Here is a 136,181-nt window from a genome sequence, read left to right on the forward strand (position 1 = left end):
TTTGATCCTCAGATCTTCTGAGTAGTGAGGATTGCGGGCGTGAGCCACCAGCACACGGTCTTGATTCTTCTTTTGTAATGGTCAGAGAAGAAGCTTACAAAACACCTCTAACTTGCTGGTCTGTCCCATTTTATACCATCCACAGCAGAATCCCTGGTGTGCCGCCGTTCTGTACAACATCTGGAGACACCGTCAAATTCCTTGGTTCACCTGCCACAGACTTCAGTCCTTTCCCATATACCACACAGTAAAGCATTTCCTGCCTGTTTTCAGAATGCCAAGTGGCAAATGTCAACTGATAAGTTGTCATTGAACAATTTATATTTAATGAAGTCAGCACTCTTGCTGAGGTCTGATGTTCCATTCAAAAGATAATTAAAAGCTGGGTGTAGGGGCTGGGAAGGTGGCTCGGTGATGGGGTGCTTGCCTAGCATGCATGAAGCCCTGGGTTCTATTCCTCAAAACCACATAAACGACAGTGGCACAGTGGCTCAAGTGGTTGAGTGCTAGCCTTGAGCAAAAGAAGCTCAGGGACAGCACCCAGACCCTGAGTTCAAGCCCCAGGACTGGCAAAACAACAACAACAAAAAAAAAAACCAGGAAGACAATCTGATACTTTTTTTTGGGGGGTGGGGGGGAGGTTCTGGTCGTGGGGCCTGAACGCTGGGCCTGGGCGCTGTCCCTCAGCTCTTCAGCTCAAAGCTAGCACTCTATCACTTGAGCCACAGTGCCACTTCTGGCTTTTTTCTTTTTGCTTATGTGGTGCTGAGGAATGGAACCCAGGGCCTTATGCATGCAAGACAAGCGCTCTACCACTGAGCCACCTTCCCAGCCCCACAATCTGATACTCTTATCTCCAGTTGACAAGCAAAAATGTAGAAGTGGAGGTGTGGCTCAAGACTAACAGTTTTTTGTTGTTGTTGTTGTTGGTCGTGGGGCCTGAACTCTGGGCCTGGGCGCTGTCCCTCAGCTCTTTAGCTCAGGGCCAGAACTCTACCACTTGAGCCACAGCACCACTTCTGGCTTTTTTCTGCTTATGTGGTGCTGAGGAATCGAACCCAGGGCCTCATGTATGCAAGGCAAGCGCTCTACCACTGAGCCACCTTCCCAGCCCAAGACAGTTACCAAGACAGTTAGAACAGGTACCAGCAAGGCTTTCTAAAAAGGAGCAGCTCATCAATACTTCAGCTCTGTTGGGCCGTGTGGGATCTGTCATCACCATTCAGCTCTGTTGTCTTGCAAGGCAGCCCTGGACAAAACACCAAATATTTACAAAAGAAGACTTGCCAACTCCTGCACAAAACCTGGCTGCATGAGGATCACCTGTAGAGTTGAAGAGGTAGCCTCCTGGACCCTGGGGATCTGTGGGACTGGAACTCCGAGACCCTGCGCAGGTGCGGGTTGGGTGGCTGAAATCTGGGGTAAGGAAGTAAGCACTTGAGCTAATGCTGACCCCTTTTCTCAAAGTTTGTTTTTGAGTCTCAAGAACTGCCCAGGCTAGCCGGGAGATAATCCTGTCTCTACTTCCAGATTAGCTAAGATTACAGGCAAGGCCACAACTGTTAATCAGCAATTTAATAAGGTTCACAAACTGGCATGAGAACCATACTGAGAAAAGCTCTGCACAGATGGCTTCACTTATGCTGCTGTGTCCAACTGTCTCAGATGTGGGCTGGTACTTCCTGCATCCTGTGGTGACAAAATGCAGAAACTTTTCTAATAGAAGAGTAGCTGAATAAGTTGCTGCCTTCGACTTTAAACTCTAAAACGAAGCTACTTTTACCTTTCTGTGCAGGTAAAAGCAACTTGAAATTTAGGGATACATTTGAAAGAAAATACTCAACATGTATGTCGAAAAACAAACTTTACAACTTTGGTGGGGGGGGATGGGGGGAGGGGGAGGAGAGGGGAGGATAGGAAGGGACGGGAAGGGGAAACAAAGGAGGAGGCTACAATGCTTGCTAAGAAATGTGCTCATTATCTTACCCATGTAATTGTAACCCCTCTGTAAAGTATTTTCACAATAAAAAAAAAGGAAAATACTCAACATAAAATAACAATTTTCAACTAAAAACTTTCCTGAGGATCCTTTAGGCTGCATAAATTACCCAGACAAGACTGGGTTAAATCTGAAAAAAGTTTCCATTGTCCTGTGTTTCAGGCCTGCTCTGTGGCTTGGAATGTCACTAATAACAAGTCATTACTTTGTCCCTAGAAGGCTTCGTTTCAACAAACCCTCATTAAATCTCATACAAAAGACAAAAGTATAAAAGCTCTGTAGAATCCTGGGAGCTGCTCCCAATTTTACTAATCAGTAAAAAACAACTTATTCAGCAAGGTTGCATTTTATTCAGCTAGGTTGTGTTCTGCCCAGGCAAAGATGGTTTTTGATTTATTTGTCTTTTTAGTGACCAGAAATGATGAATGTCCTGATTAGTCAAAGAGGCAGTACGTCCAGTCAAGAGAAGAACTACTCTTCTTTGCTCTCCAGCTTTTCCTAAAAAGAAAACCTACAGTCAAAGCGATGGTTTTGGGAACTGTCCAAGAAACAACAGAATGAGCCAGGCCGTGGTGTTTGTAAACTCAGCTACCCAGGAGGCTGAGATCTGAGGATCAAGGTTTGAGGCCAGCCTGAGCAGACAATCTTATCTCCTGTTAACTAGCAAAAAGCTGGCACTGAGCCGGGCGCTGGTGGCTCACGCCTTGTAATCCTAGCTACTCAGGAGGCTGAGATCTGAGGATCACGGTTCAAAGCCAGCCCGGGCAGGAAAGACCGTGAGACTCCTATCTCCAATAAACCACCAGAAAACCGGAAGTAGCGCTGTAGCTCAAGTGGTAGAGCGCTCACCTTGAGCTGAAGAGCTGAGGGACAACGCCTAGGCCCAGAGTTCAAGCCCCACGACCGACAAAAAAAAAAAAAAAAAAGAAAGCTGGCACTGGAGCATGTCTCAAGTGGTAGAACACCAGCCTTGAGAAAAAAAGCAAGCCCCTGATATTAACACCCCCCCAAAAAAATAAGTCAGAAAGAAGACCTAAAAATCTACCAAGGAAGCTAGTGGTTCATGCCTATCATCCTACCTACTCAGAAGGCTGAGATCTGAAGATCGCGGTTCAAAGCCAGCCCAGGCAGGAAAGTCCATGAGACTCTTATCTCCAATAAACCAGCAGAAAACTGGAAATGGAGCTGTGGCTCAAAGTGGTAGCAAAAAGAGCTCAGGGACAGTGCCCAGGCCTTGAGTTCAAGCCCCTCAACCACCACCACCAACAAAAAGAAATCTACCAAGGAGCAGAGTAAAGTCAGGCTGCAGTTAGAACTACACCACCAGTGAATTGCAATGACTGTGTTGAAGTTGAGGTTAATTATACAGAGGACGTCCGTGACATGTTAGGCAACTTGGCTGAGGAGCCCAACCCCACAGCTGAGCTGCTGCCCATTCCTCTTTCCTTGGCAACAAAATACTGCGATGTAAAGAGACTTCTTTTCGAGACTAGTTTCCAAGTTTAAACAAGGGTCATAATACAGAGACCTAATAACTAGCTAAACAGTACAATACCTAGCAAAGCCAGGGTCTCCCAGGAAACTCACCCATCCTCTTTTTTTCTGAATGAACTCTTGGATGGCTCTGGTCCCATTGATCTTGTTCCTGCTGATTATGCGTACCACTGGAGCAGTCAGCTGCTCTACATTTTTAGGAACCACATGGGCCACAGATTCAAGAAGTTTCACCAACACTGCAAGAAAGGCCCTCTCATGGGAGAAGCTTGAATCCTGAGCACACCAGGCCAAAGTATAGCTTCCAACTGAGGACAGAATGGCCATTACTGGAGTAGCACTCAAAAGTACAGGGGGGCCAGATGCCGGTGGCTCACACCTGTCATCCTAGCTACTCAAGAGGCTGAGGTCTGAGGATCGCAGTTCAAAGCCAGCTTGGGCAGACAAATCCAAAAGACTTTTCTTTTTCTCCCTTTGGTCCTGGGACCTTGAACTCAGAACCTGATCACTCTTGGTAGCTCCTGTGTTCAAAGCTAGCATCCTCCACTTGAACCACAACTCTACTTCCGGCTTTTTTTTTAAAGGAGGGTGGTGGTTAATTGGGGATAAGAGTCTCATGGAGCTTTCTGAGCAACTCTCAGTTCCGATTAACAAAAAAATTGGAAGTGGCAGTATGATTGAAGTGGTTGAGCACTAGCCTTAAGCAAAAAAAGCTAGGAGAGAAAGTAAGACCCTGAGTTCAAAACCCAGTACTGGCACAGACACACACAAAAAATCTTTTGGGGTATAAAGGAGTCAACAGCAGTCAGGACAGAGTGTCAGAACCCAAGCAGGCCAAGAAGGGAATACATACATATTGAAGGATACCTAGATCTTAGTTTCTACATATGACTCTTCATTAAAAGAAACAAAAGTCCCTGGAGAATGGCTGATTCCAAGCTAGTCATAGAAAGTGTAAGATCTTCTGTTAAAAATTAAAGAAGGGAGGGGCTGGGAAAGTGGCTCAGTGGTAGAGCGCTTGCCTTGCATGCCTGAGGCCCTGGGTTCAATTCCTCAGCACCACATAAGCAAAAAGAAAAAAGCCGGAAGTGGCGCTGTGGCTCAAGTGGTAGAGCGCTAGCCTTGAGCTGAAGAGCTGAGGGACAGTGCCCCGGCCCAGAGTTCAGGCCCCACAACTGGACCCCCCCCAAAAAAAAAATTAAAGAAGGGAATCTGGTGCCAGTGGCTCACACCTGTAATTCAAGCTACTCAAGAGGCTGAGATCATGGTTCAAAGCCAGCCCAGGCAGAAAAGTCTGTAAGACTCTTATCTCCAATGAACCACTAGAAAACCAGAAGTGGTGCTGTGGCTAAAAGTGGTAGAATACTTGCCTTGAGTGAAAAGGCTCATATACAGCACCCAGGCCCCATGAACAACTGAAAAAAAACAAAATCAAGAAAAGACTGAGGAATTATTCCAGACTGAAGCGGCCAGACAGACATGATAATTAAACAATATATAATTTTGACAGATATATGTATTTTGTGGTCCTAAGTTTGAACTTAAGGCCTTTTACTTGCTAGATAAAAGCACTTCTAGTAGATCCAAGAGCCCAATGCTTGGCCTAGTCTTTCTGCTATAAATGGTACTTTTGGGGGGAACTGGCAAAGCTTGAATGGTACCTAAGGATCTGCTGATTTTGTATCAATGTTAATTTTCTTGTTTTGATTAGACTGTGGTTATATAAAAGAATGTTCTTTGAAGGAAATAACATTAAGGCATGATCAATTATCATGTCAGTTCCTTATTCTGAAATAATTAGAAATTCTTTGTACTGAAATTTTTCCAAATGAGCTTGAGGCTGTTTCAAAGGGCTGGGTTTTGTTTTCCTTTTTTGGTTGTTTCATTTTTGGGGGGATTTTTTGGTCATGGGGCTTGATCAGCCTACAGAGTCACAAAGTTCCATTTCTTTATCATTTACATTTTAACGCCCAGCAACTGGGCCCAATGACAGTGGCTCTCATCTACAGCTACTCAGGAGACTGAGAACTGAGGATCATGGTTGTTTGTTTGTTTGTCAGTCATGGGGCTTGAACTCTGTGCCTGGGCACTGTCCCTCAACTCTTCAGATCAAGGCTAGCACTCTACCACTTGGACCACAGTACCACTTCTGGTTTTCTGCTAGTTCATTGGAGATAAGAGTCTCATATACTTTACTGCCCAGGCTGGCTTTGAATCATGATCCCTGTCGCTAGGATGACAGGCGTAAGCCACTAACACCCGGTGAGGATCATGTTTTGAAGCTAGCTTGGACAAATAAACCTGATTTTTTTTCTTTTTTTTTGCCAGTCATGGGGCTTGAACTCAGGGCCTTGGCTCTGTCCCTGAGCAGCTTTTTGCTTAAGGCTAGCACTCTAGCACTTGAGCCACAGAGCCACTTCTGACTTTTTGTGTATGTGGTGCTGAGAAATCGAACCCAGGGCCACATGGATGTGAGGCAAGCACTCGATCACTGAGCCACCTTCCCAGCCCAAGATTTTTATTTCTAATTAACCACCAAAAAGCCAGAAGTGGAGCTGTGGCTCAAGTGGTAGAACACTCGCCTTGAGCAAAAAAATCTCAGAGACAATGCCGGGCTCTGATGGCTCATGCCTGTAATCCTAGCTACTCAGGAGGCTGAGATCTGAGGATCATGGTTCAAAGCCAGCCTGGGCAGGGAAGTCCATGAGTCTTATCTCCAATAAACCACAGGAAAACCAGAAATGGTGCTGTGGCTCAAGCAGTAGAGCACTTGCCTTGAGCTCAAGAGCTAAGGGATGGTGCCCAAGCCCTGAGTTCAAGCCCCACAGCCGACAAAAAAAAAATCTCAGAGACAGCATGCAGGCCGAGTTCAAGCCCCAGGACACCGACACCGACACCGACACAGACACAGACGCATACACAGACACACACAAAATTAGCAACTGGCATTTCTTTGAATGAATATAAACCCCAAAGTTTCACTGAACTCTCCTAGTCATAAAATTACACAAGAACAGCAGCAAACAATAGCAAGAAATAAAAACCTGACCTTTTCTGGACTGGCTGCAATGTGTTAGGCAGACATTTCCAAGTCTCCATTGTAATGGTCACCCAAGATCCGAAGGTGACCAACAATGACAGCCACATCGGAAGAGCCAAGACTCTCCTGAGAGAGAGCAAACACCTTTGTCACAATGTTGGGAGGGATGATGAGCTCAGGACCTGGGCAACGGGACAGAGTTTTCTAGTCTTTATAACAGTTGTGGTACTATTCTCTCCCAAGGACTGCAACATCCCTGTAAGAGCCATATTCCAAAAGTGGTAAATGAAAGCCAAGTGAGAGTGAGGCTCTGAGCTCAAACCCAAGTACGGAACACACACAAATATTAACAACAATACTCTGACAGTCTTCCTGCGTTTAGAATTCATTTCTCCCCGAGTGTTGCTAGAAGTTTAGGTTGCCTTCCTATTTTTCTGTCGGTTGAGGTGAGGGCTTGAACTCAGGGCTTGGGCACTGTCCCTGAGCTCTTTTGCTCAAGGCTAGGGCCTACCACTTTGAACCACAGCGCCACTTCTGGCTCTTTTGAGCAGTTAATGGGAAGGTTAGAGTCTCACTGAAACATTTCTGCCTCAGCTGGTTTTGAACCATGCTCCTCAGATCTCAGCCTCCTGAATAACTAGGATGACAGGCGCGAGCCACCAGCACCTGGCTAGAGTCTGCCTTTAGAAACTTAGGAGGAAATAAAAAGCAGACTCCATTCTCTTATGGACATGTCATTGCCACCTGACACCAGGAGTCTTACCTGAGTATGTTTCCATTCCACCACTCTGGTTAGCAGGTTGTAATGGTGTCAGGAAGTCTTTGAGAAGAGCATTCACGATGTGTTTTATTTGCTCCTCAAAATTTAGGTCGCTCATTTTAGGTATTTGCTGAGTTTTGCTTTCCCACAAAATAATCAGTTGTCAGCTAAGCAGGAAGTCAGAGACGTCAAAAACAGAAATGTATCTACTTCTTATAAAGTTTCTTATGTATACATGAGACATGCAGACCTGGACCTTTCTACAAAAGAGCTGTTCAGAAAGGTGAGCCTTCTCTCCAGAGCTCACCTACACCAGTGGAGACCTGCTGATGACTTCAGTTCCTTATCTTGAACCATACAACTAGTACATAAGATTAATTAATAGCTTTTATCATTACAGCCAGCCAATATCCAATTACCCTCTGTAAAACAGAGTTGAGGAAGAACTTCTTGGGTAATTTCATTAAGAGATACTTCCTTTTCCTGTTTGAGATGAAACTTAAGGAAGATTCTGAAGTTTAAAAACAAATACAGGGGCTGGGAAGATGGCCCAGTGGTAGAGCGCTTGCCTTGCATGCCTGAGGCCCTGGGTTCGATTCCTCAGCACCACATAAGCAAAAAGAAAAAAGCCGGAGTGGTGCTGTGGCTCAAGTGGTAGAGCGCTAGCCTTGAGCTGAAGAGCTGAGGGACAGCACCCAGGCCCAGAGTTCAGGCCCCACGTCCGGACCCAAAAAAATAAAAATAAAACAAATACAGCATTCAATTTTGGATCATGGCACTGAGTGATCACAATCTATGATGAATATTTGATGAGCGCCTATGTGCAGAGAACTACACACAGCACTGAAAGTGATACAGAAAAATGACAGAGGGAAAGTTTACTGTGTTTATGGGGCTCACAATCCAACAGAAACAATAGCCATGTGATATGACTAGTCATGACTAGTCATATCACATCCTGTGTCCTTGAGATAGAATGCCCTATCAGAACATGAAAGCCAATACAATGGTTGGGAAGGCTGACACCTGGGATGAGTTCTGAAGGATAAGTATGGAGTCATTGAGCAAAAACAGGGAGGAATACAACTGTATGCAGGAGAACGGATGGCATATATGATGGCCAGGAAAAAGCCAGGTCTTGGCATGTGCCTCTAATCTCAGCACTAGAAAGGTGGAGACAGAGATAGCTGTTTTTTGTTGTTTTTTTTTTGGGTCCAGTCATGGGGTGCTGTCCCTCAGCTCTTCAGCTCAAGGCTAGCGCTCTACCACTTGAGCCACAGCGCCACTTCTGGCTTTTTTCTTTTTTCTTTTTTTTTTTTTTGCCAGTCATGGGGCCTGAACTCTGGGCCTGGGCGCTGTCCCTCAGCTCTTCAGCTCAAGGCTAGCGCTCTACCACTGGAGCCAAGCACCACGTCCAGCTTTTTCTGCTTATGTGGTGCTGAGGAATCGAACCCAGGGCCTCATGCATGCAAGGCAAGCACTCTACCACTGAGCCACCTTCCCAGCCCTTCTGGCTTTTTTCTTATGTGGTGCTGAGGAATCAAACCCAGGGCCTCGAGCATGCAAGGCAAGTGCTCTACCACTGAACCACCTTCCCAGCCCCTTAATTTATTTATTTACACATAACTGAAAGTGATGTTACAGTATATAAGTTATTTACAACTGTGCAGTAATGTGTTGCAAAATAAATTATCTAGAAGTCTCTGAGCTTCTTTTGCTCAAGGCTAGCACTCTACCACTTGAGCCACAGTGCCACTTCTGGCTTTTTCTGTGTATGTGGTACTGAGGAGTTGAACCCAGGGCTTTATGCATGCTAGGCAAGCTCTCAATCACCGAGCCACCTTCCCAGCATGCAGCAGTTTGCTTCTGTCAGAAGAGAAGATGCTTTGATAACGCTGAGATATGAGACTGAAGAAATACTTTAGATACCACACGAAATACTTGGGACCCTTGCCTAAAAAAGCATAATTAGGAATATGAGAATAGTCAGTTCCCTGAAAAAAAGATGACCTCTTAGAAATGATGACCCATCAGATTCCACAGATGTCAGGCATATTTAATAAGTAACCTAGCCTTCAAAACTGATTTGAAAAAGATCCCAATCCTATCCCCACCTCATCCCCAACTCTTAACCAACATCATCTCTACAATACCGTTACTGTAAATGGGGTTTATCATTACCATTAGGCAGAAGGAGGTAAGCGGGTCTTTGGACAAAAACTTTAAAAAAGTGTCCACATTCCTAAATTTCCCACTCTCCTTTGCATCTGATATCACCTGCACTTATAAGCAGATCTAATGAGGAAAATCTAAGAAATTCTGATAGCTGTCCATTTGCTTAGGGAAAGGAGCAAGAATCCGTTATGATTTAATGTCCCCAACTGTTCCAATCACAGTTTCTAATACAGAAATAAAACTGCTCAGTGAGCTCATCTTTTCCTGGCTTTGCTTCACCGAGATCTGCATTTCTGAGTTCTCAGGCTCCAACAGCAGTTCTGTTAGGAACAGACAGCCGCTGTCATCCTGAGCACTGAGGTAGGCTTTCCACGGCTGAGCCCCAGGCCTGCTCACTGCGATGGTCTCAATGTTCACCACCTGCAGGGCCGTCTGCAGAGCATCTGGATGGATCGCTCCCCGCCAAGGCAGCGCCTGCTGATGAGTTACTTCGCAGCTAAGCCAAGTCTTCTCAAAATGTTCAGCAGTAAGCTGGTGATTGGGGACCAGTACCAAAGCATCAGAATCAGGAAGTTCTTGTAGTGTCTCCTTGCTCTCCCCAGGTGTCAGGTGTCCTAAAGGAATTAGAAAGCTTTTGTAGAAGATAATCTGCATAAGCTACATTTTTATTCTACAGTCCTCAAAATATATTGTGTGACTCTGTCTTTGGATTCGTAACCAAGGATGAACTCCTTTCTTGCTCACAAAGGCTTCATAACGCAGGGGACAATCTTAGCTAGGGTAATCTACTTTCCACCAGTCATTACAGGAGATGAAGACATAAGTAAGGACTATTTACTTTTACCTGATGTGGCAGAGGATGTCCTGGGAGGAAGCTCTGGGCCACGATGCTCTGCCCTCTGACATTTAGGGATGGTTGCCCAGTGGGCTTTGCCGTACACTGGGACTAGGGTGTTGAAGTCTGGAGCCCAGCTATTCACAGGTCTTTCTGCCTGATCCTCCAAAAGTCCAAGAGATGGGTCAGATTTTGGACTACACAGGATCCGCTTAACTTCATCAATGCCAACTAACAGGAGGCGGTAATAGAATAGCCCTCGGTCTCGAACAGCCATATCCTTTTCTTCCTCTGAGATGACACAAGACTCAGTTATTAAAAACAGACAAACAGCTCACGCTATCCTCCTACCATGTGCAAACTAAAAAAGAAAAAAAAGTGAAGACACTAGGAAGCACTAACATTTTCTTCCAGGTCCCAGACAGGACAACTGACTCAGCAAACAAAGCTACGGGCATTTTCCAGGCTGGGGGAGGGCAGCCTGCCTCTCATACCTATGCAGTGGTGTAGCAGGCGGCCCAGCATGTCCTGGCACTCGGCAGGGCGGGAGAGAAAAAGGCGCAGCAGGGCAGTAAGGAGCTCCATCTTCACGGCAGGAAACGTCTCCGACCTCACGTTTTCTAAGAAGTCCTCTAACACATACGGAGCATTGGGAATTCTCTCCCCGTGGACACCAAGTAACCAAATAAGCGCCTGCTTGCCCTAGAAATGAGCAAGTCACAAGAGCTCAGCCCTGGGCGGCCTAGGATGTAAGTAGACAATGACTGCTTTCGCTTTTCCTGAGTTCCAGCAGACAAGGTATAATTATTATATTGGTTCTCACTGCTATACTATGACAAACAGGAAAAGAAATACTAATACAAAAGGGAATACTCATGGACTGGGAAGGTGGCTTAGTGGTAGAGCGCTTGCCTTGCATGCATGAGGCCCTGGGTTCGGTTCCTCAGCACCACATAAGCAAAAAGAAAAAAGCCGGAAGTGGCGCTGTGGCTCAAGTGGTAGAGCGCTAGCCTTGAGCTGAAGAGCTGAGGGACAGTGCCCAGGCCCAGAGTTCAGGCCCTACGACCGGACCCCCCCCCAAAAGCAAACAAACAAACAAAAAACAAAAGGGAATACTCAAGCTTAAAAATTCCACAAATAATTCTGGTTCTCATTTCAGTTAAAAGTTCATGATCTATTTACCAGCAATACATCTGAGAAAGGTCTACTATCCAAAACATACAAGGAATTAACCCCTCCCAAAGCTAATAAACCAATTACTAAATGGGCAAAGGAGGTAAAAAGAGACTTCTTAAGAAGTAAAAATGGGGGCTGGGAAGGTGGCTCAGTGGTAGAGCGCTTGCCTTGCATGCATGAGGCCCTGGGTTCAATTCCTCAGCACCATATAAACAGAAAAAAAAAAAAGCCGGAAGTGGTGCTATGGCTCAATTGGTAGCACACTAGACTTGAACTGAAGAGCTGAGGGACAGCACCCAGGCCCAGAGTTCAGGCCCCACGACTGGAACACCCCCCCTCCAAAAAAAAAAGACTAAAGAAGATACTCTTAGAGGAGAGCACCTCTGTTTGTTTTTTTGTTTTTTGGTCAGCCATGGGGCTTGAACGCTGTCCTTCAGCTCTTCAGCTCAAGGCAAGCGCTCTACCGCTTGAACCACAGTGCCACTTCTGGTTTTCTAGTCGTTTATTGGAGTTAAGAGTCTCATGGACTTTCCTGCCCGGGTTGACTTTGAATGGCAATCCTCAGATCTCAGCCTCCTATGTAGCTAGGATTACAGGTGTTGAGCCACTGGCGCCCAGCAGTACCTCTGAACACTTAAAATACTTGTAGGAGAAGAACACAATGGCATAATACCTCTGAACATTTAAAATATTATTTACTAAAATTAATTTCAGGACATGAAAATAGTAATTTTTTTTTTTTTGGTCAGTCGTGGGACTTGAGCCCTGGGCCTGGGTACTGTCCCTCAGCTGTTCAGCTCACGACTAGGGCTCTACCACTTGAGCCACAGTGCCAATTCCTATTTTCTGGTGGTTTATTGGAGTCTCATGGACTTTTTCTGCCTGGGCTGGCTTTGAACCATGATCCTCAGATCTCAACCTCCTGAGTAGCTAGGATTACAGGTATGAGCCTGTAATTAAAAACATGGAGTTTTTGTTGGTGTTGGTAGTGATGGTTGTTGTTTTGCTTTTTGTTTTGTTTGTTCTTTTTTCTGTCTTGTGAGGGGTAATGGAGGACACAAATAAATGGAAGGAGGAAGGGTGAAATGATTCAGGCATGATACTCAGTAGACACTATGCAGAAAATGAACCATGCAACTGTGGGCAGGAAGAGGAGGGGAAAACTAGGGGGAGAGTGAAGGAAAAAGCACATACCTGTGACCTAACTTATGAGATGGTAATCCCTATGTACAGTACCTTAATAACAATAAAGTTATAATTTAAAAAATCCTCCATGGCTGGGCACCAGTGGCTCACGCCTGTAATCCTAGCTACTCAGGAGGCTGAGATCTGAGGATCACAGTTCAAAGCCAGCTCAGGTAGGAAAGTTCATGAGACTCTTACCTCCAACCAACCACCAGAAAACCAAAAGTAGCACTGTGGCTCAAGTGGCAGAGTGCTAGCCTTGAGCTGAAGAGCTGAGGGACAGCATCCAGGCCCAGAGTTCAAGCCCCACACCTCACAAAAAAAAAAAATCCTCCATGATCTAAATCTCTGACTTTAAAATGTTCAGGAGAGCAATGGTATAAAAGAATTTGTAGGGGCTGGGAAGGTGGCTCAGTGGTAGAGTGCTTCCCTTGCAATGCATGAGGCCCTGGTTCAATTCCTCAGCACCACATAAGCAAAAAGAAAAAAGCCGGAAGTGGCACTGTGGCTCAAGTGGTATAGTGCTAGCCTTGAGCTGAAGAGCTGAGGGACAGTGCCCAGGCCGAATTCAGGCCCCACGACCAGACCCCCCCCCCCAAAAAAAAAGAATTTGTACTAAAAAACATAGCTAAGCCAGGTGCCAATGGCTACTCAGGAAGATGAGATTTGGAAGGTCACTGAACCTAGCCTGGGCAGGAAAGTCTGTGAGACTCTTATTTCCAACTAATCACCAAAACACCAGAAGTGGAGGTGTGTCTCAAGCAGTAGAGTTCCTTTGTGAGCAAAAAGCAGAATAAAAGCTCAAGGCCCTGATATCAAACAGCAGTAGTGGTATGTGCTCGCCCGCTTGCACACAATACTGTTATGGCCCTGGGTTAAATCCTTAGCTCTACAAAACAAAAACAAACAGATCCGGTGCCCAGAGAATCACACTGTACCTCACTGTCCTGAATGTTCTCCTCACAGCCCGGCAGGGCTCGACATACAGCTTCAGTACACTGAGGACACAGCCAAACTAGGTCTCGGAAAGTCTGCACCACCGCTAAAATAAAGTCCAGGACAAGAGTATAGGATTAGAACCTGCACACAGCAAAGAACCCGAGCAAGTCTTATATTAGATTTATGAAATAAGGTTTGGTAGGATGACCCTTATCTGAGAAAGGCAGGACATGGGCAATACTCTTATATGACTTTTTTTTTTTTTTTTTGGGGGGGGTAGGTCACAGCTTCAACTCTGGGCCTGGGCACTGTCCCCTCAGCATTTCAGCTCAAGGCTACCACTTAAGCCACACCACCATTTCTGGCTTTTTATATGGTGCTGAGGAATCAAACCCAGGGCCTCATTCATGCAAGGCAAGCACTCTACCACTGAGCCACCTTCCCAGCCATGACTGTTATTCTTGTCAGATGGATTGAAGATAAATGGCTAATATATAGAAATGAACTCTGTAATATATAATGTAACCAGGCGCTGATGGCTCCCACCTGTGCACCTAGCTGCTCATGAGGCTGCGATCTGAGAATCTAATTTGAAGCCAGCCTGAGCAAGAAAGTCCCTGAGACTCTTATCTTCAACTAACCAGCAAAAAGCCAGACTGCTAGCCTTGAGCAAAAAAGCTAAAGGAGAATGCCCAGGCCCTGAATTCAAGCCTCAGCACTAGCACAGACAATACAGACATATATAAAATGTAACATATTCATATAAAAATGTGATCTATAAATGTTAATAACTATATGTAGACACAGTAAAATAAATGTGTATCACAAATATAAATATAATATAAATGTTTTATGCAAATGTGAGTTCATAATATGATCAAACAATATTCTGAAGACAGTATAATTGGACCTTAGGGCTGTGGGGAGGCTAGCAAGGTTCCAGAATTGAATAGTTTATGAAGGCAGAGGCTTGCAGGAATCGTAGGAGAGGCCTCTCTAAATTCTGCACTGCTATAACCTTGCTGCCTCACCATAGTCCCAATCTTGAAAACAAGAGCTCACAGAAATAAAGAAAAAGAGATGAGAAATTAAGCCAAGTTAAGTGTCAATGGCTAAGATCTGAGAATCGTGGTTCAGAGCAAACTGGGGAAAGAACATTTATAAGATTATCAGAAAAAAAGGTGGACTAGAGTTGTGGCTGACTGAGAAACAGCCATGAGCAGAAAAGGCCAAGCAAGAGTTCAGGGCCCTAAGTTCAAAGCCCAGTACAGGAAAAAATCATGGGGGGAAAAAAATCAAGCAAGGCCTTCTTAGTACCTCTGTTATCTGTGGTACAGACCCTGTCACACTAAAGATCCTGTGTGTATCTGTTATGTGTGGTACAGACCCTGTCACACCGACGGTCCTGTGCGTCTCTGAGAGCAGCAGGTTTAGATTACTCATTCAAAGAAAACCTGTCTTGCAGTACTGGGATCTGAACTCAGGACTGCACCTTTCCAATAACAATAAATTATGTTTTTAAAAGTTATGTCAGCTGGGCACAGGTGGCTCATGCCTGTAATCCTAGCTACTCAGGAGGCTGAGATCTGAGGATCATGGTTCAAAGTCAGCCCAGGCAGGAAAGTCTGTGAGACTCTTATCTCTAGTTTACCACCAGAAAACTGGAGTGGCACTGTGGCTCAAGTGGTAGAGCACTAGCATTGAGCTGAGAGAGTGTGTCCAGGCCCTGAGTTCAAGCTCCAGGATGAGAGGGGGGGCAAGAGGGGGAGAGAGCGAGGGAGAGAGATAAAGAGAGAGAGAGAGAGAGAGAGAAAGATTAGGTCTTGTTTCCTACCCAGGAACACACAGAAATCCACCATCCTTTTTTTTTTTTTTTTGCCTGCTGCTACAGCTAAGATGACAGACACACATATAGCACTATACTCAGCTATCAAATTTCTTGCCTGGACTGGCCTTGAACCAGGATCCTCTGAACTCAGCCTCCCAAGTAGCTAGGATTCTGGGCATGAGCTACTGGTACCAGGCTGCCCCAGTTCTTTTTGCTTTTAGTTTGTTTTTCAAGTAGGGTCTTGTGTTAACTCTGCCCAGCTAGCCTTAGGCGACTATAATCTTCTCACCTCTACCTCTTGAACAGTGGAGATTACAGGTGTGAAATATCATCACCAGTCCCCCAAAAAGATTTCTGGAGCAACTACTATAAAGCAGACACTTTGCATTAAAAAAAAAAAAAAGTCCTAGAAAGGTGGCCATTACCCGTGGTAACATGCTCTTGGCGAAGCCCCAGCAACTCTGTTAGAATCTGCACACACTGATCTGTGTAAGTCCTGGCAATGCCACCTACAGAGGAAGGAAAGGGAGAGACTGGTAAGTCAAGCTCGGCCCTGTGGCTCATGCCTGTAATGACCTTTTACCAATTCAACAATCCCATAGTTCCTCATCTTTAAAACACTCATTTTCAGCTGGGTGCCAGTGCCTCACACCTGTAATCTTTTCTTTATTTTTGTTTCTGGTGCTGGTTCTTGGGATTTGAATGCAGGGCCTATGCGCTGTCTCTGAGCTTTTTGCTCAACAATAGCACCCTACCACCTGGGCCACTTCTATCCTTTTCGGTGCTTAATTGGAGATAAGTCTCAGGATTTTCCTGCCTGGGCTGGTTTGAACTAGGATCCTCACATCTCAGACTCCTGAGTAGCTAGGTTATAGGCACGAGCCACAGGCATCTGGCTTTCTACCTGTAATCTTAGGGACTCGGGAGGCTGAGATCTGAGGATCCTGGTTCAAAGCCAGCCTGAGCTGTCTTTGAATCCAAGATACTTATATCGACAATTAACCACAGCCTGAGCTGAGCTTTGAATCCAAGATACTTATATGGACAATTAACCACAAAAAGCAGAAGAGGAACTGTGGCTCAGTAAAGTGGTAGAGTGCCAGCTTTCAGCAAACAACACTAAGGGAGGGCGTGAGGCTCCAAGTTCAAGCAAGACCCAGTACTAGCGCACAAAGGAAAAAGAGAAATACCCACTTTTCCTTACTGCCTCATAAGACTACAATAAGGGCTTGGAACATGGCTCAGTGGTGGAGTGCTTGCCTTGCATGCAGAGGCCCTGGGTTCGATTCCTCAGCACCACATAAGCAGAAAAAGCCAGAAGTGGCACTTTGGCTCAAGTGATAGAGCGCTAGCCTTGAGCTGAAGAGCTGAGGGGACAACGCCCAGGCCCAGAGTTCAGGCCCCATGACTGACCAAAAAAAAAAAAAAGACTACAATAAGATGATGTATGGAAAAGTATATGGATAGAAGACAACAGGTAATACACATTTCAAGTATGATAGTCTGAGTTACCTGTATTCTCTATCACAACAGAGACACCAGTCCTTTTTTTTGGGGGGGTCCGTTCATGGGGCCTGAACTCTGGGCCTGGGCACTGTCCCTCAGCTCTTCAGCTCAAGGCTAGCGCTCTACCACTTGAGCCACAGCGCCACTTCCGACTTTTTTCTTTTTGCTTATGTGGTGCTGAGGAATCGAACCCAGGGCCTCAGGCATGCAAGGCAAGCGCTCTACCACTGAGCCACCTTCCCAGCCCGAGACACGAGTCTTGATTGAAAAAAAAAACTCCCTTTCTCCTTGCTTGTAACCTACACTTTTTCCCCTGAAGCAACTCATTCTCTTCTGTGTTCTGCGGTTCCTCCAACTACAGTGCTGTAGCTAGCTGGCTCCAGCTCTAAGGAGAAGCTGCAGACGCACACCTATTGCAAAGATGGCAGCCTGAGCAAAGTCAGCAGACACGTCGGTGCAGTACCCTCGAAGCTCTTCCAGCACCTGCTGCACGTTCTCATCATTCACCAGCTCGCACAGCACCTCCACCTTCTGGAGCTTGATATAATGGGGCTCCGAGTAGGAGCAAAAGAACTTCTTGTAGTGGCTGCTGAAGTGACTTGGCAAACTGCGTAAGATCTGACGCACGTGACAGAGAGCAGCAAAGCAGAGTTCCCGGCTCTCTGAAGAACAGGCAGCAAGCAAAGGCCCCTTGACTCGCACCAGCACATCACTTTGTACATGGGGGAACTTTTTTGCTAAGATCAGAAAGAGTTTGGTGGCTCCCATCACCACCCCGGGACTGCTACTTTTGAGAAAGCTGTCCAACAGATTGAGAATGTCGAAGAGTTCCTCCTCACTGCGAGGCTGGTAGCGAAGCAGGAAGTTCAACACCTCAGCCTGGCCCCACTGGTCTAGTTTTGACATTCTGTCCAAAAAAGAAAAGAAAAGCGCTATTTTAACAACAAAATTAGAAATATCTGCATACTACTGTCCTGTACCAGGCAGCTATTATAACAAGTACAGAATTCCTAACAGGGATTCCATAATTATTCCATAATTATTCTTTTTTTACTATGAGTTCCCACAAAGTAAGTTTTTAAGTCCAAGTCAGGTTGATGAAACAAAGGCACACTTGTCTAATACTGAAGTCATGTTCAGCATACACTAGATTCTACATTTTTCTTTTTCTCCATACTAAGGATTGAACCCAGGACCTTTACCACTGATGAACATCACCAGTCCCAGATTCTCTACTTTTTTTTTTTTTGGTCATTGGGCCTGGATGCTGTCCCTGCACTTTTCAGCTCAAGGCAAGCACTCTACCTCTTGAGCCACAGCGCCACTTCTGGTTTTCTAGCGGGGAGGAGGAGGGAAGGCTATTGGAGATCAGAGTCTCACGGACATTTCTGCCCGGGCTAGCTTTGAACCGCAATCCTCAGTTCTCAGCCTCCTGAGTAGCTAGGATTACAGGTGTGAACCACCAGCATCCACCTCAGATTCTCTACATTTTAAGACAACATAAATTGCTTAGTTTGGAGGACACAAAGCTGTAGAGGAGGGAAGAACATGTCCCTTGTGCTGCTTCTGCTATCTCTACAAGAAAAATTAAGTCAAACAAAAGAAATTCTCTTAGTGAAGTGTAAGGAAGTTAAAACTTAGGGTTAACTTTTTTTTTCAACCTTTCAGCAGGTCCCAACAGAATGCAGTCACCACAACAAAATGAGGACGGGACATCCAAACCTATTTAGGAGATGGTGAGCAATGGGCTTGTTAATGACAACACCGCCTTCCTGTTTTAGGATTTCTTCTAGAGACCTCAGGCAGTTCACAACTACAATAGGGTCCTGGTCACGCAGCAAACTGTATAACTCATTTACCAGGGCACCATCTATAAAAAAGAAAAAACACAAACAGATGAAAAAAACCTTCAGAGTCACAGGTATAGAGCCATCGTAATAACACTAGGCAGATAAAGTTCTTTGCTAAAGAAATGACATATTGGAACCAGGTGCCAGTGGCTCACACCTGTAATCCTAGCTACTCAGGAGGCTGAGATCTGAGGATCACAGTTCAAAGCCAGCCCGGGCAGGAAAGTCTGTGAGACTCTTATCTCCAATAAACCACTAGAAAACCGGAAGTGGTGCTGTGGCTTAAGTAGTAGAGCTCTCGCCTTGAGCTGAAGAACACAGGGACAGCGCCCAAGCCCAGAGTTCAAGCCACACGACCAACCAAAAAAAAAAAGAACTCAGGGGCAGTGCCTAGGCCCTGAGAGCAAGTCCCAGGACTGGCAAAAAAAAAAAAAAAAAAAGAAAGGAAGGAAGAAAAAAGACAACTCAGGAGCCAGTAGCTTATTCCTGTATCCTAGTTACTCAAGAGCCTAAGATCTAAGGATTAACATTTGAAGCAAAGCCCAGGCAGTCAAATCTGAGACCACATCTCTAACCAGCAAAAAGCCAAAACTGTGGCTCAAGTAGTAGAGCAATAGCCACAAGCAATAAAGCCACATGAGAGCTTGAGGAGCTGAGTTCAAGCCCTAGTATGGGCAACAAAGAAATATAAAAGTAAATATCTATCTATATAGAATACATATGGCAGATGTAAAATGGTTTTGTATATGTATGTTATCTATATAATATGTATATATCATATATGTAACATATATATATATATATATATCACTAAAGAATGAGAAGAGGCATTAAAAACATGTTCTAAAAGTTAAAAAAAAAGTTTAGACAGGGGCTGGGAAGGTGGTTCAGTGGTAGAGTGCTTGCCTCATATGCATGAGGCCCTGGGTTCAATTCCTCAGCACCATATAAACAGAAAAAAGTTGGAAGTGGTGCTGTGGCTCAAGTGGTAGAGCACTCACCTTGAGCTGAAGAGCTGAGGGACAGCGCCCAGACCCAGAGTTCAAGCCCCACAACCAACAAAAAGAAAAAAGAAAAAGAAAAAATTTTGCTGGGCACTGGTAGCTCACACCTGTAATCCTAGCTACTCAGGAGGCTGAGATATGAGAATTGTGGTTCAAAGCTAGCCTGAGCAGGAAAGTTGGAGAAACTCTTATCTCCAATTAACCACCAGAAAACCGGAAGTGGTGGTGTGGTTCAAGTGGTAGAGCGCTTGCCTTGAACTGAAGAGCTGAGGGACAGCACCCAGGCCCAGAGTTCCAGCCCCACAACCAAAAAATGTTTTTAAAGAAGAGTTTTGTTTTTTGTTTTTAAAAAAAGAGCTGGAAGCTGGTGGCTCATTCCTGTAATCCTAGCTACTCAGGAGGCTGAGATTTGAGAATCGCAGTTCAAAGCCAGCCTGGAAAGCAAAATCTGTGACTCTTATCTCCAATTAACCACTAGAAAACAGGAATTGGGAGCCATGGTTCAAAGTAGTAAAGTGCTAGCTTTGAGCAAAAGAGCTCAGGGACAAAACCCATGCCTTGAGCTCAGGCCCCATAACCACCAAAAAAAAAAGAGGTTAAAAAAAGTACAAGTCTGGGCTGGGAAGGTGGCTCAGTGGCTCAGTGGTAGAGCACTTGCCTTGAATGCATGAGGCTCTGGGTTCGATTCCTCAGCACCACATAAGCAAAAAAGAAAAAAGCCGGAAGTGGTGCTGTGGTTCAAGTGGTAGAGCGCCAGCCTTGAGCTGAAGAGCTGAGGGACAGCGCCCAGGCCCAGAGTTCAGGCCCCATGACCAGACTTCCCCCCTACCCCCCAAAAAAAGTACAAGTTAAGGAAGTGACACTATAGCTTAAGTGGTACAAAGAGTGCTTGCCTTGAGCTGAAGAGCTGAGGTTCAGCACCCAGGCCCAGAGTTCAAGTCCCACGACCAAAAACAAACCAAACGAACAAAAAAAAGAAGCACGTGTCAGAAAACTTGACATATCTACACTGTTCTAAGTAGCTTACTGCAATAGTTCTCATCTTGCTCCCGTTCCCCCTTCCCCCACAAAAACCTCTAGTAGGAAGCCCTGCACCCTGCTAAGACCCAGCAGTAGAGCCTCTTAGACATAGTGAAAGCGCCAGTGAACGACACTGAACTTACCGACTTCAGAGTCTCCATGTAGATTGTGCATCTTGGCACAACCAAGGACTGCCACCCTACGGACATAGGAAGCCTTATCCCTCAGACCGTTGAGAATAGGCTGCTGGGTATATTCCTGCACTCCGGGCACCCTAGACAATAAATGCATCCTGAAGTCAGCCTTCATACCTCTTCATTTAATGGAGGGCTTTGCTTAGATATAATTTAGATGTCTCACTGTACATCCATCAAATCACAAACAATCAGAGAAAGCCTCTACCAAACTTAACAAGTCTAACATGGCTTTCATTTGGATTAAGGCTGTATAGACAGAATAAATTGTTCACTAATAATTACTTAAACATCTTTACTAAAACTGAGGATATTTACCAAGAACGAGAATTGAAAATTTCCTTTAATAAAATCAATAATACAGCTAGGCACGGGTGGCTCACATCTATAATCCCAGCTACTCAGGAGACTGAAATCTGAGGATTGCAGTTCAAGCCTCCTTAGGAGACTGAAATCTGAGGATTGCAGTTCAAGCCTGCCTGCGCAGGAAAGTCCATGAGACTCTTATCTCCAATTAACCACCAGAACACCAGGATTGGAGCTGTGGCTCAAAGTGGTAGAGTACTTGCCTTAAGCGAAAAGAGCTCAGAGACAGTGCTCAGGCTCTGGGTTCAAGCCCTACAACCAACAAAACAAAAAAATACTTCAGAAAGTCAAAGTAATAGCTAAAAGTCAGATTTGGGGTATCACAGTGTTTTTTTGTTTTTTTTTTTAGTCAGTCATGGGACTTGAACTCAGGGCCTGGGCACTATCCCTCAGCTCTTCAGCTCAAGGTAAGCACTCCACCACTTGAGCCACAGTGCCACTTCCAGCTTTTTCTGCTTATGTGGTACTGAGGAATCGAACCCAGGGCCTCATGCATGCAAGACAAGCACTTTACCACTGAGCCACCTTCCCATCCACAGTGTTTTTTTGTTGTTGTTGTTGTTGTTGTCATTGTTGTTTTTCTCCGGTCATGGGGCTTGAACTCTGGGCCTGGGCGCTGTCCCTGAGCCCTTCAGCCAAAGAGCTCTACCACTTGAGCCACAGTGCCACTTCCTATTTTCTCATTGTTTATTGGAGATAAGAGTCTCATGGACTTTTCTTCCCTGGGGCTGGCTTTGGACTGTGATCCTCAGAACTCAGCCTCCTGAATATCTAGAATTACAGGCGTGAACCACTGGTATCTGGCCCACAGTGTCTTCTTTAGTACGGAGAAGCTCAAATAAGTTGTCCTCATAAAAAATATACCCCATGGCAGACCACAGGAAGGCTAGAAGGGTAGTGGGGGAGTATGATAAACTACAGTCTACACCCGGTTGATAATGTTTTAACAAAATCCTGCGTGTTGTGAAGTTAGTACGTTCTATTAAAGAAAGCGAACATCAAGGTGAAAACATCAGCCTCTTCGGACCAGACTCACCTGAGACTACACAGGCCCCGCAGGGCCAGGCCTCGCACCATGGGGTTGGCGTCCGAGCAGTCTTTGCACAGGGTGTTGATGGCCAGGAGAGCCAGGTCCGGCTTCAGGGGTGCGTATGTGCACATGTACAGATAAACCAGCTTCTTTTGAACCACATCTGCAGTGGCACCTGCCTTCACCATCTCCAAGAAAACACCAGACATGTCCAGGCCCTGAGTCATGTGTCTGGAACCAACATACACAGTAGCAATCAGTAAAATACAAAAGCCCCAACCAGAAGGATTTTCATTCATTCACACAAGTTGCAACCACGTAGAAAGGATGCAAGCATGTCTACTTTGTCTCATTATGTCACAATACTGTTTTTTGGGGGGGAGACAGGGGTGGGCCTTGAACTCAGGGCCTGAGTGCTGTTCCTGAGCTATTCTGCTCAAGGCTAACACTCATCACTTCCACTTATGGTTTTTGAGTGGCTAGAGACATGTCTCTCATGGGGACTTTTCTGTCTGGGCTGGCTTTGAACAGTGATCCCCAGATCTCAGCCTCCTGAGTAGCTAGGATTACAGTCGTGAGCCACCAGCACCCAGCTGTCATACAATATGTTACACCAAGGGCCTGCAATAAATATTGTTCTATGTGTTCAAAACTTGTTGAATCCCTAGTACCTTCTAATGAAATTGAGCTTTTTCATTCCAGGAATAAGCTGAGACTTTTTTTTTTTTTTTTGTCAGTCATGGGGCTTGAACTCTGGGCCTGGGTGCTGTCCCTCAGCTCTTCAGCTCAAGGTGAGCACTCTACCACTTGAGCCACAGTGCCACTTCCAGTTTTCTAGTGGTTAACTAGAAATGAGTCCCACAGACTTTCTGCCTGGGCTGGCTTTGAATCATGATCCTCAGATCTCAGCCTCCGAATAGCTAGGATTATAGACGTAAGTCACCAGTGCCTGGCTGACATAAACTTAAAAAAAAAAAATTTGTTATTGTAAAGGTGATATACAGAGGGGCTACACTTACATAAGTCAGATAAAGAGTACATTTCTTTTTTAACACTGACACCTCTTCTCTTACTCTCTCCTAGTCTTTCCCACTTGTCCCCACCCACAAGTTGTATAGTTCATTTTCCACATAGGATATAGCATCACTGCTGAATTTGTTCACTCTTTGTCCTACCATTTCTTTTTTTTTTTTTTTTTCAGTTGTGGGTCTTGAACTCTGGGTCTGGACACTGTCACTTAGTTCTTCAGCTCAAGGTTAGCGTTCTACCACTTGAGCCACAGTGCCACTTCCAGTTTTCTGGTGGTTTATTGGACTTTCCTGCCTAGGCTGGCTTTGAAGCTCATCCTCAGATCTCAACCTCCTGAGGAACTGGGATGACAGGCATAAGCCACTGACACTGGGCTTGTCCAACCATTTTTGTGCCTCCCCTAACCTTTCCAAAGACAAACAAACAAGATAAAGGGAAAGGAAAACAGAAGCAGCAACTAAGAAAAAGAAACCTCGTTTCCATTTTTTGGAGTTCATTTTGATAAATATTATTTATATGGTATAGGGTTCTATAGCACCTATGTGATCCTCTCCTAAGAATATCCTCCTTTGGTCTCACTGTGTAGATGTCTAGAAACTTGTATAATTCAACTTTCCCCTGGGCGCTGGTGGCTCACGCCTGTGCTCCTAGCTACTCAGGAGGCTGAGATCTGAGGATCAGGGTTCAAAGCCAGCCTGGGCAGGAAAGTCCAAGAGACTCTTATCTCCAATAAACAACTAGAAAACCGAAGTGTTGTTGTGGCTCAAGCGGTAGAGCACTCGCCTTGAGCTGAAGAGTGCAGGGACAGCACCCAGGCCCAGAGTTCAAGCCCCACAACAAGAAAAAAATAAATCATTTCCCAGTATTTTTTTCTTTTACCATCTAGTGTGTTACTTATAGGCACATTCTAGTTACTACAAATGAGGAAAACCAGGCAACCTGTTTCTTTGGGTCTGGCTTACTTTTCTTAATACTTTTTCCAAGACTTCTGTTTTTGTTTTTGTTTTTTTGGTTGGTCATGAGGCTTGGGCACTGTCCCTATGCTCTTCAGCTCAAGGCAAGCGTCTACCGCTTGAGCCACAGCCCCACTTCCAGTTTTCTAGTAGTTTATTGGAGATAAGAGTCTCACAGACTTTCCTGCCCGGGCTGGCTTTGAACCATGATCCTCAGATCTCAGCTTCCTGAGTAGCTAGGATTACAGGCATGAGGCACCCAGCTCCAAGTCTTTCCATTTCCTCACAAATGGCATAATATCATTCTTTCTGATGGATGCATAGAATCCCACTGTGTAGATATACCACAATTTCTTGATCCACTCGTCCACTGAGGGGCACCTGGGTTGATTCCATGTTGGCTATGGTAAACGATGCTGCAATGAACATGGTTGTGTTGGTAGCTTTAGTATGGCCTTGTTTGTGGTCATTTGGGTGAATGCCCAGGAGTGGGATTGCTGGGTCATAGGAGAGCTCTGTGTTTAGTCTTTTGAGAAACCTCCATACTGCTTTCCATAGTAGTTTAACAAGTTTACATTCTCACCAACAGTGTATAGACTTTTCTTTTGGCCACATCACTGCCATTATTTGTTATTGTTAGTTTTCCCAATATTGGCCATTCTAACTGGGGCGAGGTAGAATCTCAATGTTGTCTTGATTTGCATTTCTTTTATGGACAGAGATGTTGAACATTTCTTCATGTGTCTACTGGCCATTTTGTTTTACTACTACTTCTGAGAAGTCTCTAAGTCTTTAGCCTGTTTATTACTTGTATGTTGTTTTGAGATTTACTTGAGGAGGGAGAGGCTTGCTCTTTTGAGCTCTAAGTATATATTAGATATGAGGCCCTTGTCTGATGCATAACTGGTTAAAAAAAAATCTCCCATTCTGTGGGTTTTCTATTTATTTTGTTAGCTACGCCCTTATCAATGAGACATAATCTTAAGACCCATAGGACGTCTAGACTAGTAAAGCAGAAGACTACCACTAACTACAATACAGTAGATAAGGACTTAAACAGAATATACAGAATACAGGCAGGGGGAGTCCTGAGGCCTGACATTATCAGAAAAAGTCAGAAATGTTTCTTTGCTGCAGCAGGAATACTGTAGCCTAAAGGTTATGAAGCTCATCAGGCAGATAAGGTAATGATATGATTAATGTCCCTCTGCGCATCACCTCTATGCAACAGACAGGAAGGGTACAGCCCATCCCTGCTGGGCGGTGGAGGCTGGGACCTGGGACCTGATCCCAAGGCCAGCACGGTGACAAATCTTTGAGACTCATCGCAAACCACTAACAACGCTGGAGTAGAGGTGTGATTCAGGGAGTAGAACGCCAGCCTTGAGGCGCTGAGGCCGAGAGCACAGGGCTCCGAGTCCAGGAGCCCGGGCTCGGTCGGACCAGGAGAGCGAGCGGCCTCTACCCCACTGCTCTTGCTCGGTGAGTACCCGGGGGCGGGCGGCCCGGGCCCCTGGCCGGGCTCGGTCTCCCCCGGCCTCCCCTCCTCCCGCCCCTCCCTAGCGCGGCCTCCGTCGTCATCCCGGGCGCGCCTCCACCCCCGCGGGCTGGCGGCTCGGCTCTCCTCAGGAGCTCCCTCGGCCCCCAGCCGCGCGCGGCGGTCGCGGGGTCACGTGCAGTCCCGCGCGGCACTGGTCGGTAGGCGCTCCGGTCCCGCCGGCTCGGCGTGGCGGCCGTCTTCCCGGCCCTGGGTCTTGAGCGCGGGGCCCCGGCCCAGCCGGCGCGCGGCGGTACCTGATCACGCGCTGGATGACGTTCCGGTAGCGCAGCCGATCGGCCTGCACATTCGGGTTGCTCAGCGCCTTCCCCAGCTCCTTCACCACGTCGGCCGAGCCCAGGTAGGGCATCTTCGCCCGGCCGCCGCGTTATCCGCTCCGGACCCTCAGCCCCGCAGCGCCGGCGACTCGCGTCCCACCCCGCCCCACACGCCGCTCCGTTCCGTCCTAAGATCGCCCCGCCCACACGCTGCTCCGTTCCGTACGCAGCTCGCTCCGCCCACACGCCGCTCCGTTCCGTCCTAAGATCGCCCCGCCCACAGCTCGCCCCTCCCACACACCGTTCCGTTCCGCCCACAGCTCGCCCCGCCCACACGCCGCTCCGTTCGGTCCGCAGCTCGCCCCGCCTACACGCCGCTTGACGCACAACCCGACCCACCCGCTCGGCCGCAGGCCTCGCCTTCCCGCTCCCCCACTGCCGCGGTCCCGGGTCCAGGGTCCGGGGTCGGCCCGATCTGGCTTTCGGCGTGCAGTCCGGCCCGTGGGGAGCCGCCACTCACCTGTGAGCGCCGAGCCTAGCCCAGACCCCGACCTAGGGCGCCCTTCCCCCGGCCTCTCCCCTCCCGGCGCTCGGGGATCGGCTGCTCGGCCTGACTCCGCCCGACGGGGCCCGCTCCGCGGGGCCTTCCGCCCGGGGTCGTCGGCTCCGGCTGTCCCCCGCCCCCCCGGCCCGCACCCTCCGCCACCGCCATGAGCGGGGTGGCGATCCCCCACACGCCCATCGCCGTGGACCTGTGGAGCCTGCGCCGCGCCGGGTGCGCGCGGCTCTTCTTCTTGTCGCACCTGCACGCGGACCACGCGGCGGGGCTGGGCAGCAGCTGGGCGCGGCCTCTCTACTGCTCCCCGCTCACCGCGCGCCTCCTGCGCCGCCGCCTGCGGGTACGCGGGCCGGGCACCCCCGGGGTACGGGTCCGGCGGGGTCACCCCGAGGGTACGGCGGGGTCACCCCGAGGGTACGGGGTCCGGCGGGCTCGCCCCTCGGGCCTCCGGCCTGTGTCCGAATGGGGCCCTGAGTTTCCCGCGGCCGGGCCGGAGCGCCGCTCGGCTGCGGACTCCTGGCCGTCCAACGGAACCCGCGTCCCTAGAGAGCCTGAGCCGGTGCGCCGGTAGCCGGTGGGGTGTGCCCGACACATCTGACGCGCGAGCACACCCGCCCCCCAGGCAGGCACAGCTAGCACAGCAGAGGCCGGCTGGGGGCTTTCGCTGGTCCTCTGCTCTGGAGGCTCGGAGGCCCGAGGACCTGCCAGCCCGGCTGGAAGTCCGGGCCTCTCATCTCCACTGAACCACTCAGAAAGCCGGAAGTGGCGCTGTGGCTCGAGTAGTAGAGCTCCAGCCTTGAGCCCAAGAGGCTCAGGGACAGCGCCCAGGCCCTGAATTCAAGCCCTAGGACTGTCAAACAAAAATAAAAACAAGAGTGGGCACCCTAGCGGCTCAGAGCGCCCAACCTCTTCTGCGAGCCATCAAAAAAGAACAGAACGCAGAATGCGTGTGACACGCTGTGAGCACGCAGACCCCCAGCCCTCACCCGCTCCACTCAGCAGGCAAGGCCAGCTCTTCATGTGACACCCTGTGAACATGCAGACCCCAGCCCTCACCCGCTCCACTCAGTAGGCAAGGCCAGCTCTTCATGTGGCACTCTGTGAGCACGCAGACCCCCAGCCCTCACCCGCTCCACTCAGCAGGCAAGGCCAGCTCTTCATGTGACACCCTGTAAACACGCAGACCCCAGCCCTCACCCGCTCCACTCAGCAGGCAAGGCCAGCTCTTGAGTCTGGCTGAGCTCTGGTCTGACAGCTTCCCTCACATTCAGTCTAGAGCTGTCTAAGGCGAGAGGGAGCAGGCAGAAGTGCAGGCTGCTTTGGAGTTCCACCCTAAAGCATCCACTAACACTCCCGGGTGGATGAGGCCTTCATCTGTCCTCCTAGATGCAGAGGGGAGACCGTGGCTCCTGAGATGACCCGCTGTTTCCTCAGGTGTCTGAGCAGTGGATCCGAGCTCTGGAAGTCGGGGAGAGCCATGTATTGCCTCTAGATGATGTGGGACAGGAGACCATGACTGTAACACTCCTGGACGCCAATCACTGCCCTGGCTCGGTCATGTTTCTCTTTGAAGGATACTTTGGAACCATCCTCTACACAGGTGGGCCTCTCCGAGTCTCCCTTCCAGCACTTTGCTCATGGAAGCCCAGTGGCCTCCTGACTCGATTACATAAAAGTACATTGACCGTCAAGACCTGGCAGGGAATGTGAGGATGGAAACTCTCCCACAGAGAAGCTGTGCTGCCCCATGTTTTCCCAGAGACCCTCTAAGCAGATGCCCAGCTGTTGGTAGATGTTAATAGATGTTTTCCTTTTATCTTTACCCTCTACCCCTCACCCAGGTGATTTTCGGTATACACCATCCATGTTGAAGGAGCCAGCTCTGGCTTCAGGGAAGCAGATCCATACACTATACCTGGACAACACCTACTGCAACCCAGCCCTGATTCTTCCTTCCCGACAAGAAGCTACGCGCCAGATCATCCAACTCATTGAAAAGCACCCACACCACAACATAAAGATCGGTGAGTTGTTCTCTTTTCCTCTTATAGTGAATCTAGCTTCTTTGAAGGTTCTCATAACTTTCAAGCTTGTGTGCCTCTTTTTTCCCCTTTTTTTGTGGGGGGAGTGCTGAGATCCTTAGATCTCCTGAGTAGCTAGGATCACAGGCATGAGCGGCGGTTTTGTTGTGTTTTTGAAGTACTAGGTTTCAGTTCTTGTTGCTTTGTTTTCTTTTTGGGAATATTAAAGATTGAACATTGGCGCCATCCTGGTGAAAAAGGTCACCTGCATTTCTTTTTTTTTTTTTTTTTTTTTTTTTGCCAGCCCTGGAGCTTGAACTCAAGGCACTGTCCATGAGCTTTTGTGCTCAAGGCTGGCACTCTACCACTTGAGCCACAGCTCCACTTCTGGCTTTTTTAGTAGTTAATTGGAGATGAGTCCCATGGACCTTGCTGTCTGGGCTGGCTTCAAACCAGGATCCTCAGATTTTAGCCGCCTCTTCCAGCTTTTTAATGGTTCATTGGAGATAAGAGTCTTGATGCAATTTTTCACCCAGGCTGGCTTTCAGCCATGATCCTCAGATCTCAGGTGTGAGCCTCCAGTGCCCGATGCTTCATGAGTTTAATATATTTGTGTTAAATTGCTGTATGAGGATTCTTCGGTTGCTTTATTCTCTTCTTTCTCTTGCTTTTTCCTTATTCCTGCAACACTGTCCAGGACTCTATAGCCTGGGGAAGGAGCTGCTGCTGGAGCAGCTGGCCCTGGAGTTTCGCACCTGGGTGGTATTGAGTCCTCAGCGCCTGGAACTGGTACAGCTGCTAGGCCTGGCCGATGTGTTCACCGTGGAGGAGAAGGCTGGCCGCATCCACGCCGTGGACCACAGGGAAATTTGCCACGCTGCCATGCTGCGCTGGAATCAGACCCACCCCACCATCGCGATCATTCCCACAGGCCGGAAAGTCGGCAGGCCCCACCCGGATGTCCACATCATCCCCTACTCTGACCATTCCCCCTTCTCGGAGCTTCGTGCCTTTGTTGCAGCGCTGAAGCCTTGCCAGGTGGTACCCATCGTCGGCCAGCAGCCCTGTGAGGGCTACTTTCAGGACAGCCTGAGCCCCAGGTGCTCTGTGCCCCTGATCCCAGACCCAGTACAGCAGTTCATGAGTTCCTCCTCTAAAACACCCGGCATTTTCTGGCTGCTGGAAAAGAGACTGAAGAGGCCAAGAATCCAAGGGGTTGTGTTTGAATCCCCTGAGAAAAGTGCTAATCAATCACAAACTGACAGAGACTCAAAGAGGACCAAGAAGGAAAACCATTCCCCCCAGGCTGGGCTCCCCAAGAAGCCCTGTTGCCATCCTCACCAGGTCAAGAAGCAGTTGTTCCCAGACTCTGGCAGCCAGGCACAGGAGGAGGCAGGCCCTTGCTGTGAGTCCCAGAAGATGGAGTCTGTGTTGAATGATCCCTTGGGATTTTCGGTGCAGTTAAAGTTCACAGACAAGGAGTTTTTCTCTCTACAGACCCAGGAGGATATTGGTTTAGGGTCCCCCTTGAGACCTAGTAGAGACAACGGTCCTGTAGCCACAGAAAACCAAGATGCCTGGACAGGTGGCTCTCCCCTTGGGAGCGGCAGCAGGCCTACCCCTCCTCCAGCCACTGAGCCCAGGGGCCTGGCACAGAAATACCTGCTCACTCCAGGGTGCTTTTCCCAGGCAGGGTTCTCTTCCCAGAGCTTTGATCAGCAAGTGGAAAAATACCATAGATCTCTGGAGCACAGATGGAGTGGTACACAGTGACCGTGCTGTTTGGGTTAGCATTAAAATTTTGTTTTTTTTGTCAGTCATGGGCCTTGAACTCTGGGCCTGGATGCTGCCCCTCAGTTCTTCAGCTCAAGGCGAGCACTCTACCACTTGAGCCACAGCACCACTTCTGGTTTCCTGGTGGTTTATTGGACTTTCATGCCCAGGCTGGCTTTGAACTGCAATCCTCAGATCTCAGCCCCCTGCGTAGCTAGGATTACAGGCATGAGCTTGGGTTTCTTGTTTCTGGGCCTCATCTTACAGGAACCTATGGAATTACCTCCAGCAGCACTTCCCAAAAAGCTGGTCTGGAGTCTGGTGCCTTTGAAATCCTGACTTTGTAGCTGATTGTTGTTATAAATTCTTTACTGTGTGCCTGCCACATGGAGGTTTCTTAGAAATCCTAAGCAGCTTCATTTGTTTAACCCAGTTTTTACTCCAACCACTAGCCTTTTTATTAGGGTACAGAGAGTAGGTTATTTCTATTTTCATTTCCTGTGTGTGCTATTCTCTGCGTCTCTCCTTTTCCTACAGGAAAGTTCTAGGTGTTTTGTTGTTATAATGGTGTACTAAAGGGTCAGCCAGCGTTCAGCCAGCATTTCACGGTCCTGAATGCCACTGACTTCCTGTACTTCCCTCAGGGAGGGATGGTGGCAAAAAATTCCACCTCTACCTCCTTCCTACCTCCTCCTGTCACCTGAGCCCACATAGAGGCCGGCCAGCCAGGACCAGGGCCAGGACACCGTCCCCAGGCTCTACCTGGAACCCAGCTGAACTTGGGGGGCGGGGGGTGGGGAGGACTATTTGGCTGAAATGAGTTACAAAAGGTAAAATGTGCTGCCAGATTTTGTTCGCATAGCGAGGATTTTTTTGCCCCGCCCCCACTGGTTAGAGTTAGATAGCCCGAGCGAGCAAGCGCACAGCCTGTTTGTATTGGTATCCAGAGAAGATATGGGGCCAACTGGCTGGAAGGGGTGAGGCTCGCAGCTCAGCCCTGGCCTTCCGCTCATTGCCTGACAACATGCCAAACCAACAAGCAGGAGAGCTGGCTCTGAGAGCGCACATGGAACTGGGCGTGTAGACCAAAGCTCCAGCCCTAGCAACAAGATCTCAAGGCTATTCCTTAGCCTCAAGCTTGCTATTTCAGGAGGGAAAAATGAAATTAGAAAGCAAAATAAGAGCCAGGTGCCTGTGGCTCACGCCTGTAATCCTAGTTACTCTGGAGGCTGAGATCTCTGAGGATTGGGGTTTGAAGCCAGCATGGGCAGGAAAGTCAGTCAGACTCCCAATTAACTTGCAGGAAACTAGATGTCACTGTGGCTCAAAGTGGTAGAGCACTAGTCTTGAGTGAAAAAGCTCAGGGACAGCACCCAGGCCCCAAGTTCCAGCCCCACAAGCAACCAAGGGGGGGGGGAGGGAGCGGGGAGTGGAAGGCTTTGCTCCTGGGCAAGTTGCACCCAGCTCAGCTGTCAGTGACCTTGGCTGTGGGTGTCCAAGGCCTGTGGGGATGTGCAGTAGGCAAGTGTGTGTCGCTGAGGAAACCCCGGCACTGCTCATGTCCGGGACACCTGGTAAAGTGCTCCCGCGAGGACAGCTCAGTCACTGGGCTGTTAAATGTGGCCTGTGATACCTGCTGCTCATGATTACTGTGGAGATAACGCTTATAGAACACTAACTCAGTCTGTCCCACAACAGTTTTTCACATACTGATTCTGTGGCTGGCAGTACTGCTCTGTCGTACAGTGTGTGTTCAGCATGCTGGAGGCCGAGTTGAATTTGGAACATCACATGCACAGTTTGAGTCTGGTTCTAGAAATTATATATAAAATAAAATTTGGAAATCTTGTTAAAATATAGAGTATCAGTTACTCGTGCTTGTAACCCTAGGAGGCGCGCAGCTCATAGCTATTCCAGGCAGGATAGTCCACGAGATCCTCACCTCTAAATAAGCTCTAAAAAGCTCAAGTGGAGCTGTGGCTTAACTGATAAGGTACCAACCATAAATGAAAGAGCTATGAGACTGTCCAGGCTTTGAGTTCAGGCACCAGTTCTGGTGTACACAAGTTGAATTTATTTATTTTTTTAGTCAGTCGTGGAGCTTGAACTCTGGGCCTGGGCACTGTCCCTCAGTTGTTCATCTCAAGGAGAGTGCTCTACCACTTGAGCCACAGCCCCACTTCCGGGTTTCTCTGAGTAGTTTATTGGAGATAAGAGTCTCAAGGACTTCCTGCCTGGGGTGGCTTTGAACCGTGATCCTCGGATCTTAGCTTCCTGAGTAGCTAGGATTGCCAGCATGAGCTACCAGCATTTCGCTCATGTACGTAATTTTGAATCCTGCATTTTAATACCTTCAGTATTTTACTGTGTCATTCAAAAATGTGTTTTAAAAAATCTATTTTTAACTTATTTGTAATTTTTTGTGCAAAAGGGTTTCAATTAAACATGTCACATTATTAAAAAGTCTTTTAATACTTGTGTGATATCCTGTCAGGTGAGTATACTTTAAATCATTTTCATTATTCAACATTTTGTGTACTGTTTTTAAATTATACCCCTGTCAGAGGCTCAAGCCCATAATCCTATTTCCAGTTCTTGATAAAAATTGTATGAAAGGGGGCTGGGAAGGTGGCTCAGTGGTAGAGTGCTTGCCTTGCATGCATGAGGCCCTTGGTTCGATTCCTCAGCTTCACATAAGCAGGAAAAAAAAAGCCGGAAGTGGTGCTATGGCTCAAGTGGTAGCGTGCTAGCCTTGAGCTGAAGAGCTAAGGGACAGCGCCCAGGCCCAGAGTTCAGGCCCCACGACCGGACCAAAAAAAAAATTGTATGAAAATGGCCTCCAGGCTGGGCACTAGTGGCTCACACCAGTAATTCCAGCTACCGTGGAGCCTGAGATCTGACATTGGAGGTCTGAAGCCAGCCCTGGCAAGAAAGTCCAGAAGACTCATCTCCGAATAGCCAGCAAAAGCCTAAAGTGGAGTTGTGGCTCAAGTGGGTAGCATGCTATCCTTGAGCAAAAAAGTTGAGGCCAGTGCCCTGCATTCAAGCCACAGGGCCAGCAGAAATAAAGAAATGCTGGGCTGGGAAGGTGGTTCGCTTGCCTTGCATGCATGAGGCCCTAGGTTCAATTCCTCAGCACCACATAAGCAAAAAGAAAAAAGCCAGAAGTGGCGCTGTGGCTCAAGTGGTAGAGCGCTAGCCTTGAGCTGAAACTTGAGCTGAAAAGCTGAGGGACAGCGCCCAGGCCCAGAGTTCAAGCCCCACGACCGGACCAAAAAAAAAAAAAATGCCCTCCAGAAAAGTTAGCTTGGCATCACTGCTGCAGAATAGATAGCATTAAAATACCTTGGAGACTCATTAAGTGCAAATATCTCTAGAATGATAGTGAAGTCATTTTGTATGTTGTCAACAAATATTTACCACTAATAATATTTACAATAAATAGGAAATGTATTACTTCTGATTCTCTTGCTGCCTGGCTCAGGTGGGCCCACAGGTGGTGGGGGAGATAAGGTAGTTCTTTGAACTGCCCCCGCCCTGCCCAGGGGCTTATCTGCTGGCAGCAAGGGGGCCTGTCCTCTGGTACAGGTTCCCTGAAGTGGGTCTCTGTAAACTCAAATGGGGATGGAAACAGGCTTTGAGTAGTTTAGGTGGTGTCACTTTTTGTTTTAATAGAAACTTCTAGTTTACTGAAGTAAAAGTGTATGATAAGCCGGTACTAGAGGCTGACCCCTGTAATCCTAGCTAGGAGGCTGAGATCTGAGGATTTCAGTTCAAAGCCAGCTCAAGTAGGAAAATCCATGAGACTCTTAGTCCCAATTAACTACCAAAAGCCAGTGATGATACTGAGGCTTAAGGTGGTAGAGTGCTAGCCTTGAGCAAGTCAAGCTTTGAGACAGCACCCCAGGCCCAGCACACACACACACACACACACACACACACACACACACACACACACACACACACACACACACACACACACACAGCCTGAAAAAAAGAAATCAGAAGTTGCCTTATTTGATTTTTCAAAGCTCTCTTCTAAAAAATGATGTGCCCCAATATATCTTTAAGTAGCCAGTTAAAAATCAGTTTTAGCAATGGAGGGAGTAACAATGCTTAACTGTAACCCTCTGTATAGTATCTTTACAATAAAAAATTTAAAAAAAAAATCAGTTTTAGCTGCTTAAGGGTGACCCCATAGACGCACTGAAATTTTTGCTATTAAACTTGAAGGTACCTGGAAAAATCCGTGTTTTCTGGTCACTGGGTTCCTGGTTCCACTGGAAGAACTTGCACTTTTCCTGGCACTCTTTCTGTCTCAGTGGCTTAGTCTACAAACGACATACATTAGGGCCTATCTCTCACTCCCACCTTTAGTGCCCTTTGTAAGAGAAAGTAGGAGACAGACATGTAAGTTTGCTCAAGTCAACAGCCAGGGAGACAAATTTTTCTGCATTCATGAATCTTTAGGTACTCTAGGATCCATGTGAACTATGTGTAGTGTGTGTGTGTGTGTGTGTGTGTGTGTGTGAGTGTGAGTGCTGGGGCTTGAAATCGGTGCTTGGGTATTGTCCCTGGGCATTTTTTTTTTTTTTTTTTTTTTTGTCGGTTGTGGGGCCTGAACTCTGGGCCTGGGCGCTGTCCCTCAGCTCTTCAGCTCAAGGCTATCACTCTACCACTTGAGCCACAGCACCACTTCCAGCTTTTTCTGCTTACGTGATGCTGAGGAATTGAACCCAGGGCCTCATGCATGCAAGGCAAGCACTCTACCACTGAGCCATCTTCCCAGCCCCTCCCTGGGCTTTTTTTGCTTACAGCTAGCACTACCACTGGAGCCACAGATGTATTTCTGGGCTTTGGGCTGTTAACTGGAGATAAGTCTGGTGGGGGAAGGGATGTGGCTTAGTGGTAGAGTACTTGCCTAGCATGCACGAAGCCCTGGGCTCAATTCATCAGTACCACATACACAGAAAAAGCTGGAAGTGGCACTGTGGCTCAAGTGGTAGAGTGCTAGCCTGGAGCAAAAGATGCTCAGGATTGTGCCCGGGCCCCGAGTTCAAGCCCCAGGACTGGCAAAAAAAAAAAAAAAAAAAGTCACGAATTTTTTACTTTCCTGCTTGAGCTGGCTTTGAACCTCAGTCCTTAGACCTGGGCTTTCTGAGTAGTTCCTATCACAGGCTTGAGTCCCACTACCCAGCATCGTTTTTTCTTTTTCTTTTTTTAGCCAATTCTGGGGCTTTTAGCTCAGTGCCTCATCTCTCAGCTGGCTGGCTTGCTCATAGCTGGTGCTCTACCACTTGTACCATGCCTCCAACCCAGCATTGTTAGGTAGTTTACAGGAGCAAGCCATAAGCACTCAGCTTTGCATGCAAGTTTCCTTATTTGTAGGAAATAATAATGCCACTTTCCTAAGATTTCTGAAAGCATGTCATGGGACAAAGCAACCAAAGCCTCTTATATAGCATCAGTGAGTGCTGGTGCCCTGAGCACCTCCTAGGTAATGTCACTGGCTGACTCTGAAGTCTCCTGAGAGGTTGCTGATAACAGTACCCATAGAGAGTCCCGTAGCCAAGTCCAGCTGGAAAGGCTGCTACCAAAAGCACTTAAAGATGCACTGGTCCAGGGGTTGGGAAGGTGGCTCAGTGGTACAGCGCTTGCCTTGCATGCCTGAGGCCCTGGGTTCGATTCCTCAGCACCACATAAGCAAAAAAAGAAAAAAGCCGGAAGTGGCGCTGTGGCTCAAGTGGTAGAGCGCTAGCCTTGAGCTGAAGAGCTGAGAGACAGCACCCAGGCCCAGAGTTCAGGCCCTAAGACCGGACCCAAAAAAAAAAAAAAAAAAGATGCACTGGTCCAGTGGGAGAAAGAGCAGCCTGAGCATGTCAGAACATGGTGGACTAAGGCCTCCTACTCTGACCCGATTCTAGCTTCTTCTGTTATACCTTCTCTGTATTTGACAGTTTCCTGGTGGACTCCCACGTTATCCTAATTCTACATCATCATCTGACTATTTACTTATGTGCACCTTACTTAAACTTGTCAATCTAATTCTTGAATCATTTTCTCAATCTGTCTTGGATTCTTATAGTATTTTCTCCTTTGTAATGTGATTCAAGCTGCTTATATTGCCTGCTCTGTGTTACTCTTCTAGACACTGGTTCAGATGAGAAAGGAGAGTGCACATCACACTCTGGGCCAGCTTTCTCCCAACCTCAGGGGAAGGAGGCAAAGCTGCCATTCCCCTTCCTTCCCTTGCTGCCTCTTAACTCTTATTCCATTGTGTCTGTGAAAATGTCTCCTTTTAAGTGCTGGTCCCCTGGATTGGCTATCCTCTCCTCTTACCGAGACTTGTGTCTTCTTCACAACCCTGTCATTGCTCCAGATGTCTCCAGTGCTCTGGCTGCTTGGATTCCCTGATATCTTCACTGTAAAGGCTCACTTCCCTTCTGCATGGTGACTGGAAATTGTACTGCATGGCCAGTGTTTACTTCCCAGTTCCCCCCAAGTGTGGCTGCCCCTCTTTGACTGACTGTTCGAAGACCAAGCTCAGTACTATGGTTCAGCCGGGTACAGGCGGCTCACACTTGTAAGCCTAGCTACTCAGGAGGCCAGCCCAGAAAAGTTTATGAGATTCCTCAATAATAGAGCACTATCATTGAGCAAAAAAAAAAAAAAAAAAAAAAAAAGCTAAGGGACATCACCCAGGCCCCGGGTTCGAGTCCCAGTTCCCACACTAAAAGACAAGCTGCCAGGTGTGAGTGGCTCACACCTGTAAATCTAGTTACCCAGGAGGCTGAGATCTGAGAATCACAGATCAAAGCCAGCCTGGGCCGGAATGTCTGTGAGACTTTTACTGCCAATTAACCACCAAAAAGCCAGATGCTGTGACTCAAGTGGTAGAGTGGTAGTGCAAAAGCCCAGGGACAGTGCCCAGGACCTGAGTTCAAGCCCCAGGACCAGGATATATGTTTGTATCTGTGTGTGTAGACACACACACGTATGTATATTACATGTACGTACATATACATATATACAGTTTGGTTTTCTTCCTGGCTTAAAAACACTGGGAGCCGTACCATTGCATTGAGAACCTGGACGTTTACTTCCCTAAGAGAGACCAGAGTTAGCTAGAGAACAGAGATCAATCCCACAGGGATTGTTTTGTTTGCTTGTTTTACCAGAAACTTCCTTCTTGCGGTTTAGAGCACATAAAGTCTCCACCCTGGCTGGCGCTGGCTTGGAGGGCGCGTGCTCACGGCTGCGTGGTGAGCCCCGGGAACCGGCAGGACCGGGTCACTCGTGCCCGTGCCACGTCTTACCCACACTTGTCAGTCCACTTCAGTTCCTGTCCCTCACTCACCCTGACTGGGATCCTCAGTGTTTCCTCCTTCCTCCTTCTCCCAACCAAACTGTGAGCACTGCACACCGGCCTCTGGCCCACAGGGGACAGGTCTCCCCCCTGACCCCAATGTGTGGAGAGGCCAGGGGCTTCCCCTGCCCTCTGACCCCAATGTGTGGAGGGGTCAGGCCTCCCTCCCCCTGGGGACCCCGTCAGGACGTCCTGCTGGGGTCAGGGAGTCGGGTCCTCAAGGAAGGTTCGAGGCACAGGGCGAGCCGGGCCCCGCGCGGCCCTCGCCTCCCTGGCCGGGGGTGGAAGCATGGCGGGACCCCTTGACCACGTGACCCTGTGACCCCGCAGGGCCGCACCGGCCCCACCTTCCCGCGGGCCGACGCCCGGCACCGTGCGGGCGTGCGGGGTCACACAGGAGGTGATGTCACACTGGCCAGTGGCCTCTTAACTCTGGACCCCGCGGCTGCCCTCAGAAGTCCACCAGCCACCCTGGCGCCTGCCGAGCGACGGGGCGGGGAGCCGGCGCCCCGCACCGGTGCCCCGCCGGCCGCCCGCGGAGGCGCGCCCGCCCCCGTCGCCCGCGCCGCCCCGCGACGCCGCAGCGCTGGGGGCCCGAGCTGCGCTCCGCCGTGGTAGGGGTCCTGGCGCGGGCGTGCGCGCCTCCGCGGGGTGGGCGTGCGCGCGCGCCCGAGAGGAGAAGCGTGCGTGCGCGCCCCCGCGGGGAGGAGAGTGGGGAGGTCGTTTCCGTGGAGAAAGGAGGTCGCGTGCGCGCCTCCGCGAAGGGAGGGAGAACTTGCGTGCGCGCCTCCGCGGGGAGGGGGGGACGCCTCCTTGGAGGGACCGGGAGTGTGCACGCGCGCCTCCGCGGAGGCGGGTGGGGGCGGGGGGGAGGATGCGCGCGTGCTTCCGCGGAGGGAGGGAAGTGCAGGCGCGCCCCCGAGGGGAAGGCTGGGGGCGGGGCCTCGGCGCTCGCGCTCGGCGCTCGACTGGTAGCGTCTGGCGGTCGCGGGGCCGCGGAGCGAGGCCCGGCTGAGGCCCCGGGCGGCGGCGGGAGGCCGGGCGGGCGCGCGCGGGGCCGAGGCGGCGGCGGCGGCGGTGGCTGGCGGCGGCCGGACGGCGTGGCGGGCGGGAGTCTGGGCGGCTCCCCCCCGCGGCACGGGCGCGGGGACGGCTCCGGGAAGCGGGGCCGGGACCCGGGCCGGCTCGCGCGGGGGCTAGGATGACCCGGCGGCGGGGGCCGGGATCGCGTCGTCTCCTCAGCGTCCTCGCGGCGGCCCCGGCGCGCGGCTGAGACCCAGACACACCGGCGGTGAGTTCCGGGGCGCGGGCGGCGGGCACGGGACGGGGGACGCGGCGCCCGGTCCTCCTCCTCCTCCTCTCGGACCTCCTCCTCCCCCCGGTCCTCCTCTCGGTCCTCCCGGCCCTCCTTCCGTTCCTCTGAGTCCTCCTCTTCCTCTGGGTCCTCCTCCTCCCAGTCGTCCTCCCGATCTTCCTCCTTCCGGTCCTCCTCCCGCTCCTCCTCCTCTCCGTCCTCCCGGTCCTCCTCGTCCTCTCAGCCCTCCTCGTTGTCCTCCTGGCCCTCCTCCCGGTTCTCCTCACCACCACCCCCTCCGTCCTCCTCTCGGTCCTCTTTCTCCCCACCCCCACCCCACCCCCGTCCTCCTCCCGCCCAGGAGCTCCGGGGAACTTCGGCCGCCCGCACCGCTTCCCAGAGCTTTGTCTTAGAAAACAAAATAAACCGGAAATGAACCGGAAATAAACCCGGGCGGGGGTCCTGAGGTGACCCCTGGAGCAGCGTGGTCCCCGGGCCCTCGGAGGTCATGACACCTCGTTCGTCGGTTCGCACGCTCGTCCTGGGCCGCGCACTCGTGTGTGCGCACGCCCGTCCTCGTCCACGAACTCGTGTGTGTGTGTGTGTGCGCGCATGTGTGCATGCATGTGCATGCCCGTCCTCAGCCGCGCACTCGTGTGTGCGCAAGCCGGTCCTCAGCCTCTGCCTCGCACTCGTGTGTGCGCATGCCCGTCCTCGTCCTCGCACTCGTGTGTGCGCACGCCCGTCCTCGTCCACGAACTCGTGTGTGTGTGTGTGCGCGCATGTGTGCATGCATGTGCATGCCCGTCCTTGGCCGCGCACTCGTGTGTGCGCAAGCCGGTCCTCAGCCTCTGCCTCGCACTCGTGTGTGCGCATGCCCGTCCCCGGCCGCGCACTCGTGTGTGCGCACGCCCGTCCCCGTCCGCGCACTTGTGTGTGCGCACGCCCGTCCTCAGCCACGCCCTCGTGTGTGCGCATGCTCGTCCCCGTCCGCGCACTCGTGTGTGCGCATGCCCATCCTCGGCCGCGCACTTGTGTGTGCTCATGCCCGTTCCCGTCCTCGGCTGCGCACTTGTGTGTGCGCATGCCCGTTCCCGTCCTCGGCTGCGCACTTGTGTGTGCACACGCCCGTTCCCGTCCTCGGCTGCGCACTCGTGTGTGCACACGCCCGTCCCCGTCCGCGCACTTGTGTGCGCACGCCCGTCCTCGGCCACGCACTCGTGTGTGCGCGTGCCCGTCCCCGTCCGCTCACTCGTGTGTGCGCACGCCCGTCCCCGTCCTCGGCCACGCACTCGTGTGTGCACACGCCCGTCCCCGTCCGCGCACTTGTGTGTGCGCACGCCCGTCCTCGGCCACGCACTCGTTTGTGCGCATGCCCGTCCTCGGCCGCGCACTCGTGTGTGCGCATGCCCGTCCCCGTCGTCGGCCGCGCACTCGTGTGTGCGCATGCCCGTCCTCGGCCGCGCACTTGTGTGTGCGCATGCCCGTTCCCGTCCTCGGCTGCGCACTTGTGTGTGCGCATGCCCGTTCCCGTCCTCGGCTGTGCACTCGTGTGTGCACACGCCCGTCCCCATCCGCGCACTCGTGTGTGTGCACGCCCGTCCTCGGCTGCGCACTTGTGTGTGCGCATGCCCGTCCTCGGCCGCGCACTCGTGTGTGCGCACGCCCATCCGTCCCTGGGCCCCTGCGTGGCCAGCGGCGTGACACAGAGGGCAGTGGGCCGAACCAGTGGCCCGGGTCCTCATAGAAGCCACAGCGCTGCCCTTGTGTTTGTAACGCTGTCAGTGGTCTGGACGACAGGGAGCTCGAGCCTTCGCTAGCCCTTCCCTCCGCGCGGGGCCTAGAACCTTCTCTAAGCCTTTAAACGTCCTTGCTGTGTGCCGCTGTGGTTGGGTGCCAGGACCTCGGGGTCTCTCTGTTCTCTAATGACAGGGCTAAGGCTGTCGTTGGCTTGAAGAAGACAGTGTTTCTGTTCAGAATGTATTCGGTGCAGGGTTTGGGTTTGAGCTTGGAGGCCGCACAGCCTCTGGGTGGAATGGCGCATGAGAACTCAGTATACCTTGGTCAGCAGTAGGGTTTTGGCTGGTGGTAACTCTTCCTTGGGGTCTGAATACTGAGCCACTCTCAGGTTGGAGGTGCTCTACCACCTAAGCTGTACTTGGAGTCTTTTGGCAGATGGAATAGTCTAGCCACATCTGAACATTCTAGGTTTTTTGTTTTTTTAATTTAATTTAATTTTTGCCTGTCCTGGGGCTTGAACTCAGGGTCTGGGCACTGTCCCTGAGCTTTTGCTCAAGGTTAGTGCTCTACCACTTGAGCCAAAGCGCCACTTCCAGCTTTTTCTTAAGTGGTACTGAGGAATCAAACCCAGGGCTTCATGTATACTTGGCAAACACTTTACCGCTAAACCACCTTCCCAGCCCGTTACAGGTTTAAGAACAATGAGGTTTACAACCAAACTAGAACTTTTTCTTAGAAGAAAATGTCAGGGGCTGGGAATGTGCTCAGTGGTAGAGTGCTTGCCTTACATGCATGAAGCCCTTGGTTTGAAGTGGCGCTGTGGCTCAAGTGGTAGAGCGCTACCCTTGAGCTGAAGTGAGGGACAGCGCCCAGGTCCAGAGTTCAGGCCCCACAACCGACCAAAAAAAAAAAAAAATTGTCAAAATTCACAGTTCTCTGGAAAACAGAATTTTTTCATTACATGTATTTGTTCTTGTAAGTACTGCTCTGTCACTGTTTTGTTGGCAGAAATGAATGAACCAAATCTGCCTTGTGAATTTCTTACATTGGGAATTTGTATAGGTTGTTAGTTGTGTATTGTAACTAGCACTCTACCACTTTGAGCCATGACATTTCCGATTTTCTGGTGGTTAATAGGAGATACGAGTCTTCCCAACTTTGCCACGAAGCTGGCTTCCAACCCTGATCCTGATTGCAACCTCCTGAGCAGATACAATTAGAGTTGTGAGCCACTGGCACCTGACCTTTGTGTAATTGGTCTTTTCGTAATTTCAAGTAATTTTGTAAACAAGCTGCTTGATCTGCCAGTTGCCAGAATGTTTTTGTTTCTTAAAATGATTACTATTAATTCCTTCTCAATTTCTTCCCCTATGGTTCATACCATTCTGAACACAAGTTACCAATATTTTTTTTTAAAGGAGACTAGATATTGCTATGTTGACCTGACCTCAAACTCCAGCTCAAGGGATTCTCCCGTTATCTGGCCTGGGCACTCTGTGAGCTTCTTTTTGCTCAAGGCAAGCACTTTACCACTTGAGCCACAGTGCCACTTCTGGCTTTTTCTGTGTATGTGGTACTGAGGAATGGAACCCAGGGCTTCATGTATGCTAGGCAAGCACTCTACCACTGAGCCACATTCCCAGCCCTTTGAATCCTTTTTTGTTTTGTTCTTAGTATCCTTTTTAGTTGTTGAAATCCAGCTCCTACATGCCTACTGTTTCTATATCACATAATTTGGTGCTTTAAACAATTACATAGCAGGGTGTAAAGTCCATTTTTCCTCTTTTGGGGGTTATATCACTTTTAGCAGCATTCTGAGGTCACTGGAGATAAGGAAACTTAGTTGTATTTCTTTTGGATATTTTTAAGGGCAACTGGTACTGTGCTTTTCCATATGCTTAACAGAAAAGAACCAGAAGATCTGAATTCCTCGTTGGCATTTCTGCTCATTAGCTGTGTGTGAAACTCCTTAAGTCTTTTTGAGTCTCCTTTATTTCCATCTTAGAATTAGGGATTTTAGAAAGATCTGTTAGCTGTAAAAGTCCTGCACTCTGGGGCTGGGAATGTGGCCTAGCCCTGGGGTCGATTCCTCAGTACCACATACACAGAAAAAAACCGGGGGTGAGGGGTGGGGGAAGTCTTGTACTGATCTTTTTTTTTTTTGGCCACTGTGTTTTCTAGCCAAAAATGTCTTCATGCTCTACACAGTTACTCATTTTGTCACATCCCTTGGCATGCTGGCAAAAGTTATCATATTCTCTGTGAAAGAGACTTCCACCGCCATCTGCCAAACCATTGTTACTTTACTTAGAACCTTCTGCCTCTACTAGCCCAACTGAATGGAATTCTCCCTCTTAATATTATTTATACTTCTTACTGATTTCTGCTTTCTTAACTTGACCTTGTTCTTGTGCCTTTTTCCTTTCTCAAAGCACTTTTTGTTTTTTCATTTTTCATTTGTTTTTCCAAATCAAAGAGAATTATTGAAATTTAGAAAACCATATCCCGCATACAAAGAAAGCATCCTTCAGCCAGTTTACTAATATCTGCAGCTTAAAATTTATTATCTTGAAGTAGTTATACATAGGAGTTTTAATTCACATCTTTTATGAATACAGTGCATCTTGATCAGCATCACTCCTTCCTTCTTTTCTCATCTGTCCCAACCCCATCCATTCTCTCCTTACCTATTTTCACATATGTAATTGAGTATCATAACTGCATTTGCCTACTATCCTTCTCTCCTCAGAGTTTTTGTTTTTTTGGTCAGTTGTGGGCTTGCCCTGAACTCTTGTACTCAAAGCTAGCTCTCTACCACTTTGAGCCACAGCACCACTTCCAGTTTTTGAGTGGTTAATTGGAGATAAGAGTCTCATGGGGACTTTTCTGCCCTGATGACTTTGAACCATCATCCATCCTTAGATCTCAGCTTCCTGAGTAGCTAGTATTACAGATGTGAGCCACCAGCGCATGGCCAGAGCATTTTTTAAACAGCTGAAGTTATGTATAATTGTAGTTATGCTGGTAGCTAGCACTCCTTTTTTCCATGCCCTGATTTTGCAATACCGGTTGAGTAACTGGGTTGTCATATATTTGCATTGGAGGGAAGTAAATACTACAGGAAGGAGGGGGTGAACTTTGATTCAGTAGTGTTTTGCAGGTTCCAGGCTCACTTTTCCTTCTTCTTTTTTTTTTTTTTGGGGGGGTCCGGTTGTGGGGCCTGAACTCTGGGCCTGGGCACTGTCCCTCAGCTCTTCAGCTCACAGCGCCACTTCTGGCTTTTTTCTTTTTGCTTGTGTGGTGCTGAGGAATTGAACCTAGGGCTTCAGGCATGCAAGGCAAGTGCTCTACCTCTGAGCCACCTTCCCAGCCCTCACTTTTTCCTTCTATAGGACTATATTTCACACACACACACACACACACACACACACACGTGTGTGTGTATATATATGTATATTTGTGTATATATATATCAGTATATATATGTGTGTCTATATGTGTGTATATAGACACACATATACTGTCTTATCGCCTTCTGAGATCTCCATATGTTTATATATTTGAGAAGTATGTGTAGAAAGGTATATGTGAGTTATGCCTTTCTATTCTAGCTAGTGTTTACCCATTGTGTATGCCAGTCATTATGCAGAACTGGAAGAGTGGAGGCAGAGAGAGATTGAGAAAGGAAAAGGGACAACAGTTAATGACACTGTAGTATTGTATATTGAAGATTGTCCTTAAGGATCTTGTAGTGTAGCAGTCAGATTTATTGAAGTAATTATGAATGGTGACACTTACAATCCAGAGCAACCCACAAGTTAGAATGTGAGCCTCTCCTTGTCTGCCTTTTTGGGTACTGCTTCTTTCACTACTTTCTCTACTGTTCCATTCTGTCACAGTCATCTCTTCCTCAAAAGTGCTTCTATCTCTTTTCACTGAGTGGCTCCCTATCAGGTCTTAGTTTAAATGCTACCACCAACAAATGGCCTTTCCTAGCCACTGTATCCTTTATATCCACATGTTTGCTTTCTTCAGTGCATTTAACACTAGTTGCTATTTCTTGGAGAGAGAAGGTGTGTGTTTCTATGTATATATAAGCTCAAGAGATAAGGGATTTTGTCCATATTGAATGCCACTCTTACGTGTAAAATAGTCTCTGGCAGAAAGATAATAGGTCTCAACATGTTTGTTAAAGAAAAAAATAACTTGGGACTGGGAAGGTGGCTCAGTGGTAGAGCGCTTGCCTTGCATGCATGAGGCCCTGGGTTCGTTTCCTCAGCACCACATAAGCAACAACAACAACAAAAAGAAAAACAATAACTTTGTTTAACGAACAAAATATGTTTGTGTAAGTGTGATGAAGTATAAAGAATCCCAGGGTGCTAGCTGGGTGCCGGTGGCTCATACTTGTAATCCTAGCTACTCAGGAGGCTGAGATCTGAGGATCACAGTTCAAAGCCAGCCCAGGCAGGAAAATCCATGAGTCTTGTATCTCCAATAAACCACCAGAAACGGGGCTGGGAAGGTAGCTCAGTGGTAGAGTGCTTGCCTTGCATTCTTGAGGCCCTGGGTTCAATTCCTCAGCACCACATAAGCAAAAAGAAAAAAAGCTGGAAGTGGCGCTGTGGCTCAAGTGGTAGAGTGCTAGCCTTGAGCTGAAGAGCTGAGGGACAGTGCCCAGGCCCAGAGTTCAGGCCCCATGACCGGACCCAAAAAAAAAAAAAAAAAAAGACCCTACTGAGCCTACTGAGCCGGGCGCTGGTGGCTCACGCCTGTAATCCTAGCTACTCAGGAGGCTGAGATCTGAGGATCGCGGTTTAAAGCCAGCCCGGGCAGGAGAGACCGTGAGACTCCTATCTCCAATAAACCACCAGAAAACCGGAAGTGGCGCTGTAGCTCAAGTGGTAGAGCGCTCGCCTTGAGCTGAAGAGCTGAGGGACAGCGCCCAGGCCCAGAGTTCAAGCCCCACGACAGACAAAAAAAAACAAAAACAAAAACAAAAAAACCACCAGAAAACCAGAAGTGGCGCAGTGGCTCAAGCGGTAGAGTGATCGCTTTGAACTGAAGAGCGCAGGGTCTTTGCCCAAGCCCAGAGTTCAAGCCCCACGACTGACCAAAAAAAAAAAAAAAAAAAAATCCCAGGGTGCTGTGGGAACCTGACCCAATATGAAGAAGCCTCCTTTTGTTTTTTGTTTTTGTCAGTCATGGGGCTTGAACTCTGGGCTTAGAGGCGTGGTCCCTGCGTTCTTCAGCTCAAGGTTAGCACTTTACCACTTGAGCTACAGCGCCACTTCGATTTTCTAGTGGTTTACTGGAGATAAGAGTTTCACGGGGGCTGGGAAGGTAACTCAGTGGTAGAGTGCTTGCCTTGCATGCATGAGGCCCTGGGTTCGATTCCTCAGCACCACATAAGCAGAAAAAGCCAGAAGTGGCACTGTGGCTCAAGTGGTAGAGCTCTAGCCTTCAGCTGAAGAGCTGAGGGACAGCGCCCAGGCCCAGAGTTCAGGCCCCACGACTGGCAAAAAAAAAAAAAAAAAAAAAAAGAGTTTCATGGACTTTCCTGCCCGGGCTGGCTTTGAACTGAGATCCTCAGATCTCAGCCTTCTGAGTAGCTAGGATTACAGGAGTAAGCCACCAGCGCCCGGCAAGAAACCTAGTTTTAAAGGTTTTTCCAAAAGTATTTGCTTTTTTTTTTTTTTTTTGTCGGTCGTGGGGCTTGAACTCTGGGCCTGGGCGCTGTCCCTCAGCTCTTCAGCTCAAGGCGAGCGCTCTACCACTTGAGCTACAGCGCCACTTCCGGTTTTCTGGTGGTTTATTGGAGATAGGAGTCTCACGGTCTCTCCTGCCCCGGCTGGCTTTGAACCGCGATCCTCAGATCTCAGCCTCCTGAGTAGCTAGGATTACAGGCGTGAGCCACCAGCGCCCGGCTCCAAATGTATTTGCTAAGGTCGACTAAGGAATAATCCAGCTAAAGGAAAATAATTTCCCTCTCATGTACCCGAGTGTGTACAGAGCATATGTATATCTGTGTACATGTTAGCTAAGGGCAAGTTCTAGAGGAAGAAATTAGTATATAAGACTGCTTTTAGGTTATTTAGGTCACTAGTTATTACATTGTTTTGAAGAGGCAAAGATGACACTGAACAACAGCAGCAGGAATTTATTAGAGGTCTGTTGGGAAAAATTAACTCTTGGAGGTCACACCTAGTCATTCCATTCAGGGTTCTAATATTGGAATTCTTTGTCATATGATTATCTATATACAGTTGGGGTACCCAGTAAATGATGTTTGCTAATGTGACTGCCGTGGCATGGGGAAGCTGTTATTTATTTATTTACATATGTATGTATGTATGTATGTATGTATGTATTTACTTATTTTGTCCATCATGGGGCTTGAACTCTGGGCCTGGGCACTGTTCCTCAGCTCTTCAGCTCAAGACAGCACTCTACCACTTGAGCCACTGTGCCACTTCTGGTTTTCTGGTGGTTTATTGGAGGTCAGAGTTTAATGGACGTTCCTGCCCAGGCTGGCTTGGAACTGTAATCCTCAGATCTCAGCCTCCTTGAGTAGCTAGGATTACAGGCCTGAGCCATCAGCGCCTGAAGCTGTTATTTTGAATGTTTTTCAAAGTCTGATTTGAGCAGATCTCCATTTCTCTTTTGAGCATTAGACTTGTGCCTATCAACTTGTGTTAGATTGGTGCAGTGGCATATTTGCAGTTATACTAAGATGGTGAAGTTCTGGGAAGTGAGGTTTGAAAAGACTTGGTTCCTGGAGTCAAGGGGTACATTATCAGGAAGTCAGAAATAACATGGGAACTATTCTCATGTGAGTTGAAAGTATTTGTAATTTTTATAACAGACTCATACTTAGTAAAATTTCCACAGATGTTAATTCTGTTTGTAGTTTGTTTGGGAGGTCTTGCCTACGACAAGAACTGTATCTCCATTTGCAAAGGCAAATTTGTTGATTCTAGCATCTTTTTTTTGCCTGAGCTCAGGCTTGAACTGAGGGTGGGGGTTCTATCCTTGAGCCTCTCTATGCTCAAGGCTAGTGCTCTACCACTTGAGCCATAGCACCACTTCCAACTCTTTCTGGAGATAAGAGTCTCACAGACTTTCTTGCCCAGGCTGGTTTGGGCTGGTTTTGGCTGGTTTTTGAATGGTGATTCTCAGATCTCAGCTTCCTGGGCAGCTAAGATTACAGGTGTTAGCCATCAGCTCCCTGCTTAAATGCTGTATTTTTAAAGAGTAGTTATGAATAGTTTTTTTGTTTTTTGTTTTGTTTTTGCCGGTCCTGAGGCTTGAACTCAGGACCTGGGCACTGTCCCTGAACTTCTTTAGCTCAAGGCTAGCACTCTACCACTTGAGCCACAGCGCCACTTCTTGCTTTTTCTGTTTTTATGTTGTACTGAGGAGTCAAACCCAGTGCTTCATGCATGCTAGGCGCACTCTACTACTGAGCCACATTCCCAGCCAGGATGGTTTTTTTCCCTAAGGTATTGTATTTCATAATTCTTTTCAGAATAAACCTTATAACTCCTTATTTCTAGATAGTTGATACAAACTGAAGAATTTATATTATTTCTCATAGTACTTCTAGTTACTGAAAGTTGTGTTTATGTTTTGGATAGATCAGTACAATGAGTTCAGCAGATACAAGGAAAACAATGTAGAAGTTTTACTTCCTTGTTCAGTTTGGCTTAATTTTACGATGATAAATACTTCACATATATTAACAGGACATTTTAATGAAGGAACTATTTTGTTTTCATATTTTTCTTTTATTTGACATTTCATTAGTAATATAGATAGATTTTGCTTCATGGCCTCACTCTTAAAGGACAGTGACCTTAGATTTTCATTTATGCTTTCTTCAAGGTTCAGATAAATTAGGGAAACTCTTCCTTAAAGTAAACCCAAATTACATTTTAGAAACTGAAGGTTGAGAATATATTGTGCTCGCTCTCTTCCTCTCCCTCGTGGGACCTAAACTCTGGGCTTGGGCACTGTCCCTCAGCTCTTCAGCTCAAGGCTTCCACTTGAGCCACAGCGCCACTTTTGGCTTTTTCTGCTTATGTGGTGCTGAGGAATCGAACCCAGGGTCTCATGCATGGAAGGCAAGCACTGTACCACTGAGCCACCTTCCCAGCCCCGAGAATATTTTCTTACTACCTAACTCCAGCTCCAGTGTACATGTGTTAAACAAGGCACAAAAAAAATGTATCTAGGAAATGAGCCAGGCCCTGCATACTTTAGATAAGAGCTCTTCTACTGAACTGCATCTTCAGCCCAACACACTGCCTTTTGCATGTGAGTGTTGGTGCTGCTCCTGGGGCTTGAACTTAGGGCATGGATGCTGTCTCTGAGCTTTTGCTCAAGGTTAGAATTCTACTACTTGAACAAAAGCTGCACTTCTGGCCTTTTGATGGTTAATTGGAAATAAGAGTCTCATGAATTTTTCTGCCTGGGCTGGCTTTGAACCACAATTCTCAGATCTCAGCTTCCACAGGGTCTGTGGTAAACCATGATAAGGAATGATTGTATGGAGTGTATATTGCCTGAGGGAGAGAAGAGGGAGGAAGGGAGAAATGTTAGGGAACAGTGCTCAGCCTGAAGTCTTTAGTGTCTGGAGTTGAGAGTATGTGGAGTGGCTCTAGGAGAACTAAAGAAAAAGCCAGGTGAGGGCCGCACATCTATAATACCAGCACTTCCAATAACATGGAAAACGGAGGCAGGAGGACTGCAGGCCAACCTGGGCTACATAAGGAGTCCATATTTCAAAACAAACTAGAGAAAGAAGGGTTAGAGAAAGCAAAGCAAGGGGCTGGGAAGGTGGCTCAGTGGTAGAGCGCTTGCCTTGCATGCCTGAGGCCCTGAGTTCAATTCCTCAGCACCACATAAGAAAAAAGCCGGAAGTGGCGCTGAGGCTCAAATGGTAGAGCGCTAGCCTTGAGCTGAAGAGCTGAGGGACAGAGCCCAGGCCCAGAGTTCAGGCCCCACGACTGGACCCCCCCCAAAAAAAAAAGAAAGCAAAGCAAGGTGATGTTGTACAAATTTAATATGGTTCAAGATTTTTAATCTTGGTGCTGAGGAATCGAACCCAGGGCCTCATGCATGCAAGGCAAGCACTCTACCACTGAGCCACCTTCCCAGCCCCAAGATTTTTAATCTTATGCTCAAAGTAGTGGAAGATCCCTGGGGAAAAGGGAAGATTTGTGTTGTTTAGAAATGCAGATTCCCTGCGAGCTTTTAAGGTTATTAAGTATGTTTATGAGATAGAATTGATAAGGATTGATATACATTAGACATGGAAGGACAGGGACAGGAATTTGGAGGATAATGCCTTAAATTTGTGTCAGAAACTACCACTTTACCTTGATTAAATAACTGGTGTCTCAGGACAACCGTGTGAGAGGGCTATTGCCATTATATAGAAGAGTACACCCAGGCTTATTGCTCCAGAGTATTAGATATGTGATGTCATCTTGTAATGGAGATTGAAAGCTGAGGGTGTGTGTGCGTGCGTGTGTGTGTGCGTGTGTGTGTGTGTGTGTGTTAAATTTGAATTTGAAGTGTCCGTTAGATGTCCCAAGTTGAGGTATCAAGTGATCATTTGCATTTAGGGTTTGGATGGGGTGGGGAGGGAGAAGTGTCTGAGTTAGCAATGGAGATTTAGACTTGCACAGAACGAATCCAGTGTAGTAATACTGAAAAGAGAAAGGGGGCTTAAAGCCTCTGAAGGTCAGATTGTCAGGAGGGAGCGGATAGTATGAAATGGGGTGTATTCTTTGTCAAATGCTTGGACTTTATTATGAAAAAAAAATCTGGATCTAATCTGTGGCTTAATGAGTTTGAGGCATTGATCTAGACAACTGGATTGTGTTTTCACTTCCACTTTCTATTTGTTTTTCTTTTTGTTTTTGTTTTTGAGTAGACCGTGGGGCTTGAGCTCAGGGCATGTGTGCTGTCCCTGAGCTTTTGTGCTCAAAGCTAGTACTCTACCATTTGAGCCACAGCTCCATTTCTGTGTTTTTGGTACCTAATTGGAGATAGGAGTCCCACAGATTTTCCTGCTCAGGCTGGCTTCAAACTGCAATCCTCAGATCTCAGCCTTCTGAGTGACTAGGATTACAGGTGTGAGCCACCTGTGCCTAGTAATTTTTCCCCCCTGCTGAGATAGATTATCACAATGGAGAACAGATGGTCTTGAACTTGTTGTGTAGTACAGGCCTTGTGGGAGGCTGACAGGAGTTCATCACCAGGCTCAGCCTTTTCCTCTTTCTATTTTATTTTTTGGTGCTGGTCTTGGGGCTTGAACTCAGGGCCTAGGTGATGTCCCGGAGCTTTTTTGTTCAAGGCTGGCATTCTTTATCACTCGAGCCACACCTCCACTTCTGTCTTTTTTGCTGGTTAATTGGAAACAGGAGTCCCATGAACTTTCCTGCCCAGGCTGGCTTTCCAGATCTTAACTTCCTGAGTGGCCACAATTACAGGCGTGAGCTACTAGTGAGGTTTTCTTCATATAAAGCAACTTTCTGAAGTTCTTCAGAAGATTCTCTCCACCCTTGTCACCAACCTGATTACTTTCTTTTGTCAGTTTTTATGAGTTGTCCTTTTCAAATATAATATTCCTGAACACTTTTGGGTTTGGTTCATGTAGTACGTTGTTGGACGCTATTCATGATTGGGAGAACAGGCCGTGACACTTTGCACATGCGTCTTTTCTCCCTGTGGTCTGGCTCATCTTTCTCTCTCTGTGTAGGTATGGCATCACAGCTGCAGGTGTTTTCCCCCCCATCAGTGTCGTCGAGTGCCTTCTGCAGTGCGAAGAAGCTGAAAATAGAACCCTCTGGCTGGGATGTCTCAGGACAGAGCAGCAGCGACAAGTATTACACCCACAGCAAAGCCCTCCCAGCCACACAAGGGCAAGCTAGCTCCTCAAGCCAGGTAGCAAATTTCAGTATTCCTGCTTACGACCAGGGTCTCCTCCTCCCAGCACCCACCGTAGAGCACATTGTGGTAACAGCCGCTGACAGCTCAGGCAGTGCCGCTCCATCCACCTTCCAAAGCAGCCAGACCCTGAGTCACAGAAGCAACGTTTCTCTGCTCGAGCCATATCAAAAATGTGGATTGAAAAGAAAAAGTGAGGAAGTTGACAGCAACGGTAGCGTGCAGATCATAGAAGAACACCCCCCTCTCATGCTGCAAAACAGAACCGTGGTGGGTGCTGCTGCCACGACCACCACTGTGACCACCAAAACGAGCAGTTCCAGTGGGGAAGGGGATTACCAGCTTGTCCAGCACGAGATCCTTTGCTCTATGACCAACAGCTATGAAGTCTTGGAGTTCCTTGGCCGGGGGACGTTTGGTCAGGTGGCAAAGTGCTGGAAGCGGAGCACCAAGGAAATTGTGGCTATTAAAATCCTGAAGAACCACCCCTCCTATGCCAGACAAGGGCAGATTGAAGTGAGCATCCTCTCCCGCCTAAGCAGTGAGAATGCTGATGAGTATAATTTTGTTCGTTCTTACGAGTGCTTTCAGCATAAGAATCACACCTGCCTTGTGTTTGAGATGTTGGAGCAGAACCTGTATGACTTTCTAAAGCAGAACAAGTTTAGCCCACTGCCACTCAAGTACATCAGACCCATCTTGCAGCAGGTGGCCACCGCTTTGATGAAACTCAAGAGTCTGGGTCTGATTCACGCTGACCTTAAGCCTGAAAACATAATGCTGGTCGATCCAGTTCGCCAACCCTACCGAGTAAAGGTCATTGACTTTGGTTCTGCTAGTCACGTTTCCAAAGCTGTGTGTTCAACTTACCTTCAGTCACGCTACTACAGGCAAGTGGAAAATATTGAAAAAACATATGCTAGGCTGGGGGTCTGTCCTTACATTTAAAATTTGTAAGACCACAAAAAAGATTGGGGGAAGTATTGTGGTTTACTGGAAGACCTGCTTGCCCTTGCTAGGCAGGTCTTCTAACACTTAGGCCTATTCTCTTTTGCTTTTTTATTCTATTTTTTTGTTTGTTTGTTTTTGCTTTTTTGTGTGTGTGTTTTTTTTTTCCTCCCTGGTCCTTGGGCTTGAACTCCAGGCCTGGGCTCTGTCCCTGAGCCTCTCTGTGCTCAAGGCTAGCTCTCATTTGAGCCACAGTGCCACTTCCAGCTTTTTCTGAGTAGTTTATTCGAGATGAGTCTCTCAGACTTTCTTGCCCAGGCTGGCATTGAACTGTCTGTGATCCTCAGATCTCAGCCTCCTGAGTAGCTAGGATTACAGGTGTGAGCCACTGGTGCCTGACGCTGTATTTATTTGTGCCGGTACTGGGGCTTGCACCCCACGTTCTCCCTTGAACTTTGATACTTTTTCCTTCAAGGCTGGTTACTACTTGAGCCACACTTCAACTTCCCACTCTTGGCTGGTTAAATGGAGATAAGAAAAAGCTGGAAGTGGCCACTGTGGCTCAAGTGCAGCTACCATGCCCAGATTTTTATTGGTTGATATAGTAGTCTCTCAGACTTTTTCTTTTTTTTTTTTTTTGGTCAGTCATGGGGCTTGAACTCTGGGCTTGGGCACAGTCCCTGCGCTCTTCAGCTCAAGACAAGCGCTCTACCACTTGAGCCACAGCACCACTTCTGGTTTTCTAGTGGTTTATTGGAGATAAGAGTCTCACAGACTTGAGTAGCTGGGATTATAGGCGTGAGCCACCGGCACCCAACTTCTCAGACTTTTTCTTTAGGTGGGTCTTGAACTCTGATCTTCCTGATCTCCACCTCCTAAGAAGCTAGGATTATAGGTGAGACCCCATTTAGTATATGTGGCATTCCTTACTTAGCACTGGAAAAATAAGCTCAGTCTGATTGTGAAGGTTGTTACTACTTGAATTTGCAGACATGTATTTATTTATTTGCTACCATTATTGTACTCAAAGTTTTCCTATTTTTAAGGACATTTCAAAATATAACGATATTTACTTATTTATAATGAGTCTGAGCATATGCTGCTTTTTTTTTTATAGCTCCATTCCAAGTTCATTCTTGGCACTAATGAGAATTGTTAGATGATTATTTTCTTTTCTTCCTTTTTTTTTTTTTTTGTCTTTCATGAGGCTTGAACTCTGGGCCTGGATGCTGTCCTTCAGCTCTTCAGCTCAAGGCTAGCACTCTACCACTTGAGCCACAGCACAACTTCTGGTTTTCTGGTGGTTAATTGGAGATGAGTCTTCTGGATTGTGCTGCCTGGGCTGGCTTTGAACCAATCCTTAGATCTCAGCCTCCTGGGTAGCTAGGATTACAGGCTTTTTTTTTGTTTTTCTTTTTGTTTTTGGGTCTGGTCTTGGGGCTTGAACTCTGGACCTGGGCGCTGTCCCTCAGCATTTCAGCTCAAGGCTAGCGCTCTACCACTTGAACCACAGCACCACTTCTGGCTTTTTTCCTTTTTGCTTATGTGGTGCTGGGGAATTGAACCCAGGGCCTCATGCATGAAAGGCAAGCACTCTACCACGGAGCCACCATCCCAGCCCAGGATTACAGGCTTGATGGATGATTGTTACACTTTGATTTTTATTTTTATTTATTTATTTTTGGGTCCAGTCATGGGGCCTGAACTCTGGGCCTGGGCGCTGTCCCTCAGCTCTTCAGCTCAAGGCTAGCGCTCTACCACTTGAGCCACAGCGCCACTTCCAGCTTTTTTTTCTTTTTGCTTATGTGGTGCTGAGGAATCAAACCCAGGGCCTCAGGCATGCAAGGCAAGCACTCTACCACTGAGCTACCTTTCCAGCCCCTGTCTCTGAACTTTTATGCTTGAAACTAGTTCTCTATTTGAGTCACAGCTCCATTTTTTGCTGGTAACTTGGAAATAATATCTGGCTTTTGAACTGTGATCCTCAGATAACTCAGCCTCCTGATTGGCTAGGATTACAGATGTGAACCTCTGGTTCTCAGCTTGATGTGACAAACTTTGAGTCTAGTTGTCTGTATTTTTTGTTTTTGCTTATGCTTTTGGCATCATATCCAAGATAATCATTGCCAAATCCATTGGAATGATTTCTTTTAAGAATTTTAAAGTTGTCGGGTACCAGTGGCTCCTGCCTGTCATCCTAGCTACTCAGGAGGCTGAGATTTGAGGATTACGGTTCAAAGCCAGACCTGGCAGAAAGTCCATGAGACTCCAAAACTGGAGAAATGGCACTGTGGTTCAAGTGGTAGAGCGCTAGCCTTGAGCTGAAGAGCTGAGAGACAGCACCCAGGCCCAGAGTTCAAGCCCCATGACCAACCAAAAAAGTTCTTTTGCTTGTGACTCAAGCTCTTCAGGCACCATTGGCTGACTGCCCTTTCCCTATTGAACGATCTTAGCACCCTTGTTGAAATCATTTGGCCTAGTATTTATGGGTTAATTCTGGACTCTATCCTGTTCTATTAGACTTATATGTTGGTCTTTATGCTAGTGTCATGTTTCTCTGATTACTAATAAGTTTTAGAAAAACTTTATTTGAAGTTTCATATGAATTTTGGGATATTTTCTTTTTCTTCGTAAAAAGCATGGAACTTTGATAGGATTAATATTGAATCTGTAAATTGTTTTGCAGATAGTGTATTGAGCTTCTAATGATCTTAAATGTTTTAATCCATCTTCATTTTTAAAAATCTTTTTATAAAACAACATTGTTTGCATTGAAACTGAAAGCCTATGGTTTCTGGTTTCATTCTGCTATAGGCAGCCTTGGCTAATTTTGAGGTTTTGCACCTTCTAAAAATTAATTCATTTATGTCCTAGGAGATTTAGATTACAACTACATTTGTGTTTTTTTTATTTGCATACTTTGTTATATAAGTTTTTTATTAAGTAATTGTGTGAAGAGGTTACAATTCCATGTGTCAGGTTATGAGTACAGTGCATCTTGATCAGTGCCACTCTGTATGAAGAGTGACATTTTCACAATAAATTTTTTTTAAGATATTTTTTTAATTGTGAAAATACTGTACAGAGAGGTTACAATTACATGGGCAAGATGATGAGTACATTTCTTATCAAGCATTGTAGCCTCCCTCCTTTGTTTCCCCTCACAATAAATTTTTTTACAATGATATTTCCCTTTTTTATCTTCTGAACTTAAGAAGGTTTTACAAGGGGGTTACAGTTTAACATGACAGCTAGATAATCTAAGTATCCAGTGCTTATCGATCAGAGTATATGATTGCTTATTTATTCTTGTTATGGTATTTGCTTTGTTTGCATAATACAGGAGATAGAACCCAGGGCTTTGTACATGCTAGGCAAAAAATCCACTCCTGAACTACATCCCCCTTATTTAGTGGTGATACTTGAACTCAGGGCCTCAGGTACTCTTTTTTGGCTTTCCACCCAAGGCTGGTATTCTAGGGCTGGAAAGATGGCCTAGTGGTAGAATGCTTGCCTGACACACATAAAGCCCTGGGTTCGATTCCTCAGTACCATATAAACAAAATGCTGGAAGTGGCACTGTGGCTCAAGTGGTAGAGTGCTAGCCTTGAGGCCTTGAGCAAAAGAAGCTGAGGGACAGTGCCCAAGCCCTCAGTTAAAGCCCCAGGTATGGGGGGGGGAGGCTAATACTGTAGCACTTGAACACACCTCTATTTCTACATTTGTGCTTTTTTTTTGTATGTATGCTGGTTCTGGGGTTTGAACTTAGGGTCTGGGCGCTGTCCCTGAGCTTCTTTTGCTCAAGACTAGCACTCTACCACTTGAGCCACTGTGCCACTTCTGGCTTTTTGGTGGTTAATTGGAGGTAAGAGTCTCATAGATTTTCCTGCTCAATCTGGCTTTGAACCATTATCTTCAGATCTCAGCCTCCTGAGCAGCTAGGATTGCAGATGTGAGCCAGTGGTCTGGACTCCTACATTTGCTTTTAAGTAAACTTTAAGCATATAATACAAATGCACTAACCACACATACAGGGCAAATAACCCAAACGCTACTGGTGCACTCAGTTCTGCTGAGCACCTGGGAGTTAAGAGGCAGGTCATAACTGAAGTGTGAGGACTTAGATCTATTTGAATCTATTTGGTGCCTGCAGGTGTTCTTTAACTATTTGTGTGTCTTCAAAGATATGAATAGAATGACTTAAAACTGAAAAAAAGGAGAACCAAAAAAGATACAAGATGTTTGTATGAGATAATCTTTAACTATTTGTGTGTCTTCAAAGATAGGAAAATTTAAGACTGAAAAAGTTAAAACCAAAAAGGATATGTGTTTTTTTTTTTTTTGGGGGGGGGGTCGGTCGTGGGGCCTGAACTCTGGGCCTGGGCGCTATCCCTCAGCTCTTGAGCTCAAGGCTAGCGCTCTACCACTTGAGCCACAGCACCCACTTCTGGCTTTTTCTGCTTATGTGGTGCTGAGGAATTGAACCCAGGGCCTCATGCATGCAAGGCGAGCACTCTACCACTGAGCCACCTTCCCAGCCCAGGATATGCTTTTTATGAGAGCATTTTTGATGGAATTTCCACTTAAAGGCTAAATGATTTGAGAGTTCCTGGCTGTTTAGCTTTCTTTACTATGTAATTCACTTGGATAATTTTCAGTGTTAGATTGCTGATCTTTGTATTTTTTCCTAATCCTTTTAATTTAAGCTATCATCTGAGTAATTTGGCAGGGGGTGAGTACGATACCCCATGGTGCTATCCCAGAGCTGTTTTACTCATGACTAGCATTCTAGCACTTAAGTCACAGGTCTACTTCCAGCTTTTTGATGATTGATTAGAGTTAAGGGTTTCACAGACTTTCCTGCCCTGGCTGGCTTTGAACTATGATACTCAGACTTAGTCTCCTAAGCAGCTAGTATTACAGGCATGAGCCACTGCTTTTGTTTTTATAGAAAACAAGATTTTCAATTTTTTTTAACTTTTCTCACAAAGGTCCTTGTAAATCAATCCAGTGTAGTTGTTAACTACAAGAATAATTTCACGTAGGACTAAGTTTACTTCTTAAAGACAGGAGTTCATTACTGAGAAATGACTGTGTATACTGAAGTTCTGGCATGACTTTGTTTAGGGTTTAACATGGATATTCTGTTGGGTTACAGTAATGGTTGATAATGAGCTAAAGCAGATGGAATAAGAAGCTCAGACATTCTTTTTTTTTTTTTTTTTTTTTTTGGGGGTGTGTGTGGGGTCAGTCTTGGGGCTTGAACTTTGGACTTGGGCACTGTCCCTCAGCTCTTCAGCTTAAGGCGAACACTCTACCACTTGAGCCACAGCACCACTTCTGGTTTTTCTAAGTGGTTAATTGGAGATAAGAATTTCACTGACTACCCTGGGCTGGCTTTGAACCACAATCCTCAGATATCAGCCTCCTAGTAGCTGGGGTGGCAGGCATGAACCACCGGCACCCAGCAAGCTCAGACATTCTTTATCACTAGTTTTATCCATAGTTTTTTTTTTTTGTTTTTTTTGGTTATGGGGTCTGAACTCTGGGCCTGGGCTCTGTCCCTCAGCTCTTCAGCTCAAGGCTAGTGCTCTACCACTTGAGCCACAGCGCCACTTCGGGCTTTTGATGCTTACGTGGTGCTGAGAATTGAACCCAGGGCTTCATGCATGCAAGGCAAGCACTCTTCCGTTGAGCCTCCTTCCCAGCCCTTCCATGGTCTTCTTAAAACTTCTTTCATATTACATGATTGCCTGTTACAATCCATTAGATTCTCACATACTTATCTTTCAGAAACTTCTGAAATCTTTGGGGCTAGTCTAGCTTTTTGGCCCCACGCGTAGATTTTCAGTTTGCATTGGCTGGTGACATAACAAAATGCCATCAAATGGCAGAAATATGTCATACTGCCATTACACTGGCCCTGGGCATAGCTAGATGATTCAGACAATGGGAAAAATAAGGTACTTTATTCTCTGGCTCACCGTAAATGTGAACTCACTCTAACAAAGTTGTCTCTGGGACTTGATTTCAGACAACAAGCTTTGCCATACTTATACTCAGTGCTTTTCCATTCTGAGTCAACTCTCTAGCCTTTATTCCAAGATGAGATAACTTGGTTATTTATGAAAGGACAAAAATCTCCAGAAGGAAAGCATAGCTTGCCTTTACCTTAGACAATCTAATTTTTTTTTGGCCAGTCCTGTGGCTTGAACTCAGGGCCTGGGCGCTGTCCCAGAGCTTCTTTTGCTCAAGGCTAGCACTCTACCACTTGAGCCACAGTGCCAGTTCAAGCTTTTTCTGTTTACGTGGTCCTAAGGAATCCAACTGAAGGCTTCATGCATGCTAGGCAAGTACTCTACCACTGAGCCACATTCCCAGCCACAATCTTAATTTCTTTTTTAAAAAAATTAATAGTCAAGGTGATGTACAGAGGGGTTAGTTATATAAGTAAGGTAGTGATTACATTTCTTGTGGAACTTGTTAACCCCTCCTTCATTTTTCTCCCACTTTCTCTCCCCCACATCCCCCCCAAGTTGTACAGATCATTTCCAACATCTTGTCTTGTGTTGCTGTTGCATAGGTTCCCCCCTTGTCCTTTTTCTCACTATTTTTTTGTTCCCCTTTCCTTCCCTAATTCAGATAAACATACAATACCCAGGGTACCAAAATCAAATACAGTGACAACAGGGGATAAACCATAGGAGGAAAACACAAAAGAAAAAAGAAATAATGTAGTACATTAAAAACAACAAAGAAAAACCTCTTGTATCCTTGTCTTGGAGTTCGTTTCACTTAGCATCATTTTATATGGCTATATGTTCATAGCTATTGAGCTATTCTGCTCATCTGCTAAGATTATCCTAGTTATTACAAAAAAGGGAGGAACCAGGTGACTCATACCTTTAATTCTAGCTATTCAGGAGGCTGAGATCTGAGGGTCTCAGTTCAAAAGCCAGCCAGGACAGGAAAAGTCAGTGAGACTCTTATCTCCAATAAACCACCCAGAAAACCGGAAGTAGTGCAGTGGCTCAAATGGTAGAGCTCTAGCCTCCAGCTGAAGAGCTGAGGGACAGCGTTTAGGCCCAAAGTTCAAGCCCCATGACTAACCAAAAAAAATAAATAAAAGGGGGAGGAAACTATAATTTGACCAAAGCCACCAAAGCAAAAAGTTGGAGTTTATATATATGTATATAAGGTCTCTAGTCTAGTGGGTTTGATGGCCTTTGAGATGGGAAGTAAGAAACCATGTGTGTGAGAATGATTTGTTTTGGTAAGTGATCCCAACCTCATCTGGCTTCCAGTTTCAGAGCATAAATAAATCTTTATTACCTTGGAGGAGCTTTTTACTACAAAGTAAAGGTTGAGAAGGCAAAAGGCTGTTTTCTTCTACTTAGCTATAACAATTAGAACCTGTTTAGTGTTTTTCTTTAAGGATGGGATGTATCTTTAATGAAGAGATTCACAATGGTCAGAATAGCAAGTAATGCCATTTTCCTACTGAAGTGGATACTGCCATATTTTTTTTTAGCTGTTGTTTTCCTGTGTTTGAGTAGATAATCTCCCTTACTTCCCAGTTGTTAGAATGCTAGAGATGAAAAGGGACCTATAGAGTAATATCTAACTCAACCTTCATTTTTTGTTTTTGTGCGATTTTTGCCTGGTACTATTGGCTCACACTTGTAACTCTAGCTGTTTGGGAATGGAGGTTATAATGATTGTAGTTTGAGGTTCAGCCCAGGCAGAAACGTCCTCAAAACCTGTTCTTAACCAAGAGCTGGATACAGTGGTGCCTGTGTATTATTCTGGCAATGCAGGAATCCTAATGGAATCATGCTCCATCATCTGCCTGGACAGGTAGTGAAAACTTATCTCAAAATTAACAAACAAAAATCAGCTCTAGAGGTGTACATCAGGGGAAGAGGGCCTGCTTAGCAAGTGCCGGTACTGAGATCAAGTCTAGGGGCTCATTCATGCTAAGCACATACTCTAGCACTGAGCTGTGCCCCACACCTGCTTAGGTTTATGTTAAGGAATTAAGAAATAACAGGCCCAATTATGTTCAAGACTTACATCTTAATGTAGAGTTTAATGATGCTATAGTGATTTTTTTTCTTTTTTCTTTTGCCAGTTCTAGGTCTTGAACTCAGGGCCTAGGCACTGCCCCTGAGCTTCTTTTGCTCAAGGCTAACACTCTATTACTTGAGCCACAGCGCCACTTCCAGCCTTTTCTGTTCATGTGGTACTGAGGAATTGAACCCAGGGTTTCCTGCATGCCAGGCAAGCACTCAACCACTAAGTCACATTCCCAGGTCTATAATGATGTTTGCATGTTGGGTAAGGGAGAAAAAATAAAAGCTTTAGTCTTGTTCCTAGAGTCAGGTCCTAAAGAAGAAAAAGCCCTCATGAACCCAGTGAACAGCTTCATTATATGTTTAATACTTTGATAATTTTGGCACGGGCGCCACTTCTGGTTTTCTGATTGTTAATTGGAGATAAGAATCTCATGGACTTTCCTGCCTGGACTGGCTTCAAACTGTGATCCTTAGATTTTAGCCCCCAGAATAGCTAGGATTATAGGAGTGGCTCCTGGTTTTTGCTTGCTTTTGTTATTCCAGAAACAAGATGAAACCAAATAAGAAAAACAGTTCCTATCACTCTTTGTTTTTGTTTGTGCCAGTCCTGGTTGCTGTCTTTTAGCTTTTTCACTCAAGGCAAGAGCTCTGCTACCTACCAGTTCCCACTTTTTGGTGGTTAATTGAAGATAAGAATCTCTTGGACTTTCCTGCCTGGGCTGTCTTGGAACCACAATCCTCACTTCTCAGCCTCTGGAGTAGCTAGGATTATAAGCATGAGTCTCCCACTCGGGCCTGGCTTATTACTTTTGAAGGTTGTTTTCCTTGGTGAACAAAACCACAGTTTTTATCAAATGCTATTAAAACTGGTGATACTAATTCTCCCTTAATTGTCAAATAGAATAAATCTGAACACCCTGAGTTTTCTGTTATTTCATTGTAATCTGAACAGCCTGAGTTTTGTTATTTCATTGTAAGTATTAGCTTTTAGACCCCGTGGAGTTCCTCATCTATCCTGTTTTCCAAGGGCTATTAATACAAAATTACATGGGAGGATATCCATAAGGGTAAGTATTTTTATTTTATTTCTCCATGTTCATTCAACTCTCAGTCCTAACATACATATACACACAATATAATAGGCATGTAGTATTTGAAACAAAAGTGTGCTAGGCAAGGCTCTGTGTCAGAACCATTTAGATGATTTCTTTATAGAGAGATCTGCTTTTTCCAGTTTTCCTCCTGTTAAATGAGGGAAGCTAGCCATGTCCTCACAGATCCAAATTCCCTGACTTCTAAGAAGGAAAGGAAATTTTGAGAAAATGATAAAATTCAGACCTGGGTTCTGCTTTAGTATAGGGTAGCTTCCTCTTAAGTTCTTTGTCAAATGGAGACATGCAGGTTATGCTTTTGTCTCAGAATCTAAGATGCTATTGAAACAGTATATACCCTTAAGAAAGTAAAAATATTACCATTGTGCTAAAATAAATCATCATATGCAATAATTTCAATTCAGAAAGTAAAAAGCATTACCATTAAAATATACCATATTTGTAAAGATCTTAACATTTCAGAGATCTTAAAGTGCAAAAAAATACAGCTTAGAATTGGTGACATACAAATGATAGCTACTTTTAAATGATTATAAGGATTAATTGAGCAACGTTTATAAAGAACTTAGAACAATGTGAAGCATTGTAATAAACACTGTTCCTGGTATTAATAATGTTACTGTTTTTGGTGTTGCTTTTTCCTTTCTCATCCTCTCTCTCTTTGTGTTGTTGAATAGGTGTCAGACTCAGAGCTGTGCTCATACAAAGCACTCATTCCACTGAACTGTATCCTCACCCCTGCCATTCCCTTTTGAACCCATTTTTTTCTTAAGAGAAAATTTCTTGAGAAAATTTCTTTGAGAAATGCCCACGTGAAAATATACCATACATGCCTATTAGATTTATTAGTTATACATATAATTTGTGTTCATTGACAGATAGTCTAATACTTAGTTGTGGAATCAGATTGCCAATTCAGATCCTTGCTTTGTAGTTTACTCACTGTGATTTTGGGCAAATTAGCCTCTCTTTGCTTTACTTTCCTTCATTATAAGTGAGAATAATTTATTTTGGATGCATTTATGTTTGAAAGGCTTTTAGTTTATGGATTGATTACCTTCTTTAACTTTCCTTAGCGTTATATTTCTTACTTGAAGCTTTAGTGGAAATGCATATTTACAAAAGGACAAAGTTCCAAGATTTAAAAAATGATAATATAATGATAATAATAGTTATTGTGTCTAACATTAAGTTAAGGTAATGTTTGCTGGATACTGGTGGCTCATGCCTGTGATCCTAGCTACCCAGGAGGCCTCGTGAGATCTGAGGATTTCAGCTGGAAGCTGTCCCAGGCTGGAAAGTCCTTGAGACTCATAGTTCTAATTAACCACCAGAGAACTGGAAGTGGAGACCTGGCTCAAAGTGGTAGAGATTAGCCTTGAGAAGAAAAAGCTCAGGACAGCATCTAGGCCCTGAGTTAAAGCCCCCATGACAGAGCAAAATAAAATAAAATAAAATAAAATGTTTATTGTGTGCTAGACAGTGGCTGAAAAGCTTTAAAATACTGATTTACATAGACTTTACAACAACCCTGGATGATAGATACTCTTTATGGTATAAATGAGGGACCTGAGGCACAGAGAGATCAAGTTAAATGCCTGAAGCTATTAAATGATGGAGTAGCATTCAAACCTAGACAGGCTAGATAGAGAGTCTGTCATCAACCACCATATGCCTTCAAAACATTTTCGTCACAAAGGATATTGGCCATGCCATTTAGTTGATATTTTAAAAATAATTTTAAAGCGGTCTTGGGGTGATATGGCACACTACAAATTGGTAACAGAGGCAAGAGAATGGTTTAGTTGAGACTCTGCCTCAGAAACGAAGTAAGACACCAAAGGGCAAAGAACAGTGGTACAGTGCTTGCCAGGCCATCCCTAGAATGATCCTTTTTTTTTTTTGGTCCGGTCGTGGGGCCTGAACTCTTGGGGCCTGAACTCTGGGCCTGGGCGCTGTCCCTCAGCTCTTCAGCTCAAAGCTAGCACTCTACCACTTGAGCCACAGTGCCACTTCCGGCTTTTTTCTTTTTGCTTATGTGGTGCTAAGGAATCGAACCCAGGGCCTCATGCATGCAGGGCAAGTGCTCTACCACTGAGCCACCTTCCTAGCCCCCTAGAATGATCCTTTATCTGTGATTCCAGTATTCAGAAAGCTCTCAGAACTGAAAAGTATTTCCCATATTTGGTGTACTCATTTGTTGGTAAACCTGACTTAAGCCACTGTAAGGTTATTTCAGGTCTTCCTTCTCCTTCCTCCTCCTCCTCCTCTTCCTTCTTCCTCCTGTTCCTCCTTCTTCTTTTTCCTACTCCTTCTTTTTCCTCCTCCTCCTCCTTTTCCTCCTCCTCTTCTTCTTCCTCTTCTTCTTTTGTTTGCTGTGGGGCTTGAACTTAGGGCCTGGGTGCTATCCTTGAGCTCTTTTGCTTAAGACTAGCACTCTACCACTTTGAACCCATAGTTCCACTTCCAGTTTTTGAGTGGTTAATTGGAGATAAGAATCTCATGGGGACTTTTCTGTCTGGGCTGGTTTTGAACCACAATCCTCAGATCTCAGCCTCCTGAATAGCTAAGAGTACAGGTATGGGGGTTGGGAAGGTGGCTCAGTGGTAGAGCGCTTGCCTTGCATGCATGAGGCCCTGGGTTCGATTCCTCAGCACCACATAAGCAAAAAGAAAAAAGCCAGAAGTGGCGCTGTGGCTCAAGTGGTAGAGCGCTAGCCTTGAGCTGAAGAGGGACAGCGCCTAGGCCCAGAGTTCAGGCCCCACAACCGGACTCAAAAAAAAAAAAGTACAAGGATGAGCCACTGGTGCCCAGCTTCAGGTCTTTATTTATCTAACTAATAATCCTGCTGAGTGTTCTGTTTCAGAAATGGAATATGTTTGATTATTGGACATCTAAGAGTGTATCTTATTCTCCTATAATTAACAAAATCCTGAGTTCTAAAGCACATCTGGCTCCAAGGGTTTTGGGTAACTATTACATACCAAAGATTGTTCTCAGTTTTATTAACTAAATGTACTGTAGTTTTACTAAATAACTTCAATCAATACATCAACATAGTTAATTCCCTCAAATAATGTTTATTTTTGCCTGGTGTTTTTATTTTTGCTAGAGCCCCTGAAATTATTCTTGGATTGCCATTTTGTGAAGCTATCGATATGTGGTCCCTGGGCTGTGTAATAGCCGAGCTATTTCTGGGATGGCCTCTTTATCCTGGTGCTTCAGAATATGACCAGGTATGAGTATGTATCTGAATGGAAGTAGAAAGCACAAGTAATGACCCCTTGAACAACATGGACTTAATTAAAGTGCATGGGTCTGAATAGATGATTTTTTTTTTTTAGAGTTGCAATGATTTGAAAAATACTGAACTTCACAGTCTTGAAATTCTTAGAAAAATTAGGTATATCATAAATGCACGAAATATACATAGATAATAGTCTATTTTACATTTACTACAATAATACAATATATATAAAATATATAATACAAATACACATATACCTAAAAATTAGCCAGTTCCCAGTGGCTCATACCAATAATCCTTGCTACCTATGAGGCTGAGATCTGAGTATCATGGTTCACAGCCAGCCCAGGCAGAGGAATGTCCGTAAGACTCTTATCTTCAGTTAACTACCAAAAAGGTGGAAATAAGAGATAAGTAAAAGCTGGGTGCTGGAGGCTCACCCCCTGTAATCCTAGCTACTAAGGAGGCTGAGATCTGAGCATCACAGTTGGAAGCTAGCCCAGGCAGGAAAGTCAATGAGACTCATCTTTAATAAACTACTCAGAAAAAGCTGGAAGTGGCACTGTGGCTCAAGTGGTAGAGCATTAGTCTTGAACACAGAGAGTCTCAGGGACAGAGCCCAGGCTCTGAGTTCAAGCTCCAGCATTGGCCAAAAAAAAAAGGAGGGGGCACTGAGCACTCAGGGCCCTTAGTTAGAACCCTAGTATTAGTGTGCACATGTAGATATGCTCACATACACAAGCTAAATATTATTATTATTGTTATTATTATTATTATTATTGCCAGTCCTGGATCTTGAACTCAGGGCCTGGTATCATCCCTAAGCTTCATTTGTGGGTTTTTTTTTTGGTTTTTGTTTTTTTTTTGGTCTGGTCGCGATGCCTGAACTTTGGGCCTGGGTGCTGTCCCTCAGCTCTTCAGCTCAAGGCTAGTGCTCTACCACTTGAGCCACAGCGCCACTTCCGGCTTTTTTCCTTTTTGCTTATGTGGTGCTGAGGAATCGGAGCCTCATTCATGCAAGGCAAGTGCTCTACCACTGAGCCACCTTCCCAGCCCTGAGCTTCATTTGTGTAAGGCTGGCACTCTACCACTTGAGCCATAGCGCCACTTCCAGTGGTTTTTGTTTTTGTTTTTTTGGTTGGTCATGGGGCATGAACGCTGGGCCTTGGTGCTGTCCCTCAGCTCTTCAGCTCAAGTCGAGCGCTCTACCACTTGAGCCCACAGTACAACTCCCGGTTTTCAAGTGGCTTATTGGAGATAAGAGTTTCACGGACTTTCCTGCCCAGGCTGGCTTTTGAACTTAGATCCTCAGATCTCAGCCTCCTGAGTAGCTAGGATTATAGGCGTGACCCACTGGCATCCGGCTGGCACTTTTTCTGTTTATGTGGTACTGATAAATTGAACCCAGAACTTCATGGATGCTAGGCAAGCATTCTACCACAAAGCCACATTCCCAGCCTTGTTGCACATTTTTTATAGACCTCCATTTTCTTTTTCAGAATGCTAACTCAGTTTGAATTACACATTGTCTGTCTCCCTTGCTATAATAAAAGCTATATGAACACAAGAACTGTGGCTGTTTTTAAACATTACTGTTGCTTGCCTCATTGACTACTTAGTGAAAGAATGAATGAGTATGCATTACATATAGTTTTTTAAAACTACTTTTTTTGTGTATGATGCTGGTCCTGGAGCTTGAACTCGTTGTCTAGATGCTGTCCGTGAACTTTCTTTGCTCAAGAGCACTCTACCACTTGAGCCACAGCTCCACTTTCAGCTTTTTAGTGGTTAAAATTGGAGAATAGTCTCACAGACTTTCCTGCCTGGGCTGGCTTTGAACTGTGATCCTTAGATCTCAGCCTCTTGGGTTTAGTAGCTAGGATTTCCTGACCACCACAGCAGTGACCTCATCATACATCAGCTTTGGAAATCTCTGTCTATGAGAGGAGAGTGAAAAAGGCAAACAACTTTCTTAGTGTTATTATGGACTAATTTTTACTTGTAGACCCCTTGAAAAGGGTCTTGGACCATCTGTGGTTGTACCACACATAATTTGAGAGCTGTTGTCCTCGCTGGTACAAGTGATTAATATGTGTTGACTGAATTAGAAACAGTGTAAGATAGAGAGCTCAGTGGAGTGTTAAGTTTTGGGGGATGGCTATTTCAAGTAGGGCAGTTGTTAAGAGCTCTAGCACTCAAGAAAGAAAGACAATTGCCAGGGGCTGGTGGCTCATGCCTGTAATCCTAGCTAGTCAGGAGGCTGAGATCTGAGAATTGCGGTTCAAAGCCAGCCGGGGCAGGAAAGACCGTGAGACTCCTATCTCCAATAAATCACTAGAAAACCAGAAGTGGTAGAGCGCTCGCCTTGAGCTGAAGAGCTGAGGGACAGCGCCCAGGCCCAGAGTTCAAGCCCCATGACTGACAAAATAAAAAAAAAAAAAAAGAAAAGAAAGACAATTTAGGGAATTTTTGCTAGTCTTTTTAAGTTGGTAATACGTTAAAAAAAAAAAAAAAAAAAGCTAGGTGCCAGTGGCTCCTAGCTACTCAGGTGGAAAACATAATTCATGAGAAAGTTTACTGAAAGTTATTCTGATCTGTTCTAGAATCTAAAAGTTTCGAACATTTTTATCAGAAACCTAAGAAAAAAGACAGAAAAGATTACACTCAATAGACTATGATGTATGTAATCCCAGGGAGGCAGGGACTGGGAGAATTGTGGGTCTTGTCTAACCTGGGCAAAAAGATCATGAGATCACATCTCAACCAATAAAAAGCTGGCTCACATCAGCTAAGCAGGAGAGTCACAGTCCAGGCTAGTCTGGGCATAAATGTGATATCCTATGTCATAAATAAAGCAAAAAAGGTCTAGGGGAGAATGGTAGAGCATCTGCCTAGCAGGCATGAGGCCTGAGTTCAAACCCTCGTACTGCCCCCCCAAGACCCCCCAAACCTCAAAGCCAGCTTTCCTTAAGTAGCAGGCATTATAACACAGAAGTTACTGAATAAATATATGAATGTTTACCTATGGATGGATTCACAATACTTTATTAATTTCCTTTTCACTCCAAATTGATAATTGATGATTTTGATATTTCAGATTCGCTACATTTCACAAACACAAGGCCTGCCAGCTGAATATCTTCTCAGTGCTGGAACGAAAACAACCAGGTTTTTCAACAGAGATCCTAATTTGGGATACCCACTGTGGAGGCTTAAGGTCTGTCTTCCCACTGCACTGCCCGTTCACATACTGCCACCCCCATTTTTTAATTCAGGCTTTAGTTGTTAAATCCTTGACTTGGAAGAGAAGGAGGAAAAATTACTTCACTGTACTCATTGATTCTTGGTTAAAGCAAGATAATTAGCCAGGCACTGGTGACTCACACCTGTAATCCTAGCTTCTCAGAAGGCTGAGATCTGAGTATGGTGGTTTGAAGCCAGCAGAACAGGAAGGTCCATGAGAATCTCCAGTTAATCAGCAAAAAGCTGTCAATGGAGTTGTGGTACCAGCCTTGAACACAAAAGCCCAGGGATGGTGCCAGACCCTGAGTTCAAGCCTCAGAACCAGTACAAACAAAACAAAACCCAAGATAACTAAGTGCTGACTCAGTTAGCTGAAGTTTATGTGCTTAGAACCAGAAGTTGCAGGGGGAGGATGGGACAGGTAATGGAGGATAGTGTTCACAGTTAAGTGAAATTTAGTAATGACTATTTTAGAGCCTTCTCAGTAAACATAAAAAAAGAACTGAATAGTCTACTTCCCCACATTCAGGCTTTACATGTTTCCTTGCAGCAAGTACCTACTTTTTACTTCTGCACTTCTTGATTTAACTTGAGAAATCTCTGAGTAATTTGATTGTCTGTGGCTCTGCCTCTGAACCTGCTGAGCTATAAGCATTGACCTTATCAATTCATTTCAAAGAAATTTTAAGAGAAAGATGGCAATGTGCCTCTTCCCCTGACTTGCTTCAGGAACTGTGTGGCATCGCGGCTTCATGTTTATTTGTGTCACTGTTGAAAGGTGGTCAGGTATCAAGGACACATGTGGCTCAAGTGTTCTGGTTATAATCTGTTTCATCATCGGTTGGCAAGATGATGACACTTATCTCTTTGTGTTCCAACTTTAATTTAGACTAAAATATGGAAATAACATGCATATTTTGTAGACACCTGAAGAACATGAATTAGAGACTGGCATAAAATCGAAAGAAGCTCGGAAATACATTTTTAACTGCTTAGATGACATGGCACAGGTAAGAATGGTGGGTTCAGAAGGCAAGACGTCTATATTGTTCTCCAGTCATGCATTTCTGTTGGCGATACTAAAGACAGACTTAGTTTGTTGTCTTTTTTGTTTGTTTCCAGTTTGAAAGAAAAAGCACATTGGTATTCTGCCATGTATTATTAGAACACCTGAGCCCTAATAATAAGAATTAGATGTCAATAATCCTAGTACTGCTCAGAAATCTGAAATGCTTTTTAGTACTGGCATAAAACTTGCAATTTTCAGGGTGGGAATGTGACTTAGTGGTAAAGTGCTTGCCTAGCATGATCAAAGCTCTGGCTTTGATTCCTCAGTACCACATAAACAGAAAAAGCCAGAAGTGGCACTGTGGCTCAAGTGGTAGAGTGCTAGCCTTGAGCAAAAGAAGCTGAGGGATAGTGCCCAGGCCCTGAGTTCAAGCCCCAGGACTGACAAAATAAATAAATAGGTTAAGGTTTTCCACATTTTGGAGCATTTATATTTAGGTATTATAGATCTCTGCTCAGTTGGTAATTTTGCTGATATTCTTTATTTATTTTGATTGGTTGGTTGGTTGGTTGTGGGGCTTGAACTCTGGGCTTGGGTGCTATCCCTCAGCTCTTGAGCTCAAGCTCCCTACCACTTGAGCCACAGCACCACTTCTGCTTTTTAATTTGTTTATTTTTTCCAGTCCTGGGGCTTGAGCTCAGGGCCTGGGCACTGTCCCTGAGCTTCATTTGCTCAAGGCTAGGACTCTACCACTTGAGCCACAGTACCACTTTCCAGCTTTTTTTGTGTGTATGTGGTACTGAGGAATGGAACCCAGGGCTTCATGTATGTCAGGCAAGTACTCTACCCCTAAGCCACATTCCCAGTCCCTCTACTATTATTAATGTTTAGGTATACAAAGAAGTTATAATTCCATAAGTCAGGTTTATAAGCGCAGTGCTTCTTAACTATGTCACCCCTTCCATTGTTCCTGGGCCAATATTTTAAAATCCAAAAGCTGTGAATTCTGAAGTACTCCTGGTCCCAAGCATTTCAGATGAAAGGATATTCAACTTGTATATATTTCGCTGTTCTTGTTACATATCAATATTTTAAAATGTTCTTTTATAAGTTTCTTTCTTGTCCCTTTTTTTTGAGGGGGGGGGGTCTGGTTGTGAGGCCTGAACTCTGGGCCTGGGCACTGTCCCTCAGCTCTTCAGCTCAAGGCTAGCGCTCTACCACTTGAACCACAGTGCCACTTCCGGCTTTTTTCTTTTTTGCTTATGTGGTGCTGAGGAATCGAACCCAAGGCCTCAGGCATGCAAGGCAAGCGCTCTACACTGAGCCACCTTCCCAGCCCTCTTGTCCCATTTTTGTCTACTAAATAAGTAGTTGCTTAATAGCTAACATTTAATGATAGTGCTTATATTTCAGATTCAGTTTAAACATGTTGCACTAATGTTTTCAACAACAGAAAGTTACATTTATGTAGTAACAGTTGTTTTTGCTTAACTTGTTTGTTCCAAATTTTTAATGTCAGAAATTTCTTCATCTTTATTCTACCTCTTAGTATACAAAACATTTCCTCCTGTGAAAATCATTATACTGTTGTAAAATGAATTTTCATTGCTTAAATGCTGACCAAAAATTACTTTAATTCCTCCTTTTGGAGAGAAAAGCAGATACAGTAAGTCCGTAATCTGCTCTTTAAGCTTAGATGAAGAAATAAAACGTTTCTGAATCTTCCTTGGAAGGTCAATATGTCTACAGACCTAGAGGGAACGGACATGCTGGCAGAGAAAGCTGATCGAAGAGAATACATTGATCTGTTAAAGAAAATGTTAACAATTGATGCAGATAAGAGAATTACTCCTCTGAAAACTCTCAACCATCAGTTTGTGACAATGACTCATCTTCTGGATTTTCCACATAGTAATCAGTGAGTACAGTATGTGGCTTTGATTTGTGTATCCATCTTATAAATGGACTGTCTGGTTAACAGCCTTGGTGCATAACTGGCTCACTGGTGCTTGTCTTTCTTTTTTTTTTTTTTTTTTTGCCAGTTGTGGGGCTGAACTCTGAGCCTAGACACTGTCCCTCAGCTCTTCAGCTCAAGGCTAGCACTCTACCACTAGAACCACAGCACCACTTGTGGCTTTTTCTGCTTTATGTAGTGCTGAGGAATTGAACCCAGGGCCTCATGCATGCAAAGGCAGGCACTCTACCACTGAGCCACCTTCCTAGCCCTGATGCTTATCTTTCTCATTTAAAGAAAAAACAAAAACAAAAACATGAGATTAAGAGTTAGATATCGGGGCTGGGAAGGTGGCTCAGTGGTAGAGTGCTTGCCTCACATGCATGAGGCCCTGGGTTCAACTCCTCAGTACCACATGAGCCGAAAAAGCAGGAAGTGGCGCTGTGGCTAAAGCACTAGCCTTGAGCTGAAGAGCCGAGAGACAGCTCCCAGGCCTAGTGTTCAAGCCCCACAACTGACCCCCCCAAAAAAATTAGATATCTTTTTTTCCCCCGATTTTAATGATTACAAAAACCCCTCTCATTTTTTCTGAAAGTGCTTAGAAAATAATAAACTTTGAAACCAGTGCCTGTGCTCAGTGCTTGTAATTCTAGCTACTCAGGAGGCTTAGAATAAGAGGATTGCATATTGAGGCTAGCCTGGACAGAAAACCTCAAGACCCCTTTCTCAACAAAATAGTTGGATGAATGTGAGCCTATTAGTCTAGCTTTGTGGAAGGCTTGTAGAATCGTAGAAGGATTGTAGTTCAAAGCCAGCCCAGGCAGGAAAGTCTTGAGAGATTCCATCTTCAAAATAACCAGTGAAAAGCCAGGTTGGAAGCATGTCTGAGTGGTAGTGTGCCAGCTGAACAGGCATCAGCCAGTGCCAGGCTTAAGTTCAAATTCCAGCACTAGCAAAATTAATACATAACTTTGATCCATTTTTATCTTGAATTATTTCCAGTTTAAATTTGAATATTCACTTAACCAATCTTTCATCTCATTTTCAGTGTTAAGTCTTGTTTCCAGAACATGGAGATCTGTAAGCGGAGGGTTCACATGTATGATACAGTGAGTCAGATCAAGAGTCCCTTTACTACTCATGTTGCACCAAATACAAGCACAAATCTAACCATGAGCTTCAGCAACCAGCTCAATACAGTGCATAATCAGGTATTCAGTAAATGGTTTTGCCTCGTGGATGGGATAGAAAGGAGTGAGGGTGCAGGCATGATAAAGAAGACACCTGTGTTCAGATGATCTTCCTGTTAAGAACTTTCTGTCTGACACAAGTGATAGAAAATTGAGTGGAATGTCATGTGCTGACAACAATTAAATACAGAGGCTTAATCCATGACTTCATAAGTCTTAAACATAGTCATATAACTGAGGTCTTAAATTCCTTATTACTTGCTCCTAATTGAATGACATTCTTTTTCCCTGTTAGGAGAAGGATTTTATATCTCATCACTTAATTGAAAGATACTTAAAACAGTTATCTTTAAGGGTAGTTTTACATTTTAAAATAATTATTTTCAAGGGTAAATTTACATTTGTTTGCTAATAATTTGAGGCTTATTTTTGAAGATGCAAGCTTCCCAATTTCTCAGTTTGTTGTACTTAAAAAAAAATCATATTGTTCTATCCAGCAGTTTATTATGTAGAAATCATAGATAACTACCACTAGTACAGTAACAAAAGAATAGCCATTTGTTACTTTTTGCTTATTTGACTTTATAGTATGCCTTACATTTATGGATTGGGAAAAGTTCTAAGTGGAGAGGTATTTCAGATAGTTACTGTTACATTTTTAAACCTAGTCCTAATTTTTTCTGGGTAGATTCTGTATATGTAAAGATATTGTCTTATCTCTGGCTGTGTGAAAATACCATCCTTTTGTTTTTAGGCCACTGTTTTAGCTTCCAGTTCTACTGCAGCAGCTGCTACTCTTTCTCTGGCTAATTCAGATGTCTCATTGCTAAACTACCAGTCAGCTTTGTATCCGTCTTCTGCTGCTCCGGTCCCTGGAGTTGCCCAGCAGGGTGTGTCCTTGCAGCCCGGAACCACCCAAATTTGCACTCAGACAGATCCATTCCAGCAAACCTTTATTGTATGTCCACCTGCTTTTCAAAGTAAGTAGTGAGACTCTTGTATTATGTAATATGACATTGGGCCTACTGTTCTAGGCAGATCTAGTGGTTTAGTTTTGATCTCTGACCAGTTAAACTCTGCCTCTGATGTTTACGGTAACTGGAACTGTGTGATAATCACAAAGTAGATTTTTCCTTTTTACACGGTAATTTCTCTATGATTACTATAGAAACTCAGTGTCTCTTCCCTTACCTGAATTACCAGTTACCAGGTTTTTGTTTTTCTTTTTCTTTCCTTTCCTTTCTTTCTCTTTCCTTCTTTCTTTCTTTTCTTTCTTTCTTTCTTTCTTTCTTTCTTTCTTTCTTTCTTTCTTTCTTTCTTTCTCTCTCTTTCTTTCTTTCCTTCCTTCCTTCCTTCTTTTCTTTCTTCCTATACATTGAGGCCTTCTGTTAATACAAACCTTGAATTAAACATGTATAATCTATCTCAGTATATAGAATATATATACATCTTAAAAATTTGGTTGTGTGCTAGGCCTTGTGGTTCAAAGCCTGTAATTCTAGCTACTTGGGAGATCACAGTTCAAGGCCAGCTGTATCATATAAGTTCTTTGCTTGTTTGTTGGTCCTGGTGCTTGACCTCAGGGCCTGGGCACTGTCCCTGAGCTTTTTTGCTCAAGGCTGTAGCATTTTACCATTTTGAGCCACATTGCTACTTCCAGTTTTCTGGTGGCTAATTGGAGATCATCTCACAGACTTTTTCTCAGGTAGCTAGGATTACAGGTGTATACCACAGTGCCCAGCTCATATACATTATTGATACTCCATCTCAGCTAATGTCTGGGCATGATGGTGCATACCCATGATTCCAGGTACAAAGGAAGAAAAATGTCTGGGTGCGTTGTTGTGCCCTACCATCCCCAGTGACATGGGGATGTACGAGAAGGAGGATCACAACCCAGGCCTACCCAGGCATAAAGTAAGACCCTACCTCAAGAATAACCAGTGCCAAATGGGGATAGAGGCATGGCTCACATAGAAGAGGACTTGTCTGGCAAGTGTAAGGACCTGAATTCAGTCCCTAGTAGTAGGGGAAAAAATGTTTAAAAGCAGAATTGTTAAATATTGAATCGAATTTCCTATCATTATCTTTTAAGATAAAATTATGCCCCATTTAAAAATTTATTCTAAAATGTAAAAGTCACGCTGAAGAATGTAGAAATCTTTTAAGTTACTTTCAATAAGAAAGATCATGACATAGTGATCTGGAAAGTTCTACAGGCTGGCATGCTTATGTGGGATAGACTTTAGGAATATCTGCTTCAGCTCACAAATCATATTATTCCTATAAACTCTATCAACAGAGGAAGAAAATAGCTGAAGAAAGAGGGTATGACCCAATGTGTTTCATTCGGTAGTAATTTTACATTCTCATTTTATTATTATTGTTCTGTAATTCAGTCTGTTTAGTTTCTTTTTTTTCCTGAAATACAGGAAGGTTAAATTACTTTGTAGATTTTTTCTGATGACACTTTGTGAACGTTAATACAAGGCCTGGTGCTCACACACATACAAGGGAGACAGGCTGGAGGCCAGTCTGAGCTATACAGCAAGGCCCTGTTCCTTTAAAAAAAGAAAAACAAATAAATAAGGAAAAGAATAAAAGGTCAATCTCAATGGGAATAAATTGGGTTTCAGGCTTCTTATATATAGCTTTCATCGAAGTAGGTAGCATTTTTATCTTTTTACTTCAGTTACTTGTTGATTGTGACTCTCTTGTTTGTTTGGTTTCTGACAGAGTCGGAGCAAGCAGAAGGAAGTGAGGGTCTGGGGGAGACTGAGAGATTACCGGGAGGCCAGGAGAGCGGTAGCCATGTAAACCAGGGAGAGACCACAGGGCGAGCGGAGGAGCAGATTCAAAATCCGTAAATGCAAACTTAGCTTCGCTTACCAAATTATCTTTAATGTATGCTTTATAGTAGTAAAACTCTATACGTTGGGTCATCAGATTTTGAAGGATTCTTCCACTGAATTTAGAAAATTAGTCTTCCCTACCTTTTCCAAAGTGAATTACATTGGAATAGTTTTCATATGTGGGACCCTGATATTTTCCTTTAGTAAACCAAAATAAACAGGTAGGGGGAGCATGGGATAGTCCCTTTTGATAAGAACTAGGTAAGTATAAACTTTGGAAAGGTCCTACTACCTCCCCCCTCCCCGTCTAGAAGTATAAATAACCTCTGAGGAGCTAGTAGAGCTCCTCTAAGCACTGGTGGCTTGCCTGTAATACTAGCAACGCAGTAGGCTGAGATCTGAGGATTTCAGTTTGAAGCTAGCTCAGGTGGACAAGTCCTTGAGACTCATCTCCAGGTAACCACCAAAAAGTGGGAAGTGGAGTTTAAGTCCTAGCATCAAAGGGAAAAAAATAATTTTTTTCAAACAAAAGGGAGGTTTGAAGTGACAGTGGTTGTGATGATACCTGATAATATCACTACTTGCCAAATAGTGTTTTAAATACTTTCACATGTGTTAACATATTCTTCCAAGCAACCATTATCCCCAGTTCCTAAAGGACAAAATCCTCCTGTGCTTAAAGTAATTTGACTATTTACTCAAGACAGTGATTAGCACCTCTCCCCCCACTGGGGCTTACCATGAGTCACTTGCGGTATTATTCCATACTTTAAGGAACTGTATCTTGCCAGCCCCTCCAAGTGCTGATGTCTTCTGAGTTGCCACTTTCCTTTCCTCCTCTTCCTCTACAGATGCTGGCACTGGAGGACACAGTCCTCCTTAGGCCTCACCAAGTGGCTTAAAGGACTATCAATAAAACAGCTCAGCCTTCTGGGAGAGCCTTCCCAAAGTACTGTTATTCTTTGTTTCCAGCTATGGTGGAAAAAGGCCTAGTTTAACCTAGCTCTGTGCCTGTGGCTTAGCCTACATAACTGTAGTCTCCTTTATAGGTCATACTAATTCCAGTTGACCAAAATAGACATACATTTTGTAGAGTGGCAGCTATTCTTGTATATTTGTCCCCTTTCACTTTTGTCACTCTGGGAGTCGTAAATTTGCTTTTCTAGCCAACATTGCCTCCTGACCTCCTCCATCCTGACCTCTTGAGGTCAGGATACTGTCCCTGTGTCCTAGGAATGCATACAAGATTTTAGGTTGTATTGCTTAGGTCTGCATGGCTGGCAACCTTTACATCTTATCCAGACTCATGCCCCCCCCCCCCCCCCCCCGTGGGGCCTAAACTCTGGGCCTGGGCAATGTCCCTCAGCTCTTCCGCTCTGTGAGCGCTCTACCACTTGAACCACAGCACCACTTCCGGCTTTTTCTGTATATGTGGTGCTGAGGAATTTGAGCCACCTTCCCAGCTCCCTTATCCAGACTTTAAAATTTATTGTTAAATTACTCACAAAATACTGATGTGCAAAATTGGGAAACTAGCTTGCTGGAAAAAGCAAGTTTATACATTACACATTTGATTTATACATTATACTCCTTTGATACCTCTATAGTAATAGTAAGAGAAAGTAAGCTGGATGTGATAGTGCCTGCCTATAATTGTGGTACTCGGGAAGCTGAGATGGGAAGACCTTGAGTTCAAGACTAGTCTGAGTACATAGTGAACCTTGTCAGATAGAGAGAAAGAGAGAAAAGAAGCTTAGAAAATGTCACTGATGCAGTCTTCTGAATAAAATGTTTGCCTCTTCACTATACAAAATGTGTTAGCGAAATTAAAGAGGATTAGAAGAAACAGAAACTTAAATTCTCCAAATTGAAAGTTTTGAAAGGGTAGGTATAGGAGAAAACTTCAAAGGCCCTCTTTTTTTAAGTCTTGGTAAAAACAAAGAGCTGGTTGAGTGAGCCATGGTGGCTCATGCCTATATTCCTAGCTACTCAAGAGGCTGAGATCTGAGGATCACGGTTCAAAACTAACACAGCCAGGAAACTGTGCAAGACTCCAATTAACCAGCAAAAAGCCAGAAGTACAGCCGTGGCTCAAGTGGTAAAGTACTAGCCTTGAGCTAAAGGGCTCAGGGATAGCACCTAGGCCATGAGTTCAAGCCTCAGGACTGGCACAATACATAAGTAAATAAATACAAGAGCTATGCTGAACCCCCTTTTCCTAGTTTGAGGTTCCTATTTGTAAGAATTTATAATAGATACCTCTATCTTATAGGAATTTATTCAGCATTTATCCCAGGAGCATAGCAAATTAAAAATATAAATAAAATATGGTCACTGTTTTCAAAGGCAGCAAAGACTTTTTCCATTTTCTTAGCTGCTCTTTAACCATAAGAGAACTATATCAGAAAGCTACCACTGACAAAAGCAGATTTCCATAACCCAAAAAGTATATTTATCTTTCATTTTCTGCAGGTTAAAGATAGTATGACTAACGTTTGAACTTGGTTGAAGTTTTTTGAGGAGACAAAACATCCTTTAAAGTATTCTCAATAGCTGGGTGCTGGTGGCTCACACCTATATTCCTAGCTACTGAGGAGGCTGAGATCTGAGGATAGAGGTTCAAAGCTAGCCTGGGCAGAAAAGTCCCTGTGATAACTCTTATTGCCAATAAACTACCCAAAACCAAGAAGTGGTGCTGTGGCTCAAGTAGTAGAATGCTAGCCTTGAACACAAAGAAGCTCAGGGACAGTGCCCAGCCCCTGAGTTTAAACCCCACAACCCTTCCCCCCCCAAATCTGAACAAAAGGGTAATTTAGATTGCAAATTCAACTGTCTAATTTTAAAGTTATGGGGCTGGGAAGGTGGCTCAGTGGTAGAGTGCTTGCTTTGCATGCATGAGGCCCTGGGTTTAATTCCTCAGCACCACAAAAGCAGAAAAAGCTGGAGGTAGCACTGTGGCTCAAGTGGGAGAGTGCTAGCCTTGAGCTGAAGAGCTGAGGACAGTGCCCAGGCCCAGAGTTAAGGCCTCACCACTGACAAAATAAACAAGCAAATAAATAAAGTTATAATTATGTTCAAGTCTATTTTTAGTAGATAACAATTTGAAAAAGCACTTAGGCACTCCTCCCCAATGAACTAAAAGGTAAATATCATACTACTTGAAGGGATAGATAGATAGATAGATAGATAGATAGATAGATAGATAGATAGATAGATAGATAGATTGTTAGACAGATCATTAGATCTGATAGATGGGATGGTTATTGTGTTTTAAATTGTGTAACATTAAAATGAAAGTTCCTTCTGGGCACTGGTGGCTCACACCTTCTAATCCTAGCTACTCAGGAAGCTGAGATCTGAGGATCATGGTTCAAAGCCAGTCCAGCCAGGAAAGTCTGTGAGATACTTATCACCACTCAACTACCAAAATGAAAGCCAGAAGTGGAGCTGTGTCTCAAGTGGTTGAGTACTAGCCTTGAGCAAAAGAAGCACAGGCTCAGTGCCCAGACCCTGGGTTTAAGCCCCAAGACTTGTGCATGGACAAGTGTGCACACCCACACCCACAGACACACACAAAACTGAGAATTCCCTACAGTCAGCCCTCCCTGTGTCAGATGTCTTTACATTTGGCTAACTGATAGAACCAAGTTACCTTTTCTTAACTTAAGATTTCTGACTGAAGCTCCTTTGTCTGGAGTGTCTGAAACTAAAACCTGAGCAGTAAAAAAGGCTGAAAACAAAAAACAAAATGATCCTCAGACCCAGCAAAGCAGTTTACCAATGATGTTTTTTTTCCCTGACAGCTGGGCTACAAGCAACAACAAAGCATTCTGGATTCCCTGTGAGGATGGATAATGCTGTGCCAATTGTACCCCAGGCGCCAGCTGCTCAGCCACTGCAGATCCAGTCTGGAGTGCTCACCCAGGTAAAAGCCAGAATGGTATTGCTGAAGCACTTGGAAAACAGACACTTTGTTTTAGAATATGGTATTTGCTTTGACTATAAAATCTTTCTTGGTTCTGACTCAGTGGTCTTAAAATGCAACATTACAATGTAACAGTATACTCATTGCTTCATTACTACAACTCCCTGTGTCTCCCTCAGATTGACAGGGATAGGTAATATCCAGATGCTGAGAAAGGGTCATCTGACTAAGTTTACTCTTAACGTTATGGAATCAGGTCCCCTACCTCTAGATATCTTAAAGATACAGTATACATGCAGCACTTTTTATTCTAAAAGCAAGGCTCCACTATTGCCTCTCATTGTCTGTTTTGCTTTCAGTGGAGAGGCTAAGTCACATCAGGAAGTCACCATTTCTTCATTCCTTGTTGAACTAGGCTGTAATAAGCTTTACGCTGTCACACTTGCCAGATGATTGAGAAACTAAGACAGTAGAGAAAAACCATGCAAGATTTATAATAGCAAGTATACATTATAAATTCTATATGTAAATGTTTGTAGCCCAGAAACATACAAGAAATACAAAAATCTTATTTTGTGAGTTCTGTCCCAGAACAGATTCTCTGGGTCTGGCCCAAGAAAGATTCTATACTCTTTGCTTTAGGCCATGGATGTTTGACCTAGTGAACTCAAGCTGTGCAGTGAGGGGGAAGAGGTTTGTACGTCTTAGGTGATTTGAATTAACTTTGATGGTAATAACATGGGGTCTGAGGACCCTTCTGAATCCAGATGACCTGCCTCAGTGTTTGTCTCACTCACCTGCCTAATCTACATTTCAGGGAAGCTGTACACCACTAATGGTAGCAACTCTCCACCCTCAAGTAGCCACCATCGCACCGCAGTATGCGGTGCCCTTTACCCTGAGCTGCACAGCCGGCCGGCCGGCGCTGGTTGAACAGACCACTGCTGTACTGGTAATTCCCTCACTTGACTGTGTTACTAACGGGGTTTCTTTGTTTTCTTTCTTTTTTAATTTTTCCTGTTCGTTATTGTTCTGTTCTTCTGGTTTTCTCATTTTAAAAAAGTAGCTTAGTCTTGCAGAGGGCATGGAAGCATGAGCCATCTTGTGGCTGTGTTCTTGCTGCATCTTCAGTGTCACACTGCTCCACCCCAACGTTGGCTGAAGCACGGGTTGGTGTTCAGTCTGGCTCTGTCAGGAGCCAGACCCCTTGATTCTTCTTTGCCAGCCAGAGTGGTGAAGCTCTTGATTTAGCCTCAGAAGAGCCTCAACACTGTTCCCCATTTTCTGCCCTCTTATGCCCTCTATGGTCCTTCAGAAGGAAGGAAATGGCCTTAGTTTGACTGGCAAACAGCCCAGATGTCCAAAAACTGAACTCCTTGTCAAGTTAGCTTTTTAATTTTCCCATTGTTTTAAGCTTCTAAAACTCTGTGCATGTGGAAATTTTAAGATGCTCTTAATTCTTTATTGGTTAACATCTATCTTCCTTCTGTAAACACATGAAGATAGGTCTTTTTGGCACTCATAATCAGTGGCAACTTCTGTCTCCCATGAAAAGTTGTTCCCTTTAGAATATAGTTCAAGTTGCTAATGAACATTAAAGGAGAACTCAATTCTTTGGATTTAAAGAACCAATATGAAGAGCCAATGCAGTCTCTTCTACTGAAATTTTCTGGGAGAAGTCATTGAGTAGCACTGCAGTTGTAGTAGCATCAGACTTGGAGAAAGAAAAAACAAATGAACAGGACTTTGAGGTATATCTCAGCAGTTGTAAGCGCCAGAGTGAGTTTTGGATGTGTTTTATTTAGGGGACTTAGAATTGTTTATTGCATATTTTAACATTTCATTATTTGAGATTTAAAATTAAACATTTGAAAACCTGATGAATATTATTGAATCCTTCAGAAAATAGTTTTGGACTTTAGTTATGTCTGAAGTACTTGTGAGTGGAAAATACTTGCTTTGTATTTAAAAGTCTACGCCACCTCCACGTGAATTTCCTCATGAGCATTAATTTTGAGGGCTGGGAGTCAGACAGAATCCATCTTGTTTTATCCAAGCCACTGTTTTCTCCTTGCTTATCTATAGTTTTGAGGTTTGAGATGTTAGTTGACACCTTTCCTTTGCTGTTTTTCTTAAGTTTGCACTAGCCATTTGCTAAGCTTTGCATATTTTTGTTCTTCCTCTGTCAAAGCAGTTCGTCGCTTGGAACGCCAGATTTCTGCCTCACGTGGGAATGTTATTTCTTGCTTTGTATTAAACTACATGCTTTGTCTTGTGCAGGTGTTGGCTTATGGAAAGACGCATGGTGTGACTTAACATACCTCTCTTATTTTCTGTTTTGTTTTGTTTTGTTTTAAATTCTGCATATGGTAACAGACCTGTTTGCAGTTTCTCTGCTTGGAAGGCTTCTTGTTTGGAACCAGTACTTGTTACAAGTGGATCTGTTACTTGCAGAAATATTTTTAAGAGTGTGTTGATGGCCTTGCTGTTTGAAATCTATGAAACAACCATATGTGCTCAAGTATTGTGGGCAGTTACACTGCCGGATTCAAGTTTAAAAAGAAAATGTGCCTTTTTTTTTTTTTTTTCAGAAAACACCACAATTTCTGTAAGAAGTATTAAAAAAAGTATTTATTGCTTTGTTTCTTTTTTTTGGCCAATCCTGGGGCTTGAACTCAAGGCCTGGGCACTGTCCTAAAGCTTCTTTTGCTCAAGGATAGCACTCTACCACATGAGCCATAGCACCATCTCCAGCGTTTTCTGTTTAGGTGGTACTAAGGAATCAAACCCAGGGCTTCATGCATGTTAGGCAAACACTCTACCACTAAGCCACATTCCTAGCCCAGTTTTTTTTTGTTTGTTTGTTTTTTTGGTGCAGGGTTTTTCGCTCAAGGCTAGCATGCTCTACCACTTGAGCCACAGCTCCACTTCCAGCTTTTTGCTGGTTAATTGGAGATAAGAGTCTCATGGACTTTCCTGCATAGGCTGGCTTCAAACCACAATCTTTAGATCTCAGCCCTCCTGAGTAGTTAGGATTACTGGCCTGAGCCACCAGTACCTGGCTGTTGCTCTGTCTTTAGCAAGTGGCATTGCTTATTTAAAACCAGAAGTGATGTATTTTCTTTTTTTTTTTGGGGGGGGGGGTCCAGTCGTGGGGCCTGAACTCTGGGCTTGGGCGCTGTCCCTCAGCTCTTCAGCTCAAGGCTAGCGCTCTACCACTTGAGCCACAGCGCCACTTCCGGCTTTTTTCTTTTTGCTTATGTGGTGCTGAAGAATCGAACCCAGGGCCTCAGAGGCATGCAAGGCAAGCGCTCTACCACTGAGCCATCTTCCCAGCCCCGTGATGTATTTTCTTATCGTGATTAGTTTTTATATGAAAGCATGTTTCCAGAAAGGATACATAAAACAGTTTTACATAACTGTTAAAAATAATATTATGCTTTCTGCCTCTATTTTTTAAATACTTAGCTGGTTGCCTCAATTTTTCATTCTGTCATAGGTCTGTAAATGTTGGTGTTAGCTTTCTTTTTCTTTTTTTTTTTTTGGGGGGGGGGTCTGGTCGTGGGCCTGAATTCTGGGCTGGGGCGCTGTCCCTCAGCTCTTCAGCTCAAGGCTAGCGCTCTACCACTTGAGCCACAGCGCCACTTCCGGCTTTTTTTTCTGCTTATGTGGTGCTGAGGAATGGAACTCAGGGCCTCATGCATGAAAGGCAAGCACTCTACCACTGAGCTACCTTCCCAGCCCCTGTGTTAGCTTTCTTTTGCTGGCACAAAACTGTTTGCCAAAGGGCTTTGCCTTTGGTCATCTTGGCTCCGTTTTCTACCCTTTTAAACAAGGGAAGAGTTGCACCTTATGTTTTATGGGTGCGATTGACCTGCTGTCTTAGATGATTGGCGCTCAAATATTAGCATTTTTCTTTTTTAATAGCAGGTATGTTTTCTTAACTTTCTAGGGCTGTATTTTACAGTTTTACAAAGATAAACTCCAGTGTTTAACTAGAGTTTGCCTCTGAATTTTCTCTTTACAGTTTAATAGAAACTCTTACCTGTTAAGGACCTTTGTTTCTTGTAGTGTGCTGATACTCAGGTTATGGAAATGGCCAAGAGCAAGTAGTATGCTCTACCTTCTTGTAACACTTAACAGCCATGCGCTCCTCTGACCTTTCTTTGTCTCTGCAAGTTAACAATCTACAAGCAACTTTTTTATAAAAGATATTTTCTTTCATCTTAAAAGCAGAAGAAAAAGTCAACTATGAATCAAGTCTGGGTTTGTGTGTGTGTGTTTTGTTGCAGCAAGCTTGGCCTGGAGGAACACAGCAAATCCTCCTGCCTTCAACGTGGCAACAGTTGCCTGGGGTGGCACTGCACAATTCTGTCCAGCCCACAGTGATTCCAGAAGCCATGGGTAGCAGCCAGCAGCTAGCAGACTGGAGGCAAGTGCCCTGTGTCTCTCTCTGAAACCTGCAAGTGCATATTGAGGGGGGGAGGATTTGGTGTGGAGAGACTAAGAAGAAAATAAATAAGAAATTTGTCTTTATTTAAAATTTTTTTTTTGGCAGGGGTGGGGGGGTGTTGGTTGGTTGTAGGGCTTGAACTCTGGGCCTGGGCGCTCTTCAGCTCTAGGTGAGCACTCTACCACTTGAGCCACAGTTCCACTTCCGGTTTTCTGGTGATTTATTGGAGATCAGAGTTTTTTTTGTTGTTTTGTTTTTTTTTGGGTCCGGTTATGGGGCCTAAACTCTGGGCCTGGGCGCTGTCCCTCAGCTCTTCAGCTCAAGGCTAGTGCTCTACCACTTGAGCCACAGCACCACTTCCAGCTTTTTTCTTTTTGCTTATGTGGTGCTGAGGAATCTAACCCAGGGCCTCAGGCATACAAGGCAAGCGATCTACCACTGAGCCACCTTCTCAGCCCCTGGAGATCAGAGTTTCATGGATGTTCCTGCCTGGGCTGGCTTTGAACCATGATCCTCAAATTTCAGCCTCCTGAGTAGCTAGGATTACAGGTGTGAGCCATCAGTGCCTGGCTATTTGAAATTCTTAAAATAAATAAATAAATAAGTGAATAAAAATAAAAAAAAATGAACTTGTATCCGGCTAGGAGATGGAATCATAAGAAACTTTAAGCCAGAGGCTGGTAGCTCATGCCTATAGTGTCAGCTACACAAGAGGCTAAGATCAGAGGATTTAGGTTCAAAGCCAGCCAGGCAGACAAGTTCATGAGACTCTTAGCTCCAACTAGCCAGCAGAATACCAGAAGTAGGGGTGTGACTCTAGTAGTAGAGCATCAGCCTTAAGTAGAAAAACCAAGCAAGAGCAGGAGGGCCTGAGTTCAAGCATCCATATCAACATCAAAGGAAAAAGAACTGAAACTTTTAAGTGTAGGAAAATAGGTTATAAATGTCAGGAATCATTTACTCTGTGTTTAAAGAAAGCCGTAAGTGATTAGAGAGGACAGAGTAAAATCCTGAAGCCTTACAAAATCCATGCTGCTGCTGTATTCAGCTGTTTTTTTTTTTTGTTGGTGGTGGGGCTTGAACTTTGGGCCTGAGCGCTGTCCTTCAGCTCTTCTTCAGCTCAATGCTAGCACTCTACCACTTGAGCCACAGGGCCGCTTCTGGTTTTCTGGTGGTTTATTGGAGATAAGAGTTTCACGGAGGGGCTGGGAAGGTGGCTCAGTGGTAGAGTGCTTGCCTTGCATGCGTGAGGCCTGGGAAGTGGCACTGTGGCTCAAGTGGTAGAGTGCTAGCCTTGAGCTGAAGAGCCGAGGGACAGCGCCCAGGCCCAGAGTTCAGACCCAGGACTGGACCCCTCCCCCCCCCCCCAAAAAAAAAAAAAAAAAAAAGAGTTTCACGGACTTTCCTGTCAGGGCTGGCTTTGAACCATGATCCTCAGATCTCAACCTCCTGAGTAGCTAGGATTATAGGCATGAGCCACCGGTACCTGGCTTGTATTCAGTTTTCCAAATCACTTTTAACACATGACTAGAACATTCGGTTGTCCTAATATTTCTTAAACTCCTGTTGCAGTCTGCTTCTCAATGGCTCTGGGACTCAATGCTTGTCTGTTTCTCTCCCTTGGTATAGGAATGCCCACTCTCATGGTAACCAGTACAGCACCATCATGCAGCAGCCATCCTTGCTTACTAACCATGTGGCCCTGGCGACAGCCCAGCCTCTGAATGTCGGGGTTGCCCATGTTGTCAGGCAACAGTCCAGTTCCCTCCCTTCCAAGAAGAATAAACCATCTGCTCCAATCTCCTCCAAGTAAGTCTGTGGTAGAACAGATGGTTAAAACTATGCCAGATTCCAAGACGGGATGCATAGCTCAGCAGTAGAGGGCTTACCTAGCATATACAAAAGCCCTGGGTTCAATCCCCAGCACTCTAAGAAAACAAAAACTGTGCCAGTTGCAGAGATCTGCTGTCCAGCATTTGTGATGTAGATACTGTTGTGATGTGCCAGTTGCAGAGATCTGCTGTCCAGCATTTGTGATGTAGATACTGTTGTGATGTAGATACTTTTGGTCTGAATCTGCAAAGCACCTGCTGAGTTGAGCAACAGCTCGTGAATGTCCATCCCAAATGTGTACTGGTTATAACCCCTCTCTCATGCACACTGGGTGTAGCCTTTCTCTTGGTGCCATTTTGAATCCAGGCCACCTTTATGATTTTTTCCCCCCTGCCTACCTAATAGAGTGAATTTCAAACCTCAGGTAAAATGTCCACAAAAATAAAATTTCCTTTTTTTTTTCTTCTTATCTCTGGAAACTATTATGTGAGTAGTTTATTATCAGAACCTTTATAGTTGTGTGTTAGCTTAATGGTTATGTAGAAAAGAATCAGCAAATTAGGGGACAATCTAGGGAAAAGATGTGCAATTTGAGGGCCTAAGGTCGAATGGTGTTGACTTGTAAACTTTTCCACAGACCTGCTGTGGATGTTCTGCCTTCCCAAGTCTGTTCCTTGGTTGGGGGCAGTCCTCTTCGCACTGCATCTTACCATTCCCTCATCCCCGTCCAAGATCAGCATCAGCCAATCGTCATTCCAGACACTCCCAGCCCCCCTGTGAGTGTTATCACTATACGCAGTGACACTGACGAAGAAGAGGACGGCAAGTATAAGCCCAGCAGGTAAGGCAGGTGAACAAGCATCTCTGTCTGTTGTCTGTGTTTCTTTTTACAAGGACAAAAAGAGGTATTTTGGCCAGGTGTTGATGACTCATATCTGCTAGCTCCTCAGGAAGCTAAGATGTGAGGATCAAGATTTGAAGCCAGATTGGGCAGATAAAATCTGTGAGATTCATATGTCCAATTAACCAGCAAAACACTCGAAGTGGAGGTTTGATTCAAGTGGTAGAGTGCCAGTCTTGAGCAAAAGAAGCCCAGCAAGAGCACAGGCCCTAAGTTCAAGCCCCATTTTAGACACACACACACACACACACACACACACACGCACGCACACGTACGTACGCACGCACGCACACACATACATATTTTGGAAGCATGATCTTGAATAAGTCAGTCCAAAATACTTAAGTTCCTGTAGCTGAGACTTGTAACGTTTTCTATAGTGTTTTACACTTATCATTACCTTAGAGAGAGGGGTTATATGAAGTTGATGGATTACTCTGCCTTGAAATTCACATTGTGCTGCAACCATGGTCCTTGCTTTTAAGGAGCTTTATAGTCCAAAAATAGATATCATAACAGAAGCATTGGAACAACAGTTAATTGGATTGAGTAGGTAGGTAAGGGATTATTTGAGACTTTCCTTAATCTGAAAAGGCCTCTGTGGTAGAAGTGGAACTAAGTACAATGGCCTTTTGTGAAATCTAAAAGTAGACTTTTCTTTATTTTTTTCTGCCTGTCCTGGGCTTGAACTCAGGGCCTGGACGCTGTCCCAGAGCTTCATTTGCTCAAGGCTAGCATAGCACTCTACTGCTTGAGTCACAGCGCCACTTTGGCTTTTCCTGTTTATGTGGTACTGAGGAATAGAACCCAGGGCTTCATGCATGCTAGGCAAGCACTCTACCACTAAGCCACTTTCCCAGCCCTGAAAGTAGAAGACTGAGCACCATGTCATTTCATCTTGCTTCTTGCTCTTTAATGCAGGTCCACAGCTAGGCAGTTTACAAGAGGGTACGGGAAAACATAAGGACTGGGATCCTCACTTCTCTCTCAGTATGAGCCCAGTTTCCTTGATTGAATATATTTTCCATGAGGCTTTTGAAGTTTAGCCATAGCCTAACTTAGCCTTTTACCTGAGAAGATAGGATTCACACATGAAAGTAAACTTGGAGCCAGGCACCAGTGGCTCATGCCTGTAGTCCTAGCTACTCAGGAGGATGAGATCTGAGGATTGCAGTCAAAGCCAACCTGAGCAGACAAGTCCCTGAGACTTAACTACCATAAAGCTAGAAGTAGACTTGTGGTTCAAGTGGTAGAGTAACAGTCTTGAGCAAAAAAGCTCAAGGATGGTATACCTGCATTCAGGCTCCATTAAAAAATAAAGTAAATAAACTTAGGAAATAGCAAAGTAAACCTTACATATGTCTAAAGTCAGATGTACATTTAGATTAGAGTCTTTTAGTTCAAAAGGGTGATGTGTAGAATGGTGAACTTGAAACTAAGTTTTGGAAAAAGTGGTTATTGAGTTAAACTGATTTGGGAAAAAAGGAAAATCAGTTCTTTACTACAGGAATATGGCTCAGTAGAAGCACACACTGGGCCTTGTTACTTTCACAGAAGCCAGCCCTATTAAAAGGTAAGGAGCTAAAAGGAATAAGGTGAGAGGCAGTGAAGGAGCCTTTTATCAACAAATGAATGGTAAGGCCAGGTGTGGCAGCACACATCCTCCTGCCTCAGTGTGCTCATCTGCACTGGGGCCTGCAGTCCTGCATCACAGGACGGTGGCAAGATGTATAGACGTGTAAGAACAGCACTTGATAGATACCTAATTTACCCCTGCTTGTATTATCATCATCCCTGGCAGAGATCATGGGAAGGTCTCTGCAAAACCTAAACGGGGCAGTTCAATTCTCATACATTTTCCTCTCCTCAGCTCTGGCCTGAAGCCAAGGTCTAATGTCATCAGTTATGTTACTGTCAATGACTCTCCAGACTCTGACTCATCTTTGAGCAGCCCGTACTCCACTGACCCCCTGAGCACTCTCCAGGGCAATAGTGGACCACTTCTGGAAGGGCCCGGCAGAGTTGTGGCAGATGGCACTGGCGCCCGTACCATTATTGTGCCTCCACTGAAAACTCAGCCTGGTGACTGCACTGTAGCAACCCAGGCCTCAGGTAAGTGCTGTCCACACAGCTAGAGGGGAAATCCCTTTGCTGCATGCCTGCTTCATATTTTCATTGTACTTAGGCAGGGATTGGGACCGGAAACATAAACGTCCTTCAGGAATACATCCAGAATCCTGTTCCCTGAGGAACAGGCGTCAGTTTTTCTTCCTACATTTATTTTGCTTAGATGTAAAAGTGAGACTGTGTTTGATGTCAGCATAATGTCTGAAACACATTCAGTGCTTTGTTATATGGGATCAAGAGTTAGCAGGCAATTAGACTACACAGGTGACTTGAAGTTGGCAATCAAGAAGAAGATAGAACTTAAAAACTACAAAAGTACTTGGGAAATGCATCCTTTTTTCCAAGTGACAGCTTTACTCCCAGGAGGGAGGGATGGTTTTGGTAGCAGTAGATCTCCCATGTTCTAGTCATGATGTCACTCCCATGGGGAAAATGGAGCTCTAAATTATAGGGGTATTATGTGAAGGCTCAGTGTGGTTCACCTCAGAAATAGTTGACAATCCCATTGAAGGCAAGGTAGAACATCTTGATGCCAGGCTTGTGAATATAATTATTAGGTCTTCTGTCCATTCTTGGGCATAAAGAATTATAGGCTAGCTCACAAGCCACTGCGTAAATGTGCTTTAATTTTTCTACTGGGAACATGGAAGCAAAATGTTGTGTTCAACTGTCCTGTAATTTCTTGAATTTGAAGGCGGTAAGTACCAATAGAATCTTGCCTGCCTTTAAACCCTTTGTGACATTTAAATATCCTAAGAATTACCAATGGCTTTCTCAGCTCCACATTGTCATTTCTGACTTGTTTAATCCCATCCTACATAAAACTAGAACACCTTGGGAATAGGATTGTATCTTACTCAGGTTTTATTTCCAGTGGTTCCTTTTATATTACAGGAAATTAGATCATATTTACCCAAGTAGCTTGTAAGGAGCCTTTCATAGCACAGCAGTGGATGATACAGCTGTCCTCTTCTGATATGTGTTGGAAGAAGTAAGACATATGCAAGCTTGTAACTTCCAGGCTGTCTGCAGATGTTGGGTTTGATGCCATCTGAGGTTAGATGGGTAATACGAAGCCCTGACCCTTTACAGGTCTCCTGAGCGGTAAGACCAAGCCGGTGGCCTCCGTGAGCGGGCAGTCGTCTGGATGCTGTGTCACCCCCACAGGCCACCGAGCGCAGCGTGGGGGGACTGGCGCAGCACAGCCACTCAACCTTAGCCAGGTAAGCGCCAGGGGCCGCTGCCTTCTGTTTGCATTCTCCCCTGTTAACACTCTCTGGAGGACCCAGCTCCTGGCCACGCTGCTGAATAAAGCCAAATGATGCTCTCTGTGTCCAGCCGTGTGGTATTTCATGGCCCGCATCTTATCTGCGTGTGTGTGTGTGTGTGTGTGTGTGTGTGTGTGTGTGTGTGTGTGTGTGTGTGTGTGTGTGTGTGTGTGTGTTACATTCCAGTTTTTCCACTAGACCTCCCTTGGGCAGCCCAGATAATGTGTGTGTGTGTGTGCACGTGTGTGCGCGCGCGTGTGTGCGTGTGTGTGTTACATTCCAGTTTTTCCACTAGACCTCCCTTGGGCAGCCCAGATAAAAATGTTTATGATTTAGGGACTGGGATGCTTGAGCCCTTCCTGGTTCTGTACCATCACTTCAAGAACAGATAGTCTTCCTTTATCTCTAGACCGCAAATAACATGAGCCTCATACATTATTTCGAGACAGGAAAAGCATTTTGGCCACTCAACTGGTCCTAATCCTGCCCGTTGCCAGAGCCCAGGACTTGCCCTGTGTTTGCATAGCTTCACTATGGAGCAGGGTCACGGCATCATCCCATGGCGTGTACTCTGCTCTGTGTGAGGGAGCTGGGAGACATAGATGAGCTAAGTGAAAGCTCCCGTCAGTGCGTGTGTTTTGAACTCTACATTTCCAGAAGTTAGAGGAGAGCAAAAAGAAAGCAATGGCAAGAAAGAGGGGTTAGGGAAAAGCAAAACGCACTGGCTCCAGGATAGGGTGAGTTGCAGGAGCAGGCAACGCTGTTCACGCATGAACCCTGTCCAAGTATGAACCCTGTCCATGTATGAACTCTGTCTGTGTATGAAGCCCATCTGCGTATGAACTCTTCTTCTGTCACGCTTCTGTCTGAGGTGGGTCAAGGACTATTCTCCAAGATCAGAAGGACGGGTGGCTACGTCCGGTAGCATTCGTTGCCAGTCTGGGAGATCCTGTGCAGTCCAGAAACTGTCAGAGCCAACGCTTTCCCTTTGGTGCCCTGAACCAGAGTGACCTCAAGATTCCTCCTTCCCTTCTTCCTCCTTCCAGAACCAGCAGTCGTCCTCAGCTCCATCCTCGCAGGAGAGAAGTGGCCATCCCGCCCCCCACAGGCAGCAGGCATTTGTGGCCCCGCTCTCCCACGCCCCCTACGCCTTCCAGCATGGCAGCCCACTGCACTCGACGGGGCACCCACATCTGGCCCCCGCCCCTGCTCCCCTGCCAAGCCAGCCTCACCTCTACACGTATGCCGCCCCAACCTCTGCTGCCACACTGGGCACCCCTGGCTCCATTGCTCACCTTTTCTCCCCGCAGAGCTCCACACGGCCTGCTGCGGCCTACGGCGCCCACGCCAGTGCCCTGGTGCACCAGGTCCCCGTCAGCGTTGGGCCCAGCCTCCTCGCATCAGCCAGTGTGGCCCCCACTCAATACCAACACCAGTTTGCCACTCGGTCTTACATCGGGTCCTCCCGAGGCTCGACCGTTTTTGCTGGGTACCCTCTGAGTCCCACCAAGATCAGCCAGTTTTCCTATTTGTAGTTGGGTGTGCGTGAGGGAGGAGGACTCACCTCCGCCCGTGCCTGGCCCTGAGCTCGGAGAGCTGGCGTGGTGAGCCCCCTGCCCTTCTCATAGTTCTGCAGCCAGCAGCTCATTCTGCAGAGCCGTGACACAGAAGGCTTTTCTCTGGGAACCTGTCTCAGTGTTGACTGCGTTGTTGTAGTCTCCCAAAGTCTGCCCCGTTTTTTAATTTTTCTTTTGTGACAGCACTTTGGTATTTGGAAGAACTCAGAAGCTCATCTTCTGAAGTTACCAAGGAAGAGAGATCACTCCAAAATTATCCTTTGAAAAATGTTTGCTCTCTCTGACTTGACTTCTATAAATGCTTTTAAAAACAGTGAGGCCTCTCTTATTTAACTTTTGTTTTATTATGATAGCTGATAAGAGGAAATATGCTGATCTGGCATTACTTCTTGTTTGTTTAAAAACCCAAGGCTTATTTGCCCTTTTTTATTTTAAAAACAGCTTATGCAAATCTATATTATATCATCAGGCATTTTTCCTTGAGCATTAGTTTATGGAGCTTTTAAACTTAAAATGTTTTAATTCTGTTTCCATGTTGCATTATACTTAACGGACACTTGTTTTCATGTTTTGTAAAACTCCTTGAGTATGGAGATTTTCTCAGTGGCTCTTGTGTTCGTTGCAAAGTGGTGTTGGAAAGGTAGTTCTCCATTTGCTGATAACTCAGTGTGAGAGAACCTGTGCCTGAACATGCGGGCACCAAGTATTGTCTTTAAATGAAACACCATGAATTCTTGTTAAACTTATTGTTAAAACTCTTCTGATTCAACTAAAGTTTTATTAGTAACAAAGCCATTCAGGTGTTTTTTGGCATAAGGTGGCAGTCGTTTTACTTCATGCAAGATCTCTTTATTATGAGACATTTGGCCTTGGCGAGCCTTGTCTTCAGATGGTTGCCTTCGGTGAGCCCTGCCGAAAGATGATATGAATTCTCAATAACACATCTCTGCGCTCTCTCTCTCTCTCTTTCTCTCTCTCTCTCTCCTGTTTTATGTGACTTTCTCTCTCCTGTTTTATGTGACTTATTTGGGGGAGAAAGCTAAAGAGTTTGAAATCAGATGCAAATGTCATGTATAGCTTTTATACTTCAAAGTAGCTTCCTTCGTATGCCAGCAGCAAACTGAATGCTCTCTTATTAAGACTTCTATAATAAGTGCATGTAGGAATTGCAAAAAAATATTTTAAAAGTTTATTACTGAATTTAAAAATATTTTAGAAGTTTTGTAATGGTGGTGTTTTAATATTTTGCATAATTAAATGTGTACATATTGATTAGAAAAATATAACAATTTTTCCTGCTAACCCAAAATGTTATTCGTAATCAAATGTGTAGTGATTACACTTGAATTGTGTATTTAGTATGTATCTGATCCTCCAGTGTTACCCCGAAGATGGAATTAATGTCTCCATTGTATTTAAACCAAAATGAACTGACACTTGTTGGAATGTATGTGAACTAATTGCAAGTTACATAGAGTGTATTACTGTCGTGCTGGATGAGCAGGGGCCTGGCCTGCAAGCAGAGGAGACCCTTGGCGTTGTTTTGCACAGGTGTGTCTGGTGAGGAGTTGTTCAGTATGCGTCTTTCCCTTCCTTTTCTCCTCCCCATATTGTAGTGCCTTATATGATAATGTAGTGGTTAATAGCGTTTACAGTGAGCTTGCCTTAGGATGGACCAGCAAGCCCCGTGGACCCTAAGCTGTTGAGCTGTTCCCTGGGATTTATCAGAACAGGACTAGTAGCTGTTGTGTAAAGCATTGTTCTCCGTTTTCCTGCTGACATAGCGAAATAAAAACAGCAGCTTTTCTTGTGTACCGCCACTCTGCCCCCTTCCAACTTGGACTCTCAGCTGTGTTCTCACAGAAACATTTCCCAGGTGGCTCTCACAATGCGCTACCTTGCTTCTGTGAGAATTCAGGAAGCAGGTGAGAGAAGTCAAGCCAATATTGAATATGCATCTTTTAAAGTATGTGCAATCACTTGGAATGAGATCTTCTTTTCCTTTTCCTGTGTAGTAGTTCTTTCTGCTAGTAGTTCACATTGCTAGTCAAATATTTGCTTGTTGAGAAAAAAACATGTAACAGATGTGTTTATACCAAAGAGCCTGTTGTATTGCTTACTGTGTCCCATACTGTGAGGAGGAGTTTTGTGGCGCTGCTGGTGGCAAGAGACTCACAGGGGTGTTTCTTCATCAGTGAAGAACATGAAGAAGGAGCTAAAGCCTGTCGAATCTCTGAGGCTTTTGAGGTTTCTTTGTGACAACTTGTATATTCCTGGGGCCCTTCCAACTGGGACTTGTCCCAGCGATAACCCCACCATTGATGTGGGTGAAGCAGAAAGGACAGAGGGGGTCGATTTGGAGGAGGAAGATGAGCCCTGAGACACAGGTGTGTTCCATCTGAGCTGAAGACGAGACTTGAGGGGTAATTCCAGGACTGGCTCTGTGCGGAGATGGTGATAGAAGGTGCAGGATGCTGACGGGAGATTTCATGGAGCCTGGTTGACACACACTACCAGGCTGAACACCGACGAGCAGTCGGTGTATTAAGAGTTTCTTCGCTGTGGGGAGTAAGGGCTTCCTGGTGGGGCAGATAGCCTGCGTAGTCTGCCAGGAGCACGTTGCATTTTCTGTAAAATTTAAAAAGTTAATTATGTGTTCAGCACTCTGTTTGGTCAGGATCGCCAAACAGATTATGTAGTTTGCTACTGGTGTCATTCAGTTTTCTGGTCAGTGTGTATCATCTTTGTGTCTCCTCCCTGCCCACCCCACTTTTTTTTGGCAGAGTACATTCTAATTATCTTGTTTAAATGGAGTCTAGTTTCTAGTTTCCAACATTTTGTTATTGTTCCTTTATCTTTCCTCATCAAGGGACAGGATTTGTTGTTTTTGTAAGAAGTGAGATGTAGGGAACAAACAAATCCCCACCTCAGGCCCTCGTCCAACAGGCAGACATCATTTAAGATAGGGAACAGCGGAGCTTGGATCACTGTGGGGTCATGTGACTAGCAGCGTGAGAGCGTCTCATGCTCTGCTTGGTGACATCTCAGGTGTCTGCTACATGTGTGTGCACTCTACACAGCTTTGGAGCTTAGATGAACATCTCTGGCTTTTGGGGCCTGTGAATGGAGTGAGCAGCCGGCCTGCTTCCGCATGGCTGGTCTCAAAGCAGATGATGGTGTCCAGCCCTCCCTGAACTTGTACTTTTCAGTGAGGGGATGTATGAAAGGGTTTAGTAGAGCTATCCAGGCTCTTAGGGACACTAGATTGCTCCAGAGTGTTTAATAGTTCCCAGAAGTTCTGCTGCTGTCTGGGTTGAGCTGAAATGCCAGCCCCAGGAATAAGAACTCCACGTCAACCCATTCTGGCCATCCTGAGCCTGCTTCTGTGATTGCTCACCCATCATTCTCCACCAGAGAGGCCAAGCTTGGCTGCCCTGAGCCAGGCAAGCAGTTCAGCAGTGTGTGTTACTTCGCATTATTAGGCAGAAATCCACCGTTGAGGTGGTTTGTTTTATGATAGGAAATGAGTTTGCCCCCCAGTTATAGGAGTGGCCCAAGCCTGCTTCCTATTTTGATTTTTTTTTAATTGATTGATGGTGCAGCATGTGTGTACATGGTTGTTTGTTGCTAAACTTTATATAATGTGTGGTTTCAATTCAGCTTGAAAAATAATCTCACTCCATGTAGCAGTACATTATATGTACATTATATGTAACGTTAGTATTTCTGCTTTGAATCCTTGGTATTGCAATGGAATTCCTACTTTATTAAATGTATTTGATATGCTAGTTATTGTGTGTGATTTAAACTTTTGCTTTCTCCCTTTTCTGGTGTGCACTTCCTTTTACAACAAGCCTCTAGAAACAGATTGTTTCTGAGAATGACTGAGCTGTGTTCGTAATGCAGATGTACTTAGGGAGTATGTAAAATAATCATTTTAACTAAAGAAATAGATATTTAAAATTTATTACTAACTACGGGGAAAAGGGTCCATTGTGTAAAACATACTTTATCTTTGGATTCAATGTTTGTCTTTGGTTTTACAAAGTAGCTTGTATTTTCAGTATTTTCTACATAATATGGTAAAATGTAGAGCAATTGCAATGCATCAATAAAATGGGTAAATTTTCTGATTCATGTGATTGTTTTTACTTCTTCCGTAGAAAGATAAACAGATGACACCTTTGGAGTGGCTAAACACATTGCATTTGAACATCAGCAGGGCATTATAGATTACACAGATGCCCTTAAGGGAAATGAGTATTAGGTAGGAAATACTTGCTGTAAAATGGAATGTCCTGGGCCCTTGCTGAACGATCATCTGATTTGACCCTTTGAAAGAAATAGACTAAAGAGGTAAGATAACCAAACTGTTTCCTGCCCTGTTGCAGCAAGCATCTAAAATAGCCAAATGCAAACAAGGGTTACACTGGAAGATGACAACGCTGTTAAGGCCTCCTTTTGTGGAGAAGATGCCACCCCCGCCACCAGATTTCTCCTGGTTCTGAAGTGAACACAATCTCTTGATAAGGAGAAGGGATTTGCCTATGGTAGTCACTACAGATCTCTAAATCCCTTAGTTTTGATGTCTTTTGACACGTGCTTCAGGCCAAGTTCACTGTATGAACAGCGCCAAACCATTTTGGGCCACTGCAGCCCTACGTGGAGTACTGACATGAGCCATGCCTGCAAACACCCTTTTGAACTCTTAATGGGGAGAAATGATCAGCAGGCTGCTTTCTCTCAGTAATAGGAAGGTTGGAATAGACTTGATTTAGATTACAGAATGTCCCTGAAATCAGTGACTATACATTGGTGCTGACCAATGGAGGTTTGTAATTTTGGTACAAGACTTATCTGGAGAACTACTGCCAGCCTTGTCTGCCCATCATCAGGATGTGTGTGTGTGTGTGTGTGTGTGTGTGTGTGTTTGGGGGCTTGAACTAGGGTCTGGGTACTGTCCCTGAGCTCTGTGTGTGTGTGGGGGGGGGGGGGCTTGAACTAGGGTCTGGGTACTGTCCCTGAGCTGTGTGTGTGTGTGTGTGTGTGTGTGTGTGTGTGTGTGTGTGTGTGTTTGGGGGCTTGAACTAGGGTCTGGGTACTGTCCCTGAGCTCTGTGTGTGTGTGTGTGTGTGTGTGTGTGTGTGTGTGTTTGGGGGCTTGAACTAGGGTCTGGGTACTGTCCCCGAACTCTCTTGCTCAAGGCTAATAGTCTACCACTTGAGCCACAGTGCCACTTCCAGTTTGGGTGGTTAATTGGAGATAAGAGACTCAGACTTCCCTACCCCTTTGAATCATGGTCCTCAGACCTTAGCCTCCTGTGTAGTTAGGATGACAGGCGTGAGCCTAGCTTTTTTTTTTTTTTTTTAATCTGTTGTAGTCTCCTTGGTCTAAGTCAGAGGGATCAGCATAGGTTCTTAAAGAAATTGGGAAGTCTATAGGAAATCTAATTTTAGTTACTAAACAAACCCCAGTGAGTTCAATCCATTTGGCTGAATGCTTTGTGGAAACTGCCTTTGGGGTAAAGTTTAAACCTTGGTTTAATCAGGAGGTAGCACCAGGTGGTTGCCACAAGATGGCGCCCGTGAGCTATCGGTCTATTTCCCTTTGCCCCCACCCCACCCCCCACCCCGCTTCAAGGCAGGAAATGTGTTTTGTGTTGTTTCAGGGACCGGAGGCGTGATGAGAGGTGCCAGCTCGGAGCCCGCTCCTCAGGCCAGGTCCCTTTCCTGCGTGGCTGGCTGCCCAGCCTCTGCCTTGCGTGCTGCAGTGCCCTCCTGGGGAGCAGGAGGCCCGGGTTGGAGATGGTTAAGGCTTTGGCTCCAGTGCTTGGGGGCCATCTGTGTTTGATCAGGCCAGGCGGGAAAAGGGGTGGGGGGTAGAGAGACTGAAGGCATTCCAGAGGAGTGAGAGACCCAGAGATCAGAAAGGAAGGCCCGCCCTGCCCAGCCCCGCCCCGCCTGCAACGCCCAGCGCAGCAGCCCAGCAGGCCTGAAGGAAGAGGCCCACACTCTTCCTCCGGCCCCACGTCCCCGCCGCCATGGGGCCCTGCTCTTCAGTCCTCCTCCTGTTCCTCCTGGCATGGTCTGAGCCCCTCCGAGCGCAGCAGCACCACCTTGTGGAGTACATGGAGCGCCGGCTTGCCACCTTGGAGGTGAGGGGCTTCCCTCCGGTGCCACACAGGGTCAGGGCTCTGAGGATCCCTGATAATTCTGCTTCCCTCCCCCCCTCCCCAAAGCAGTTCCAGGGCAAGGGGTCCCCAGGCCTTGCGGGGTGGAAGAGGAGGCACCGAGGAGGGCGGCTCTCCAGGCGCCGCTGACTGTTCCGCTGGAGTTGGGGTTTCTCAGAGAAGCTGCAGTGAACGTGTGGCTGTGCACGCTTTAACAGTCTGAAGTACTTAGCGTTGTCATTTCCAAGAGGACAATTCTGTAATGGAGGAGGACTGTTTGTGCCCCGGTCCCAGGCCCCGAGGGGATGCGCAGTCTGAAGGACGCTGAGCCTGCTGCTGTCCACTTAGCACGTCTGGACACCTGGCTACTGTGGGGTGGCCGGGCTTGGCCAAGTCTGCTCCTCCTCTTCCCCCTGGCCCGCAGCTGGTGGTTGCAGCTCCACAGCCCAGCAGCCTGCTTCCCTTCTGATCTCCCCTCTTCCCTCCCGACCCACTCCCCGTTTCCAGGAGCGCCTGGCCCAGTGCCAGGACCAGAGCAGTAGGCATGCCGCTGAGTTGCGGGACTTCAAGAACAAGATGCTGCCGCTGTTGGAGGTGGCAGAAAAGGAGCGGGAGGCTCTGAGAACGGAGGCGGACACCATCGCAGGGAGAGTGGACCGCCTGGAGCGCGAGGTGGACTATCTGGAGGTCCAGAACTCAGCTCCCCCTTGTGTGGACCTCCAGGAGAAGGAGACCGAAGGCCCCGGGGCCAAAGGCAAGAGCCGGAGAAATGAGAAATACGACAGAGTGACTGGTCAGTGATGCACTCAATCTGCAGCTTTCTTTTTTGGAGTCTTAGGTTTCTTCTCTTTGTCTTAGGCCTGTGTAGCTCTATCTTCCAGAACCCGTTTGAGGAGGATCTCTGTCCGGGAAGGAAGGTCCCTGGGGCTGCAGGTGTAGCTTAGTGGTTGAGTGCTTGGTTTGTGTGAGGCCTGGGTTTTATCCCTGGCACTCTGGGGGGGGAGGATGGGAGTTCCTCGGGCCCTGGCCTCGCTGATGTCCCCTCTCAGCCACAAGAACAGAGGCGCCCACAGGCAGTGCCCACTTTCTTTCAGGTAGCCGGTCCTCAGGAGTCCTGCCGTAGGCCTCTGACTCTTACCTGCCCTCCCTTGCTTTTCTCCTGCACCAGACTGTGACTACACAGTAGCCCAGGTGAGGTCGATGAAGATCCTGAAGAGGTTCGGAGGCCCTGCGGGCATGTGGACCAAGGACCCCCTGGGGCCTGCGGAGAAGATCTATGTGTTCGACGGGACCCAGAATGACACAGCCCTGGTCTTCCCCAGGCTCCGGGACTTCACGCTTGCCATGGCGGCCCGGAAGGCTTCCCGAATCCGAGTGCCCTTCCCCTGGGTGGGCGCAGGGCAGCTGGTATATGGTGGGTTCCTTTACTATGCCCGGAGGCCTCCCGGAGGGCCAAAAGCCACGGGTGAGCTGGAGAACACGTTACAGCTCATCAAGTTCCACTTGGCAAACCGAACCGTGGTGGACAGCTCGGTCTTCCCCGCGGAGGAGTTGCTCCCCCCGTACGCACTCTCCGAGGACACCTACATTGACCTGGCGGCCGATGAGGAGGGCCTGTGGGCCGTCTATGCCACCCGGGACGATGCCAGGCACTTGTGTCTAGCCAAGTTAGACCCCCAGACCCTGGACACAGAGCAGCAGTGGGACACCCCGTGTCCCAGGGAGAACGCCGAGGCGGCCTTTGTCATCTGTGGGACCTTGTACGTCGTCTATAACACCCGCCCTGCCAGCCGGGCCCGCATCCAGTGCACATTTGATGCCAGCGGCACCCTGACCCCCGAGCAGGCGGCACTCTCCTACTTTCCCCGTCGGTACGGTGCCCACACCAGCCTCCGCTATAACCCTCGCGAGCGCCAGCTCTATGCCTGGGATGATGGCTACCAGATTGTCTATAAGCTGGAGATGAAGAAGAAAGAGGAGGAGGTCTAGCCATGTTTCTTTGACTCTCTTATCCCCATACATTTTCATTCCTGCTAGATTTCCTGCTGCTCATTCATCAAATATAGCCAAATTGTGACTCCAGTCGCCTACTTTTTAAAAACAAACAAACCAATTGCACCTGAATGTTTTGTTTTTATTTTTAGTGTTAGTACTGGGCCTTGGCTGGTGCTCCACTTCTGGCCTTTTGCTGGTTAATTTTCTGACATTTTCTGCCTGGGCTGGCTTCAATATGAGATCCTCAGATCTCAGCCTCCTGAGTGGCTAGGATGACAGGCGTGAGCCATGACGCCGGGTGGCCACTGGCTTTTGGTTTCGTGTGGAACTCCAGATCTCGAGGCATCCATTCTTTTAGAGCTAAATCAGTGACCCCTGAAGCTTCACTCCTGCCCCGTGACAGCTCATTTAGCCCTAGAATAGCTCAGGCCCAGAGCTCTGAGCCTCCAATGAGGATGACCCCAGGCAATAAGCAGCAGTATTCTCACAGGACAGGGCAGGACCTGCAGGTAACTGACCCTCTCCAATCCTGCCACTGTTTGAAGATTGTGGCTTTCCCCACATCACTTTTGGGTGGCAACATTTTGCATTAAAGGGAAACCCCACCCCTCCTCCTCCTGTGTTTATGTATTGCCCTTGGATCAGTTCTCCTCCTCCTCTTCTGTATGAGGGCCTTGGCCCTCTCCATAGAGAGCCGGACCTCTCTAGTCACAGACTTCCCGGGAGACGGCAGGCAGCAGCCGGGGCCTGCCTGCCTCCACACCCCGTCCCCCAGTACCTCCAACAGCACGGAGCTCTGGCTGCAAGATGTGGACCCAGAGCAGGCTGCCAATTCTCACCACGGGTTGAACCGGGAAAAATGGAACGTGCTGGCTTTGCAGCCTGGCTTTGCTGTTGGAACTGGAGTCGAGCTTACACATGTTCTTAGTGAGAACTTTCAAGTGTCACCTTGGATGTGGATTGTCCCCAGCCCAAATCCTGGTGCTCACCTCCAGCCTGCCTCCACCCTGAGCAGGTTGTGAAATCTCAGGTCTGTGGGGCTCTGATTTTCTTGCTGTCACAGCGTCTGCGGTGTGGGCCTCGAAGGGGGCAGTGACCGGCCCAGATGTTGTCCAGCACATCCCCACTTTTCCTTCTCTCCACTCATGTATTCCACCAGCGTGGAAACTGGCTGAAGTTCATTCACCCTGAAGTCCTAGCAACTTAACATTTCCATCCTAGGCCTCTGAGCCCAGGCCTGGCCAGCAGGGGAGTCTGGGAGGCTGGGAGGAGGCTCTGGCTTTGGATGCTGCTGGTCTTTGCCCCAGTCTGTAAACCAAGCCTCGTCCCTGAGCTCTGTCTGGGGGATCAGAATGAGCCCCTGGACTAAAACCCTGCTCTAGGGTGCTTTACCTCAGGCAGCAGGGCACTTTGCAGTTATTTGGGGACGTACGGAGGTTCGGGCTTCTTTCCACACACAGACGGGTGGCTGTGGCAGGTCTGTGATCCACCTTTTGTCTTCTTTCTTCTCAGGCAGGGCTGCTCCTGAGGCAGGCTGGGGAGGGGGGAGAAACAGGGGGTGGGGGTAAGCACCTCACAAAGGCGCTATTGTGGGGAGTCTGGGGCGGGTGGGACTTCTTCCCGTTCAGCCCTCTTTAATGTGTGGCTGGCAACAGTAATCACCGCCTGCCAGCCTGCTGCCCACGGAACATCTGGCTCCTTCCAGGGCAGGGTGCGTGTGGAGGGGCGTGGAGGCGTTGTCAGAGCGGGCCAGGGGGGGCGGGCCCAGGCCAAGCGGGCCGCAGCGTGGCATTGGGACCAGAGTGCTTGTGCACGTGTGCCCATGGCTGTGCACACCGCAGGGTGCTCCTCATGTCCTCCATGGAGCGGACAAAAAGCCGCTGGAGCCTGGCACCGTGCCTGTGGTGTTTGGGGATTAAAATAGCTTTGCTGACCCTGCCAAGGTGCAGTAACTCTAGACTGTGTGTGTAAATGGCATTGGTGCAAGGAATAAGTTTGGTTTTCTTGGGTGTGCCAGTACTGGGGCTTGAACGCAGAGCCTTGTGTTCTTGCTTGCTTTCCCCACCCAAGGCTGACACTCTACCCCTTGAGCCACAGCTCCACTGGCAGTGTTTGCTTCTTGGTTGGAGATAAGAGTCCCACAGACTTTCCTTCCCTCCTGAGTAGCTGGGATCACAGGCATGAGCCGCGGTGCCCGGCGAGGCTTCCACGGTTCATGCCCGGCCTGTTCTACAAAGACCTGGCACGGCCTCGGTGAGCTTCTGCTCGTTCTTGTGACATTTTTTTTTCTTGCCAGATTCCTCAGTGAGAGGAGAGAATGGCTCCCTCCATCCGCTCAGGCAAAGACTGCCCTGGAGAAGCGCATTCAGGCTTTTCTGGAAGGGCGGGAGTGTCTGCAGAGCTGTTTAGTTCTGCTTTTTTCTCTTTGGCCTCTGTGCAGCAGTGCTGCTCTTTCAGAAGGTGAGTGGAGCGGTGGGCAGTCCATGAGCTGTCCAAGTTCATTATATGAGTTACCTGTGGCTCTAGAAAGCAGCCCCGCAGCTGATGCCTGCAAAAGATGGCCTGATCCCGCTTTACACACACACACACACACACACACACACACACACACACACACACACACACAGCACACCCTCCCACACACACACCCTCCCCCTGCCGCCTAACTGACATAGGAGCTGACCGCTGGTGTGGTTGAGCACCGCTGGTGGGTGGCAAGGCTGTGATGTGGGAGAGTAGGGCTAAAAGTCCACAAAGGAGATCCACACCTGACCCCAACCCAGGGTCCTCCAAGGAGGTCCATCTAGATGTGGATTTTCCATCGCCATGCAGAGATGGTGCCCCCCCCAAGGGTCCTGTCCACCACCCGCTGAGCGCTCCTCTTTGACAGCATGGTCTGGCTCCTCGGGGCTTGCCTTAGCACCTCTACCAGAGAAAACCCAGTACTCCTCTACCCATTTAACCAGGGGTCCTGGGTTCCCTCCGGAGGTAGCAAGATGGCTATGAAGGACGCGTGTCAGGGTGAATGTGCTCCAAGCACTGTGCACGCAGGTGAAAATAGAGCGATGGAATCTGTCAGATACAGTATAGCACGTGTAATACAGGGAGCATCAATGCACCGCTTTGTCCAACAGAGTATCTTCTAATAGACAATGAAGAAAGGAAGCACGTCCGGGAAAGGGGGGAACATCAGGAATGACGTTGGCCCAGCCATCTGCTTCCTCTGGGCTTCAGCAGGAATTGGAGCCCCTTCCTTCCTTTTCTTCCTCCCTGGCTCAGGGTATCTGCATACCTTCTCCAGCCCGGTCCTAACCCAGCACATCTTCCTCGTGGGCTCTTGTCAGTGTTTTTCCACGGCTCCCACTTCTTGGCCGAGGTCGGGTCTCATCCATGAGAGCGTCTGAGCTGCGGGGTCTCCCTGCCTTCAGGGTTGAGGTCCAGGGATTGCTGTCCAGACTCTGTGTGTCTGGCCAGAGAGCCAGTCAGGCCTGCCCTGCTCGGTGCTGCCCCCAGCTGCAGCCTCCGCTCCTCAGCCCTCCCCTGCCCCGACAGAGGCTGGACACTGTCCTCTGCCAGCATCTTCCGTTCTCACAAGGCAGAGCTGTGCAGATTAAGTCTCTATTTATGGATTTATTATATGCGTATAAGAATTACGAATGTGGGACCTGGGAAGGTGGCTCAGTGGTAGAGCGCTTGCCTTGCATGCCTGAGGCCCTGGGTTCGATTCCTCAGCACCACATAAGCAAAAAGAAAAAAGCCAGAAGTGGCGCTGTGGCTCAAGTGGTAGAGCACTAGGCTTGAGCTGAAGAGCTGAGGGACAGTGCCCAGGCCCAGAGTTCAGGCCCCACAACTGGACCCCCCCCCCAAAAAAAAAGAATTACAAATGTGGAGGCTAATCTATTACTGTAAAAGGGAAGAGTTCAAGAGGAACTCCAGCCCCTTCTTACCAGAACTTGGGTTCCAGCAATACCTAGGCAGACAGTTCTCTAGAACATTCAAAATAATGACTTCTTGGGGTTTTGCCTCTCAAATACTCTTAGGAGAGCCACCCAGGCTCCCATAGCAGTGTATAAATCAGATTCTGTCTTCTGGGATGATGATGATGATGATGGTGATGATGATGATGGTTGTGGTGTGTGTGTGTATGCTGGTACTGGGACTTGAACTCAGGGCCTTATGTTCTTGCTTGGCTTTTTCACTCAAAGGTAGCACTCTACCACCTGAGCCACAGCTCCACTTCTGGTTTTTAGGTGGTTACTTGGAGACAAGAATCTCCTTTACTTATAGGCGTGAGCCACCAGCACCTGGTGATCTTTTTTCCTTTTGAGTTCCTGTTCTCACAAATTTTGTCAGAGTGACTGAAAGCCGACTGGCTCAGAGTGGTGTCTCTTCTATCCGAGTTGGTATTCTCAGAAGGAGCATAGACCTAGGAGTCTGGCAGCATTGGGGTCAGAGTGTCTGAGCTCAGAGTGAGCCTCAACCATCCGCTAACGCTACTTAATGCTTCATCACGGAAGAATATCCACAGCAGAGCCTTAGTGTCTGCAAGTGTGTAGATCCAAGGAGATCCGCTGAGCTAACCCACACGTGTTCAGGACCATGCTCGGTACCACCCTGTAGATGCTTGATTAGTTCTCCCAAAACACTATCTGACTTCCACTAATGGGATACACCTTGGGGCAAGTCTAGCTCCTCAACAAAGCACATTCACTTTTTTTTTTTTTGGTGGAGTTTTTTTTTATTGTAAAGATACTATACAGAGGGTTACAGTTACATGAGTGAGGTAATGAGTACACTTCCTCTTGAACATTGTTACCCCCTCCATTGTTTTCCCCCTACCATCCCCTCCCTCCCTCCCTTCCCCGCACATTCACTTTTATTTGGGGGCACCATTTGCTTTGTGGGGAGCAGATTTTTCACAAAATCAAGAGCACCTCATGTAATTGTAACCCCTCTGTACAGTATTTTCACAATAAAAAATAAATAAAAAGAAAAAAAAAACAAAATCAAGGGCAGGGAAACAACAGATCTCACAAGATTTAAACACGTTGACAATAAGGGACCAAGAGTGAAATGCGTGAACGGGAACGTAACATTTTAATTTTGGACACATCTTTTCATGTATGTGTTTTATTTATTTATTTATTTATTTAGGGTCATGTCGTGGGGCCTGAACTCTGGGCCTGAGCACTGTCCCTCAGCTCTTCAGCTCAAGGCTAGCGCTCTACCACTTGAGCCATAGCGCCACTTCCAGCTTTTTTCTTTTTGCTTATGTGGTGCTGAGGAGTCGAACTCAGGGCCTCAGACATGCAAGGCAAGCGCTCTACCACTGAGCCACCTTCCCAGTCCATGTGTGTGTTTATTTAAACAGCACTTGGTCAAAACCAGGCTGACTATCCTCAACTGAAGATGGTTGATGAACTCTGAACTCTGTAGTTGTACAAAAAAGCCAAGTGAGCACTCAAGACTCTTGAGTTCAAGCCACTACTGGCACACAAAAAGTAACTACATGTTGTGCTGGGAAGGTGGCTCAGTGGTAGAGTGCTTGCCTAGCATGCATGAAGCCTTGGGTTTGATTCCTCAGTACCACATACACAGAAAAAGCCAGAAGTGGTGCTGTGGCTCAAGTGGTAGAGTGCTAGCCTTGAGCAAAAGAAGTTCAGAGTGGGGCGCCAGTGGCTCACACCTGAAATCCTAGCTACTCAGGATGCTGAGATCTGAGGATCGTGGTTCAAAGCCAGCCTGGGCAGGAAGATCTGCTGTGGTTCAAGTGGTAGAGTGCTAGCCTTGAGCTGAAGAGCTCAGTGACAGCGCCCCAACTATTTGTTGAGTAAACAATGTCCACAAGCACTTGTGTCTTGCCATGGCAGAGCCCCCCACCGGGCAGGCACACAGACAAGCAGTGTTCCGCCCAGATGAGCGGCAAACTCAAAGCAGTCTGTTCAGCTACAAGCCAGGCACGTCAGCCTTCCCACCGAGGGAGGGGGCGGCCTAGAACCTCAGCATGGATCCAGTAGCTACCCAGATTGCCAACTGGTGATGGGGGAGAGAAGACAGCAAGCAGGACATCATGAACAAGAACCGGCAGTGTCTGCCACGCACAGTTGGTCCTGGAGGCTCCGTGGATGCACAGTGTAGTAACTGATGCCGACATGAGAAGTTAGGTTACAGAGATGCCATGAGAGCTGTCCTCAAGTCATCTATAGAGCATTTACTGGACACCAGCACGCACCTGGCTGCTGGGTCCTGGGGTGGGGCCTAGCTGAGGCAGGTCTGCTTTCTCCACTGAAGGGAGAAGGGAGCCAAAGTAGCTTGTCCGGCAGTCCCAGGGTCCTTGGAGAGGGCAATGCTGGTGACAGCGTCCTGGCTTGACAGTGGGGCTCCTGAGGGGCAGAGGGGCTGGCACCGCGTCACACAGCTGTGGACCATGAAGCTGAGACATTCAGAAAGAGAACCACAGCCTCACCCCATCCTCAGCTCTGTCCACACGAACCCTGCCTCCCTCTCAGAACCATCAGAGAAGACAGGCCAGCAGACATCTGACAGCTGCGCAGATTTACGGGCCAGGACACAAAAGCTAGCAGCCACAAAGCAGTAATATAATGTAATGCTGTACCTGTAATGCTGGTACCTGTGGCTCCTGCCTGTAACCCTAGCTACTCAGGAGGTTGAGATCTGAGGATCAAGGTTCAAAACCAGCCCGGGCAGAAAAGCATGTGATACTTTTATCTCCATAACCACCAAAAAGCCAAACAGTGAAGATGTGGCTCAAATGGTACAGCACCAGCCTTGAGCAAAAAACCTAAAGCACAGCACCTCAGGCCCTGGGTTCAAGTCTCCGTACTGGTGTGCGTGCGCACATGCATGAACGCACACACAATTGTATGCTATAGAATAAAAAGTTTTTTGATTTTAACTGTATTTTTTTGTCTTTTCTTTTCTTTTTTTTGGTACTGGAGATCAAACCCAGGACATTGCACCTGCTAGGCAAGTGCTTTGCCACTGAGCTACATCCCAGCCCTAGAATAAAAAGATTTGTAAGTTAAAGTGCAATCAGAATGGTGCTGAAGGATCTGATCTGTCAAAGTCAAAGGCAAGATGATGTCTCAGATTCCCAGGGCTGTTCCAAGGGTGCACGCTGAACAAGAATCCAGCATGGCCTCTCTCTCTCCCTCCCTCTCTCCTGATTTAACTTCAGACTGCAATCCTTCCTCTGCTTCCCGAGTAACTGGGATTATAGACATTTTTGTTGTTGTTGTTTGCAAGTCCTGGGGCTTGAACTCAGGGCCTGGGCACTGTCCCTGAGCTTCTTTTACTCAAGGCTAGCACTCTACCATTTGAGCCACAGTGCTGCTTCTGGCTTTTTCTGCTTATGCGCTAGGGAGGAATTGAACCCAGGGCTTCATTGGTGACAGGCAAGCACTCTACCACTAAGCCATTCCCAGCCTCTCAGGCATGTTTCCCAGGCCTATCACCTGTTTTAAGCAGGAGGAGGCCCTAAAGTCATCTGGTCTGCACCTTCAGTAGGCAAGTGGATCTTGGGGGACATGTCTATCCCGTTCATTCTACACGTGACATTAGTTTGCGCTTTTGAAACAGGCGCGGGCTTCATGCAGAAATGCACAGAAGCAGCGAAGGGTCTTGTCCCCGACTCCACCGGAGCGCCTGCACTCTTACACGCATTTTCTCCCAGCATGGGGTGGTAAATTACCCCTTTTAAGTCCTAATTATGACCTTGTGAATTCTCTCCTCTTCCCCTCTCTCTACTTCCCAGCTCTTTCTAATCCTAATCAAGGTGAGATATTTTTACCGTGGCATATAGTTTAGACATCTAAGGGAAGCTTTAAAAATGTAACTAGAAACACTTAGGGATAATTAGGTATTAGGTAAGGGGAGACAGGTATGGGGAGACATTGAAGAAATGTTAATTGTATACCAGATTTGAGTTGAGATGTGAGTAATCTGCTTTAAATCTAACATCAGGACTCAGTGGAAGGCCTACCTGTAAACTGTAGACAGATTATTGTCTATAAATGGTGATGATTGCCGGCATGTGGTGATTCAGGTTCACAGGGACTGGCAGGGTGGAGAAGACCCCTTCGGCCCAGGGCCTGGGCCCCTCCACCTCAGCCTCCTTATCTGCACAGGATGAATGCAAAAGCATTTTGCAGATCATAAAGCCACACAACTGAGATCCGAGGATCGCAGTTCAAAGCCAGCCCAGGCAGTAAAGTCCAGGAGACTCTTATCTCCAACTAATCAGCAAAGAGCTGAAAGTAGAGCTGTGGCTCAAGTGGTAGAGCTGGCCAGCCTTGAGCAGAAAAGCTAGAGGAGAGTGCAAAGCTCTGAGTTTAAAACCCGGTCTTGGCATAAGATTTAAAAAGGCAACTAGATTACAGCGTTGGTTGGTCAGCCGGGGGGGGGGTGTGGAATGTGGAGACCCCTGTAGGAGCCAGAGGACTTGGGGTCTGCTCCCCCCACCCACAGCCCCTGCTGTGTCAAAGAACTGGGCCTGCCAGCTCCCACCTAAGATCACCACTGTCTCAGGGGCCGTGGGACAGTGAGTGTGGCCAGGTGGTAGATGTCGGCCCCAGCGGAGAACTTGCTACTAACATGCCCCAGGTCTTGGTTCCATTCCCGCATGACAAGAAAATAAAACAGGAATACATTTGTGTAATCTGGCATAGCAAAAATAAATCAATAAACACAAATAGATAAAGCCTTCTGGAAAAGGCCCTTTGGTCAGCTCCGCGTCCCCTGGAAACCTGGGCACACAATTCATGAATTCACCTTTGTCTCTGGCTGGGCCAGGAACTAACCCACAGCAGCCGTTGACTGGACCCTCCTCCCGCCAACTGGGGTGGTCTTGTCCTCCGAACAACCCTCCCTTCAGCACATAGTTCCTGGGAGCCAGGTTTTACGGGGCAAAGAGAACATGGGCAGCTCCGGGAGCTCCAAGGAGGAGGAGGTAGGCCCCGGAGGACCAGTTCTGTCTGGAGTAGCCTGGGGTTCTTTAGATGGAGGAATGCAAGCTCTTTTTCGTGTGTGTGTGTGTGTGTGTGTGTGTGTGTGTGTGTGTGTGTGTGTGTGTGTGTGTGTGTGATCAGAGAGAGAGAGAGAGAGAGAGAGAGAGAGAGAGAGAGAGAGAGAGAGACTCATGGACTTTCCTTGCCCCGGCTGGCTTTGAACTGTGACCCTCAGATCTCAGCCCCGGAGTAGCCAGGATGACAGGCGTGCGCCACGGCGCCTGCCTTGCATGCATTCTTTAAGTCCCAACAATGAAGCTGAGAGGTAGATGGACAGGGGAATTGAGCTTCCAGCAGGGCATGTCACCTGCATGATGCCCAGGTAATGGAGAAAAATCACAACAAGGATAATACCGCTAAGCAAAGACCTCTGGGAAATAAAAGCACTGTCTCCAAATAACCGAACTGGTAAAGAGACATGCTTTGCTGCAGTTGCTTTATCAGGCTACAAATGTAAAAGAAGGCTCCATGGAAAAGGTAGGAGAGATGCCATGTGCCGGGACACCTTGCTGCTGGTAGTGAGCTCCTGACCCCAGAGCTGTTCAAGCAAAGGCCAGATGCACCTGTGTGGAACTGTGCAGAGGATGCCATTAGGTAGGTCCTTCACCATGTTTCCAACATTCACACATGCATGCCTGCATGTGTATGTATGTGTGTGTGTGTGCGTGCGTGCGTTGTGCATGCACACACACTGGTAGAGGGGCTTAAGGTCAGGGCATCGCTTGGTTTTCCTCCTTAAATCTGGTGCTCTGCCACTTGAGCCACAACTTCACTTCCAGCCATTTGCTGGCTAGTTGAAGAGGAGTCTCTTGGATTTGTCTGACTAGGCTGTCTCTGCACAGCAGTCCAAGTATCTCAGCCTCTTGAGTAGCTAGGATTACAAAGTGCAAGCCGCTGGCTCCCAGGAATAACATTCCATATTTTGGTTGTTATTCTGTTTTTAGCAAGATGCAAAGAGCAAAGACCAAGAGAGAGCGATGGAGGGCACCGAGCTGGTTGCCAGCTGCTCAGGAAAGGCTGTTGGGGCAAGGGTACGATGGAGGCACCATTCCCAGCCCCTCTGGAGAAGAGTGGGGAAGAGGATGGCCCCTGTTTCTGCCACTCCCCTCATTTCCCAGCAGCTCTGGTGGGGGCGGGAGGCCTGATGTGGTTTGTGTCTGAGTTGTTTGGATTTCTGCGGCGGGCAGCAAAGAGAGAGGTTTGCTTTGCACATAATTTAATCCAAGAGTTAGGTAATGAGTTTGCTCAGCCCCAGACGTGGGGAATCAACAAACTCCTCCAAGCTTGCCGCGCTTGGTTATTAGCAAGACCCCGTTGGGCCTTGTTAGCCGGCCCCGGGTTCTGTGAGCACATCGGGTGATTTACTGTAACTCTAATATTAAACACCTGAGTGAGACAAGCAAAATGAATAATGCTCTGTAGTGATTTGTTAATGAATTTCCTCTCTGCTCCCCAAAAGAAGGAACTGGCTGGGGGGGGAGGGGAGGGAGGTGTCAGATCAGGGAAAAAACGAGTTCCTCTTTAAGTCAGGACTCTTGATGCCCCCAGAGAGAAAACAATCAGAAACCACTTTGAAAGAAAATGCCCGTGTCCTGTTCTCCGTTGGGGACAGTCATTAATTTCAGATTTGAGGACAGCTTGACATCTTTCTGGTATTCTTAAAATAGATAAGTAAAAACCTCCTTAAGAAAAAGTCAGAGGTCAGAATGCAGGGTTTATCTCCTCCCGCTCTGATTTGCATATATATATATATATATATGGTAGCCTGGCAGGCTTCCGGGGTTAATGACTGGAAGGTGGACTTGTGAGGAATGCAGATTCACTCAGCTCCACCCGGAGGCCAGGCCTGGACTGGCTGTCAGCTCCCTCCCTGGGTGCTGGGCTCCCTCACCACTGCCCCTGGGGCATCCAGGGCTGGGCCCACGGCCAGGGTCCCATCCTGGATGTGTGAGGTGTGGCTGCACACTGTCCCGGCTCAGCTTGCTGCGCTGCTGTGGCTGCGGTGAGATCCCTGATGTTTTCATTTGCCACAGGTGCCACGAATGATGCAGCCAGAGCCCCCGAGGCTCCATCCTTGTCCAGCCTCCCCACACAGCCTCGTTCAGCTCCCCTGTTATAACTCTGATCTCTCAGGGGGAAAGGCGATAAAGGTTCGGTGTTCAATTGTGGGTAAAGCGAGTTTTTCAGGAAGACAATGCATCACTTTTTGGTTGGTGGGATGGTTTCAGACAGGGTCTCACTGTGTGGCCAAGAATGGCCTTGAATTCGAGACCCTCCTCCTCAGCCTCTGGAGTGCTGGGACTGCAGGTGTGAACTACCAGGCCAAGCTCATGTTTCATTGCCCTGATTTCAACAGCAGTGGAGCCTGGCACCGGTGGCTCACCCCTGTAATCCTAGCTACTCAGGAGGCTGAGATGTGAGGTTCATGGTTGGAAGCCAGGCTTTGTAGTGTAGTGGGGAGGGGCAGTGAGACCACTCAGTCCTTGGTGAAATGATGCGCCAGGATCGCACCTGGAGTTGGGATCCCAGGAAACGACCCGGACTGCCAGCCCATAGGGGCTTTTAAGCATTTTGGGGTAGGGAGGGGAAAGGGGGAGGCTGGGTGTTGGTTTTAGCCAATGATTGTTACAAGAAATACACACCTTAAGTTTAAATTTCCCGCCAAGGTTTTGGTTGTGGGAAGCAGGGGAATAGAACAAAAGGGTGGTGATGGTTCTGCTGGGTTAGGGTGAGCACTGCTCAGAAAATAGCAGAAGCAGAGTTACAGAGTTACAGGGTTATGGAGTTACAGAGTTACAATTACAGTTACTAGCTAAAGTAATGAGTTACCAGGGAAGTCTTATCCACAGCACATTTACATTTATATCTTAAAAATCATTCATTATCCATTTTACACAATCCAAGTCAAATATATTCCATCTTTACATCCTCCACCATATCAGTAGGAAAGTCAATGAGACTCTAATTTCCAATTAACCACCAAAAAGCCAGAAATGGAGCTGTGACCAGCGTTGAGTGAAAAAGCTCCAGGACAATGCGTAGGCCCTGAGTTCAAGCCTTGGAGCAACACGTGCGTGCACCCACGCACCCACTCACACATACACATTCACACAGATTTACAACAGTGTTAATCCTTCCACCAATCACAGCTCTGTCCTCTGCTCCACCATCAGGCCCAGGCCTCCGCCAGCCGTTCCCTGCCTCTGTCAGCCCTGCCTATCCCTGCCCAATCACCACTGAGAACATTCTAGAGTGCAGATCTTGTGAGTGCTGTTTCCTCCATAAAAACAGGAAGGCTGGGCGGCCCAGTGCAGGCCCAGGGAAGGGCCTTGGGCAGCTTCCCGCCCCCACAGCACAGCGAGCCTGCTCCCTTCAGAGCCAGCCGATCCCTCAGGGGGAGGGGACGTGGCTGATTTGATTACTGCTGAGGTCTGGCTACTGGGAGAAGCTTCCAGATGTCACTGGTGGGGGGTGGGGGAAGCCCAGAGACCATGGAAAGCCAGGGTAGAAGGTTTCTCCACATTTCCACTCCCAGATGGCCTCTGCTACAGAGGAAAAATGAAGAGTGGGTTGTCTGAGAGATGCGAGCTACAAATCCTCAGCCCAGGCTTCCTCTCACCCTGTGGTTCTGGTTGGGATGGAGGAGGCACAACACTTCTTATTTTTAGCTGCTCTGTATATGTGTGTGTGTGTGTGTGTGTGTGTGTGTGTGTGTGTGTGTGTGTGTGTGTGTGTGTGTGTGTGTGTGTGTGTGTGTGTGTGTGTGTGTGTGTGTGTATGGTACCCAGTACTAGAGCTTGAACTCAGGGCCTGGGCACTGTCCCTTAGTTTTGTTTTGTTTTCCTCAAGACTGGCACTCTACCACTTGAGTCACGACTCCTGTTCCAAATTTTGGGGGGGGAGGTTAATTGGAGGGAAGAGTCTCATGGGCTCTCCTGTCTAAGCTAATTTCAAGGTTTCTTCTGAATAACTAGGATTATAGGCATGAACACCGGCACCTGGCTTTAGTTAGTTGCTCTAATAGTTTCCAATCTGATCTCCCATTTCTGGGTTACTCTGTTTCCTGTCCCTGCCCTGAGCCTCCCTCCTTTTGCCAAAGTCCGCTCCCCACAGTCTTGGGCAAGTCTGCTGCTGGCTCCAGGGTTGGGGGAGGTCCCCACCGCGGACCGGCCCCACACTGGGCAGTCACCAGGGAGAAGCTACTGGTCTCCAAACAAGTCTGCAGGCTCCTCAGGCCACCGGCCAGGGGAGGGCTTCCTGCCGCCTCCTGCCCCAAGTCTGCTTGGTGAACAAAGACAGGCCAGAGAAGGCTCAGATTCTGTGGTTTCTTCAAGAATTGTTTCAAGTTAAAGTCGGCATGCATGTGTGTTCCTTCTTTTAGAGGACTGAATTTAGCCAGGCATGGTAGCACACACTTGTGATCCTGGGACTTGGGAGGCTGATGTGGGAAGACTGTGAGTTCGAGGCCAGTCTGGGCTCCTGGTGGGACCTTATCTTAAAAAAAAAACCAACTCCACAAACCAAAAACAAAACGCAAGTTAATTAGTTAAAGGACTGCATTTGATAAAAGCTCAAGAGCTAGTCCACACGTCACTGAGGACAGCAACTGTTGTCTGGAGCCTTCAACTCAAGGAAGGTCTATGAGACTCTCATCTCCAATGAAACTACTCAGAAAAAGCCGGAAGTGGCGCAGTGGCTCAAGTGGTAGAGCGCTCACCTTGAGCAAGAGAAGCTCAAGGACAGAGCCCTGGCCCTGAGTTCAAGCCTCAGACCCCCCCCAAAAAAAAGCGCCCAAACTCCAAGGGATGTACAATATCCACAATGAACCAGGAAAGGCTGGGTGGGAGCCAGGCCTGGTGGTTAATCACTGGAATGCCAGCACTCAGGAGGCAGGAAGATCAAGAGTTAGAGGCCGCCTAGGCCACATTGTGGGACCATGTATCAAACTAAACAAAACAAAAAACACACCAGACAAAATGAGAGACTAAGCTATGACAACTGCTGTGTCCCAAATCAGGGAAGTGTTTAACTGCAAGATCAGTGTGTGTGTGTGTGTGTGTGTGTGTGTGTGTTCACATGCCAGTACCGGGCTTGAATTTAGAGCCTTGTGCTTGCTCTTGGCTTTTTCTTAGCTTTTTTTTTTTTTTTTTCTCCAGTTCCTGAAATCAGGACTTGAACTTGGTATCTGATGCTTTCATTCATTGGCTAGCACTCTATTAACTGAGCCAGGCCTCCAATCCCTCCCTGAGCTTTTTTTGTTGAAAGCTACCACTCTACCACTTGAGCCACAGCTCTACTTCTGGCTTTTTGGTGGTCAATTGGAGATAAGAATCTCATAGACTTTCCTGCCCAGGCTGGCTTTGAACCTCGATCCTTAGAGCTCATCCTTCTAAGTAGCTAGGATCACAAGGGTGAACAGCAGTGCCCAGCTTTCCCATGCTTTATTTCTCCCCACCTTTGACATGGTCTTTTACTTCTCTGTTTAGGTCCTGCCTCCTTTCTGGAATGGAAGCTCTTCAAGGGCAAGGGTGTGTTGTCTTCCTTCGGCTGCATTCTCAGTACATCCATGCTTGGCATTTCCTAAGTATCATTAAGATTCGAATGAATAATTGAATCACAATCTGTGAGTTACTGGCTTTCCTGTGAATGGAGAGCTGGGTCCAGGCAGGGTAGGGTAGTGGGCTTGGAGCAGGGGAGGCAGGTGTGGAGTAGAAGAGATAGGGGGAAAGGTAAGAGGGGAGGGAGGTGGGGGGAGATAGGAGGGAGGAAGGTATTTGAGGGGAGGGAGGATGGTAGGGGGAAGGTAGAAGGGGGAGGTAGGAGGGGAGGGAAGTAGGAGCTGGGCCCTCCTGGGCAGGGTGGGTGGGCCTGACTGGAAGTTTCTAGATAATCCCAGATGGCTGGAACTGGGAGCCAGGGAGAAACAGCTAGAGGAGCCTTTTTGGATCTAATCCCTCAGCTCATGTCACCCATGCCATTGGTCTGCTCAAAACTCTTTCCATTCATTCATTCATTCATTCGTTCGTTCGTTCCTCAAACCCAGTTCCTGACCCCATCCCTAGTCTGGTTTGTTTAGTGCTGAATCTTTTAAAAGACATGTGTCTTCTTTGTGAGTTGTGCTTAATTCATGTGAATAGAGTTGTGTGTCTTCTGTATTGGTTTTTAATTCATGTAAATAGTGTTGTGTGTCTTCTGCGTGAGTTGTGTTTAATTCATGTGATAGAGTTGTATGTCTTCTGTGTGAGTTTGTGTTTAATTCATGTAAATAGAGTTGTATTATGTTTTCTCAGGTTTCTTGAGTTTTCAGGATCATGGTTTAAGAGTTGAACTCATTGCTCTTTGTTCATCTAGTTTTCTGCCTTTGTTTCCTTTTTGTGCTTGTACTGGGGGTGAACTGGTGCTGTCCCTGAGCTCTTCAGCTCAAGACGAGTGCTCTATACTTGAGCCACAGCTCCACTTCCAGATTTTTGGTGGCTCATTGGAGATAAGAGTCCCACATTCTTTTCCTGCCTGGGCTGGCTTTGAACCTTGATCCTCAGACCTCAGCCTTCTGAGTAGCTGGGATTGTACGCATGAGCCACCAGTGCCTAACGATAGAGCACCAGTCTTGAGCAGAAAAAGCCTAGCAAGAATGTGAGGTCTTGGATTCAAGCCCTGGTACTGACACAAAAACAAACACCCTCCAAAAAACCCAAAATCACAACTAACATTTGCGATTAATCACATACACATAGTCTGCAAAGTCTCCACTACTGATTTCATACTCCCATTTCTTACATTTAATACATTTCCAGCATACAGTGTGACCACAGTCCCCTTTGAGTACCTGGGAAGCTTTGAGGCTTAGAGAAGGTTTAAAAACCATTCCCGAAGTTGCAGAGCACAAAAGTAGCTCAAGGGTGACTCAGACCCAGAGCAGGCCTCAGTCTAACACCTGTCATGGTGCGGGCCTGGCCTGGTTCTCTGTGGGAGGATCCCAGACTGGCGCCCCGGGCACAGAAGGAAGATGCTCCCAGAAGAAGCACTTGCTCACAGGTTGCTGGCAGGCACCCTGCCCGAGCAACAGAACCATCCATCACTGTGACTCGCCCGAGCCCCTGGGTGGGCAGCCAGCCCTGCAGGGAGGAACTTTCCGACCTCCTCTGTCTTCAGAGGAACAAAGCCATCTCTGAGTGACTCACCGGTGACTAAGGAAAATGCAGACTGTCTTCACTTGTCTGGTGAATTCGTCCCCAAACCAGGCGGGGGTGGTGTGCGGGGAGTTGTTGCAGGATGGAAAGACAGCAGAGGAGAGAGAGGAGAGAGTGGGGGGGGGGTGAGAGGATGGAGGAGGAGGAAGGGAGGAAAGAAGGAAGGGAGGAGGAGGAAGGGAAGGAAGAAAGCAGGGGGAAGAAGGAAGGAGAGAAAGAAGGAAAACAAAAAGGAGGGAGAGAGGACGAAGGGAGGGAAGAAGAAGCAAGGGAAGTTTATCTATTTTCCTCAAGAAAAACATACATTTTCTGCCTAACAAAAAGGTATATTTGCAGCCAGGCGCCGGTGGCTCACGCCTGTCATCCCAGCTACTCCGGAGGCTGAGGTCTGAGGATCGCGGTTCAAAGCCAGCCCAAGCAGGAAAGTCCACAAGACTCTTATCTCCAATTACCCTCTCAAGATATCACGTGGTAGAGCACCAGCCTTGAGGGACAAAGCTAAGGAATAGTACTGGGCCCTGAGTTCAAGCCCCACCTGGCATATACATACAAATAAGCACCCGACCACACAGCTGGCCCCACCTGGCTCTCGGTTCTTTCCACCTTGAAAGCATAGGGCCAGTTGTCTAGAACATCCAGTTAGCAATTCCCACCGCTCTGAGGACTCGTGAGCCTTCTGGATTCTAGCCTAGTATCCCAGAGCTGGGTTCTTTCTAATTATGTTTAAGTTTGAGTACACAATCAATTTTGTACTCAAAACAAAGAAGCCTGAAGTAGCAGGCGCAGTTTAACGTGGAAATTAATCTTAAGCAAAGGTAATCAACACACAATCATCTTTGTGCTATGAGGTGATTAGGTACCAGTGAAAGCTATTTATGTAAATGAAGCAATCAGGAATGCTTTGTGAATCAAAGCCAAGCCCTTCCCAAGGGGGGGGGGGCAGGCGGTAACTCCTGGAGGCTGCCGCCAGCTCCACGTGGCTTGGGGAAGGACTTCACTGGGACTCTGAGGTGCTCACCCCAGTGCCTGACGGCGGTACATATCCAGTCAATGCCAGCTCTTCCTTTCCCTTTTCCTTACCTTTCCTCTCCACACCACCATCACCATCACCACCATCACCATCACCATCACTACCACCACCACCATCACCACCATCACCATCACCATCACCACCATCACCACCATCACCACCACCACCATCATCACCATCGCCATCACCACCACCACCACCACCACCACCATCCTATTTTTGCCTTAACTAAAAATGGTGCTAGGCCCACTTGCCAGGGTTTAAGGAGTAAGTAATGAAGATCCAAGGTTTTTGTGATCTCTGATCAGGCTTCTGGAAGGAAGAAAAAAGGAAACGGCATAGGCAGAGCGGGACTAGAGTCATTTCGACTAACTGTGAGGTTAGTGGAGCCTTCTGTCCTTTGCGGGGGACCAGGCTCAGAGCTGCCGAGCAGGCCTGGGGTTCATCGTCTGGGGCTCCCCTTCGCTGCATCTGCTTCCCGCTTCCCTGGACTTGTCGTGAGCTCAGGTTCTCAGCCCGCCAGGCAGGAACGTCCTGACAGGCCAGGCCTCCAGCCTTCCAGCTCCGCCGGGCCCTGGCTGTGATCCTCCCATTTCAGGCTCCCAGCATCGCTGGGGTGGCAGGCGTGTGTCCCTCACCCAGCTCTGTGGCTGAGGAGGAAGGAAGCGGTCTTGTGGACTTTTCTGCCTGGGATGACTTCAAATTACTGCTCTCCCAGCCTCGGCCTCCCGAGTAGCTGGGATTACAGGCATGAGCCACTGGTGCCCGGCTGGCCCTGGGGGGATTTGGAGGGGCTTCAAAGTGAACGGGTCAGGAAAAAAATATAGTTCTCGGCCTGGTGGGGGGTGGGGGGCGGGGAAAGAAATCAATTTCCAAGAAATACAAAACTACTTCCATTTATTACAAAGAACACCACATTCATACTTAATTAAAAAAATAGTCCTTAGCTTTGTTTCCTTGTTGTCTCCTGTGGCAGGAGAAACTCATTTTTCTGAGCATTTCAAAGTGGGAGGAGATGTGGAACGGCTGGCAGGGATCCAGATATGTTCTCAGCACAGGAAGGAATGGAAAGTTCAGGAAGTATTTGAATTGTTCAGTCAAGTACCAAGGGAGGCAGGTGAAGGCTGTGTGGTGTGTGTGTGTGTGTGTGTGTGGTGTTGGTCCTGGGTGCTGTCCCTGGGCTTTTGTGCTCAAAGCTAGCACTTTACCACTTAAACCACAGTGTCACTTCTGGCTTTTGCATGGTTCATTGGCGATAAGAGTCTTCTGCACTTTCTGTCTGGGCTGGGTTTGAACCATGATCCTCAGATCTCAGCCTCCTTAGTAGCTAGGATGACAGGCGTGAGCCAACAGTGTTGGGCAATCCTGGTCTTCCTGGATGTTATCTCCCTGGGCCTTGTAGTGGGGAGAATAGGTGGGAGCCTCGGGGCTCTGCAGAGCTCCGAGTCCAGCCCTGCTCGCAGTCCTGGGTACAGATACAGTGAGACAGGAGCAGGCCAGGGGCTCAGGGACAGCCCGGGCTGTGCTCTGCCCGCCTCCAGGCCCAGCCCAGCCCGGGAGAACGGGTCTCCTCAGAACCGAAGACCACCAGCAATAAATAAAAGATCTAGCTCTCGTTCCCGTTCAGCCTTCCGTTCCAAAGTGAGCAGGCACCTGTGCAGCATAGCTCCACACATGGCTCCCCGAGGGCCGGGGAGCAGGCCCAGCATAGCTGGCCACCAGCAGCCCTGTCTGCAGGAGAAACAGCCTAAACCTGGGGCTGGCCTGTGTCTGGGGCAGACGGGCAGCGGGAGGCGGGCTGGGCCCACCGCCCACCTGTGGCTGGGTGTTAACAGGTGTTTCTCTGCAGATGCCTGCTCAGTTCTCTCCAGCACCCCAGTCCTGGGGGAGCTGCTTTGGGCGTCCTGCTGGCCGGCGCAAGGCCCTTGTTCTCTGGACGCCTACACGGGTGGGAGGCAGTGCTGGGTGGCCTAGATATGGGGCCTGCTTTAAGCTTTTGAGGGTTTTATTTTGTGTGTGTGTGTGCACATGCATGTGTACCAGCACTGGGGCTCGAACTCACAGCCTCATGCTCTTGCTTGGCTTTTTCTCTCAAGGCTGGTGCTCTACCACTTGAGTCATGCCTCCACTTCTGGCTTCTTGCTGGTCAACTGGAGATACGGGTCTCAGGGACTCTGAACCCTGATCTTCAGGTCTGAGCCTCCTGAGCTCAGATCTCTGAGCTGTGGTTACCGGTGTGAGCCTCCTATGCCTGGCTTTGCTTTCTCCCTCTGCTGACATCCTGTGAGGCGCTCTAGGCACTTTGCTGGGCAGCAAGGACCGAGTATGTTGAACCCGAACTCAGGGTCACCTCTTGGGCAAACTTGCTAAGTATTTGTGCTCCCGTGATCTCATCGGACCCTCTCCCGACCATTGTAGGAGGTCAGCACAGACACCATTATTCTCGTCTTAAGGAAAGAAAAGAAGAAGACAGATGCTCAGAATAGCTTGGGCGGTCGCACAAAGTGGCCTTTTGTGCAATTAAAATCTTTAGCAGAGTGCATGCATTATCCTCCTTACGCTCAGAAAGTAATGGTAAAAGGAACATATTTGCTGTAATTTAATGATTCATTTGCCTTCATTATTTTTTTTTCTTTGCGTTCTCTGTTTCCTCTTAACTTTCCAAATATTGTACCGGGTTTTTAATCAGTGCTATGTAATTTCTGCTGCGAAACTAGGTCAATGTACAACGTGTTAACACAGCTTCTCTTCTACAGTTTACACAAAATTGTAGTAAAATTTAAACTCAAAAGAGGAAGGGAAGAAAAGCTTCCAGTGCCACTGCATAATTGTAGGCAGGGTGTGGGGGAGGGGTGGTGGTGGGCAACAGCCCCCTCCCTCCTAGAGAGTTCCTTCCCTCCCTGGAGATGGTTCTGGAGTGTGACTCACACCCCCAGCTCCGGCTTCTCCTCATGTCCAAAGACACTTGATTTCCATGCTTCCCCCCAGCCCATCCCGTGAGCAGTGCCACAGTGCCCGGCTGGTTGAGCTGGTCTTCTCCACCCCTCTGTCTTGCCTTCTGGCTCTGGCCATTTGCAGATTTTGCATCCTGCATCTTCAAACGTCGAGATCCACCGGCCCCTCCCTCCCTAGCCACTGTCTCCCTGCAGCCCCTCGGCTATACCCTTGTTTCTAGTTGAGGCAGGGGTGGGGAAGGGAGATTTTCTTCCCTAACATTTGTTTTCATGTGGAAGCTCCATCCCCGAACAGCCCAGTTCTGCCTGGGAGTTCCAGGCCTGGAATGAGTGAGCCTGCATGTGTGGATGATGTCTGCATGTGTGGATGACGTCTGCATGTGGAGATGATGTCTGCATGTGTGGATGATGTCTGCATGTGTGGATGATGTCTGCATGTGCGGATGACATCTGCATGTGCAGGTAATGTCTGCATGCGTGGATGACGTCTGCATGTGCTGATGATGTCTGCATGCGTGGATGACGTCTGCATGTGCGGATGTCTGCATGTGTGGATGACGTCTGCATGTGTGGATGATGTCTTCATGTGTGGATGATGTCTTCGTGTGTGGATGACGTCTGCATGTGTGCATGATGTCTGCATGTGTGCATGATGTCTGCATGTGTGCATGATGTCTGCTTGTCTTTCAGGGTAGGATTTGGGAACATTCAGAGGAACCATCCACACTTCAATGGAGGTGATTTTATGTGTGTGAGTGCTGGCTCTTGAGCCACAGATCCACTTCTGGCATTTTGATGGTTAATTGGAGGAATGAGTCTCACGGACTTTCTTGCCCATCATGGGGCTTGAACTCAGGACCTGGGCACTGTCCTTGAGCTCTTTTGCTCAAGACTAGTGCTCTACCACTTTGAGCATCTCTTCTGGTTTTTCTGGTGATTTATTGGAGATAAGAGTCTCATGGACTTTCTTGCCCAGGCTGGCTTTTGAACCATGATCCTCAGATCTCAGCCTCTTGAGTAGTTAAGATTACAGGAGTGAGCCATCAGCACCTGGCCATGTGCTTGCTTCTTCAACAATCATGTGTTGAAGGACACTCTATGTGATCTACTAGGGTAGATAGTGTACATAGAGTTGGGCACAATTCAGACTCCATTTAACAGATGAGGAGAGCTGGAGAGAGATTCACACCCCAGGCCAGTGCCAAACCTGGTCAGCCCAGCTATTGGGCTCTGAGCCTGAATAGAATGACAATTCTGCCCCTCAAGGATCTGAAGATTAGTGCCTCACGGAGCAATCTCATTTTAAATGTCAGTAACACAATATTAGCTCCTTATTGCCTTTTTTGCATTATTCTGAAACAATTTAATCTCTCCTCAGGCAGATGGGTACTGGGGAGCAACCATGGCAAAGGATACACCCACTCCAAAGCTGGGGGAAGGAGGGCCACCCAGCATCTCCTAAGAATACCTGTGTTACAACAATGGCAGTGAGGAGGGGAAATGGGGCAGACAGGGCAGACCATACACACGCACGTGTGATTTACGTGATGAGTGTGTACCTCACGTGTTACAATACACACTATATGTTATATAATTATATATTGCATATTGTATACACATATACAAATCTGTGTATCAGTTACATATAACTGTGTGTGTACATATAAAACCATCCTTCACCTTTACTGCTCTGAAACGTCAAAAGCAGCTTCCAAAGCAAAAACACCTGTGCAGCGAAGCACCAGTGGCTCGCACCTGTCATCCCAGCTACTCAGGAGGCTGAGATCTGAGGAGCGTGGTTCAAAGCCAGCCTGGGCAGGAACGTCTGTGAGACTTCTATCTCCAATAAACCTCCAACAAACTAGAAGTGGCCCAAGTGGTAGAGCCCTTGCCATGAGGGACAAAACAAGCAAGAGCGTGAGGGCCTGGGTTCAAGCCCCAGCACCGGCACAAAACCTGCTGGTTAGTTGTCGTAGTCATCTAGGGGTTAGCGAGGGCTGCTGGCGCGGTGTGGCAGGGACCTAGTGTGTGCAGCGTGCACATCCGTGGCTCTTGGCCTCTTGGGGAGCGTGACAGCCGTCACCCCACACCCAGGGCTGCATTCGTAAACACTGGGCCCCATAGTGGGCATGGCAAAGTGGGTACTGGGGCTTGCGGCGCGTCGTTGATCTCGGGCTGCGGGAAATTCTGTCATCTCACGGGGTAGACCGGCTGTCAGCTCCGAGTCACTGAAGCAAGACCCCGGACACAATCGACTTAAAGAGAAGAATGCGTTGTTTTGTCCCATGGTTCTGGAGGCTCTGGGCTGTGTCACTTGCGGGCCTGGGGACACAAGGGTGAGGCTGCAGCTTGTGACGGGAGCTGGCGGGCACGAAGTGACAGGGTCCCAGCAAAGACCCAGCACCCAGCCCCTTCCCGAAGAACAGCTGGTGGCTGCAGAAGGGTCTCTACCATGGGCTTTAGGGGACACGGACAGTCCGAGCTACAAGCAGAGACCTTTGGTGTACTGGCTCTGGGAATAATTGCTTGTTCCATCCAAGGCTGCATTTCAGCGGTGTATTTCGGCAGTGGCGCCCAGGAGCACGGATCTGAGCTCCCCTCATGGGCAGAGCAGTTCTGCACACACACATTAGCTGGAGAGCCACAATGTTAGCATTTGGGGAGCTCGAGTTGAGCCACAAGCCCTGGATGCGCCCGCGGAGAGCTCCTCCTGCCCGCTCCGCCTTGGGCAGGGCTGTTGGTGGGAACCATTGGTCTTCAGTGACTGCGTTTCTGCTCCTTTGTTGCTACTGGTGATACAAATGGAGCCGTGAGCGTCTGGCATGGGTTGGGTTTCCTAGATATTACCTTATTTAATGCAGCCAGGTGTTGCTTTTTCCCCCAGTGTGCAGAGTTTGTTGTTGTTGCTCACATCCTCAAAGATCTCTTGGCATTAAAATAATAACCTGGTGTGTGACTCATAATCCTATCTACTCAGGAGGCCAAGATCTAAGGATCTTGATTCAAAGCCAGCTTGGGCAGATAAACCTACAAGACTCACCCCCCCCGCCCCCCCCCCCCAGTCCTAGGGTTTGAACTCCTTGAGCTTCTTTTGCTCAAGGCTAGCACTCCACTACTTGAGCCATGGCACCACTTCCTGCTCTGTCTGAGTAGTTAATTGACAATAAGAGTCTCCTGGACTTCTGTGCTCGGGCCGGCTTCAAACCAGAATCCTCAGATCTCAGCCTCCTGAGTGGCTAGGATTACAGTCTGAGAGACTCTTATGTCCAATTAACCAGCAAAAGGCTGAAAAGTGGCACTGTGGCTCAAGTGGTAGAGCACCAGCCTTGAGCAAAAAAAGCGAAGGGACAGCACCCAGACCCTGAGTTCAAGCCCCAGGACTGGCACAAACAAGAACAAACACAAACAAGGGGAGCACTGACAATAGCAGCCTCCTGGTCGTGGGGCGGAGGCTGTGAGCCGTGCTTGCTGCCCAGTGGGCAGGGCCGGAGAGAATCACGGCTTATCTCGCACTCAGGGGCCGTGTACCCCGCCTGGATGCATTGTCTTGCCCATTCTGAGCCCTGACTACCTCCTGCTGCTCGGCCTAACCGGTCGGGCTGTTTCCTCAACAATCAGGTCACCCTGTGCCTGACTGGCCAACAGTTTGTCAGCTGCTCACTGAGCTTGTGCCGTACCTAATCCTTGCTCCGGGCAGCATCATAAATCATCACAGGGACCGAGGTACCTGTGCCCGGGGCCGGAGTGCTGACCATGGGGGCCAAGCAGTGGCCACCCACTCCAGAACAAGTCCCGTAGCCTTCCTGAAGGGGTCGGTGTGTCCGTCCTGAGCCCTGGACCACGTGACTGTTCACTGTGTTGTGTGTGTGTATGTGTGTGTGTGTGTCTGTGTGAGCATGGGACCTGAACTCAGGGCCTGGGCACTGGCTCTGAGCTTTTGTGCTCCAGGTGAACGCTCTACCATTTAAGCTACAGCGCCACTTCTGGCTTTCTAGTGGTTAATTGGAGATGAGTCTCGTGGACTTTCCTGACTGGGCTGGCTTTCAACCATGATCCTCAGATGTCAGCCTCCTGAGTAGCTGGGGTGACAGGTGCGAGCCACCCTTGTGCCCTGCTAAGTATGTCTCTGCTTAGAACTGGTTTACTGCCGCGTGTCCCTGCGCCTCCCCTCCAGCGGGGGGGGGGGGGAGGGGGGGAGGGAGGGCTGGAGCCTCGCTACCACCAGTCATGAGTTGTTCGAAGGACATTTCCGTCTTAGGTCCATGGCCCCTGGGTGATGGTGGACACTGGAGCACAGCGTGGTTTAAGCAGAGAAGGGCATGATCAGATGCCAGGGCCTGCAGTGGGGGCGAAAGACAGAGGAGGGACTGTGGGGACAGAGCCAGTGAGATTGCAAGGGGGGGCTGCGGGAGGCCAGGATGGAGGAGCTGGGGGCTGTGGGAGGGCCGGGATGGAAGAGCTGATTGGGAGGTGAGAAGAACCAATTGGATGAGATGTGGCATGGGCCGGGGAGAAGGAGCAGAAGACGTGTCTTCTGGAGGATTCTGTGGATGGCCAGGAGCACAGAAGGGAGAGGAATTGGGGTGTGGAAATACAGCTCCCTCGTGGCCAGATTCTCTCTCCATTTAGACATATAGATGTTTATTTTTAACCTGCAGCTCTGGTGAGTATATAACCAGCATAGTGGCAGGAAGAGTGGGGATTGATGTCAGAAATGGGGGTTTCACGTTCTAGGTGTTTGCAGTGTGACGCTCACCATGAACTCACTGGAGTGAAGTAAACATTTTTTTAAATTACATGATAAGAAAGCTACAGTGTGTACCAACCCTCGCCTCCAAGTCAGCCTGCGACCCAGACCACCTTGCCCCCAAGCCAAGATCGGAGGCTGGGTGCACAGAGAGGACAGAGGTTATCTGTTGCTCGTAAGCTCAGCTAATGGCCCTCAGCGCTCCGTCCAGTACGCCTGTCTCCCAGCACACAGGAAAAAGCAGGGCGATTATGTAATTTGGTGCAGGGAGCCTATTTTGCCTGTAGCTGGAGCTCTCCGAATACTCAGAGGCAACCCACTCCGGAGCCTAATAGTCCTTGCCGAACTGTGGTCTAGTCCTAATTTTCTGCCTCATTGAGCTTTTAGGGCCAAAGCTAAAGCTCTGATCTACCAAGATGGATATGTGCACCATTAGGCAAGAATTCTTTGGGAGGAAGAGGGGCTACTGGCCTGGGACCAGCCACCCATAGCGTCAGCCACGAAGAAGCCCCCACAGCTAGAGCTGAAATGCGGATCAGCGGTGGGAGGAGGACGGTCAGACCAGGCCAGTGCCTGGTTCTAAACAGCCGGAAGTGTATGAGCCTGGTCCTCGTGACTCATGTCACCCGCTGACAGCAGGCAGGGTCCCGAGGACAATGGCCTAACAAGCGCCAGCAGGGCCCTTTGTAGCTTCGGGGTTTGATCAACACCTGGATGAGAAAGCTGTACAATGGTACTTGTTCTAGGAATCCTTCTTCCTCCCATCTCAGTAAGCAAGGGTTTTTCCCTTGCTGCCCTGTGGAGGCTGAGGGCACAGCCCTCATAGGTTGTGCGAACAGGAGACGTGGCTTCTGGGCAGGGTCACAGACAGAAGAGGGGACATCGTGTCAATAATGTATCTCAGGGCAGGCCAACTCAGAGGTGATCTGTGAAGGCTGGAACAGGGCTTCAGGGCATCCCTGTGGAGATTCAGCTGGTGTGCAAGTGTGTGGCCCACTGTTCAGCGGTGTGCTAGTGTATGGTCTAGCTGTTCAGGAGAATTTAAAAAAATTTTTTTTGTCAGTCATAGGACTTGAACTCAGGGCCCTCAGCTCTTCAGCTCAAGGCTAGTGCTCTAACACTTAAGCCACAGCAGCACTTCAGGGTTTTGAGTGGTTTACTGGAAGTAAGAGTCTCATGGACTTTCCTGTCCAGGCTGGCTTTGAACCATGACTCTCAGATCTCAGCCTCCTGAGTAGCTAGGATGACAGGTGTGAGCCACCGGCACCCAGCTAGGAGGCTGAGATCTGAGGTCTCTGGTTTGACTTCAGCCTGGGCAGGAAAGTCTGAGACTCTTAGCTCTAACCAGCAAAAAGCTGGAGGTAGATCTGTGGCTCCAGTGGTAGAGCACTAACCTTGAACACAAAGAGCCAAACAAGAGCATGAGGCCTAGAGTTCAAGCCCCAGTATTAGCACAAGAAACAAAAAACAAACCCAGACAAGACAAAAACCACATATGACTCACAGCTGTAAATGTAACCAAATGGGATGAAAGCGTCTCTGAAAGTGTCTACAAAAGGACAGGGTTCCCTGAGAGACTCTGGTGAGCCATGGAAGGAAACGGACTTGCCTTCCCTTCTTAGCCTGTCCAGTGATACTGGCAGGGTCAGCTCTCAGATCACATGGTCCCCATTGTACAGTCGGCTCTCAGATCACACGGTCCCCGTTGTAGGGTCAGCTCTCAGATCACGTGGTTCCCGTTGTAGTGTCAGCCCTCGGATCACGCAGTCCCTGGGCTCTGGTGCCCCAGCCTGGGCCTGGGCTGCTTACCTCCCCAGGGCAGCCAATCCTGTGACTGCTGTTGTCTGGTTGAGTGGATAGTCTTGGAAGCAGATGCTTTAACATTTGAGGAGGAAACACAGAGTGTGGCCCCCCCGGGGTGGGCTCTGAGGCCGGGCTGGGGCTTGGGCATGGGAGCAGGGTGAGGAAGGTTGGGGTACAGGAGGAGGACAAGGCAGGTGTGGGCCAGGGCTGCTGTGTCTGATGGCTCTCTTTGGTTTCCATGTCCTCTTCTGACCTTGGAATTCATTGACTTTCTGCTTGCGATGAATCTCAAGCCAAAGCAGATCTAGAAATGGGAGAGAAATCTGGCTTTTCAGATCCATCTATATTTCCACAAAACCAAGACCCTGGATGTGCATGGATGTCCCCAAGGCGGGAGGAGAGGAAGAAAAGGGTCCAGGTCTCGTCCCCAAGCATCTCCGGCCTGTGGTCCTCGGGCAGCACGCAAGGTCTGGCGCCTCCCGAGCAGCTTCATGCGGGGGCCGGGTGGGGCTCTCACCCGGCGAGGATGGGATCCCTTCGCCTGGGTCACAGAACTCTCAGAGCCAGGGTCGGCGGTGCCAGGGCCAACGCTTGGGAATAAACTCATTGTCAGTTCCTTAGGGACAGAAGGAATTCACAATTCACAGGTCGCACTCCATGACCCGGCCAGCATCCCGAGGAGCGATTCTCAGTCGTCCACACTCCCTGTGTGGTCCGATGTCTGCAGAGATGGTGGCAGGAGAGTGAGTGGACAGAGGATGCTGGTCCCAGGGCCCTTCCTTTCCCTTGGTGGCATTCTTCCTCCCCACCCCTGGCTATCTGGCTGCTCCATGCTCTCCAGGGGAGATGAGGATGGAGGAGCGAGGTCCCTGCTCCAACCCAATGCCCATTGTCAGACCGTCCAATGACCCCCATGGATTTATCTTATTTTATTATAGTTTGTGCCAGCACAGGGCTTGAACTCAGGGCCTTTGCACTCTTGTTTGGCATTTTCACTTTTTTTTTTGTCGGTCATGGGGCTTGAACTTGGGGGGCCTGGGCGCTGTCCCTCAGCTCTTCAGCTCAAGGCTAGCACTCTACCATTTGAGCTACAGCACCACTTCCGGTTTTCTAGTGGTTTATTGGAGACAAGAGTCTCACGGATGTTCCTCCCCGGGCTGGCTTTGAACCGAGGTCCTCAGATCTCAGCCTCCTGAGTAGCTAGGATTACAGGCGTGAGCCACCGGTGCCCGGCTTGGAGTTTTCACTTAAATCGGTTGCTCTACCACTTGACTCATACATACCTCCACTTCTGGCATTTTTCTGGTTAACTGGAGATAAGAGTCTAGATTTGTCTGCTCAGGCTGGTTTTGAACTGATCATCAGATGATCATCAGATCTCAGCCTCCTGAGTAGCTAGGAATATAAGCGTGAACCATTGGTGCTTGGCAGTGTGTATGTGTGTGTATGTTGGTGTGTGTGTGTGTTTGTGTGTGTGTGTGTATAGCATGCGTATGAGCACCCATGCTGGTACTGAGGATTGAATTCATACTCTCCCTTAGTTTTTTTACTCAAGGTTGGCATTTTACCACTTGAGCCACAGCTTCACTTCCTGCCCCACATTTGACTTCACTAGTTGGAGGTGGATTGTGGGAAGGGATAGTGGGTGGTATTTTTTTTTTTTTTTTTTGTCGGTCATGGGGCTTGAACTCCGGGCCTGGGCGCTGTCCCTCAGCTCTTCAGCTCAAGGCGAGCGCTCTACCACTTGAGCTACAGCGCCACTTCCGGTTTTCTGGTGGTTTGTTGGAGATAGGAGTCTCACGGTCTCTCCTGCCCGGGCTGGCTTTGAACCGCGATCCTCAGATCTCAGCCTCCTGAGTAGCTAGGATTACAGGCGTGAGCCACCAGCGCCCGGCTTAGTGGGTGGTATTTTGTGGAATAAAGGTTGTACAATCAGATTGAGTCACACAAACTAAAAGATCTTTCTTGACCACCATTCTTAATGTGTTACTGTGCACCTGCTAGAGAAGAGTATCATGGGAAAAGGGAGAGATACTTGGTGGGGTGAGGGAGGTGGGGGATGGAATTAAGGGGGATGGAATTATGAGGAGGGGGTGGAATTAAGAGCATCTCAAATCCACCTCAAGAGTAGCAACCACCCACTCTGCTCATGCACAACTGGCCCTGGCTGCAAACCTCACATGTGGAGATTTGTTTGTGTGTGTGGTGTGTGTGTGTGCACTCTTGCACCCACACACAGAGAGACAATTCTAAGTGATCAGCTCACACGCAGGGCCTGATGGATATTTATCACTCAGCTCTTCGTTTCTCATTACTCAAGTCTCTTTGGGGACTTCCCATTTAGCAAGGTATCTCCTGCCTTGCAGTGGCTCCATGGTTATAGGGGCCACGCAACATTGCTTTTAAAAGTCAAAGGCAGGCGCCTGCAATCCTAACTGCTCAGGAGACTGAGCTCTGAGGACCACAGTTCAAAGCCAGCTGGGCAGGGAAGTCGGTGAGGCTTTTAGCTTCACAGAACCATCAAAAAGCCAGGAGTAGAGCTGTGGCTTACATGTTGAGCACCAGCCACGAGCAGACAAAGCTCAGGGACAGCATCCAAGCCCTGAGTTCACACACACACAAAAGTCAAAGGCAAGTTGAGAGGATGTTTCTCTCTTTTTTCTCTCTGTCTCTCTCTCCTGCCCTACCTACTGAGGATGTGATGCTGAAGCCTTGGCAGTCAACTCCTTTCCAATTGACGCCCTCTGTTTATTTTTGCACCCCTAATTACCCTTTCAACTTGCCCCGGTTTATTTTTAGAGATTTCCTATCCACCTCATTAACAGCTCGCAAAAGCGCCTGTCTCATATTTCTACCATTTATACCTTTAATTAAACACACTGGCCTTTGTTATCTCGGAACACCGGCCTTGTTAGGATTTAAATGGAGTGACTGGAAGCTGTGGCCTAACGGAGGTTTAAATATTCCTTCCACTCCTCTGGTCCTTTTGTCTGCCTGGCTGCGAGCATCTCCCCAGTGTTCTCTGTTCTCTTTTGCAGAATCCAAGGCTAGGCGTGAGGGGAGGCAGGAGGCTGGGCGGCCGCTGCTGGGTTTTGTGGATGTGTTTTGGAGCGGGCAGACCCTTGGCCCTCTCCTCCACCCACACCAGGACTTGGCATCCAGGAAGCTCGGCATCCAGTGTGGGAACAGCACAGATCTTAATTAAATGCACCCTGGGACCTGGATCCCCGCTCACACCTGCCCGTCCTCCCGCCTCATCAGCAATGAACTACCTCATTCCCCTCTCCCACTGCGTGGCTTTATAACCAAACCTCCCCAGTAGAATGGACAAAATATTGAAAGCATCCATCAGCAGACATGTGGGGGGAGAGGGAAGGAAGGGAGGGGGGAGGGGCAGAGGCAGCCGGTCCAGTCTGCTGCCTCTCCCTGATGCTGGCCAGGTTTCCCAGGCCAAGTGGGGGCTGATGGGGGCACGGGGGGGGGTAGCTGCACGGTGGCCGCTGTGGAGTGGTCAGCAGTCTGTCCCCCTCCTCCTGGCCTCGTGGGGTCCGCAGTGTCCCCGGCCTTGGGGACCACAGGGCGTGCTCACGGAGCCGGGGACAGGAGGTAGTGCCCTGGCCAGCGCTGGCCCCGGGAGTTTCTGGGCCTCGGGGCTGAGCTTTGTCTGGGCCTGTGGAAGTCCCCTACTCACCCACTCCCACAAACCCCCGAGGTCCTGCTGTGTGCCAGCAGGAGTGGGACAGCGCCCCCAGCGGGGGTGGGGAGCTCTCACTATAAGGAAGATTCGATTCTGGCACCAGGCAGGCGGGGGACAACACGGAGCGCCCAGTGTTGACCTGGAGAGGGGGGGTGGGCGCAGGGAGGCAGGGGGAGCGGCGCAGATCTCAGGGAAGATGGAGGACAGAGTGCCGCCCAGCCCACTTTTGTTGGTGTAACAGAAAACACTAAGGATTTATAAAGAAAACAAGTTCGTGTGGCTCACGGCACTGGCGCTGAGCAGCCCCAGCTTGGGCAGCTGCGGCTGAAGGAAGGTCCAGACAGGACCGGGCGTGAGCCGAGCTTGCCTCTGTTTATCCGAGGATGGCGAGTGAGAGTGCAGTGAGACACTGCATGCCCAGGTCGAGGCCACACTCACACTCACCACGGTCAACGCATGGATACAGCGGATGTGGGGGTCAGGAAAATGTGGCACACACGCACACATACACACGTATATGTGTGGATTTTATTCAAAATAATATGAGTAATGGATGGACCTGAAAACAATGTGTTGAGTAGAGTCAGGCTCAGGGAGACAAATGGCACAGGTGGAAGTTTAGCATAACATATAAGCATATACAAGACACAGACAGACAGACAAGCCAGCCAGAGTCCTGTCCCTCAGAGGAGGGGCCCAGTGGTGGAACCGCTTTGAGCAATGAATTTACAGCTTGACAAAATAAAAACTGGGGATGGGGGAGATAAAGGAGGTGCAAAGGACAGCCTTGGCCACTCCCAGCTGGGGGAGCCCCATCTCTGCAGCCTGAGCGGCTCCTCCCCTCTCTCCTGCAGCCTGCATGGGGGAGGGGCTGGGGACTCCCAGCAGGACATAATTTGGGGTGCTGTGTCTCCACACACCCCCTTTTTTGTTGGTTGTGGGGCTTGAGCTCTGGGCCTGGGCACTATCCTTCAGCTCTTCAACTCAAGGCTGGCACTCTACCACTTGAGCCACAGAGCCACTTCCAGCTTTCTAGTGGTTTACCACAGACTTTCCTGCCCAGGCTGGCTTTGAACCATGATCTTCAGATCTCAGCCTCTTGAGGAGCTAGGATGACAGGCATGAGCCACTGGTACCCAGGTCCACACTCCTTCTTGAGAATAAGCATCTAGCAGTTTGTCTCTGAGTCCAAGTCTCCAGGCCCCCATCACCTGGCTTCCTCTCCGGAGTTTAGCTCAGCTTTTCTCCTGAAAACTCTGAGACGTCTGGAGGGTGCTGGTGGTAGCGAGGTGGGGCAGAGAGCAGAACACTGCGCATCTCCCGGTGCCAAGAAGGGGCTGGGGAATGGGGCTCGGTGGGGGGAGCAGCTCATGCTGCAGTCCGGTGCGGGGTGTCTTCTTCATCACCACAGCACGGCCTTCTGCTTCAAGAGTTCATGCCATGCTGACCTACTGGGCAGGAGCCAGGCTGCCAACGGAGGTATACACACCTGGCAGGTCCTGGGAAAAAGGGACTGGGAGAGATCTGACATTTAGAGAGGAGCTGGAAGGGGTGAGATAGCGGCTGACATTCGTTAAATGTCACCACTTTGGTGAGTGCTCGGTACTTACGTTATTCTAATTAATTACTCAGCCACTTGGTTTATCCGCTGCATCCTCCACCCCCTCTCCGCTGGGGAGCAGCATGGCAGTCCTGCTCTCCGTCTCAAGCTGCCCACTTGGAAGGCGAGGCCGTTCGAGGCTTGCTAGGACTCAGAGCTACCTGACCACGGCCGGCTCCATAGAGCGGGCACACGACCCGCCCGGGCAGGCTGCTAGCTCAGTGTGTTACCTGCCCCGATGACCAAATACTGCAGATCAAGTAGTTTATACAGCAAAGAAATGGGCTGGTCCCGGTGGCTCACACCTGCCAGCCCTGGCAGAAAAGTCCACAAGGCTCTTATCTCCAGTGGGTCAGCAAAATGCCAGAAGTAGAGTTGTGGCTCAAGTGGTAGAGTACCAGCCTTGAGTGAAAAAGCCAAGGGACAGTAGTGCCCAGGTCCTGAGTTCAATCCTCAACATTGATAGAAAGAAAGAAGAAAGAAAAGGCAGAGAGACAGCAACAGGGAAAGGGGGGAAGGAGAGAGAGAGAGAGAGAGAGAGAGAGAGAGAGAGAGAGAGAGAGAGAAATTTTCCTCTTGGTTCTGTGGGGCAGAAGTCTGAGAACGGGCAGCCTCATCTGGTGAGTGTTTTCATCGTGGTATATCAGACATGGTGGATATTCAAGCCATAGCAAGATTGGGGAGTTCAAGGGGTCTCTGGCTTCGAGATCTCTGGCTCTAGATGCTTGAAGTTACCAAAAACATTGGTGTCAAAGTAAAATCCACCTGCCTGGCCAATGTGGCAGGAAAAAGAGCACTCCATAACAGGTAGGCCTTGGGGGTTCAATGAGCTGAGGGCCACAGCACCCCGGCTTTCCGGCAGGGGCTGGGCAGCCTCGGAGTCAGGCGCATGTAGCTTCTTGGGAAGAGGAAGTTACTGGTAATGTGAGGAAGACAGATAGGAGGCTGGTGTGGCTCTTGGATTTCACGGTGGTTTCTTCAGAGAACAAAGACCCGCTGGCCTTCAGCTGTGGCCAGCCATCCTCCACTGCCTCCAGGCCTCACACTTCCAGAAGCTGGTAGAATTTCTGGCTTCTTGCTGCCCACGCTGGAAGGAACCTGTGAAGCTGCCCAGGCACAGAGCCCTGGAGGCAGCCTCGGAGGGAAGCCGGGGCACTGCCCACGGGGGGTGGGGAGTGCTCCGTGTCACAGGTAATGCCTGCTGTGTCACCAAACTGCAGGGAAGAGAGCAACCTCGGGGAAGGAGTCACAGGTCACTCCCCTCGGGGACTGAGTTCTCGGCCGAGATGGCTCCAGTACTGGGTGTGAAAGCCGGCTGGGGTGGGGTGGGGGCTTTGGGGCTGTGCTGAACCTCTGCATGCTCTCTGCCCCCCCCATTCCTCCACCCCATGGTGTCACAGGGTCGCCTTTCCTCCTGGTGGAAGGGCCCAAGTTTTGTGGAGAGCCAGGCATGGTACAGGGCCAGCCCCGGCTGCTTCCTGGGGAGCTGCCAGGTAGCACCAGGGCACCCCTCCCCAAGCACTGTAGAAAGGATGGCTGACTGGCTGCGGCTGGCCGGACTGGGCGGACTCCGTGGTGCCAAGGTGATGCGTAAAACTGCGATTCTCCAAGAGGTCGCTGCCAGCCCCTGCCCAGGAAGGGAGACCAGAGCTGCCCAGGGAACATTCCGGATTGCGCACAGGCACAGTGCTCCGTTCCGGATTGCACACGGGCGCACCACTGCAGGATTGCGCATGGGTGCACAGGAGTTCCTTCTGGAGGAGGCCTCAGATCTCTGGTGCATGCGTGGCATGGCCCAGAGAGCCGGTTTCCATGTGTGTGGCCATTTTCTTCTCTGGAGCTCCCGGAAGATCCTTGTTTTGTTAGAAGTAAGCGTAGCCTCCCACTGGTGGCTGTGAGCTCTCTTTCAGTACCTTGGGTTTGGTTTTGTGACCTTGGGCAAGTTCCCTAACCTTCAGGACTGAGAGCAGGGTCTGTGAGATGATGTGTCTCACGCATTTAGAATGAGGCCTGGCATGTGGTAAGTGCATAGTGTCTATTAGTTATTATTGTCATTAATGTGCATATACTCAGGCCTGGTATAAATTAACATTATCTGATATATACTGGTGCTCAATGCCTGTTAGTTGACTGAATACATTAGTGACGACCTATGTAAGAAGAAAAAAAAAAGATGAAAAGACCATAATGGAGATCTTGAGCTTGGGTTCAAGCTCCTGAAGTTCTTGAGCAGGCTGGGGGGAGGTGGGGCAGGAGGGAGAGGCTAGGTTATAGGGTTGAGGTTTTGTTTTTGTTGGTGGTGGGGCTTGAACTCAGGGCTTGGCTACTGTCCCTGAGCTCTTTTGCTCAAGGCTAGTACTCTACCACTTGAGCCACAGCGCCACTTCCAGTTTTCTGGTGGTTTACTGGAGATAAGAGTCTCCTGGACTTTCGTGCCCAGGCTGGCTTTGAACCGTGATCCTCAGATCTCAGCCTCCTGAGTAGCTAGGATGATAGGCATGAGCCATTGGTGCTGGACTTTTACATTGCTTTCTTTCCCTTGACCTCTCCTGAGTAGCTAGGATGATCACAGGCACAGGCCACTACTACCTGGCTGCCCAAGGCTGCTTTTCATCCTCTAAGCTGTGATACTTTTTCTTCTTCTTTGCCTTTGTGGTCTTGTGATTGCTAGGCCAGTGCTCTACCACTTAAGCCATGCCTTCAGCCTTGTTTTTTTGTTTCATTATTATTACTATTATTATTATTATTATTTTGTCTGTCGTAGAGCTTGAACTCTGGGCTTGGGCGCTGTCCCTGCACTCTTCAGCTCAAGGCGAGCACTCTACCGCTTGAGCCACAGTGCCACTTCTGGTTTTCTGGTGGTTCATTGTAGTTAAGAGTCTCCTGGACTTTCCTGCCCAGGCTGGCTTTGAACCACGATCCTCAGATCTCAGCCTCCTGAGTAGCTAGGATGACAGGTGTGAGCCACTGGTGCCAGGCATTCTTTCATTATTTTTTGGACGGGGTTTCACATGCTTGCCTGGGCCTGCCTCAACACTCCTAAAAGTTTCCATGCAGCTAGAATGGCAGGTGCACCCCACACCTAGCTACTGGTTGAGCTGGGGGCGGGGTGTTCCTCACTGACATTCTGCTCTGGTGGCATCAGTTCTTCTGATCTGCTTCCTGAGTGGCTAGGATTACAGCCTTGAGCCACTGGGCCTGGCCTAGGCTGTAATATTCTTCACTGGGCAACTGTAGCCTTCTGTTCCACCTCCCTTACAGTATGTCTACTTTCTCCCTTAAACTGTCTTTACTAACATTGTACTAACCATCTGTTGTAAGAGTCAGTCCACAAGGGGTAGAACGTGTCACCTCCCAGTGCAGCTGTCAGCCTTCCCAAACCTTCCCGGTGCGGCACCGTGACCTTCCTAAGCCTGCCGGGTGTGCTGTGGCCGTCACAAGCCTGCCCGGTGCACCACAATGTCCCAGGGACCACACACTCACTATTTCATCCTCGAGACACTTGACCACTTGAGTTTAGCAGGGTCAGGAGTGGTGGTGGCAATGGATGCGAGGGAAGCGATGGAATCCTTGGCTGGCAGAGCTCAGGCAGCTCTCCAGAGCCTCACCAGCAGGAGGCCCTGCCCGCTTCCTCCCTCAGGCCCATGGTGGCTGCTGCCTGGTCTCTGGAGGTGTGTGGGGTATTTTCCGACCTTGCTGGCCTGAGGCGGGCCAGTAGCCAGACTGAGAACCAAGCCTTGGCTGCTCTCAGCCACGGGATGGGCAGGTGGCATGCGTGCGGCTTAGCAGTGCCTGTGATGCCTTTGCCCCGGAGGCTTTCCAGCGGTGGACTTGGCTGAATGTGGCAGAATTCTGCTGGCGGACAGATGTGCGCACGCTAGCAAGGCAAAGCAGCCCCCTGAGCCACCGAGCTGCTCGGCCCTCAACTCCCTGCAGAGTACCGTGAATCTTGGTGTGGAAATGAATGGGCCTCCCCCACCTCGCTGCCTTTAAGTTAGTTACTAACTGGGTATGAGCTGGGCACCGGTGGCTCACACCTGAAATCCTACCTACCCAAGAGACTGAGATTTGAGGATTGTAGTTTGAAGCCAGGAAAATCTGTGGGATTCTTTTCTCCAATTAACCAGCAAAAAGATGGATGTGGAGTAATGGCTTAAGTGGTAAGAGTGCCAGCCTTGAGCAAGAATCATAAGGGGCAGAGCCTAGACTCTAAATTCAAGCCCCAGTACTGCCAAGGTGGGTGTGGGGGGGGAGCAGGGGAGCCACACAAGGGGTGAGTAGGGAGGAGAGCCTGTGAATGGAAGCTCTTTTAAATGTCAAGTCTGCAGGTTGTGTGTGGTCAGCATTGC

At 47.6% G+C, this 136,181-nt stretch overlaps 5 protein-coding genes across 11 annotated transcripts; 3 read left to right on the forward strand and 2 right to left on the reverse strand.

Annotated features, from left to right (window-relative positions):
• Positions 1–2,805: 2,805 nt before the first annotated feature.
• On the reverse strand, positions 2,806–7,849 carry Bcl2l15 (BCL2 like 15). The gene is given in 3 exon segments (XM_070007498.1): positions 2,806–3,801; positions 6,554–6,737; positions 7,283–7,849. Coding segments are annotated over 3 exon segments (576 nt in total). The 5' UTR covers positions 7,412–7,849; the 3' UTR covers positions 2,806–3,538.
• A 1,479-nt stretch (positions 7,850–9,328) lies between these two features.
• On the reverse strand, positions 9,329–37,990 carry Ap4b1 (adaptor related protein complex 4 subunit beta 1). 4 transcript variants are annotated; one of them, XM_070006383.1, is made up of 11 exons: positions 37,909–37,990; positions 34,789–34,932; positions 22,408–22,632; positions 20,955–21,085; positions 18,660–18,807; positions 17,348–17,844; positions 15,857–15,940; positions 13,603–13,706; positions 10,798–11,005; positions 10,313–10,594; positions 9,329–10,082 (listed from the first exon to the last, which is right to left on the reverse strand). In XM_070006383.1, exons 3-11 carry the CDS (start codon positions 22,626–22,628, stop codon positions 9,655–9,657), a joined length of 2,103 nt encoding a protein of 700 aa, XP_069862484.1. In that variant the 5' UTR covers positions 22,629–22,632; positions 34,789–34,932; positions 37,909–37,990; the 3' UTR covers positions 9,329–9,654. The 4 variants fall into 4 exon arrangements, with proteins under 4 accessions (XP_069862484.1, XP_069862486.1, XP_069862483.1 ...); XM_070006385.1 differs by lacking the exons at positions 34,789–34,932; positions 37,909–37,990 and adding an exon at positions 27,002–27,023; XM_070006382.1 differs by lacking the exons at positions 34,789–34,932; positions 37,909–37,990 and adding an exon at positions 26,178–26,355.
• On the forward strand, positions 26,604–33,058 carry Dclre1b (DNA cross-link repair 1B). Of its 3 annotated transcripts, none has more exons than XM_070006386.1 (4): positions 26,604–27,097; positions 28,192–28,357; positions 28,599–28,781; positions 29,476–33,058. In XM_070006386.1, exons 1-4 carry the CDS (start codon positions 26,909–26,911, stop codon positions 30,549–30,551), a joined length of 1,614 nt encoding a protein of 537 aa, XP_069862487.1. In that variant the 5' UTR covers positions 26,604–26,908; the 3' UTR covers positions 30,552–33,058. The 3 variants fall into 3 exon arrangements, with proteins under 3 accessions (XP_069862487.1, XP_069862489.1, XP_069862488.1); XM_070006388.1 differs by having other exon boundaries at positions 26,606–26,720; positions 29,476–33,057; XM_070006387.1 differs by having other exon boundaries at positions 27,019–27,097; positions 28,144–28,357; positions 29,476–33,057.
• Positions 37,991–38,921: 931 nt separating the features above from the next.
• On the forward strand, positions 38,922–95,758 carry Hipk1 (homeodomain interacting protein kinase 1). 2 transcript variants are annotated; one of them, XM_070006389.1, is made up of 16 exons: positions 38,922–39,208; positions 51,720–52,797; positions 65,155–65,278; positions 68,387–68,506; positions 69,456–69,542; positions 71,275–71,459; positions 72,544–72,706; positions 73,440–73,665; positions 79,341–79,462; positions 80,280–80,414; positions 83,755–83,894; positions 85,545–85,724; positions 86,386–86,589; positions 88,520–88,761; positions 89,869–89,999; positions 91,091–95,758. In XM_070006389.1, exons 2-16 carry the CDS (start codon positions 51,722–51,724, stop codon positions 91,577–91,579), a joined length of 3,624 nt encoding a protein of 1,207 aa, XP_069862490.1. In that variant the 5' UTR covers positions 38,922–39,208; positions 51,720–51,721; the 3' UTR covers positions 91,580–95,758. The 2 variants fall into 2 exon arrangements, with proteins under 2 accessions (XP_069862490.1, XP_069862492.1); XM_070006391.1 differs by lacking the exon at positions 91,091–95,758 and adding an exon at positions 90,916–91,033.
• A 1,503-nt stretch (positions 95,759–97,261) lies between these two features.
• Positions 97,262–99,914, forward strand: Olfml3 (olfactomedin like 3). Its single transcript, XM_070006392.1, has 3 exons — positions 97,262–97,775; positions 98,298–98,583; positions 98,959–99,914. The coding sequence occupies exons 1-3, from the start codon at positions 97,662–97,664 to the stop codon at positions 99,777–99,779; spliced, it is 1,221 nt and encodes a 406-aa protein (XP_069862493.1). The 5' UTR covers positions 97,262–97,661; the 3' UTR covers positions 99,780–99,914.
• Positions 99,915–136,181: the final 36,267 nt, after the last annotated feature.

This window comes from Dipodomys merriami, unplaced genomic scaffold, assembly GCF_024711535.1.
Source record: "Dipodomys merriami isolate MVZ:Mamm:240054 unplaced genomic scaffold, mDipMer1.0.p SCAF_7, whole genome shotgun sequence".
Taxonomy (NCBI): Eukaryota; Metazoa; Chordata; class Mammalia; order Rodentia; family Heteromyidae; genus Dipodomys; species Dipodomys merriami.

Excerpts from the sequence above, each read along its gene's own strand:
- Dclre1b (XM_070006386.1), top strand. The coding sequence starts at position 26,909 with ATGAGCGGGGTGGCGATCCCCCACACGCCCATCGCCGTGGACCTGTGG. Across the intron at positions 27,098-28,191 it reads TCCTGCGCCGCCGCCTGCGG|GTGTCTGAGCAGTGGATCCG; the intron begins GTACGCGGGCCG and ends CTGTTTCCTCAG. Across the intron at positions 28,782-29,475 it reads ACACCACAACATAAAGATCG|GACTCTATAGCCTGGGGAAG; the intron begins GTGAGTTGTTCT and ends AACACTGTCCAG.
- Ap4b1 (XM_070006382.1), bottom strand. The coding sequence starts at position 26,290 with ATGCCCTACCTGGGCTCGGCCGACGTGGTGAAGGAGCTGGGGAAGGCG. Across the intron at positions 18,808-20,954 it reads ACATGGAGACTCTGAAGTCG|ATGGTGCCCTGGTAAATGAG; the intron begins GTAAGTTCAGTG and ends TCTTTTTTATAG. Across the intron at positions 11,006-13,602 it reads AGAACATTCAGGACAGTGAG|GGCAAGCAGGCGCTTATTTG; the intron begins GTACAGTGTGAT and ends GCTCATTTCTAG.
- Olfml3 (XM_070006392.1), top strand. The coding sequence starts at position 97,662 with ATGGGGCCCTGCTCTTCAGTCCTCCTCCTGTTCCTCCTGGCATGGTCT. Across the intron at positions 97,776-98,297 it reads GCCGGCTTGCCACCTTGGAG|GAGCGCCTGGCCCAGTGCCA; the intron begins GTGAGGGGCTTC and ends CCCCGTTTCCAG. Across the intron at positions 98,584-98,958 it reads GAAATACGACAGAGTGACTG|ACTGTGACTACACAGTAGCC; the intron begins GTCAGTGATGCA and ends CTCCTGCACCAG.
- Hipk1 (XM_070006389.1), top strand. The coding sequence starts at position 51,722 with ATGGCATCACAGCTGCAGGTGTTTTCCCCCCCATCAGTGTCGTCGAGT. Across the intron at positions 68,507-69,455 it reads ACCCACTGTGGAGGCTTAAG|ACACCTGAAGAACATGAATT; the intron begins GTCTGTCTTCCC and ends CATATTTTGTAG. Across the intron at positions 80,415-83,754 it reads AACAGACCACTGCTGTACTG|CAAGCTTGGCCTGGAGGAAC; the intron begins GTAATTCCCTCA and ends GTTTTGTTGCAG.